The sequence below is a fragment of the Lactuca virosa genome, chromosome 2, assembly GCF_052849685.1.
Source record: "Lactuca virosa cultivar CGN04683 chromosome 2, Lactuca_virosa_CGN04683_v6, whole genome shotgun sequence".
NCBI classification, from domain to species: Eukaryota; Viridiplantae; Streptophyta; class Magnoliopsida; order Asterales; family Asteraceae; genus Lactuca; species Lactuca virosa.
Genome location: NC_136427.1, coordinates 103,868,117 through 104,012,295, shown reverse-complemented (window position 1 = coordinate 104,012,295; position 144,179 = coordinate 103,868,117). Strand labels below are relative to the sequence as shown.

At 40.1% G+C, this 144,179-nt stretch overlaps 1 protein-coding gene, 3 long non-coding RNA genes and 1 pseudogene across 6 annotated transcripts; 3 read left to right on the top strand and 2 right to left on the bottom strand.

Moving 5' to 3' along the window:
• Positions 1–42,749: 42,749 nt before the first annotated feature.
• LOC145157650 (gibberellin receptor GID1B-like) lies at positions 42,750–112,142 on the bottom strand (annotated as a pseudogene).
• LOC145159343 (hydroxyproline O-arabinosyltransferase NOD3-like) lies at positions 111,993–115,814 on the top strand. 2 transcript variants are annotated; one of them, XM_079078286.1, is made up of 9 exons: positions 111,993–112,213; positions 112,735–113,220; positions 113,358–113,425; positions 113,510–113,711; positions 114,185–114,282; positions 114,384–114,453; positions 114,534–114,605; positions 114,680–114,793; positions 114,979–115,814. In XM_079078286.1, exons 2-9 carry the CDS (start codon positions 112,819–112,821, stop codon positions 115,045–115,047), a joined length of 1,095 nt encoding a protein of 364 aa, XP_078934412.1. In that variant the 5' UTR covers positions 111,993–112,213; positions 112,735–112,818; the 3' UTR covers positions 115,048–115,814. The 2 variants fall into 2 exon arrangements, with proteins under 2 accessions (XP_078934412.1, XP_078934413.1); XM_079078287.1 differs by lacking the exon at positions 114,680–114,793.
• Positions 115,815–116,635: 821 nt separating this feature from the next.
• LOC145159345 (uncharacterized) lies at positions 116,636–119,329 on the bottom strand. The gene is made up of 3 exons (XR_013737658.1): positions 118,814–119,329; positions 118,531–118,645; positions 116,636–116,998 (listed from the first exon to the last, which is right to left on the bottom strand). It is a non-coding gene; the product is annotated as an uncharacterized LOC145159345 (long non-coding RNA).
• Positions 119,330–119,515: 186 nt separating this feature from the next.
• Positions 119,516–121,404, top strand: LOC145159346 (uncharacterized). The gene is made up of 3 exons (XR_013737659.1): positions 119,516–120,959; positions 121,179–121,247; positions 121,335–121,404. It is a non-coding gene; the product is annotated as an uncharacterized LOC145159346 (long non-coding RNA).
• Positions 121,405–121,488: 84 nt separating this feature from the next.
• Positions 121,489–122,807, top strand: LOC145156465 (uncharacterized). 2 transcript variants are annotated; one of them, XR_013736721.1, is made up of 5 exons: positions 121,489–121,609; positions 121,702–121,886; positions 121,995–122,141; positions 122,252–122,417; positions 122,529–122,807. It is a non-coding gene; the product is annotated as an uncharacterized LOC145156465 (long non-coding RNA). The 2 variants fall into 2 exon arrangements; XR_013736720.1 differs by having other exon boundaries at positions 121,489–121,886.
• The last annotated feature ends 21,372 nt before the right edge of the window (positions 122,808–144,179 follow it).

Here is a 144,179-nt window from a genome sequence, read left to right as displayed (position 1 = left end):
CCGTTGTATTTATAGTTGCATATCCAGTATGATTAGATATGCCAGTTCACTATAAACAATGCTCTGATACCAATCTGTCACACCCCCGAACCAGACGGCGGAAACGTCCGGGGGCTTGGGTGACTTCATCTTGTAATATCATCACAGTGTATATAATTGAAACAAGACAACACCATCATCATACATATCAAAATACAACCATCATTGTTTACATCAAGTATAGTATCATAAATTACATGCCAAAATATTCAATGTATGATGATAACAAAATACAACAAATCCCATAGGTTCTTGTTGACCTTTCCGCTTAACGATTCCCTGAGAATACAAGTTATTTTGAAAATGTCAACATATATAATGTTGGTGAGTTCAAAAGCATGTTTGAAATGAAAAGTTTTGTATTGTTCGTAAAACACCAGAAAATCCGATATTTTCTATAAAGTTGTTTGAAAGTGATGTATCAAAATCAAGTATTAATGCATGTGTGTTTTCTGTTTTTGGGAATGTATATAAAAATGTAATCCAGAAAATCCTGTATTTCTGTTGTAAGTAGAAGGTATTGTTTAACTGTATGTTTTCCCAGAAAATCCGATATTTTCTGTTTATAAAAGTGTCGTGGTCTTAAAACCCTAAGACCGAATATCAGTGTATGTATGTTTTCGTATCGTCAAGATTGTATGTGTATTCCGTAAATTTATGGTGGAGTTAATCTCTATGTGAGTCGTTACAACCATACTTGATAATGGCTAATTCGCCTGTTACGGCGTTTTCAGGCGCCGACTTGTTTAAGGTAAGGTTTGTCACCCTAGACTGGCCTATTCTAACTGTAGCGAACAGCTCAGGTGTGGGGTATCACCCCGTATAGATCTATACACAAACTCTCGCTCTCCCTCCAGAAGACTATGGTTATAACTACAGGCTACGATTGTACACTCGAGAGGTGTCAACTAACATGTCTCACTAGATCCTTAACTGAGTTTATGCGAATATTGTATTACGTTGTGTATAATGTTTACGTGTACGTTTAATGTTTGCAAAGCCCAACGAGTATGTATGTGAATGTACGAGGCCCAAAAGACATGTAAAAGGACCACTAAGGCCCACTAAACATGTAAGTTATTTCCAGGCCCAATAAGCATGTAAATGGACCACTAAGGCCCAATAAACATGAAATGATTAATCCAGGCCCAATAAGCATGTAAATGGACCACTAAGGCCCAATAAACATGAAATGTAAGTATTAGGCCCAATAAACATGTAATCGATGTATTAAGTTCGTTTGTTATTACATTGTTTGTTTTAGCTTGATTTTTTTCCAAAATTACATAAAAAGCCCACTTTTTGTAATGATGACATTTTTGGCCCATTAAGCCGAAAATTTACAAATTAGGCACATTTTTGGTAAAGTTGACACTTTAGGTCCCTTAAGACCAAAAGTTTACATTTATGGGCTTATTTCCAATAAAATGACCTTTTTAGCCCACTTTTGTTAAAAACAACATTTTCGGCCCAATATCATGAAAATTGACATTTTCGGACCAATTTAATAAAAGGTTACATTTTCGGCCCAATTTAATAAAATTGGCATTTTCAGCCCTTTTTAACTGAAAAACAACATCTTTGGCTCAAATTTGTTTATAATGACAATTTAATCCACAAAAGTCATAATTTTTCCAATTTGGCCCAAGAAAACCGTGAAGGCCCAAATCTTAAGCCCATTTTGTGAAAATTTACTTATTTGGCCCTTTTAAAACCATGAATAACATAAAGACCCATTTTTATATAAAAATAACTCTTTGGTCCTTGAAAAACCGTAAGTATCATAAAAGCTTCATCTTTTTGTTTATTTGTCAAAAATGGTCCCTTTACAAGATTTTGTTTAGTTTTTCAACATCCGTAACATGTTTAACACTTTCATCTTTATGGTAAGTTGCATAAAGTGTTTTAGTTTACAAATATTGTCAAGATTTGATAGAGTTTTCGAGATTTATGAAGTTTCTTCACATAATCACAACATATAACTTAGAAACACACATAAACATGCACAAATACATAGATGTATCACATAAACAACTTGTATTCTCCCCCAAAACATAGTAAAACCGAAAACAAGGGGGTATGAACTCACTTTGGGTTTTGGATTCGGTTTTGATGAAGAGATGAGAGGAGATGATGTTGTTTTCGGCCCAGTCTACCCCCTTGATGAGTTCTTCGAGTTCTAAGAGCTTCATGGTGCATAGATCGCAGTTTGAAGAGTAAATGAGTAACAAGTTTTAACAAAATCATGAAGTTAAACTTCTTGAGTAAGAGTAGCTTACCAAAATGGATGAATTCTTGATGAAGTTCTCTTGAAACACACACACAAACTCACAAAATTTTGAGGAGGAAAGGGGAGTTCTTGAGAGGATATTTGAGAGAGTTTGAAAGAAAAGTGAAGCTGGTGAGGGGTGGGTCCGGCCGAAGATTAATAAGAAGAGAGGGAGAGGTTAACTAGGTTATTACATGTAGGGTTAACACATGCTTAGATACATGATGTGTAATGGCTTGGTTATCCTCTAAACAACAATGGGGTGTCACCATTTAACTCCATGCAAATTATTTTCTTTTTTTTATAGTTGGGCCGAGAATAAGGGAGAAGAGAAGAAAGGAGAAGTAGTTTGGGCCTTACATGCTTGACTTCGATACTATGAGGCCCAAATGGATGGTTCTCGGCCTATTGGGCCCTTATGAGGGTTCACGGCCCAATAGGATAAAAGAAATGGAGTTTATGGCCCATTAGGGCTTATGAAACCAATTATGGCCCATCATGGACCATTAGAAATAAAATGAACCATTCTAGGCCCAATATGGCCCAAAAGACTAGATCTTAATGAAGGTGGGTCCGATTAGAGCCCAAATAGAGTTCCTTGGTCCAACATAACCAAATTGAAAGTTTACTGGCCCATTAGGCCCAGTAAGAAGATCATGGCTCCTCTTGAGATTGAATTAAAACATTAGGGTTACGACCCAATGTTGAATGTATAACATTCATTGAATTTGGTTCTTGGAATGAACATCATATATTGTCAAGCTAAAAGTTGCAGAATACATCAAAAGTTGATTACATGTAGACATAATTTCCTAGCCGAGAGTACTAGTTGTGACAAACAGGTTGCAAATCCTCGTTGGTTTCTTCTTCGTTTCTTTCAGGAGCCAGATCGTCACTAGAACTGTCCGATTTTTCATTCCGAGGATCATGGAACTGGAAATTCTCAGGTTGAAAATATTGGGTTTCTGGAACCCTTTGAGAAAACTGATTCCATGGATTATAACTCTGATTTTCTTCTGGAAGCCTAAATGTTTGTAAGATTGTTGCACCATAAAATATTGTTGTTGGTAGTTTTGGTTTTGTTGGTAGTTTTGGTATTGCTGATAGTTTGAATTTTGAAAATCTTGAGAAAAATATGGAATATATTGACTTGAACCGCCTTGTGTGGCTTTGAGTCTTTGGCTAGAACCGGTTTGTTTAGATTTGCCTCGAGAATCCATTGAAGATAATTAAATAGATTGAATGAAGTGGTAGATTTGATATTGTTTATACTATTGGTTATATATTTGTTCAATTTTGAAATATATATATTATATAAACATATATATATATATATATATATATATATATATATATATATATATATATATATATATATTATTAAAGATTCCCTGCAAAAATGGTACAAGTCAAAGTCATATTGACATTGAAGATAATTAAATGAATCGAATAAAGCTGTAAATTTGATATTGTTTATTTGTTTTATTCAAAACAAAACACAAAAAACAAATGAAAAGAAAACCAACGTGCATGCATGCAAAATTAAAGTAAGAAATGTACTTGAGGTAAAAAAACAAATGAAAAGAAAACCAACGTGCATGCATGCAAAATTAAAGTAAGAAATGTACTTGAGGTAATCAATGCTCCAAACTTTACTCAACTTCATTAAATGTCTATATTTTAAAAGAAAAAAAAATCATGTAAAGATTCCTGCAAAAGCTTGTACGATTTTTTTTATTCAAAAAAAAAGATAAAAAGGGCGTTTATTTTTGTTTTATTGAAAAAAAATACAAAATAGATAAAAAGGGACGTATAGGGAATTAATGCGTTGTCAGTCAAAGGGAATTAATGTATTGTCGGTCAAAGTGAAAAGCCAAAACTTTCACAGTAACTCTTGTGTTCGTGAACCCACTCAATGACTTTATTATACAAAGCCGTTGAACCCGTCCATGAGGGTATATGTGTTGGGGGTGTTGGTTTTTGAGCATTCTAACACTCCTATGGTGTACATGCAACCCTAAATACCTTGGATCTATGTTTTCTCTATTATACATGCGAATATCAATTTTCCAAGGTATTGTTCTAACTAGCATAATATAAAGTACATGTAATATAAAATTTAGTAGAATTACATACCTCTTTGTTGTAGCTTGATTCCATGGAGCTCAAGAGCCTATTGCCCCAAGTGTGACACCTAAAATGGTTCACACAACATCATCAACATTTGGAATAACCATGAGAAGAGATACTTAACTCTTAGAAATCGGCTTGCCCTCTTGTGTATCCATTAGTGCCAATTTCACCAACCAATGGGGTCTTTATATAGTGTGGCTATTAGGGTTACACTATGTAACTCATGACTTTACCCATTTCTTATGCTCCATGGGTTTTAACCTCCATGGAGTATCCATGGATCACCACATGGGTTAAACCCAACATAAGGAATCATGGAGCATAAGCTCACATATATAAGAATGAATGATTTACACAATCAATCCCCATATATTTAATTAGTCTCTTTTGATCACTAAATTAATTCCAAATTAATTCTTGATCAATACTAATTAAATAATATGATTTCGTATTAATATATTAAAACTTATAATATATTAATATGTCACAAATATCCTCTTCTCACAAAAGGTCTATCCAAATTGCTCCGATGCCATGCAACCCAAATGGACCATGCTGGGTCGGGTCAAGTATATACCAACTATAGTTATGGAATTAGACACTAATACAACAGTCTCCCACTTGGATAAGTCTAATAACTATTATTGCAAGTATGACTCCAACCTGACCAGCAATCGTAGCTCTTAAAAGCCGTTGTCGAACTCTGAACAAATCAATGACGCGTCCATTAGATAAGTGATCATATATTCCTCCATTCTAGATATCATATGGACTGAGACATGGATTATAATCATTCTCTCTGTCCATTTGTTGTTTTCCGATTTCTGATTTATGACGACCGACTAATTGAACAAATCAAATCAATCCAGGCTTGGCCAAGCACTTAGGGTGTCATCACTAAATCATCGAGGGGTCCACAGATATCGCTTTTATCCCTTTAAGGGTAAAAGGAATGGATAAACTTTGACTCATATGTTTGTACTAACTACTTGTTGAATCATACACAAAGGCACGTTTTATAACATCGAGTTACCAATGCGTTTTCGTGCAATCAATGTATAACCAACTCATATCTCTAGGTTTGAAGAATATAAGATATTATCGTCTCATGATTCACTCGTGATAAAATCCATGAAGTGATTCAAATGAGCGTGGGTTGAATCCAATACTCAGAACTTATGAGCACTCATGAATGCTGCAGCAACTCTTGCTATGTCCACTACCTTGGACATCTACAAACCAGCTTCATGACAGTCTTGATTCATATCTACTTCCAACATATGATCGAGTGTGGATGGTTTGAATAACTTAGTCATTTAGGAAGAACGACCTAGTTATTCTGGAAGTCAAAACATGCAAAGTGAAACACAAGAATAATACTAATCCTATATGGCCCCAAACTCTTGAGTGTAAATAAAAACCCTTTTATCTAAGCACCATATTGATTACTCATTATTCATTTTTTCGATTTTATCAACTTTATACTTGAATTAAAACAATAGTCATGCCATGCAGCAAGCATGCACACTATGTTTACCTATGGTCCTTTCTTTTGTGAAATAGATCAATTGAACACGACTCTAATGATGCTCATTTCACAATCCCAATCCCTTTTGTAAATGTAAGAATACCAAACTCTTGCCATTTACTATTATCTGTTAGATTCTAAACTTATATGCAATGATTCTCTTGTAATGAGTATGCACAAAAGTCACAAAGACTTGGCAATAGACATTACAAAGTATTCTAATGGAGAGCAATTCCATGGAACCGAAGTCTCAAATTCAAAGTTCATTCCTTTGAACATCCTTCTTGCATTAAGCTTTCTAATCTTACACAGATTCAAAAAATAACTTCCACCTATGGAAACAATTCCATATTACCATTTTGACTATCACTTCTGAACAAGAGTTGCCTCTTTTTCAGAATATGTCAACATGGTCCTTTCCAAAGTTTACATTATACTTCTAATTGTCCACGAGAAACCAATCTTTGGTAAATCTCAGATTGTCCTCGATAATTGTTTAATCATTTTAGTCATATCCGGTTCTATTCCTTTTTCCCTCTTAATGCCCTAAGCATTTGGAAAATTTAGAATGGATGTAATCGATCCTATACCCGAAGCATATGGGACACGATTCATGCTATAAAAATTTTATTTGCCTTGTTCTCACAATTCGAACTATGAAGAGGGATGCCGTAATCATAATCGAATTTTGAGAACGCAACATATACAAAATTTCCCTATGTTGAACCATTCCAACATAACATTCATATATATCCTTGACTAGAGCTGATTAAAATCTCAATCTAAGCTTGTAGAATTGGAATGAAGTATAAAATTTTCTCCCTTAATTATAGCAAAACAACTTTTTCAAAGCGAATTGAAACTTTTTTTTTCTATAATTAACATTGCTAACTTGCAACACTTAGTCATAACAATCATGCCCTCACTAGCATAATGATTATTATCTTACTAGCATAACCCTTATACTCCCACTAGCTTTGACATGTACCCAGAAATCAACTGGACTTCTAGAAATCAATACTTTATTGACTTTCTTACCAAAGTTCAGATTTCTAATACGAGATGCTTTGATAAGACTTTATCAAAACCATACACTTTTCCTTAGATAGCTCACATGTGTGTCTAAATAGTTATGAAGAGGGATGTCGTAATCATAATGTTTAGACCTTTTGCCATTCTCACTAGTTAGTGTGCCAGTTAACCACACACGCTCCACTAACGACATGAGAATGTAAATATAACAATTGCTATCTACTTAAAATCTACTTAGTGAAAGCGTTTCCTCACCATCATTTTCATGAATCGAAGAGAAACCTTATGACACTTAGTTTTTTTATGGTGTAAGTGTTCCTATCCATGTGAATTTGTCATAACCATAATTACAAGACAAGGTTAGTGACAAATCCAAACTCATATGGACTGAACTTGCCCAGTCTCATTTTCTTGCCACCCCGCAGCACAAGGGCCTACCATTGCTTCCAGGTTGTTATGCAAACAATTGAGAACTCATACAACTCACAAGCATAGTCAACTTTTAACTGGAATAGACACAGAATTAAGAATATGTCAACACGATAGGTTTACAACCTCAAGTGGTGTGCTATTGATTAAACAATAGGTTTCATTCTTGATTAGTTCTTGAAACTTTCTCAAGATCCTTTAAGACTCCCACTGACCTCTTGACATATGATATTCTTTTTGTCAAGAACCATTCCTTGACAAAACAAATATTCAAGAGTTAGTGCGGATTCTTAACAAGTTAAACACTTCTCACAATTGGTCTTAGTTGGTCTTTGTTTTATCCAAAACATCACAACTAACCAACTTCAAATGTACAAGAATAGGAAACATCTTACTCTACATTTGACAAGTGTTATAAACTTTCTATAGATTATGTCACTCAAGTTACAATCTTGGAGTATGACTCTAAGACTTGTTTTTTTTTTTGAAACGAAGTATGATTTATCTTTTGATTTGACCATTTCCAAAATTCACGATTCCTCTCCTTAGCCAAACAAATGCATTAATGTCACACCCCAAAACCGGAACGGCGGAAACATTCTGGGGTGGTGGACGTTATGTCAAGTATCACAACACATGCAGTATAGTAATCAAAGTACAACAACCATTGCATTAATAGTATAAGTTTTTACATAGGTTACATTTAGCAACAACATCAAAAGTAGATATAGAGAATAACATAAGGTGCAGCTCGGTACAAGGCTGACTTCGCAAAAGCTCTCGGAGTGTACCTGTCTACTGGCGACCTGAGAATACAAGTTATTTTGAAAGAGAGGATCAACATTTTAATGCTGGTGAGTTCATAAGTATTTTAATGACATTGGTATAAATAAACGTTTTCCTCAAAATAATTTCATTATATGATGGTGATAAAAGTTTAATAAGTATTTGAATTCCTTCTAGAAAATCCTATATTTTCTAAACACAGTAGTCTTCTACCAAGACTCGACTGTTTCATGTTTAAAGAGAATGAGTTTCTTTACTAAAAGCAGTCTTCTACCAAGACCCGACTGTTTTATGTTTAAAGAGAATGAGTTTCTTTACTAAAAGTAGTCTTCTACCAAGACCCGACTGTTTTATGTTTAAAGAGAATGAGTTTCTTTACTAAAAGCAGTCTCCTACCAAGACTTGACTGTTTTATGTTTAAAGAGAATGAGTTTCTTTACTAAAAGCAGTCTTCTACCAAGACCCGACTGTTTTATGTTTAAAGAGAATGAGTTTCTTTACTAAAAGCAGTCTCCTACCAAGACTTGACTGTTTTATGTTTAAAGAGAATGAGTTTCTTTACTAAAAGCAGTCTTCTACCAAGACCCGACTGTTTTATGTTAAAAGAGCATTTTTCCCAAATGTTACTATCGTTATCATAATATAGTTTTACATTATCGTTTTATATCAAAACGTCCTAAGTTAATGTATTAGGGAAAATATTACAGTACCGTAGTTTTATATGTACAAAACTGCCATGGTACTACTTACCTTAAAGCCATGAATTATAAGGTAAATGTGAAGATACTCGTAACCATACTGATCGACGGATGTAAACACGACGACCTACTGGCGTCTAAATAAATGTGACATTTGTCACCCCTTGGCTTGGTCGGCCGGGACTCTAGACCCTTGATGAGTTGAGATTTGGCATTTCAAGCTCTTAATGTCGTGCATGGACGTAAAGCCTATGACTTTACGTGATAGATGAGCCTTAGGAGTGTAGATCTAGAGTTTGGGTAGGTTCCATGTCTTGGAATCGTCTGATTAAGGTGAGAGTATGAATGGACTCGCCGAGTCAAGGGGCTGACTCGACGAGTCAATTAGGGTTTTCTTGATTTAATTGTCGATGCTGTTACTCGGTGAGTTAGGGTTAACTCAGCGAACTGAATCACTTCAAAGAGCGAGGAGAATCGACTGGACTCGGCGAGTCACTCGAGTACACTCGGCGAGTCATATCAATTTGGGACTGTTGACCTGGATTGACCACTGTTGACTTGAGAGCTTGACCAACATGAGTAATAGAAAGTGTGGAGGGGTAAAATGGACTTTTACCCATTTCAAGAGTTGGAAAAGAATTAGAGAGACTTGTGATGTAAGAATGAGGTTTTGATTAGAGATGTTTATAAAATGTGTTAGGCGGAGGTTAGTTCGGGATTTACGAGTACGTGTTTATTAATTGCTGACTACGAGGTGAGTCTTCTCACTATACTTACCATGAGTGGTATCTTGTTGTGATTGAGCTGTTTATGTGTTATCTGTGTATTATATATGGATTATGTCTTGATGATTTAAGTTGTTTATTGTTCCTATGAGTTTACCGAGTTGGGACCGGAGGGTCCCACTGAGACACATTGACCGGAGGGTCTTACAGATTTATAGCCTCGAGTGGATAATTATATGTGTGTGTGGTATTTTGGGGAACTCACTAAGCTTCGTGCTTACCATGTCATGTGTTATGTGTTTCAGGTACTTCCGAGGATTGCAGGAAGGCTCCAACTTGATTGTACACACTTGTTCGGGACCATGTTGAGGATTTTGGGATTTGATTGTAATTGGGAATGATGATGATCTTTGAGACACTTATGGTTTTTATTTATATAATAATATAACACATGAGATTTTATGAGTTTTAAAAATGAAAATTTTGGTTGGAAATTTATGGTGTTACAAGTTGGTATCAGAGCCTTGGTTTGAGGGATTCGGATATGCCTTCGGGTGTGTCTGGACTCAAGCTGAGGATTTGATGAAAATTTTCAAAGTAAATGATTTTCTAAAGAATAAGAAAGAGTTTCAAGAGAAAGACAAATGGAGCAGTGTGTACAATCAGCCAGAGTCCGAACGGTGATTTCCCAAAATACCATTTCTGTAACGCCCGTGTTTCTGGGCCAGGCATTAATGATGATCTGATAGTCTAGGTTAACCTTTGTAACCCATTTTGAAATAATAAGAATGTATTATTTGAGTATTATGTGTTTTATGCTTAATTGCTTAATTGTGTGGCTTAAATGAGTTAAGGATAAAAAAAAGGGATAAAATAAAATTTTAGATAAACCCAATATCTATGAAGGAAGTTGTAGTGGTCGTGACAAGGAATATTTAAAGAATGTCGAAATCCGAGTTATAACAAAGAAGTTATGATTTGTCGAAGTTTCGCGACAGAACCGGCACGACGCTGAGTGACGTAAAATATGAATTTAAGATAGAGTGATATCTAGCCTTAGTGATCTAAACGAAAGTCGTAGAATATGTTAAACCGAGAGCGTGTATAAGAAGAACATCTAAATCTGACTTCGTATGAGGAAGTTATGATTTTTCTAAGTTTCGACTTCGCGGTATGTAGCCCAAAGTTCGGAACTGAGATCGAATGATTTCTATCCGAAACAATCTAAACGAGAATCGAAGATCTCGCCTATAGTAGTCCAACGGTGAAAAAAAGACAGACGAAAACGGACGTCAGATGAAGAAGATATGATTTTCTAACGGAGTTTTCCGATCCCGGCCTACTAAAATAATATAATAAACCTTAAACTAAAAATTAGCCGACGGAGTCTAAACGAGAGTTGTAGAGCATAATTTCACCTACGCGTGGATATAAAGAACGTCGAAAACGGAGCTCGTATGCGAAAGATATGAATTTTCGAAGTTCGGAACACAAACTTCAAGGTCTGTGAGAACTCACGACGTGAGTATAGGAAAAGTTGCTCTATAAATAGAATTCAAGGGGCAGCCGAATTTGGTTGCTCAATCTCTTATCTCTCTCCCGTATTACATCGTTTTACGTGCAAGTTATACCCCCGAAGCCCCGGTATCATCCCGAGACCCGAAGCGAGTCCCGAAACCCCGAGGATCCCGAGAAGTAAAGTTTCCGAGTCGAAGCTCTGCTTGCGAGAAGCCCGGTGTGTGAAGATATTCTAGTTTCACCGAAGAATACTACTTTTAAAGTAGTAGTGCTGTCCGATCATCTTCTGATCAGGTGAGTGTATATTCCTTTTCTTCTAACACATAGATATAAAGTATCTCCTAGTGAATACGTGCTATGTGTATGTAGATATATATGATCTGTTACTTGGAATGAATCTGTATATTTGGAATGAGATTTGAATGAATATCTTATCAGTTTTTAAGTTGCATATGTATGTATATGTATATTGTTATCTACAAAATGTTGGGTAGAACTTGGGTAGATAGTTGTCGTGTGATAAACTGATGAGAGGCCTCGATGTTGATGTTGTTAATCTAGTCATCTAGCGGAGTATGGATGACGACCACGAACTCTTTCTAGACAGCCCAGTGGAACGCTGGCAGGTTCATAACCTGTAGATGTTGTGAACGATGTGTTCACCGGTGTACTCTATCCCCCTCATGGTTGCCTTTAGGACATCTATTGTTGAGGAAGCCCCTTGCAGTAATGTCCGTCCCGATGAAAAATCATAGATTAGGTCCCTTGAGATAGATGTTGTTTTAGGGACGTAAAGTGAGGATAACAGGAATGGGTAATCAGGTTATTGTTGGTTGATGAACTAAATATAATTATTTATTGTGGGTTGAAACCCTATATGCTCACCAGGCTCCCAAGCCTGACCCACTCAGTTTAATTGTATTACAGGTAGTGGCGCGAGGGCATAAGATGGATGAATCATCAAGTTATTTTGTTTATAAGCTTGTACATGTATATAACTGTTGTATGGCTTGTAATATGTCGTTTATGCTTTTTGGTCTGTATCAGAACATGACATTCCGAGTTTTGATTATATAATGAGAATACATTTCTTCATGAAATGCTTTGGTAAATATTATTTTATCATATTTTGTTTTTGGGAACAAATTCTGCAACTCTTTTAAATCAAAAGGATTTACTCTGAAATTATTTTAAAAGCATAAATGAAACCGATCTTTTCTGGCCGAGATTTTGGAGATGTCGCAGTTGGTATCAGAGCATTAGATTAAGCGAACTAGGAATTTGTAGGATTTCTAGACTTAAACTTAGAATGCTAAGTGAAGATTGTGAGAAGAGTGTCTATGATATTTTAGACACGAGCACTAGTTTATTTTAGGAAAGTTGCCTAAAATGCTTTTATATGCTAAATGTTATATGTTTGCCATATATGATATTATTTGTTCGGATCTATGGTTTGATGCCAACCGGATCTGGAGACCTTATGTGTTTAGGATTCTAAGTGTAGGATTACGGCATTAGAACTAGCATGTAAACGTTTCGGAGTGATAAGAATGATTTGATTTTTTATCGTAATTGAGGATCTAAATTCACCTTGTTCGGTGTATAGATCAACGATGGCAAGAACAAGAAGTGACGTTGGAAACGCAGACGAAAACAGGAATCAACGGCCTCAACCACCAGTGATTGAGCAAATACCTGTGGTAGCAGCAGCACCTGAGCCAATGACAATGGCTGGTGTACAATTGATGATTCAGACGATGTTGGATCGTCAGATGGAAGAAACTAGACGTCTGCTGCAGCAGAATCGTGAAGAACCTTCGATGCCGATTGTACAGCCCGAATTAAGTGAAGGACATTCGGAAGGAGGAAACTTCAGTGGGACTGTTGGTCAAGCCAACCCACCGATTGTTAGGAAAATCAACCAGGATTGCGGAAATGATGGGCGTGGGTGCAAGTACAAGGATTTCATGGCATCCAAACCACCATGTCTATCGGGAAGCCCGACGCCGGTAGAAGTTATAAACTGGATCTCCGAAATGGAGACAATGTTCGAGAGTTGCGAATGCAGCAACAGACAGAAGACCGCTCTTGCGATCCCTCTGTTAAAATCTGGCGTGTTGAGTTGGTGGAAGCTGTTAGCTGACTCGATGCCCAAGGGAGAGGCGAGTAAGATGTCTTGGGAAGACTTTGTGGTGCAACTCAAATTGCAATACTGCTCCGAGCAGGACCTTCTGGAAATCAATAATGAGTTTCAGAATTTGAAGAAGGGAAAATTGAGCGTTACTGAATACGCTGCAAGTTTAACGGAAAAGATGAAGCTTATCCCATACCTAGTACCAACAGAACTCTCAAAGGTCAATAATTTTGCCCTCGGATTACCAGCGGACTTTGGTCCAATGGTCAAACAAGCAGCCACATTGAAAGTCGCCATCTGGGCTGCTAAGAATGTTGAGACCCAGATCAGGGAGAAGGGTCTGGAGAGGTCAGAGGTTGGTGAGAAGAGGAAGTTCGACGGACCCTCAAGGTCTAGCAAGAAGGGTAAATTCTCGAAATCCGGTTCGAGAGGAGGTGGAGGAGGCGAAGCGAAATGGTGCGACAAATGCAAGAAGAAGCATCTTGGGAAATGTGGCGGGGAAGCCACATGCTTCAAATGTGGAAAGCCAGGGCACTATGCCAATGAATGCACCCTTATCAAGAAAGTTTACTATGGGTATGGTGAGGAGGGTCACAACTCGAGGGATTGTCCGAAAAAGGAGGTAGCAAAGCCCAATATTCTGCCAAAGCCGAAGGCGAGAGCCTTCCAGATGACACTGGAAGCTGCTAAAGAAGAAGTTGATGTCGCTTCAGGTACCTTTCTCGTAAACGAATTGTCTGCCCAAATTTTATTTGATTCTGGAGCCAACTACTCCTTTATTTCGCACGAATTTGGTAGAAAACTAGCTTTGCCTGTCGATAGACTAGATAACACTTTATTAGTCGAAGTTGCTAGTGGCAAGTTTGTACCTGTTAGCCATCATATGAAAAACAGCTTAATTGACTTGAATGGGAATAAGTTTCACGAGGAATTATTGCCTATCGAACTTAACGGTTTCGACATCGTGTTGGGAATGGATTGGCTTAGCGCCAATGACGTCGAGATATTGTGCAGAGAGAAGATAGTAAAAGTAAACCCGCCAGGGAAAGAGTCATTTATGGTGTATGGGGACAAACGCAGAGTAAATTCTGGAATCATTTCTCTAATGAAAGCCAGAAAGTGTTTTGCCAAAGGATGTACATCATATTTGGCATTCGTGATCGATGCTAAGAAGGAGAAAAAGGAGATGCAGAGCATTCCTGTGGTGTGTGATTATCCGGAAGTATTTCCCGAAGATCTTCCCGGATTACCGCCTGATCGACAAGTAGAATTCCATATCGACTTGTTACCAGGGACGACGCCAATAGAAAAAGCACCTTACCGATTAGCACCGACGGAGATGAAGGAGCTGATGATGCAACATCAGGAGTTACTGGACAAAGGTTTCATAAGACCTAGTTCATCACCCTGGGGAGCTCTGGTGTTATTCGTGAAAAAGAAAGACGGAAGTATGAGAATGTGCATCGATTACAGAGAGCTGAACAAGGCAACAATAAAGAATAGACATTCGTTGCCGAGGATTGATGACCTGTTCGATCAACTACAAGGTTCAAGTTATTTATCAAAGATCGACCTAAGGTCAGGATATCATCATCTGAAAGTAAGAGAGCAGGATATAGAGAAGACTGCATTCAGAACACGATATGGACACTATGAGTTTTTGGTTATGTCGTTTGGACTAACCAATGCTCCAGCAGCATTCATGGATTTAATGAACAGGGTTTGTAATTCATTCCTTGATAAATCTGTGATAGTGTTCATAGATTACATTCTTATTTACTCAAAAAGCCAAGAGGAACATGGCCGACACTTGTGAGAAGCATTGGAAGTCTTGAAGAAGGAGAAGTTGTATGCAAAGTTCTCCAGATGTGATTTTTGGATTCGAGAAGTCCAATTCTTGGGTCACGTGGTCAACCAAGAAGGGATAATGGTTGATCCAGCAAAGATTGAAGCTGTAATGAAGTGGGAACAACCGAAAAGTCCCACGGAGATCCGAAGCTTTTTGGGATTAGCCGGATATTACTGAAGATTTATCCAAGGCTTTTCTTCGATCGCTAGTCCATTAACAGCTTTGACCCACAAAGGAGCTGCTTATGCTTGGAGTGATAAGCATAGAGAAGCATTCGAGTTACTAAAGAAGAAGCTATGTGAGGCACCGATTTTATCCCTACCCAATGGAGTTGAAGACTTCGTTGTTTATAGCGATACGTCTGGGGTTGGATTGGGTTGTGTTTTGACCCAAAGAGATAAGGTGATCGCGTATGCATCTCGACAGCTGAAAGAGCATGAAAGGAACTACCCCACTCATGATTTGGACTTGGCAGCGGTAGTTTTCGCTCTAAAGATATGGAGGCATTACCTCTATGGCACGAAGTGCAAACTTTTCACTGACCATAAGAGTCTTCAATATCTCTTTAATCAGAAAGAATTGAATATGAGGCAGCGACGCTGGCTAGAACTACTTAAGGACTACGACTGTGAGATACTTTACCGCCCCGGTAAAGCAAATGTTGTCGCTGATGCTCTCAGTCGGAAAGTCAATCTTGAAAGAAAAAGGCCAAGAGCGTTGAGAATAGAAGTTGTCTCGACCATTGTGGAAAGTATAAAGAAAGCTCAAGAGGAAGCTTTTGAAAAGAATGACCGAAAGGAGGAACGTTTGGGCAAAACGTTGGTGTTTGGTACAAACGGTCATGGACTGAAGGTATTCCAAGGTCGTATTTGGGTACCTAAGTCAGGAGGGATAAGAGATCTTCAGATGGAAGAAACTCACAAAACCATGTACTCAATTCATCCTGGCAGCACTAAAATGTATAGGGACCTGAAACCCTATTACTGGTGGTCGACAATGAAGCTTGATATTGCAAAGTACGTGGCGGAGTGTGTGACATGTGCGCGGGTCAAGGCACAACATCAAAAACCATACGGGAGTTTAGAACCGTTACCTGTGCCTATGGGTAAATGGGAAGACATTGTTATGGATTTTGTCACTAAACTGCCCAGAACAAAGAATGGTCACGACATGATTTGGGTGGTCGTTGATCGCTTCACTAAGAGTGCGCATTTCATAGCAGCCAACGAGAAATGGTCTATGGATAAGCTTGCGAATTCTTACGTGAAGGAAATTGTGAGGCTTCACGGTGTTCCGTTAACGATTGTGTCAGATCGTGACAGCCGTTTCACCTCGCGATTTTGGAGAAGTCTACAAGAGGAATTGGGTACCAAGTTGTGTTTGAGTACAGCTTACCATCCACAGATTGATGGTCAGAGCGAACGGACGATACAAACACTTGAAGATATGCTGAGAGCATGTACCCTGGAATTCCAAGGCAACTGGGATGAACATTTGCCTTTGGTAGAATTTTCCTACAATAATAGTTTCCACTCGAGCATAAAGATTGCACCTTATCAAGCTATGTATGGACAAAAATGTCGTACGCCGTCTTGTTGGCTTGAGGCTGGGGAAAAGCAGTTTATGGGACCGGAGATAGTCCATCAAACTGTTGAAAAGTTGAAAATAATTAGTGAGAGAATGTTAGCAGCTCAGGATCGTCAAAAGAGCTATGCTGACAACAAGCGAAGACCGATGACTTTTGAAGTTGGAGATTCGGTTTTGCTTAAAGTCTCGTCGTGGAAGGGACTTATAAGATTTGGTAAAAGAGGAAAGTTAAGTCCAAGGTTTATTGGACTGTTTAAAGTTCTTCAGAGGATCGGGAACCAAGCTTACAAGCTCGAATTACCCGAAGAACTGAATGGAATTCATAACACTTTCCATGTATGTTATTTGAGGAAGTTCACGGGAGAAGTTCCCGACATGATTCCAATATCGGAATTAAGAATTGATGAGAACAAGAGGTTAATTGAAGAAACAGAGGCAATTGTTGATCGAAAGACTAAGAAGTTGCGACGCAAGATGGTCGAGTTAGTGCTTGTCCGTTGGAAACATACGAATGGGCCAAATCTCACCTGGGAGACGGAGAGTGATATGATGAGTCGTTATCCGTATTTGTTTGTTGATGTGTGATTACGGGGACGGAATCATTCTAAGGTGGAGAGAATTGTAACGCCCGTGTTTCTGGGCGAGGCGATGATATGATAGTCTAGGTTAACCTTTGTAACCCATTTTGAAATAATAATAATGTATTATTTGAGTATTATGTGTTTTATGCTTAATTGCTTAATTGTGTGGCTTAAATGAATTAAGGATAAAAATAAGTGATAAAATAAAATGTTAGATAAACCCAATATCTATGAAGGAAGTTGTAGTGGTCGTGAAAAGGTTTCCGAATATTTAAAGAATGCCGAAATCCGAGTTATAACGAAGAAGTTATGATCTGTCGAACTTTCGCGACAGAACCGGCACGACGCTGAGTGACGTAAAATATGAATTTAAGATAGAGCGATATCTAGCCTTAGTGATCTAAACGAAAGTCATAGAATATGTTAAACCGAGAGCGTGCATAAGAAGAACGTCTAAATCTGACTTCGTATGAGGAAGTTATGATTTTTCTAAGTTTCGACTTAGCAGTATGAAGCCCGAAGTTCGGAATTGAGATCTAGTGATTTCTAGCCGAAACAATCTAAACAAAAATTGAAGATCTCGTCGATAGTAGTCCAACGGTGAAAAGACAGACGAAAACGGACGTCAGATGAAGAATATATGATTTTCTAACGGAGTTTTCCGGTCCCGGCCTACTAAAATAATATAATAAAAGTTAAACTCAAAATTAGCCGACGGAGTCTAAATGAGAGTTGTAGAGCATAATCTCACCTACGCGTGGATATAAAGAACGTCGAAAACGGAGCTCGTATGCGAAAGATATGAATTTCCGAAGTTCGGAACACAAACTTCGAGGTCTGTCAGAACTCACGACGTGAGCATGCAACTTGCGATGACGCATCGGATGATGGTCGAGCTCACGACGTGAGCACTTGAAACTCATGACGTGAGTATAAGAAAAGTTGCCCTATAAATAGAATTCAAGGGGCAGCCGAATTTGGTTGCTCAATCTCTTCTCTCTCTCTCTCTCGTATTACATCGTTTTACGTGCAAGTTATACCCCCGAAGCCCCGTTATCATCCTGAGACCCGAAGCGAGTCCCGAAACCCCGAGGATCCCGAGAAGTAAACTTTTCGAGCCGAAGCTCTGCTTGCGAGAAGCCCGGTGTGTGAAGATCTTCCAGTTTCACCGAAGAATACTACTTTTAAAGTCGTAGTGTTGTCCGATCATCTTCTGATCAGGTGAGTGTATATTCCTTTTCTTCTAACACATAGATATAAAGTATCTCCTAGTGAATACGTGCTATGTGTATGTAGATATATATGATATGTTACTTGGAATGAATCTATATATTTGGAATGAGTATTGAATGAATATCTTATCAGTTTTTAAGTTGCATATGTATGTATATCTATGTTGTTATCTACAAAATGTTGGGTAGAACTTGGGTAGATAGTTGTCGTGTGATAAACTGATGAGAGGTCTCGATGTTGATGTTGTTAATCTAGTCATCTAGCGGAGTATGGATGACGACCACAGACTCTTTCTAGACAGCCCAGTGGAACGCTGGCAGGTTCATAACCTGTAGGTGTTGTGAACGATGTGTTCACCGGTGTAATCTATCCCCCTCATGGTTGCCTTTAGGACATCTATTGTTGAGGAAGCCCCTTGCAGTAATGTCCGTCCCGATGAAAAATCCTAGATTAGGTCCCTTGAGATAGATGTTGTTTTAGGGACGTAAAGTGAGGATAACGGGAATGGGTAATCGGGTTATTGTTGGTTGATGAACTAAATATAATTATTTATTGTGGGTTGAAACCCTATATGCTCACCAGGCTCCCAAGCCTGGCCCACTCAGTTTAATTGTATTGCAGGTAGTGGCGCGAGGGCATAAGATGGATGAATCATCAAGTTATTTTGTTTATAAGCCTGTACATGTATATAACTGTTGTATGGCTTGTAATATGTCGTTTATGCTTTTTGGTATGTATCGGAACATGACATCCCGAGTTTTGATTATATAATGAAAATACATTTCTTTATGAAATGCTTTGGTAAATATTATTTTATCATATTTTGTTTTTGGGAACGAATTCCGCAACTCTTTTAAATCAAAAGGATTTACTCTGAAATTATTTTAATAGCATAAATGAAACCGGTGTTTTCTGGCCGAGAATTTGGGGATGTCACAATTTCCTTGTGTTATGCAATATTTATGATGTATTTTAATAGAATTGCATGCTAGAGAGTAGGCTAGGTAACTCATATTGGAGTTGACTGATTTGTGATGCCTTAGCCTAGGGAAATGTTCCTGATCAGTGTCATCTGCTATTGCTTGAGTATGTAATGAGTTCTGAGTCGGGGATAATCTAGGGAGAGATGCTTAAATGAGCTTATCAGAGTCTTCTGAGAGAGTGGACCGTGATGTATAAGATATAGAGTAATTGCGAATTAGAATCCTGGGAGGAGGACTTGGTGATTACAGATGGGGTGTAGCAGGTAGTATTGGGCCCGTACTACTGAAAGCATCTGATCTGCATACAACCAAGTAAGGATCCTCAGGATGCTAAGGAGTGGGTAGGGGCGAGTAGTCGAGTGTGAGTTTACACAATCGAGTCTCTGATGTTTTATGTTGTGTTTCAGAGACATCATGGTGGTTACGCGCCACAATGCAGGGGGCAGTGGTACCAGTGGTACCAGTGACGAGGAGATTCGCCAGATTATTCATGAGGAGGTGGCCTCAGAAATTCGAGAGGCGATACCGGAGATGTTTGGGTCTATTAAGACCACACTGATTGAGACCTTTGATGAGCGTTACGCTGCTGTTACTGAGGTTGCTGCTGCTGCAGCCACTGCAGATGTTGCTGCAGCCAGGCCACAGGGAGGCGACGCATTGTTGTACCGAGAGTTCAGCAACACGAAGCCGCCAGAATTTGATGAATCAGGATCCGATTGTTGCCATGAGGTGGATTTATGATATCGAGGGGTGTTTTTACACATGTTCCTGCCCTGAACACGTGAGAGTTTGATTCGCACTAAACCAGTTTCGCTTAGGAGCGAAGGACTGGTGGAAGTTTGTGACAGCTAGCTTTTCTCTTGCAGAGCATGCTGCAGTGACTTGGGAGAGGTTTACACAGTTGTTCAGAGATGAGTAAGTTCCTCCGGTGGAGAGGGAACGATTGGCCCGGGAGTTTCTGTCACTGAGACAGAAGACCGAGACAGTGATTGAGATTACTAGGATGTTTCACGAGAGGGCGTTGTTCTGCCCCAAGCATGTGTCTACTGAGCAGGCACGCATGAGCCGGTACTTGAGCATACTGAGGAGGGACATTCAGGAGTTCGTGGCGAACTCGTCTTATCGGACATTTTCTGAGTTGCAGGAAAATGCCAGGAGGAGGGAAATCGAGCTGGAGATGCAGGCGAAGGAGGATTTGGAGTCTCAGGGAAAGGAGAGGAGACCAGTGCAGCCGCAGCCAGCGGGCTAAGCTCGCTGATTCGAGAGTTAGGGGTCAGAAGGGCCGCACTTGTAGCAAGTGCGGCAAGAGTCATGAGGGTTCTGGTCGGGCAGGGATTTGCTACAAATGTGGCAAGGAGGGGCATATGGCGAAGGATTGCCCCAAGGGATTTTCGGTTTGCTTCCATTGCAACCAGACTGGCCACCGGAAGGCCGAGTGCCCACAGCTGACTTGGGGATCAGTTCAGACCACCACTCCTCCCGCTTTGCGCGCTCCTGATAGTCGGCTAGTGAAGACCGAGGCTCCAAAGGCTCATCGGAGGGCATTTTAGTTGACAGCGGAGGAGGTCCGCGCAACACCAGATGTTGTGGCTGGTATGTACTTTCTTTACTTCTATTGTTTATGATTCGTGATACTTATACTATGTTGCATTTAGGTACTTTTCTTGTGAACTCAATACCTGCTTTAGTGTTATTTGACTCGGGTGCGAGTCGATCTTTCGTATCCTTAGCTTTTACCCGCCACATCAGCATCCAGTATGAGGCATTGAGTCGGCCCTTGAGGGTTTTTATAGCTGATGAGAATGCGGTTCTTGCTACGGATGTGTTCCGAGAGTGTGTGTTGGAGATTTTTGGGGTAGAGTTTTCTATTGATCTAGTGTCAATCGCGATGGGGGATGTCTGTGCCATTATGGGCATGGATTGGTTGAGTCGTTTCGGAGCAGTGATCGACTGCGAGCGTCAGATGATTTGTTCGCTTTGGCCATCGGTTTGAGGGTGGTAGGCAGTGCTCATGTCTAGCTGTGTTCTCATTGCCTTCTGAAGCGATTGCCAAAATCGTGAAGTAAATCTACTATCTCGATCCAAGATAATAGACACTGGCACCCCATGAAGTCTTACGATCTCTTTGATGTAGATTCGTGTCAATCTTTCCATCTTGTAAGATTCTTTTATTGGAAGGAAATGAGCGGATTTAGTTAACCTATCGACGATTACCCAGATAGCATCCAATCCGTCTGTCGTATTAGGTAATTTGGTCATGAAGTCCATAGTAGTCCTTTCCCATTTCCACTCAGGTATTACTGGTTGTTGTAATAGTCCCGAGGGCTTTTGGTATTCCACTTTCACCTTGGCGCAAGTGAGACACTTGCCCACGTAAATGGAGATCTATGCCTTCATATTTGGCCACCAATAATGTTGCTTAATGTCCAGGTACATCTTATCCGAACCCGGATGGATGGAATATCGCGTCTTGTGGGCTTCGTTCATGATCACTTCTCTGAATCCCCCAAGTTTAGGGACCCAGACTCTATTCATGAGGCAGTAAATTCTGTCCTCCTTGGCTTCAAAGCTCTTATCCATCCCACGCAGTGTTTCATGTGCGACGTTCTCCGACTTGAATGCATCTGTCTGGGCTTCCTTGATCTGCGAGGTTAGGTGGGATTGGATGGTTATTGATAAGGTTTTCACCCGACGACCTGAGTATTCTTTTCTGCTCAGGGCATCGGCTACCACGTTAGCCTTGCCTGGGTGGTACTTGATTTCGCACTCATAATCATTTAGCAGCTCAACCCATCTTCGCTGCCTCATGTTTAACTCCTTTTGGTTTAGAATGTGCTGGAGGCTTTTGTGATCGGTGAAGATGGTGCACTTTGTACCGTAGAGGTAGTACCTCCAAATCTTTAGGGCGAAGACCATAGCTCCCAGCTCGAGATCATGAGTAGTGTAATTTACTTCATGCGTCTTTAATTGCCTGGATGCGTAAGCTATCACCTTTCCACGCTGCATAAGGACACAACCTAACCCTTGATTCGAAGCATCGCAGTAAACTACGAAGTCTTTGGTTCCCTCCGGTAAGGATAGCACTGGTGCACTACAGAGGGCTTGCTTCAAGGTTTGGAAGGCGACTTCTTGCTTTTCCGACCAGTTGAAAGACACACCCTTTTGTGTCAATGTGGTGAGGGGTTTGGCTATCTTGGAAAAATTATAGATAAACCTTCGGTAGTAGCCTGCGAGACCCAAGAATTGACGGATTTCTGTTGGCGTTTTCGGGATCTCCCAGCCTTCAATGGCTTTGATCTTGGAAGGATCTACATGAATCCCTTCCTTGCTGACTACATGACCCAAAAAGTTTACACTGCAAAGCTAGAACTCGCATTTGGAGAGCTTCGCATACAATCTTTCAGCTCTTAGGGTTTCCAAGATTTGACGGAGGTGTTGACCATGCTCTTCTTTGCTTCGAGAGTAGATAAGAATATCGTCGATGAAGACAATCACGAAATTATCAAGGAATGGGCGTTAGACTCGATTCATGAAGTCCATTAATGCAGCGGGGGCATTTGTTAGACCGAAGGGCATCACGACAAATTCGTAATGACCGTATCGAGTTCCAAAGGTAGTTTTTGGAATGTCCTCTCCCCGGACTCGAAGTTGATGATAACCGGATCTTAGGTCTATTTTGGAGAAGTAACTAGCTCCTTGAAGCTGGTCAAATAGATCGTCAATCCGAGGAAGTGGGTATCGGTTTTTGACAGTGAGCTTGTTTAATTCCCTATAATCGATGCACATTCTGAAGGATCCGTCTTTTTTCTTGACAAACAAGACCGGAGCTCCCCAGGGTGAGAAGCTTGGTCGGATGAATCCCTTGCTCATCAGCTCACTTAGTTGGCTGGATAACTCCTGCATTTCAGCAGGAGCTAACCTGTAGGGTGATTTGGCAATTGATGTGGCTCCTGGTATTAGGTCGATTCGAAATTCGACCTGCCTTTCTGGGGGTATTCCCGGAAGGTCTTATAGAAATACATTCGGGAAGTCACATGCCACTGGGATGTCTTTAATGCTTATTTCTTCTCTAGTTTTATCCATAATGTGAGTGAGGAAAGCGTAGTTTTTCTTGTGTAGGCACTTTTGTGCCTTGATGCACGAAATGAGACGAAGATTGGCTCCAAGTTTATCACCATAGATTATTAGGGTTTCGTGATTGGGGAGATGAAGGCGAACGGCCTTCTCGTGACACATAATATCAGCATGATGGGGGCTTAACCAATCCATGCCGATTATCACATCAAAACTCCTAATATTTACCGGCATCAAGTCTATTTGAAAAGAGTGATTGTTTAGTGTTAATGTGCACCCTACATAGACATCTTTGATTGTTTTAGTTTTCCCATTAGCCATTTCCACCGTGAAGGCTTCGTTGAGCTTCTGGGGTTGTTGATTTAGTAACTGTTTGAACTTATTACTAACGAAACTTCGCTCCGCCCTACTATCGAATAAGATGCATGCATATGTGTTGTTAAGTAGGAACGTACCAGTAACAACTGTTGGGTCCTGAACTGCTTCACCTTGACCCAATGTCAATACCCTCCCTGATGTTCCTGCCCCCTGGTTGTTGGCTTTGGGGCAGTCGCGCTTTAAATGACCGGTTCCTCCACACCCATAGCAAGTGTGACTGGCCCCAACGTTATTGTTGCTGCTATTATTGTTGCGGTTGTTGCTGTTGTTGTTGTTGTTTGGATGCTGATTCTGTTGAGGCTGAGTTCTACAGTACCTTGCAGTATGACCCCTTCGATTGCAACTTGTACAATACATCTCTGTGCATTCTCCATGATGGTGGAAATTGCATTTGCTACACTTGGGTAGGGTCCCTGAGTATTGTTTGGGAGCATTTGGTGTGGATGAGGCTGGAGCATGTGGTGTTTAAGTGACCTGAGCAGTAGCAGCATGAACTGCTACTGTTTGTTGCTTCTTTGATGACTCTGAGTTTTGTCGCCCCTTTCGCTTGTTGTTCTTGCCTCTCTTGTTATCACCTTCCTTTTTTACTTCGGCTTCCCCTGCTTTGGCACCCTTTTTGTTTCCATGGTCGTATAGTTTCTTGGCTAGCCTTTTTGCACTGTCATACATTTCCAGGTTTGCTGCTATCACATTCCCTTGGATTGGAGCAGTCAATCCGCAAATGAATCTTTCAATCTTCTTCCCTTCAGAAGTGATCATTCACGGACCCAAGAGAGACAGCTCACTAAACCTTGATATGTAAGCATCGATGTCAGAGTTTTGGACTGTGAGGTTCCACAGTTCTTGCTCCATTTTCTGAATTTCTCCCCTTGGACAGTACTCGGCCATCGGCATTTCCTTAAGCTCCTCCCATGGCATTGAGTTCGCCACCGGGAGTGTCATGGCCTCCACGTGACCATTCCACCAAGAGAGAGCTTGATTGACAAATGTGCAGGCCGCAAACTTCACCTTGCACTCCTCAGGACATTCGCAGTTCTTGAACACTGATTCCACCTTTTCTATCCATCTTTTCAGGGTTATTACGCCTCCCGTCTCGTTGAAGGCTCGAGGCTTGGCGTTTGTAAAGTCTTTGTAGGTACAGGCTCTTGTGGTTCCTTGATTTGTTCCCTGATTTGTGCTTCCGGCTCCTTGCCCGTTACCTCCATCGTTATTTATATTGTGAATGTGTGCTAGTGCTGCTGTGACTGCAGCTAAAACTACTACTTGGAACGCAGCCGATTTTACTTCTGGTGGGGGCGGTGGTGGTGGTGCCTTATTGTTTGCTGGTGGGTTCCTTCAAGGCATCTTCTGTCATGGAACGAAAAGATGTTGAGTATCCAATGTATTTTGTTTCACGATTTGTTGGTTATCGTACAATGTCAATGATTCGGTTGTGTATAAGTGAGTGAATGCACACAATCAACATGTAGTAAAAATAATAGAACACCTAGCAGATAACAACATCATGATAAAATATATAGTCGTTTTCATTAATGATAATCTTTTGAGTACATGAAAATTTGCCTACATAAGGCATACAATACATGCAGTGAAATATATGATCCGACAGCATGACGACCTTATGAGTAGTGTAATCACTTAAACATATGGTCGATAGTACATAGAGTAGCATATATAAAATAAACACAATAATAGTAGAAGATACGGCTGATCCTAATCGTGTTGAGATGTGTCAGGGAGTGATGAAATCATATGCCAAAATGTTGTGCCACAAGATTAGCCATCTCGGTCATCTCCCTGATGACCTCGTCCCTCTCGAGCTCTGCCTGTACAGCTCGGGCCTCTACTGCTAATAGTTGTTGCCTAAGAGTGGCAACCTCCTCCTCCAAGGAGCGAGTCCTATCAATGGGGTCCCTCGATGGTACGGGGTGGTCCTGACTCACCTCTGTGGTAGAAGGTTTGCTGGGGACTTCATCAGTGTCCCTGTCTTCCTCCCTGACCTCGTCGGTCTCGCCAAACTCGTAGTCCGTCTCCATATACTCCTTATGCCCAATACCGGGGGCTGCCTCCTGTCCCATTACGGGGTCTTCCTCGATCACTCCGTGGGCCACTAGGGCTTGATAGTAAAGGACGCCCTGATGTGCCTCGTCCATGGCGACTGCGCGAGAAACTGGGGGTGAGAAATGCGTAAAGAGAGTACGCATAGAGTATTTCCAAAAATACCCCTATAGTATTTTTAATTGTTTAAGTTTGAGTTCCTTAGAGTTCTTGGATACGAGGTAAGCTTCTAGATCCATTTCCCACCATGATTACTCCTAAACACATGTTGGTCATATTTTGAATAAATATAGTTGATCAGGCTATATTTATCCCCAATATGACTACATAACTGCCCGGGTTTAATCACGGTGTTCAATTTTCCTCTAGAGACTTTTAGTATTATAGTTTTATTGTACACTTAGGTATCATTTTATTCAGAGTGTTTTAGTCCCGTTGTATTTATAGTTGCATATCCAGTATGATTAGATATGCCAGTTCACTATAAACAATGCTCTGATACCAATCTGTCACACCCCCGAACCAGACGGCGGAAACGTCCGGGGGCTTGGGTGACTTCATCTTGTAATATCATCACAGTGTATATAATTGAAACAAGACAACACCATCATCATACATATCAAAATACAACCATCATTGTTTACATCAAGTATAGTATCATAAATTACATGCCAAAATATTCAATGTATGATGATAACAAAATACAACAAATCCCATAGGTTCTTGTTGACCTTTCCGCTTAACGATTCCCTGAGAATACAAGTTATTTTGAAAATGTCAACATATATAATGTTGGTGAGTTCAAAAGCATGTTTGAAATGAAAAGTTTTGTATTGTTCGTAAAACACCAGAAAATCCGATATTTTCTATAAAGTTGTTTGAAAGTGATGTATCAAAATCAAGTATTAATGCATGTGTGTTTTCTGTTTTTGGGAATGTATATAAAAATGTAATCCAGAAAATCCTGTATTTCTGTTGTAAGTAGAAGGTATTGTTTAACTGTATGTTTTCCCAGAAAATCCGATATTTTCTGTTTATAAAAGTGTCGTGGTCTTAAAACCCTAAGACCGAATATCAGTGTATGTATGTTTTCGTATCGTCAAGATTGTATGTGTATTCCGTAAATTTATGGTGGAGTTAATCTCTATGTGAGTCGTTACAACCATACTTGATAATGGCTAATTCGCCTGTTACGGCGTTTTCAGGCGCCGACTTGTTTAAGGTAAGGTTTGTCACCCTAGACTGGCCTATTCTAACTGTAGCGAACAGCTCAGGTGTGGGGTATCACCCCGTATAGATCTATACACAAACTCTCGCTCTCCCTCCAGAAGACTATGGTTATAACTACAGGCTACGATTGTACACTCGAGAGGTGTCAACTAACATGTCTCACTAGATCCTTAACTGAGTTTATGCGAATATTGTATTACGTTGTGTATAATGTTTACGTGTACGTTTAATGTTTGCAAAGCCCAACGAGTATGTATGTGAATGTACGAGGCCCAAAAGACATGTAAAAGGACCACTAAGGCCCACTAAACATGTAAGTTATTTCCAGGCCCAATAAGCATGTAAATGGACCACTAAGGCCCAATAAACATGAAATGATTAATCCAGGCCCAATAAGCATGTAAATGGACCACTAAGGCCCAATAAACATGAAATGTAAGTATTAGGCCCAATAAACATGTAATCGATGTATTAAGTTCGTTTGTTATTACATTGTTTGTTTTAGCTTGATTTTTTTCCAAAATTACATAAAAAGCCCACTTTTTGTAATGATGACATTTTTGGCCCATTAAGCCGAAAATTTACAAATTAGGCACATTTTTGGTAAAGTTGACACTTTAGGTCCCTTAAGACCAAAAGTTTACATTTATGGGCTTATTTCCAATAAAATGACCTTTTTAGCCCACTTTTGTTAAAAACAACATTTTCGGCCCAATATCATGAAAATTGACATTTTCGGACCAATTTAATAAAAGGTTACATTTTCGGCCCAATTTAATAAAATTGGCATTTTCAGCCCTTTTTAACTGAAAAACAACATCTTTGGCTCAAATTTGTTTATAATGACAATTTAATCCACAAAAGTCATAATTTTTCCAATTTGGCCCAAGAAAACCGTGAAGGCCCAAATCTTAAGCCCATTTTGTGAAAATTTACTTATTTGGCCCTTTTAAAACCATGAATAACATAAAGACCCATTTTTATATAAAAATAACTCTTTGGTCCTTGAAAAACCGTAAGTATCATAAAAGCTTCATCTTTTTGTTTATTTGTCAAAAATTGTCCCTTTACAAGATTTTGTTTAGTTTTTCAACATCCGTAACATGTTTAACACTTTCATCTTTATGGTAAGTTGCATAAAGTGTTTTAGTTTACAAATATTGTCAAGATTTGATAGAGTTTTCGAGATTTATGAAGTTTCTTCACATAATCACAACATATAACTTAGAAACACACATAAACATGCACAAATACATAGATGTATCACATAAACAACTTGTATTCTCCCCCAAAACATAGTAAAACCGAAAACAAGGGGGTATGAACTCACTTTGGGTTTTGGATTCGGTTTTGATGAAGAGATGAGAGGAGATGATGTTGTTTTCGGCCCAGTCTACCCCCTTGATGAGTTCTTCGAGTTCTAAGAGCTTCATGGTGCATAGATCGCAGTTTGAAGAGTAAATGAGTAACAAGTTTTAACAAAATCATGAAGTTAAACTTCTTGAGTAAGAGTAGCTTACCAAAATGGATGAATTCTTGATGAAGTTCTCTTGAAACACACACACAAACTCACAAAATTTTGAGGAGGAAAGGGGAGTTCTTGAGAGGATATTTGAGAGAGTTTGAAAGAAAAGTGAAGCTGGTGAGGGGTGGGTCCGGCCGAAGATTAATAAGAAGAGAGGGAGAGGTTAACTAGGTTATTACATGTAGGGTTAACACATGCTTAGATACATGATGTGTAATGGCTTGGTTATCCTCTAAACAACAATGGGGTGTCACCATTTAACTCCATGCAAATTATTTTCTTTTTTTTATAGTTGGGCCGAGAATAAGGGAGAAGAGAAGAAAGGAGAAGTAGTTTGGGCCTTACATGCTTGACTTCGATACTATGAGGCCCAAATGGATGGTTCTCGGCCTATTGGGCCCTTATGAGGGTTCACGGCCCAATAGGATAAAAGAAATGGAGTTTATGGCCCATTAGGGCTTATGAAACCAATTATGGCCCATCATGGACCATTAGAAATAAAATGAACCATTCTAGGCCCAATATGGCCCAAAAGACTAGATCTTAATGAAGGTGGGTCCGATTAGAGCCCAAATAGAGTTCCTTGGTCCAACATAACCAAATTGAAAGTTTACTGGCCCATTAGGCCCAGTAAGAAGATCATGGCTCCTCTTGAGATTGAATTAAAACATTAGGGTTACGACCCAATGTTGAATGTATAACATTCATTGAATTTGGTTCTTGGAATGAACATCATATATTGTCAAGCTAAAAGTTGCAGAATACATCAAAAGTTGATTACATGTAGACATAATTTCCTAGCCGAGAGTACTAGTTGTGACAAACAGGTTGCAAATCCTCGTTGGTTTCTTCTTCGTTTCTTTCAGGAGCCAGATCGTCACTAGAACTGTCCGATTTTTCATTCCGAGGATCATGGAACTGGAAATTCTCAGGTTGAAAATATTGGGTTTCTGGAACCCTTTGAGAAAACTGATTCCATGGATTATAACTCTGATTTTCTTCTGGAAGCCTAAATGTTTGTAAGATTGTTGCACCATAAAATATTGTTGTTGGTAGTTTTGGTTTTGTTGGTAGTTTTGGTATTGCTGATAGTTTGAATTTTGAAAATCTTGAGAAAAATATGGAATATATTGACTTGAACCGCCTTGTGTGGCTTTGAGTCTTTGGCTAGAACCGGTTTGTTTAGATTTGCCTCGAGAATCCATTGAAGATAATTAAATAGATTGAATGAAGTGGTAGATTTGATATTGTTTATACTATTGGTTATATATTTGTTCAATTTTGAAATATATATATTATATAAACATATATATATATATATATATATATATATATATATATATATATATATATATATTATTAAAGATTCCCTGCAAAAATGGTACAAGTCAAAGTCATATTGACATTGAAGATAATTAAATGAATCGAATAAAGCTGTAAATTTGATATTGTTTATTTGTTTTATTCAAAACAAAACACAAAAAACAAATGAAAAGAAAACCAACGTGCATGCATGCAAAATTAAAGTAAGAAATGTACTTGAGGTAAAAAAACAAATGAAAAGAAAACCAACGTGCATGCATGCAAAATTAAAGTAAGAAATGTACTTGAGGTAATCAATGCTCCAAACTTTACTCAACTTCATTAAATGTCTATATTTTAAAAGAAAAAAAAATCATGTAAAGATTCCTGCAAAAGCTTGTACGATTTTTTTTATTCAAAAAAAAAGATAAAAAGGGCGTTTATTTTTGTTTTATTGAAAAAAATACAAAATAGATAAAAAGGGACGTATAGGGAATTAATGCGTTGTCAGTCAAAGGGAATTAATGTATTGTCGGTCAAAGTGAAAAGCCAAAACTTTCACAGTAACTCTTGTGTTCGTGAACCCACTCAATGACTTTATTATACAAAGCCGTTGAACCCGTCCATGAGGGTATATGTGTTGGGGGTGTTGGTTTTTGAGCATTCTAACACTCCTATGGTGTACATGCAACCCTAAATACCTTGGATCTATGTTTTCTCTATTATACATGCGAATATCAATTTTCCAAGGTATTGTTCTAACTAGCATAATATAAAGTACATGTAATATAAAATTTAGTAGAATTACATACCTCTTTGTTGTAGCTTGATTCCATGGAGCTCAAGAGCCTATTGCCCCAAGTGTGACACCTAAAATGGTTCACACAACATCATCAACATTTGGAATAACCATGAGAAGAGATACTTAACTCTTAGAAATCGGCTTGCCCTCTTGTGTATCCATTAGTGCCAATTTCACCAACCAATGGGGTCTTTATATAGTGTGGCTATTAGGGTTACACTATGTAACTCATGACTTTACCCATTTCTTATGCTCCATGGGTTTTAACCTCCATGGAGTATCCATGGATCACCACATGGGTTAAACCCAACATAAGGAATCATGGAGCATAAGCTCACATATATAAGAATGAATGATTTACACAATCAATCCCCATATATTTAATTAGTCTCTTTTGATCACTAAATTAATTCCAAATTAATTCTTGATCAATACTAATTAAATAATATGATTTCGTATTAATATATTAAAACTTATAATATATTAATATGTCACAAATATCCTCTTCTCACAAAAGGTCTATCCAAATTGCTCCGATGCCATGCAACCCAAATGGACCATGCTGGGTCGGGTCAAGTATATACCAACTATAGTTATGGAATTAGACACTAATACAACAGTCTCCCACTTGGATAAGTCTAATAACTATTATTGCAAGTATGACTCCAACCTGACCAGCAATCGTAGCTCTTAAAAGCCGTTGTCGAACTCTGAACAAATCAATGACGCGTCCATTAGATAAGTGATCATATATTCCTCCATTCTAGATATCATATGGACTGAGACATGGATTATAATCATTCTCTCTGTCCATTTGTTGTTTTCCGATTTCTGATTTATGACGACCGACTAATTGAACAAATCAAATCAATCCAGGCTTGGCCAAGCACTTAGGGTGTCATCACTAAATCATCGAGGGGTCCACAGATATCGCTTTTATCCCTTTAAGGGTAAAAGGAATGGATAAACTTTGACTCATATGTTTGTACTAACTACTTGTTGAATCATACACAAAGGCACGTTTTATAACATCGAGTTACCAATGCGTTTTCGTGCAATCAATGTATAACCAACTCATATCTCTAGGTTTGAAGAATATAAGATATTATCGTCTCATGATTCACTCGTGATAAAATCCATGAAGTGATTCAAATGAGCGTGGGTTGAATCCAATACTCAGAACTTATGAGCACTCATGAATGCTGCAGCAACTCTTGCTATGTCCACTACCTTGGACATCTACAAACCAGCTTCATGACAGTCTTGATTCATATCTACTTCCAACATATGATCGAGTGTGGATGGTTTGAATAACTTAGTCATTTAGGAAGAACGACCTAGTTATTCTGGAAGTCAAAACATGCAAAGTGAAACACAAGAATAATACTAATCCTATATGGCCCCAAACTCTTGAGTGTAAATAAAAACCCTTTTATCTAAGCACCATATTGATTACTCATTATTCATTTTTTCGATTTTATCAACTTTATACTTGAATTAAAACAATAGTCATGCCATGCAGCAAGCATGCACACTATGTTTACCTATGGTCCTTTCTTTTGTGAAATAGATCAATTGAACACGACTCTAATGATGCTCATTTCACAATCCCAATCCCTTTTGTAAATGTAAGAATACCAAACTCTTGCCATTTACTATTATCTGTTAGATTCTAAACTTATATGCAATGATTCTCTTGTAATGAGTATGCACAAAAGTCACAAAGACTTGGCAATAGACATTACAAAGTATTCTAATGGAGAGCAATTCCATGGAACCGAAGTCTCAAATTCAAAGTTCATTCCTTTGAACATCCTTCTTGCATTAAGCTTTCTAATCTTACACAGATTCAAAAAATAACTTCCACCTATGGAAACAATTCCATATTACCATTTTGACTATCACTTCTGAACAAGAGTTGCCTCTTTTTCAGAATATGTCAACATGGTCCTTTCCAAAGTTTACATTATACTTCTAATTGTCCACGAGAAACCAATCTTTGGTAAATCTCAGATTGTCCTCGATAATTGTTTAATCATTTTAGTCATATCCGGTTCTATTCCTTTTTCCCTCTTAATGCCCTAAGCATTTGGAAAATTTAGAATGGATGTAATCGATCCTATACCCGAAGCATATGGGACACGATTCATGCTATAAAAATTTTATTTGCCTTGTTCTCACAATTCGAACTATGAAGAGGGATGCCGTAATCATAATCGAATTTTGAGAACGCAACATATACAAAATTTCCCTATGTTGAACCATTCCAACATAACATTCATATATATCCTTGACTAGAGCTGATTAAAATCTCAATCTAAGCTTGTAGAATTGGAATGAAGTATAAAATTTTCTCCCTTAATTATAGCAAAACAACTTTTTCAAAGCGAATTGAAACTTTTTTTTTCTATAATTAACATTGCTAACTTGCAACACTTAGTCATAACAATCATGCCCTCACTAGCATAATGATTATTATCTTACTAGCATAACCCTTATACTCCCACTAGCTTTGACATGTACCCAGAAATCAACTGGACTTCTAGAAATCAATACTTTATTGACTTTCTTACCAAAGTTCAGATTTCTAATACGAGATGCTTTGATAAGACTTTATCAAAACCATACACTTTTCCTTAGATAGCTCACATGTGTGTCTAAATAGTTATGAAGAGGGATGTCGTAATCATAATGTTTAGACCTTTTGCCATTCTCACTAGTTAGTGTGCCAGTTAACCACACACGCTCCACTAACGACATGAGAATGTAAATATAACAATTGCTATCTACTTAAAATCTACTTAGTGAAAGCGTTTCCTCACCATCATTTTCATGAATCGAAGAGAAACCTTATGACACTTAGTTTTTTTATGGTGTAAGTGTTCCTATCCATGTGAATTTGTCATAACCATAATTACAAGACAAGGTTAGTGACAAATCCAAACTCATATGGACTGAACTTGCCCAGTCTCATTTTCTTGCCACCCCGCAGCACAAGGGCCTACCATTGCTTCCAGGTTGTTATGCAAACAATTGAGAACTCATACAACTCACAAGCATAGTCAACTTTTAACTGGAATAGACACAGAATTAAGAATATGTCAACACGATAGGTTTACAACCTCAAGTGGTGTGCTATTGATTAAACAATAGGTTTCATTCTTGATTAGTTCTTGAAACTTTCTCAAGATCCTTTAAGACTCCCACTGACCTCTTGACATATGATATTCTTTTTGTCAAGAACCATTCCTTGACAAAACAAATATTCAAGAGTTAGTGCGGATTCTTAACAAGTTAAACACTTCTCACAATTGGTCTTAGTTGGTCTTTGTTTTATCCAAAACATCACAACTAACCAACTTCAAATGTACAAGAATAGGAAACATCTTACTCTACATTTGACAAGTGTTATAAACTTTCTATAGATTATGTCACTCAAGTTACAATCTTGGAGTATGACTCTAAGACTTGTTTTTTTTTTGAAACGAAGTATGATTTATCTTTTGATTTGACCATTTCCAAAATTCACGATTCCTCTCCTTAGCCAAACAAATGCATTAATGTCACACCCCAAAACCGGAACGGCGGAAACATTCTGGGGTGGTGGACGTTATGTCAAGTATCACAACACATGCAGTATAGTAATCAAAGTACAACAACCATTGCATTAATAGTATAAGTTTTTACATAGGTTACATTTAGCAACAACATCAAAAGTAGATATAGAGAATAACATAAGGTGCAGCTCGGTACAAGGCTGACTTCGCAAAAGCTCTCGGAGTGTACCTGTCTACTGGCGACCTGAGAATACAAGTTATTTTGAAAGAGAGGATCAACATTTTAATGCTGGTGAGTTCATAAGTATTTTAATGACATTGGTATAAATAAACGTTTTCCTCAAAATAATTTCATTATATGATGGTGATAAAAGTTTAATAAGTATTTGAATTCCTTCTAGAAAATCCTATATTTTCTAAACACAGTAGTCTTCTACCAAGACTCGACTGTTTCATGTTTAAAGAGAATGAGTTTCTTTACTAAAAGCAGTCTTCTACCAAGACCCGACTGTTTTATGTTTAAAGAGAATGAGTTTCTTTACTAAAAGTAGTCTTCTACCAAGACCCGACTGTTTTATGTTTAAAGAGAATGAGTTTCTTTACTAAAAGCAGTCTCCTACCAAGACTTGACTGTTTTATGTTTAAAGAGAATGAGTTTCTTTACTAAAAGCAGTCTTCTACCAAGACCCGACTGTTTTATGTTTAAAGAGAATGAGTTTCTTTACTAAAAGCAGTCTCCTACCAAGACTTGACTGTTTTATGTTTAAAGAGAATGAGTTTCTTTACTAAAAGCAGTCTTCTACCAAGACCCGACTGTTTTATGTTAAAAGAGCATTTTTCCCAAATGTTACTATCGTTATCATAATATAGTTTTACATTATCGTTTTATATCAAAACGTCCTAAGTTAATGTATTAGGGAAAATATTACAGTACCGTAGTTTTATATGTACAAAACTGCCATGGTACTACTTACCTTAAAGCCATGAATTATAAGGTAAATGTGAAGATACTCGTAACCATACTGATCGACGGATGTAAACACGACGACCTACTGGCGTCTAAATAAATGTGACATTTGTCACCCCTTGGCTTGGTCGGCCGGGACTGTAGCTAGCAGTCAGGATGTGGGATGGTCTGTCCCGTATAGATCTATACACACAATACCCGCTCTCCCTCCAGGAGACTCTGGTTACCAACTCGACAACGGTGAAATCTGCGTCATGAGGATGTATCCCGTTTTTTGATTGCTATATACATTTCTTTTTACTAAAAGTACATGTTTTAGAATATTGATATAGCTAGTTTCTCCTCATAAAAGTTATTGTTGCTTTCTAAACTATACCTATTATAGTTTACTTGAGAGGTTATCTAGGTACCTTTGCTACCCAAAGGCGCTGAACTGGAGTGAGAGTTTTAATGTCTAAACAGATATACATAATATATAACTAGGACTTCAACGACACTCGGACAAATAACCGGATACTCTAAGTCCACAACCAAACAAGGAACAGGAAATAAAGCGGGCTATCAGTCCTAAGTCCTTCAAACCCTACTTATATAACTATATCTATATAGACATGAATATAACAAGAATATAAGTTTAAAAGACTTTGATAAAAGTTTAGTTAATTTAAAAAGAGATTATAGTACTTTAAAAGAGATTTGAAAGTAATATATGAAAACCTTTAGCTGAATAAAACAGTTTAGCATGCAAAAATCTATTTGATTGACAGTTATTAATCACATGTGATTGATATAATAACTTAATAGTTCAACTTGTATTCCCCCCCCCCCAATAAAAGCATTTAAAATCATTTTAAAGGTTGATTAAGGGGTATGAACTCACCTGTGGTGAGTGGTTTGGATGAAAGTGCCGGATAGGATGCTAAGTGTCAAGTGAAGACTTGAGCACACACGGATCCTATGTAACATATAATGACACATATACGTATCTAATTAGTGTTTAAGCAACTAACTACGCAAGCAAAGACACCCTAGGACATGGAAAACACTTTGATTTAAGTTCTAGGAGTACCAAAGGGTTGAATCTAAAGAGAGTATGGCCTCACATTGGAGTTTACTGCCCATATGGTAACACCACATGAGTTTACGGTTTATGGTCATTTCCCCCATGATTTTACGACCGTAAAATCATGGTAATTAGCACCATTGTGTGTTTTAGGGTCTTACAAGTCAAGGTTAAGCATCCTATGATCAATTCCAAGCCTTAGGAAGTAATAGTGGCACAATTTGCACTAACTTTTAGAGTTTACGGCCCATGGTCATAACCCCATGAGTTTACGGTCGTAAACTCATGTGTGCTTGCTTCTTTTGCTTGTTTAAGGTGCTATACTCCTCAAAGAAGTGATCTAGACTTGGTTCCAATGCTTTAGAAGGGACTAGGGCACATAATGGCCCCCTTATTAGGGTTTACGGTTCATGGACCAACTCTCATGGAGTTTACGGTTTAGGGTTTACGGTCCTAGTGGGTTTACGGCCGTAAACCCATGGTAACTCCTACCATTTCGTGGTTTAAGGTCCTTAGCTCATGCATGCAAGGTTCTAGTCCAATATCCAAGCCCTAGAAGGTAATGGTGGCACATATGCACCACCTTATGGTGTTTACGGTCCAAGAAGATTGCCTTGGCCGTAAACCCATGTGTTCTTGGGTATTCTTGATGTTTTTCAATGGTTTAACTAGCATTCTAAATAAATAACTAGTTAGGAGGAGTGTACTTACTTATAGGAAGCTTGTAAGAGTGTTTAAGGTCCAAGAACACTAGAGTGTGTTCTTGGTGTTCTTGGTGAAATGAAGAACACTTGAAGATCTATGAAAAAGAGAAGATTTCATGGATGAAATCATGTATAACTACTAGATGGAGTGTTGTATCAACAAATCAAGAGAAGAAACACTTACATTTTTGAAAGATTTGGAAGAATATCTTATGATACTTGAGAGAGAATGTGGGTGTTCTTGAGCTTGGAAGGTGAAGAATGAGCCAAAAATGACTAAGTGTCATATTTATACTCTTTAGAGTTTACGGCCGTAAACTCCATGTTTGGGGCCATAAACTCCAAACTCTTGGAGTTTTGAGACATAAATGATGCACAACAAACTCTAAAGTATACTTCCTATAATTACCTCTTGAAGTATTAGGCTTTAGAACACTCAAAATGGCTCCAAACAGCTTAAAAGTTAGCAAAAACAAATCTGACTTCTAATGAGGTGAATGGTTGTACTAGATAGAAATTTCGAGTTGTCACAACTAAGGTGTCCTTAAAGGACAAATTGTGATATGGTTTTATAATCACTAAGATAATCATAAAACAAGATACTCAAGTACTCTCCCATCTCTTCAGATTGGAGAAGTTTTTATCTTTCTGCCTAATTTGATTCTTCTTATTCATTTTGCCAATCATTGAAACCTTTCCAATGTTTCAGAATTACACTTAAACTTGTAAGCGTAACCATATTTACTAAACTTTAGTAAATCATAATGAATAATCTTAGTAGCCTTTTTGGTGGACTTGACCAACGCACAACCTAATGTACCCGATCCTTTAGTCCTTCACTTGACACATACATGTGAACAAGGACTTAGTCTTAATTTTCCAAAGATGAAAATTCTCATTCATCATACTATACAACTTGCATGATTCCAAGTTTCGGTCCAATTGAAACTTGGGTGATGAGAATCTTTCCTTATTTGGTAAATTATTACACTACCACAAATGAAAGAATGAAATCCATTTTCCAATATTGCTGTCAATGAAATCATATAAACAACAATTTTTCACAAATGTCATTGTAAGGATACTAAAAATAAATAAATCAAAACTCTTTTTTTTCCTTTTATTTTAAAACTTGCGGAAAAATCTTATCCTTACAATGCAAATACATATGAAACTGTGTTGTTATCTATTCCTTAAGCAATCTTCATAACTCTTAAGCAGCAGCTCAAAATTTTGATCATCGAACCATGCGATCGAAATCCATTTTCGCTATCAGAATTAGCATACTCTTTCATTAAGCTTCCTTTGATTCTCCAAAACATCAAAATGTAATCACATCATGTATTAAGAATCTCCAAATAGGAATTTAATAGAGTTAGATAATGGACTTTTACCTGAAGCAAAGTCAATCTTTTTTACTTTTACCATCCTTATGAACTTTTAGGTATATTCGGCAGCTTCGCAACCAATGCCCCTTCTTTTGGCAAAAGAAACATATGGACTCTTTGGAAATCATACACTTGATTGTCTCAGACTTAGCCTTTCTCTTTACCATCGGTCAAATGACTTGACCATGACCAATCCCTTTCCATTGGGAAGAGGAAGCTTTTCTGGACTTCCATTGTCACCATTGTCAATGTCCAAATAGGTTTGGGAAGAAGATCTTCTAGTCTAGTTTGCTTTACCAATGCTCCAAATCATTGCTGATTTAGCAGCATCAAGCAAATAGGTAAGATCACTAAAGGGTCATGTCGCGATCTGTTATCAGGGAGTAACTGAAGAACCAATTCAACAGCCAGCTACCTCGAGACTTCGACACCCGACTCTCCCGGCTTGCCAATATGTGACTTAACCTCCAAGATGTAAGCACATATAGTCTTTTCTTGCCAATAGGGATTGAGTGACTTAGAACTTTTCAAGTCATGAAACTTGTGGGATAGGGAGAATTATTGGAGGAGGTGGAGGAAGTGAAGCATGATTTACAGTCCCATTAATGCACAACAAAGGGATTAATCTTTCACCTTGATTGCCATGTGGGATATCATCTTCAATAGGAAAGCTTGTTCCTAAAGATTTGGGAAGACCATAGTTGTCTTAACTAGACATCTATAATGGGAGAAATTCAAGTTTAGTTGATTTAAAGTCCTTAATATAACACCCAATATGAAATATTAAGGCTAGGATCCAACAACCTATTTATAACTGGAAGAGGGATGCTGTAAACCAAGCTATAAAATATTTGAAGGTAGGTAAATGACGATTTACCAATTTCCACCATGAAAAACGAAATATAATTAAGTTTTAATTGGATTTGAAACTCCTAGATCTTTTTGTTGGATTAGTGTCTAAGTCCATAACTATATTTGGTATGTACTTGACCCGACCAGGCATGGTCCATTTGGGTTGCATGGCATCATGCACTTGGATAGACTAAATGAGAGAAATAAGACACTTATGGTTATTAATATATTATAAGTTCTAATATATTAATAATAAGAATAATAATATTTAATTAGTATTGATCAAGAATTAATTTAGAATTAATTATGTGGTCAAAAGAAGACTAATTAAATATATGGGTTGATTGTGTAAATCATCCATAACTTATATAGTGGGCCAAAACTCCATGGATAATCAAGTTGGGTTAAACCCATAGGTTGCTCCATGGATGCTCCATGGAGGTTACTTAACCCATGGGTCATGGAAATGAAAGGTCATGACAATTAGGGTTTACATGGTGTAACCCTAATTGTAACATACTATATAAGCATCATATTATTCACCAAAATGGGCTACTAGTGTGTGTAAAAGAAGGGCTAGCCGATTTCTTGAAGTGTGGATTTCTCTCTAAATTATTCCAAGAGCATTTGATGTTGTGTGAGCCATTTGAGGTGTCACATTTGAGGCACTAGGCACTCAAGCCCCATGGAGTCCAGCTACACTACAAAAGGTATGTATTCTATCTATATTATTACCCAAGTATCTATGATTGTATGCTAGATAGGGTAATACCTTGGAATATTAGCATTTGCATGTATATAGAGAAAACATAGATCCAAGGTATTTAGGGTTGCATGTACACCATAGGAGTGTTAGAATGCTCAAAACCCAACACTTTTGAGATACATTGAACTTTCAATGGCATGTTTGAATCTCGATTGTGCCCTCTTAAGTTTGTGACTGGGATGCCGAGGATCACAAACAAGGTGTGAATAACCATGCAAATTGACTTGGTACCCTCAACTTTATCACCTAATTGATGTGCCGGTTAACCACACATGCTCCACCAATCTATGATAAACTTAAGTTACCCTTCGCCACACATTGTCAGTCCCATGTTAGTGTGCCGGTTAACCACACACGCTCCACTAACGACTTAACAAAGGTGCAAAGTGTAATTTCATGGGTTATCACCATTTTACATTTTCCTAAGTAACTAAGATTGGGAATTTATAAGTGTTTAGTTACTTAGTATTTATCATTATACTTTTAATGAAGGGAGAATTATAGTCTTTATCCTACCCGTTCGGCTAACAACCCTCCACCAGTCAAGGAAGCGGTGGGTGAAAGTGGACACCCATTAAACTGCCATTTTATAGGCAGTAACCTTATATGCCCTTATAGACCGGCTTCGTGAATGAGGCCTACTAACGGTAAGATTGACTGTATCTTATACATATCTATATAATTAAAATTATAATAATAGTATAAGGGTTGAATTTTAAACTTTTAAAATTCTAGGGTTTGATTTGGAATTAAAGCATTCACAAGCAAAACTTTACAAATTCCAAAACTTGAGGGCAAGTATTGAAACTTTTCAAAACTCTTGGATTTTCATAACTTATGAGTTTAATTAAAGTCTTCAAGACTTTAATGAAGAGACTCTTGAACATCCATAACTTGAGGACAAGTTATGGAGTTCATAAAACTATTTATGACAAAGATGACTCTTCATTTTGTAACCTATGACACTTTTATGAGTTTTAAGATTCATAAATGTGACTTTTCATATAACTTCAGGACAAGTTACAAAAACACATGCTATGAACTACTTTTAGATCAATATGGATTGAAAACAACTAACACATAATTTTTTTATTAATCTAAATTAACTCATAAAACAAGGTAACACAAAAAAACTTTTGGTAATCCATAACTTGAGGACAAGTTATGGAGTCCATACAATTTCATAAAGATCAAAAATTACACTAACAAAAAATTTGCATATAATTCCTATGATCAACCAAAACTCATAAGCATGAATAATCCATATCAACAATTTTCAAGAATCATATAAACATATATAAAACTTGAAACTTTGATAATGACATTGAAATTGGTTTACCATAATCATTACCACATCAAAAACAGGTTTTATAAGTCCAAAACAGTTTAAGGTAATGATTCTAGACCAATTCCAGCCTTAAAACTCGAAGATATGCTGTCTGGGGGTCCAACTCGTCGAGTGCATGAACCAACTCAACGAGTTGGATGATTTTACACATGGACTCGTCAAGTCCATGTGTGGACTCGGCGAGTCCCTAGCCCAGAACAGCAAAAACTTCGATTTTTAGCAAGTATAATTGAAAACAAGCCTAGGCTCTGATACCACTGTTGGGTTTTGAGCATTCTAACACTCCTATGGTGTACATGCAACCCTAAATACCTTGTATCTATGTTTTCTCTATTATACATGCAAATATCAATTTTCCAAGGTATTGTTATAACTAGCATAATATAAAGTACATGTAATATAAAATTTAGTAGAATTACATACCTCTTTGTTGTAGCTTGATTCCATGGAGCTCAAGAGAATAGTGCCCCAAGTGTGACACCTCAAATGGTTCACACAACATCATCAACATTTGGAATAACAATGAGAAGAGATACTTGACTCTTAGAAATCGGCTTGCCCTCTTGTGTATCCACTAGTGCCAATTTCACCAACCAATGGGGTCTTTATATAGTGTGGCTATTAGGGTTACACTATGTAACTCATGACTTTACCCATTCCTTATGCTCCATGGGTTTTATCCTCCATGGAGTATCCATGGATTACCACGTGAGTTAAACCCAACAAAAGGAATCATGGATCATAAGCCCACATATATAAGAATGAATGATTTACACAATCAATCCCCATATATTTAATTAGTCTCTTTTGATCACTAAATTATTTCCAAATTAATTCTTGATCAATACTAATTAAATAATATGATTTCATATTATTATATTAGAACTTATAATATATTAATATGTCACAAATATCCTCTTCTCACAAAAGGTCTATACAAATTGTTCCGATGCCATGCAACCCAAATGGACCATGTTGGGTCGGGTCAAGTATATATACCAATTATAGTTATGGACTTAGACACTAATCCAACAGGGGGTACCGGTGGTACCAACTTAAATCGCTACTTCGACTCTGTGTGCCCTAAGGATGTAAACTTGATTTTTATGTTTTAAAATATCCTTATTTTTGAATTTACTAACTTGTTACCGGTCCAGCCCATCAATATATGATAACTGCCATGAACGAGATCTAATTCGGCAATTCGACATTTAACCTTTTTGGAAATTTAACCCCTTCAAGATTGATGACACGAGCTCAAATATGTTACACGCAAGATGATTACGATCTTCTCCTTCAGGAAAAAAAGCTCCGGTACCAATCTCTATCTTGAACCCTTACAAAGTATTTCCCATCTAATTTGTTTTCTGATTCTTTTCTTTCTTCCCCACCAAACAATGGATGTAATAATATATTTCGGAGTAGCTCAATGTTAGATTTTGCCGCTCTAACTTCCACATGATGGGTTATGTTTCGGTTGGAGCTTTCACCTGCTAAATAAACATGAACATTAGTGTCTTTACTACTTAAATGTCATGATCTTGAATGAACCGCACTGTAATCAGAGGGGCTGCTGTAGTCTACACCTTGTTCACCAAGGTAAAAGAAACAGATAAAAAGGAAGTGTAAAAGGGGACGAACACAGGGGGAACAATAACTGGGGAATAATATAAAACAAAGGAAATAAAATTACTTGCTGCCAAAAGTAAGACTTTGTATTAAAAACTTGATTCTGAATAATTTTACAAAGCAACGATTACATATATCTATACATAATAAATAAAAGAGAAATTAAATATCCTCCTACTTTTGTTCCTACAAATCCTCCTACCCAATTAAATAATGACATGTGTCATATTAGTAAATTAAAATATCATTAAATGAGCATTAATTGTTACACATGTCATTATTTAATTGGATAAGAGAATTTGTAGAAACAATAAGTAGAATGATATTTAATTTCTCTAAATAAAAAGCAACGATTGCATCTATATATAGTAAATATGTAACGACGTGAAAATTTAAAACAATTTTTTTCATTTTTCAAACATAACATATCACATATGAATCATCTCAAAACTCAGGAGTATCAAATGTTATCACAGTAAAACATATCCCAGAATCTCAATTACAAATCCTTTGCCAGTGTGTACAAATCATGTCGGCGCCTTCCCGCGATCCTCGCTAGTACCTGAAACAAAAATCACATAACACGGTAAGCATAAATGCTTAGTGAGTTCCTCAGATTACCACATACAACACATAAGCCACTCGAGGCTACAAATCGGTATGACCCTCTGGTCAATGTGTCTCAACGGGACCCTCCAGTCCCGTAGCTCGTTGGACCCTCCGGTCCGGTCTGATCGAGGACCCTCTGGCCTCATAAGTCGTTGGACCCTCTGGTCCAGTCTATATAACACATAGCATACATATAACACAAAGCACATAATTCTCAAACATACACATACACATAAGACCCTCCGGTCCGCACATAGATACCACTCTAGGCAATGTATAGTGAGAAGACTCACCTCGGGTAATCTCGGAAAGTCTCGAAATCGAAATACTGATATAGCCTCCGCCTAATCACATAAAGTAATTTATCTTTAATTAACAACGATTCTCATAGGCTAGACTAATCCCTTCCTATAATCTCTCAGAAGGGGAAAAGACCATTTTACCCCTCTAATGGTCCAAATGTCCAAATGTTGACCAAACCCTAAAAGTCAACGAAAGTCAACGAAAGTCAACGGTCCACTCTGACCAGACTCGTCGAGTGCACTAGGGTGACTCGGCGAGTCCATGCGTGTCCTCTGAATCCTTCTAAGGCCTCACTCAACTCGTCGAGCTAACCTTTTACTCGACGGGTTACAACTGATCAGGAATCGCGGAACAACACGATCCGACTCGTCGAGTCCATTCATAGACTCGGCGAGTTTCCTCCATGACAATGCTCAAACGACCTTCTGAGGTCAGATCTGTTTCTCCAACTTATAGATCTGGCCTTCTAACACCCAAAAATCACGTAAAGGTCTGAACTTGGCGTTCATGCATGGTGTATCTTGCATTATATACCATAAAAACCCCATAAATGCTTCCTAGCTTCAAACCCCAAGGTTTAATCTACTAAAGCTTCATATTCTCGGCTCTCTGGACCTAAAAGGGTCCAGATCTATAACACAAACTTGCAAGAGGGGTTTGAGGCATTCAAAACCCCAAATATGAAGTGATTCAAGCCCTAACCCCAAAATCGAATCTACACAATAGGGATGGAAAGGGGGTTCGGTTTTGTACCTCAGAATGAAGCTCCTTGCTTGAATAGCTCAGAACAATAACCTTCCTTGGTCCCTCTTGCTGGAACTCTTCTCCTTTCTTGCAAAATCACACCAAAAAGCTCAAGATAGCTCTTCCTCTCACTCTACACACTCAAGCTCGCTAGGGTTATCTCTTCTGGGAAAGGTAGCCTCAATTGAAGGCCATAAGTGCCTTTAAATAGGGCTCAGGACCAAAGATTTAGGGTTTCTGCCAACAGCGCGGACTCGTCGAGTCGCCTCACCGACTCGTCGATTCCATTCATTAATCCGAGTCATCAGTTGCGACCTTACTCGACGAGTTGAGGCGTCAACTCATCGAGTCCCTCTTCTTAACTCAAAAGAAAAATACTTAAATTATGATACCTGGAAATCCGGATGTTACAATTCTCCCCCACTAGAATCAAACTTCGCCCTCGAAGTCTCACTCAACAAACAACTCTAGATGCTGCTCCCGCATCTCTGCCTCCGGCTCCCAAGTCAGCTTGGACCCTCTCCGATGTTGCCACTGGACCTAAACCAGGGGCACCTCTTTGTTCCTCAGAACCTTGATCTTCTGATCCAAGATCACGATCAGCTTCTCAATGTAATCCAGGCTCGCATCCACCTGAATATCCCCTAGCGGTACTATTGCCGTCTCATCGGCTATACACTTCCTCAACTGGGATACGTGGAAGGTATCATGAATCTGGCTCAACTCCGCAGGTAGGTCTAAATGGTATGCTACCTTACCCACTCTCGCAGTCACCCTGAACGGGCCAATGTATCGGGGCCCCAGTTTGCCCCTCTTCCTGAATCGGATCACTCCTTTCCAAGGAGATACCTTCAGGAGTACGAAATCTCCAACCTGGAACTCGAGCTCAGATCGTCGCCTATCCGCATAACTCTTCTGGCGGCTATGGGCTGTCAGCAACCTCTGCCTGACCTGTTGTATCTGCTCAGTCGTCTTAAGCACTATCTCAGTGCTACCAATCACTCGCTACCCTACCTCTCCCCAACAGATGGGAGTTCGACACCTCCTCCCATATAAAAGCTCAAAGGGAGGCATCCCAATGCTCGAATGGTGGCTGTTGTTATAAGAAAACTCAACCAAAGGTAGGTAGGTGTCCCAACTTCCACCGAAGTCCATAACACATGCTCGAAGCATGTCCTCGAGCGTCTGAATCGTCCGCTCACTCTGACCATCCGTCTGAGGGTGGTAAGCAGTACTGAAGTGCAATCTCGTACCCAACTCCTCATGGAACTTCTTCCAGAACCTGGAAGTGAAATGTACATCTCGGTCTGACACAACCGAGATCGGCACTTCATGCCGCGACACCACCTCCCTCACATACATCTCTGCCAGCCTCTCCGTGGAAGAGCCCTCACTGATAGCCAGGAAGTGGGCGCTCTTCGTCAACTGTGACAACCCGGAATTTATGGCTATTATTATAACCGCCAATTTATCCGTGAATCTCATGTTATATCCGAATTACTGAGTTTTAGTGTATCTTAAGAAGGACAAGTAAGTTCATTCTAACTATAACGATACTAGATGATATTGCACTTTCAAATGTACAACGAATCAAACTGTACAAAATATAACCTTAGGATACGTCTGAAAAACTGAAAATTCGTAAAAAGTCATTTTAAGCGAATCGATTATTCTAGCCTCATAGTACGTGTTTACCTGTTTCCGAAAATACAAAGAACGTCCAAAACAGAGTTTGTAAAACACTGTTTTTCTTTAATCACATAAAACCGAATCGATCCTTTGAGGTACTTACGCTTTGCCGACGGGATTTCCGATAACGTTTTTGGACTCAGGTTATAGTCTATTATTTAATTTCACACTCGAAATATTTTTAACAAAAATATTTACAAAAGTCTCGAAAACGGACACCACGAGCCGTTTAGACGCAAAACTTCAAACGCAATTTTCCGGAGATCCGTAACTCCAAAAATTAATCTGTTTGATGTTCCAGAATCCTTGAATTAAATCCTATCTAACGGCGCTTCCGGAAAAATTTCTCGATACCCGAGTTTTGGATACACCAAAAATGAGTCAGCTTTTGGATATTTAATAAAAGGAAGACCATATGTGGGACCCACATGGTTTAGAAGCCAGCCAATACTTCCTTCTCTCTTCTTGCCCGCGTGGGTTTCCTTCTCCCTCCCTCTCTTCTTCTTAAGTGCAGGCTTTCCCAAAGAAGTACATGCAGGGGTGGAAGCATGGCCTAACAAGGCTTGTGTGTGAGCTCATTTGGCTATAAAAAGAATGCATGAGCCTCCTTCCTTCCACACAAACAATCTCAGATTACTCTCCTCTCTATCTCTTCTTCTTCTCACGGGTACAACATCACCACCACCCAAATCACCTTATTCCACCACTTCTAGCCACCTTCCTTTATCAATCACCACCAAACACCCCCTTGATCACCCCTAGCAGCCGCCCTCTCTCCCTTCTGTCGACCAGCTGCCAAACCAAGCCAGGAAACGACAGCATGAGGCTGCCGGAAATCCACTGCCATCCCTCGCCAACCACTATCAGAGATCCTGCCACCCATCGACTGTGCTGTTGTGCTGCTTTCTTAGGTACTACACACCACCGAAAAATTAATTATTTTTGCGTATTGTTTTCCTGTTGATCGTCACAACCAAATCGAAGTTCAAAATTTTCTTTTTATCTTCTGCATTCGAACATGCGTACACGGAATGAGACTCATCACAACACAAACTTTTATTTCATTTAATTAAAACCAACCTTTAACTTGTGATGATTTTACGAACCAACCCCCCTTTCTTTTTATGTATATATATTTTGTTTTCATAAACGTAAACCGGGAAGAAACACTTATGTATATATATTTCTTTTCTTTTTCCTTTTCTTTTCCAAACTTCCATTTCAATTAACTACATATAGTCCTTATAGTTATTGGCATGGCCTAGACTGCTCTAGCGCGCCAGCCTGGCCTGGCGCGCTCCTGCCAGCCCTGCCTGGCGTTCTCCTGCCAGCTCTGTCTGGCGTTCCCTTGCCAGCCCTACTGGGGACTCTCCTGCCGGCTCGGCCAGGCGCTCCCTCGCCTGTCACTCCCTTGCCATCCTCTCCTGGTGCGCGCCCGCCAGCCCTGCCTGGGGCGCGCCCGCCTGCCCCGCCCGGCGCCTCCGGGCGGCCTCGCCCAGCTCCTTGCTAGTTGGGCCTGAATTGGGCTGGCCCAAGGCCTGACCCAATTGTCCCTTATATAATGAACAGTACCTCCTCCATGAAGGGGGACTCTCTCCCAGGTGGTTCAGCCACCACTAGACTTCCCCCATGGCTCAGCCGCCACCCGCCGTCATACACCACCACTAGCACCAAGATGGTTCTCTCCAGCTATGGAGGACCATCTCAGATCTTCTAGCTGATCTAACTTGACCGTTGGAGTCCGCTCCCGGGGCACAGTCCCTGGGACGGCTCTAACGAGTTTGCACTGTGATGTCCAGATCTCCGCCGCAGCAGAAGACCAGAAGATCCGTCGGAGGATGATGTCGCATCATTTGGCGCCATCCCGGATTCGAGCAAGTTGCAAAAGCCTCAGCTACTTTCAAGCTCGTTTTCCCTCAGATCTGATGTGTTTCCATCTCAGGTTCCCTCAGATCTGTTAATTTCTAGTATCATTTGTTCAGATCTGGTTGTTTTTTGCCAAGATCTGTTCAAAATTGCTTCACCATCTTTTAGATCTGTAGATCCATCATGTTTTTTAGTTCAGATCTATAGGATTTTCTTCACTCAAACACCCCCCAAGTTTGCAAAAATCTTCTTAGAATCATTTTTTGGTTCATATCCTGGGGTTTGTTGAGTAGGATGAAGATTAAAGAAATTTTTATGAGTTTTTACCTCATTTCAGTCCATATACTATCAAAAATCGTCTTTAGTTAAGATTTTTTATGAACAACTTTACTACATGCATCAGCTGTTTGTAAGCACAGCTGAGATGTTTGTACATTTCAGGAAAAATCAAGCTCTTATTCCATTTTCGTTTATATTTTTGGGATTTCTTCAAAAAGATTAGAAAAGGAAAACGAAAATTTCCCTCCAGGTCTACTGTTTGCTCATATCTTGATAGCTTGTTGAGCAAGCTGAAAAGAAAATGAAGTTTTATGAGAAACATCCCACCTCAAATCCGTTTTTCACTTTTAATATGGGATTTGCCCAGCAAGTGGGAAGAAAAGAAGTTTTTAAGAATTTTTGTTTCATTTTTAGTTCAAATATTATCAAAAATCGTTTTTAGCTATGATTCTTTGTACTATCCCATCCCTCTAACAGCTATTTGTACACATAGCTGTATGGCTTGTATATTTTACAAGGCATTTTAAAAGAAAAAAAGAAGGGAGGAGAAGTTTTGATGGGTCTTAACCCATCCTCAGTTCATATCTTTTCAGAAACTTCATTTAATTTATGATTTTCCATGTATCTTTGGTAAAAATTCATTTTAGTAATGAATTTATGTGTAAAAGTCGGTTTAAGTTGTGCTTGACTTTTGTACATTTCAAAATACAAGAGATAGCATTTTTACCTTAAAAATTTACCATCACCACTATTACAGTTTACTGGTTAGTCAAAAAAAAAGCGGGTGTAGGGATGATACAAAAAGAAACCAATATAAAAGAAGGGAAAAAGAGATAGTATACAAAATGGTGATTCATTTTCATATCAACAAAGAAAAAAACCAGATACAGCAGTTGTATGGCTCTTTGTCGTTACATGGCCGACCAAAAAAAAAGGAGAGGGGGTATGGGTGTATACAGGCTGTACACCATAAGCCAAAAGTTAAAAATGTGTGTGGGACCCACATGGTCCAATCCTCAATGAACAGAAAAAGCAAAATCAGGCCCCACTTGGCTCTCACAAACCACCGGCGACGAGCCAGTCAAACACTCCTGGAAAGTTGAAGTCCGGCCATCTCTCACCCATCCGAAGGCAAAACCCTCAGTTGACCCCACCTAGTTCACACTCCTTCGAAATCTCCATTGTGGTGGCCTGGGTTCTTCGTGTCTTTCTCCCACCAAAAGTAGCCCTTGAAACCACCGCGTCGACAGTCAGAATGCGACCATCACCGGTCGACTACCATAACCAGACAGCCTCCGATTATCAGCCGAAGTTAGACCGTCATCGGTGCCGCTATACTACCTCCTGTCATCCTCCGGATCAACCATCACTGCCCAGCCGGTCTCTTCCACTTGCGAACCCTAGCCCTTCAGATGGCGATTGACGGCGCACCCCCAACATCACCGTCCCTCCATTTTCTCGACCTGCTGAAGGCAGCCAGAGCCAGGTGCTGTCGATCACTCGTCGGCTCCCAATAACAGCAGCTCCGGCTATTGGACCACCATTGGTATCGATTGAAGGCTCCCATTTTCGGCTCCACTACTGTTGCACCTTCAATTGGCTGCCTCAAGTCACCAAGCATCTCAAACGGTGACCCTTGATCATCTCCGCTCACCTCATAGCAGCCACCGTCGCTTCCAGCAGTGACCACCGCCGGCCTCCTTCGTTGCTCCATTCTCCATCTACAGGTGATGAAACCCAACGGTAACCACCGTGATTTCTTAGCTTCCAATCGATACCTGCTTTCTTTTGGGCGTTTTCTCTTCAGTGAAAAGAAGGGTAACGGGATGGCAGGCACAAATAATGAGCATGGTGGGCCTATCTGGTACTCTTTATTTGCTATTCTTAGCCCACAATCAGGTCCATAGACGCAAAACAAATGAAAGAAAAGGGAATTACTATTTGGGCTGATAACCTATAAATGGGCTAACGTTTATGGGGCTGTTTTTCTCATATGGTCTCATATCATTGGGCTGCCAGAATTCATTTATGTTCTTGGGCTATTCCACCAACAGAAAAAATACCCAATTTTACAAAAAAAAACTACTCAGCACTCATGCGCTACATTCCCGCTCAACAAAAATGTTGTCAGAATATACATCGCGGGTTGATGCTTTCAAACAAAAAAAACGGAATTTTGGCTCCTATCACAAATCAAATGGATTACAATTTTTTATGATGAGCTTCACATCGGGCTAAGTAAATCATATTAAAGTGTACTTATTTTAATTTACTTTGGGCTCCTCCTTGGGCTATTACTATTTTGGGCTCCTACCAAGCTAAATTTCATTTTTTGGGCCGTCTCGGCAACTTATATGAGCTAAATTTACAAGATCAACCATTTAACGATCGGGCGTTGCATAACTCATCAAAAAGCATTTTCAGAAAATGTGTTGCGGCCCAGATCACTCGGCATTTTCAAAAAAAAAGGGGGGGGGGAGGGAGAAGAGTAGTACGCTACTACTACTAGTGAAGAATTTCGAAATAACCATCAGCAACTGCGCTGAGCGGCTATCAGCAGCCGTGTTGACCAATCCCAGGAAGTCTCGCTAATCAGCTCTCACATTCATGTTGACCGGCCCCTGCTAGTCTTACCGCCCAACTCTTAGTAGTCGCACAACTCGACCTTCAGCAGCGACACGACCTAGCTCAGCAGCGGCAAAGCCCAACCATCAGCAGCTACTTTGTCTGACTCCCAGCAGTCGCGCTGCTTAGCTCTCGCCAGCCGTGCTACCCAGCTTTGTCAGTACTTGGGTTGCCTAGCTCTTTCCAGCAGCTATGTATCTCGCCTTTCAGCGGCTATACATCCGTCTTCGCCTCCTTTAAAGAAAAAAAAAGGGGGGGGGAATAGTGTTGGTACGACACTATGTAGAAGTGATGGTTATTCCCAAGGGGAAGAGTTAAACTACATAAAGAGCTGACACCATGAATGATGGTGTATCCCCAAGGTGACATCAATATTCTGAATCGAAAGAGTAGCCTCACAATTCAACTCTCGGTAGTCTTGTTACCCAACTCTCAATAATCGTGTTGTTCACCTATCGCCAGCAGCTCGCTGCCCAGGCCTCAGCGGCCCTGCTAACCAGTTCTTGATAGCAGTCTCGCTACGCACCTCTTAACAGTAGCTACACTATCGAGCTCTAGGTAGCACTGCCACATAGCTCTCCGCAAACAACCAAGACACCGAGGCATCAATTATTAGTATGACTAGAGATGCAGCAAAGCACCAGGTACCATTCCGCTTTAACTCAAACTGGTCACACGAGCTAGACACATAGATTGTAGGGTGCTACGCCCGATCATGTGAGGTTCAGTACCCTCGCCTCGAGTCACCTAGCTTCCCAGCCCGACTCCATTACAGCGGCAAGCTCCGCATGCGAGGTTCAGTACCCTCGCCTCGAGCCGCCTGGCTTCCCAGCCCGACTCCATTACAGCGGCAAGCTCCGCATGCCAGGTTCAATACCCTCGCCTCGAGTCGCCTGGCTTCCCAGCCCGACTCCATTATAGCGGCACGCTCCGCATGCAAGGTTCAATACCCTCGCCTCGAGTCGCCTGGCTTCTCAGCCCGACTCCATTATAGTGGCAAGCTCCGCATGCGAGGTTCAGTACCCTCGCCTCGAGTCGCCTGGCTTCCCAGCCCGACTCCATTACAGCGGCAAGCTCCGCATGCGAGGTTCAGTACCCTCGCCTCGAGTCGCCTGGCTTCTCAGCCCGACTCCATTATAGCAACTTGCTCCGGCCATTCCACGCGACGCTCTTCCGCGTGATTTATCTACGATCGCTGGCAGCCAAGCCCGATCCATTCCACGCGACGCTCTTCCGCGTGATTTATCTACGATCGCTGGCAGCCAAGCCCGATCTATTCCACGCGACGCTCTCTCATGCGATCTATCTACGATCGTTAGCAGCCAAACCCGATCTGTTACACGCGAGGTTTTCCCGCATGACACCTCCATGATCATTGGCTGCTAAGCCCAAGCTATTCTCCTAAGTCGCGCATCATAAGTCACGCATCACAAGCTTCTTCCACACCATGATCTTGGTGCTTCCTCTCTCACAGTCATCATGTTCTCTTGTGCTCGGACGATCAATGAAGTGTTATCCACATTACAACCTGCCATAGTGAAGATACTCTCCAGCAAGAAGGTCATCCCGACAGCGGCCCTGCTACCTGCGACCCCACAGCATCTCTGTTTCCTGGCTCTCGGAAATGGTCTTGCTGCGTAACCCTACCTGTAGCCTCGCCGTGTACCCCACAACATCTCTGTTTCCTGGCTCTCGGAAATGGTATTGTTGTGCAACCCTACCTGTAGCCTCGTCGCGTATCCTACAGAACCTCTGTTTCCTGGATCTCGGAAACGGTCTTGTTATGCAACCCCAACCTATAGCTTCACTGCCTATTCCTCAAGAATTCTGTTGTCTGGCTATCAACAATAGTCTCGCTATGTGACCCTCGCTAGCAACCTAGTCGCCCAGCTCTCGGAATCTCTTCCATTTTTATTATGGTCAACGACCTTACGGTTTATTGGTTTGACAACATAGTCTGACGCGACTACCTACACTACCTACATCAGACTGGGGGGAATCCAGTTAGGTATAGTGTACTTTGAAAAAACCTTCAGGAAGGTTACTGGTTCTCATGCAAAGAAGGCTATGTAGATGGTTACTGGTGACATCCCATCTCGCATGGCTACCACAACAATCACGTCGGATAACAGTCTCAGGGACTGAATGGCAAGCTTACGCTTCTTAGCTACCCCGGTCCGACATTCCACCGACATCAGTGTCGCGTAACACTCTTTAGCAACCTCGGTCCGCATGATCGCAACAACAGTTACGTTGCATCACACCGATTAGCTCGCACTCCTCTCAATGAAGGAGCATCAAGTCAGCTCAAGCCGCATAAGAAACGTTTGGCTCATCGCATAACCCCACGGCTCTCGTGGGCGAGGTTCGGTCATTCTCTTTATTATTTAAATGCTTTGGTGCTTTATCTAGTCCGATCCGATTGTCAGCAACCCAATCGCATCATACTAGGGGGACTTGACGACGCACAGTTTATATGACTACTTCCAGTCCGATGTCATTGGCCGCGTACCAATAACACCAGACTGGGGGACTTGATGATATATGGTCCATTAGCATGGCCCAGACGGCTCTAGCGCGCCAGCCTGGCCTGACGCGCTCCTGCCAACCTTGTCGGGGACTCCCTTGCCAGCCTCGCTGGGGACTCTCCTGTTGGTTTATACGACTTAGTCCAGTCCGATGTCATTGGCCACGTACCAATAACACCAGACTGGGGGGACTTGATGATATATGGTCCATTGGCATGGCCTAGACTGCTCTAGCGCGCCAGCCTGGACTGGCGCGCTCCTGCCAGCCCTGCCTGGCGTTCTCCTGCCAGCCCTGCCTGGCGTTCCCTTGCCAGCCCTGCTGGGGACTCTCCTGCCGGCTCGGCCAGGCGCTCCCTCGCCTGGCACTCCCTTGCCATCCTCTCCTGGTGCGCGCCCGCCAGCCCTGCCTGGGGCGCACCCGCAAGCCCCGCCCGGCGCCTCCGGGCGGCCTCGCCCAGCTCCTTGCTAGCTGGGCCTGAATTGGGCTGGCCCAAGGCCTGACCTAATTGTCCCCTATATAATGAACAGTACCTCCTCCATGAAGGGGGACTCTCTCCCAGGTGGTTCAGCCACCACTAGACTTCCCCCATGGCTCAGCCGCCACCCGCCGCCATACACCACCACTAGCACCAAGATGGTTCTCTCCAGCTATGGAGGACCATCTCAGATCTTCTAGCTGATCTAACTTGACCGTCGGAGTCCGCTCCCGGGGCACAGTCCCTGGGACGCCTCTAACGAGTTTGCACTGTGATGTCCAGATCTCCGCCGCAGCAGAAGTCCGGAAGATCCGTCGGAGGATGATGTTGCATCACATCACAACTCAAACTTTTATTTCATTTAATTAAAACCAACCTTTAACTTGTGATGATTTTACGAACCAACCCCCCTTTCTTTTTATGTATATATATTTTGTTTTCATAAACGTAAACCGGGAAGAAACACTTATGTATATATATATTTCTTTTCTTTTTCCTTTTCTTTTCCAAACTTCCATTTCAATTAACTACATATAGTCCTTATAGTTATTCAAAATAATTAAAAGCCCCCTCCATGGAATTTCATTGCAAAATAAGTCCAAGATGCAAACTTGGAATTTATATAATTCATTTTAGCCATTAATTTGAAAAGTATTGACAAACATAGCCCCATTTGATTTATTTAAATTAGTAAATGAACCATATGCTTTGGTTAAATTACCAAACAACCCTCCACATATTAATTTATGTTAAAATTTCTTAGGAAACTAAATGTATCTCGGAGTTTCGTGTTCACGACAATACATCTCGGTTTTCTCGCATCCATTCTCGAAAACCAATCGTCAAGCGCATTTTAAGGTGAGTGTTATGGCCCCACTTTTACATATTTTCGGGGGGGGGGGGGGGGGGGGGGGAGGAATACATGTAGTACTTGTATATCTAGTATATATCTATTTTCTAAATACTTTGTTTAAACAAACAACACCACCGTTTTTATGCAATATAAATCACACAAAAATATTATTTATTACGCTACTACTTACGGTACGGGGAATCTGGTTTGAAGGGTCGCATGGGTTGTTGGATTTCAGAAGTGCTATAATGCCAAAATGGTCCTGCCCTCGGTGTTTCATGTCTGGCCCTCGTCTGTATATGGTTGTACGTGTACTAAGTAATATTTATCATAAAAAATACACAAAAAATATCATTGTGTTGTGTAAATACTTTACCAGTTTTAGAAATAATTGTTTAAACGCTTACATGTTAAGTAAACAAAATTGTTTTAAACATCAATAGCTTTATATGGTATGTTGTTAAGATAATACAACTAATAAAAATAACATATAATTATATATAAGTTTATATATTTATACGAGTTATAGAGCTCGTATCTTAGGCTCATTTATCTGCTTGTACTCAAAGTTTTACCAACTGTTTAAACAAGTGTCGTACTCTTCAGTGTGTACGCTTATCAAATATACTTGTCAACTATCTATTTATCTGTATCTGCGGTTGTTAAGTACAACCTTAGAAGATAACTTTATCTGTATATTCGTATGTCTATTTATCCGTATCTGTGGTTGTTAAATACAACCTTGACAGATAACATTATCCGTATGTTTGTTCATATGTTATCCGTACCATTCCGTTGCTATAAACTTAACTAGATGTTTATTACCTAGAAACCATAGTTTATATGTATATCTGTACAAATTCCTTACTATAAACTGGACTAGACTTTTGCTATCTAGTAATCATGGTTTATATTTCTATCTTTATCAAACATTCTTTCAAACACAGTTTTCTCACAAAGGAAATACTTTTTAGACTTTTTAAAAGTATTATACTGCGGTTAAGCAGAAAACCTGTGACACTCACCAACCTTTGTGTTGACCCTCAAACTTACATGTATTCTTAGGCGATCATCAGACAGGCTTTCAGGCAGAAGATTAGTCGTGGATTGCAGACGACCTAGCTAGCTTGTTTATGTTATTTGCTTATCTGTTTAAGGCAACTATTGTACTATTATTATCTGTAAGAACCCTGTATTCAAACTTAATGATGGAATACAAATGCTATTTTGTTTATCGTTGTACTTGTGCTATGTATTCAGTTTATCTGTGATCCATGAACTTAGTCCCGCTCCCGGCGTGTTCCGCCTTGGCCGGGGGTGTGACAGAATGGTATCAGAGCTAAATTGGCTATAGAGAACTCGTATCCTTGAAAGAGGAATACAACTATAGCAACTAGCATCTAGTAAAAGTATTTTTAATAATGACACTACTTCTCGACTACTTACGTTGTCTGGCCGTCATCTGTGCTCGGTAGTCGGGAAGAACAAAACAAATTTTAATAATACTACAAACCCCACCAACCATAATATATAAGAGATTATATATACTCTGACCCGCGATGAGAACACTTAATAAAATTTTAACATTCCTTCAACTAGAACTACCAACTCAACGCTTTAGGTCAGACGCCTTAATTAGGGTTAATACCGTACATAAGTCATACCATAAATAAATTTGGAATGCGCACCTATGTTATTTATGGTCAGGCCGGTGCACAACCAACCCTGAGCAAGGAGTTTGACAGACTACAACGGTTGAAGGTTTTAGAGATTGAAGGATGTTCTCCAGATTCGCTACAGCAACCTAGTACCTTAGAATCCATACATACCTTTTAAAACACTTACAATTCATTAGCAATTAAGGTCCCATTTCTATCATTTAGAAATCTAGAGGATTTCTAAACCAATCACCTTCTCCTTATCAATTGGAAATCTAGAGGATTTCTAAATCAATCCTCTTCTTCTTATAATCTTTAGGATTTCACGAACAAACTATATCATAAAATGCATCTCATACATACTTGTTAGGACTTTATAATATTAACACAACTTAACATGTCCGTTTTAAACATATTAGGAGATGGCCCCATGAAAGCAACAAGGAGTTCGTCCACCACCAACTCCCCGAGGCAACCCGAGGAGAACCCCACCAGTAACTCAAACATCAGTGGAAACTCCAAACCAGGGAGGAGACCCAGAAGTAACAAATGTAAACCAAACATTCCAAATGAATTCCGCCATGATGCAGAACATGCTCGCACAAGGAATTGCTACGGCTTTGGCAGCATACGAGGCAGCCCGAAATGGAAACACTGGAAATAATGGAAGTGGCACTCCCGCAACTCACCAAAGCAACACCAGACACTGCTCCTATAAGGATTTCATGAGCTGCAAACCTCGACCCTTCTACGGCACTGAGGGAGCTGTTCGGCTATCCCGTTGGATAGAAAAGACTGAGGCTGTCTTCCACATCAGTGCTTGCCCGATGACTATAGGGTTAAGTACGCTACCTGCACGTTGATGGACTCCGCCTTAACTTGGTGGAATAACCATGCGGAGTCCATGGCAATCGCTGAAGCTTATGCCATGGGCTGGGAATCCCTAAAGCATCTAATGACCAAGGAGTATTGTCCCCGACAGGAGATACAGGCTCCAGAGCAAGAGCTTTGGAACCTTGTCATGAAAGGATCAGAAGTAGTTGCCTACACCTCTCGATTCAATGACCTTGCAAACCTTTACCCAGGAATGGTGACCCCGGAAGACAGAAAGATCGAAAGGTACATCTGGGGACTAGCTTCACCTATTCAAGGTCTGGTGACGGCATCCAAACCCTCCACTTTCGATAGTGCTAAGCAATTAGCCTATCAGTTGACTGAACAGTGTGTCCGGGAGGGTACCATGACCCCACCGACAGAGAAGAAGCACACTGGAGGCACCAAAAGGAAGTTTCATGGGGAAACAAAGGAGGACTCCAAGCATCACAAGGTTGAACCAGAACCGTTAACTGTCTACGCCGTAGTTACCAATACTCCCACACCAACTAAGTCCTACTCTGGGACTTTACCTCATTGTATAAAGTGTAATTTCCACCATGTCGGAAATTTCAAGGAGGTGATCTACAACAAGTGTAACATGAGAGGTCACATCTCGAGGTACTGTAGAAGAACCCCAACCACTACGGCATAAGGAAGCCGTAACTGTTACGAGTGCAATCAGCCAGGGCATTTTAGGAAGGACTGCCCACAACTAAAGAACCAAGGTGGCAATGGAAGGGTACTTATGATCACAGCAGGAGAGGATCTTCCGGAACCACCTGTGGTTATTGGTACATTTCATAACAACAATGTTTAGGCCTAGGTATTTATTAATACTAGTGCCAATTAAAGCTTTATCGACCATAAGTATCAACACACGACAAAATATAAAATTTCACAAACTTAATGAAACCTACACAGTAGCTATAACAAAAGTAGTCGTTAATTGTCTTCTCACCCTGATTAATCATGTCATTCATATAGCAACTAATGAACCTTGCTGGAAATCTATGAGTGTTAAGTGTATACGTTAGGGTTGTATATAATTAAGATTCAATGAACTTAGGATTTATGATTCTGCTTTACTTCTTGTTCCTTGTTTGGTTGTGGGCTTAGGGTAGAATCACTTATTCGACTGTCTATTCGATCCTGATTATATATGACTTGTATATACCAAGCGATTATAGAAGGACCAGGCATGGATCATACCACGAAAATACATTACTATTTATCAATATGGCAAAAGTACTCGCTAGTTGCCTTCTCACCCTCATTAATCATGTCATTCATATAGAAACTAAGGAACCTTGCAGGAAATCTATGATTACTAAGTGTATATGTTAGGGTTGTATATAATTAAGATTATGACGGCTTAGGATTTGTGATTCCGCTTTACTTCATCTTCCTTGTTTGGTTGTGGGCTTATTATAGAATCACTTATTCGACTGTTTATTCGATCTTGATTATATACAACTTGTATACACAAGGCAATTATAGAAGGACCAGACATGGATCAAGGACCACAAGAGTACATTACTATTTATCAAAGCCCTTGTACTATCAGTACGAACTAAATTTTGGGACGAAATTTTCTTTAACGGGGAGGTAATGTGACAACCTAGAATTTAGGGCTATTATTATAACCGCCACTTTATCCGTGAATCTCATGTTATATCCGAATTACTGAGTTTTAGTGTATCTTAAGAAGGACAAGTAAGTTCATTCTAACTATAACGATACTAGATGATATTGCACTTTCAAATGTACAACGAATCAAACAGCACAAAATATAACCTTAGGATACGTCTGAAAAACTGAAAAATCCACTGCCATCCCTCGCCAACCACTGTCGGAGATCCTGCCACCCATCGACTGTGCTGTTGTGCTGCTTTCTTAGGTACTACACACCACCGAAAAATTAATTATTTTTGCGTATTGTTTTCCTGTTGATCGTCACAACCAAATTGAAGTTCAAAATTTTCTTTTTATCTTCTGCATTCGAACATGCGTACACGGAATGAGACTCATCACAACTCAAACTTTTATTTCATTTAATTAAAACCAACCTTTAACTTGTGATGATTTTACGAACCAACCCCCTTTCTTTTTATGTATATATATTTTGTTTTCATAAACGTAAACCGGGAAGAAACACTTATGTATATATATTTCTTTTCTTTTTCCTTTTCATTTCCAAACTTCCATTTCAATTAACTACATATAGTCCTTATAGCTATTCAAAATAATTAAAAGCCCCCTCCATGGAATTTCATTGCAAACCGGGGTGTCGGGATATTAATTGCATGCAAAACGAGTTAAAAACGCGAGTGGAAGAGAGAAAATGAGCAATGGAACCCGTGACCCTCGCACCCTTTATATAGGGGTTGGTAACCCTCGGTACGCGGGGCGTACCTAGCGAGTTACATGGGGCGTACTCGTGCGTCATGCGTGACCGCATCCTTGGTCGCCGTTCTTCGGATTTGACAGGAGTATAGGGTCGTAGAGGGGCGACGTGGACGATCTGAAGCCTAGCACCCGAGTACGCTGGGCGTACGACGGTACGTTGGGCGTAAATCGTCTCGGTTTGTGCACCTCGAACTTGTAAAATCCGTAACTTTCGCATACGAGCTCCGTTTTTGACGTTCTTTATATCCACGCGTAGGTGAGAATATAGTCTACAACTTTCGTTTAGACTCCGTCGGCTAATTTTGAATTAGTTTTTAATTATTTATTTTTAACAGGCCGGGACAGGATAAATCCGTTAAAAATTCATAACTTCTACATCTGATGTCCGTTTTCGTCTGTCTTTTTACCGTTGTACTACTATTGTCGAGATCTTCAATTCTTGTTTAGGTTGCGTTGGCTAAAAATCGCTCGATCAGTGTTTCGAGTTTTTAGCTGTCTACTATTGTCCCGAAACTTAGAAAAATCATAACTTCTTCATACGAAGTCGGATGTGGACGTTCTTTTTATGTATGCTCACGGTTTGGTATTATCTTCGACTTTCGTTTAGATACCTAAGGCTAAAAAGCCTTTTATTGAAATTTCACTTTTTACGCTCATCAGTGTTTTACCGGTTTAGTCGCGAATCTTTGATTGGTCATAACTACTTCGTTATAACTCGGATTTGAGTGTTCTTTATATTTCTGAAAACCTTAACACGATATCTAACATTTTATGACTCCTAATTGAGACTTTCGAACATTTTATTTTTGACGTTAATTCTATTGATTCCATAATAGATTTTAATATTTGACTTTTTGAACATTACATTGACTTGGAATACCGGGTTGTCACATCATCCCCCCGTTAGAGGGAATTTCGTCCCGAAATTAATTCTACATTAAGTATTTATGGACTAGGGAAGAGATGCGGGTATTTTTGTTTCATTTGGTCTTCGCGCTCCCATGTATATTCAGGTCCTCGCTTGGCATTCCAACGGACCTTCACAATGGGTATGCGGCTTTGTTTTGTTCTTTTAATTTCCCGATCCATGATTTCTACAGGCTCTTCTACGAAGCGGAGACTCTCGTTGATTTCAATTTCGTCCAGAGGGATGACGAGAGTCTCATCGGACATGCATTTCTTTAGGTTTGACACGTGAAAGGTAGGATGAACGTGATTGAGTTCCTGGGGTAATCGTAGCTTGTATGCCACCGGGCCAATCCTGGCGAGGATTTCGAATGGTCTGATATACCCTGGATTTAGCTTCCCACGTTTTCCAAAACGTATTAATCCCTTCCAAGGTGATACTTTCAGAAGTACTCGATCCCCACCTTGGAACTCCAAAGGTTTACGTCTCTTATCCGCATAGCTCTTTTGTCGGTCTTGCGAAGCCTTCATTCTTTCTCGAATTTGGACGATCTTCTCGGTTGTTTCCCTTATGATCTTCGGGCCAGTGAGTGCGCTGTTAGGAACTTGTCCTCTTGCTAGTTGTGTATCGCCCACCTCAGCCCAGCACAGGGGTGATCTGCACTTACGGCCATAGAGGGCTTCGAACGGAGCGACTTTGATGCTAGTGTGATAACTATTATTGTATGAGAATTCGATAAGGGGTAGATGAGCATCTCAAGCTTTACCAAAGTCTATCACACAAGCTCTTAGCATGTCTTCTAATGTCTGAATGGTCATTTCACTCTGCCCGTCGGTCTGTACTTATATCCAGCCTTGTTCCCAAATCTTTCTGTAGGGATTGCCAGAACCGTGTCGTGAACCGACTATCTCTATCGGAGATAATGGATATCGGTACCCCGTGAAGTCGCACCACTTCTTTAATGTAGATTCTTGTTAGCTTCTCCATTGTCTGTCTCTTTTATTGGTAGGAAGTGTGCATATTTGGTTAATCTGTCGACGATTACCCAAATGGTGTCAAGTCCACCCGTGGTCTTGGGTAACTTGGTAACGAAATCCATCGTAATTCGCTCCCACTTCCACTCGGGTATCTCTGGCTGCTGAAGTAGTCCCGAGGTCTTCTGATATTCCACCTTAACCTTGGCGCAAGTCAGGCACTTGCCCACAAAGGTAGCTATTTCGGCTTTCATGTTCGGCCACCAATACAACTTCTTGAGGTCTAAATACATCTTATCTGAGCCGGGATACACTGAGTAACGAGTTTTATGAGCTTCGTTCATGACAACGTCCCTGAATCCACCAAATTTTGGTGTCCATATCCGTTTCATGAGACAACGCACTCTGTCATCCCTGACTTCAAGATTTTTGTCCATTCCTCTCAATGCTTCACCTGCCACGTTCTCTGGTTTTAAGGCTTCTTCCTGTGCTCCTTTGATTTGTGCGGATAGGTGTGAATGGATGGTCATGGTTAACGTCTTTACTCGGCGGTTCGAGTATTCCTTTCCGCTCAGGGCGTCTGCAACCACGTTGGCTTTTCCGGGGTGATAACGAATCTCGCATTCGTAATCATTTAGTAATTCCACCCTTCGTCTTTTCCTCATGTTGAGTTCTTTTTTATTGAGGATATGCTGAAGGATTTTGTGGTCGGTGAAGATAGTGCACTTAGTGCCGTAGAGGTAATGTCTCCAGATTTTTAGGGCGAAAACTACTGCTCCTAGTTCGAGATCGTGCGTCGTGTAGTTTACCTCGTGTGTCTTCAGCTGCCTTGAAGCATAGGCAATGACCTTTCCCCGTTGCATTAACACACATCCTAGACCTTGGTTTGATGCATCGCAATAAACCACAAAGTCCTCTGTTCCATCTGGCAAGGACAAGATCGGAGCACTGCATAGGGTTCTTTTCAGCGTTTGGAACGCAGCCTCTTGCTTATCCCCCCAGACAAAGGTCACTCCTTTTTTAGTCAAGGTGGTGAGTGGTTTCGCGATTTTGGAGAAGTTTTGAATGAATCTTCGGTAGTAACTGGCGAGTCCTAGAAATTGTCAGATCTCTGTGGGTGTCCTTGGTGCTGCCCAGCTTTCGATTGCCTTGATCTTTGAAGGGTCCACATGAATTCCTTCCTTGCTGACCACATGTCCGAGGAAATTCACTTCTCGAATCCAGAATTCGCACTTTGAGAATTTTGCGTACAATTTCTCCGCTCTCAGCGTCTCTAGGACTTGACGTAAATGTTGGTTGTGTTCTTCCTCACTTCGGGAGTAGACTAGTATATCATCGATGAAAACGATCACGAACTTGTCTAAGTAAGGTCAACACACCCGATTCATCAGGTCCATAAACGTTGTGGGCGCATTTGTTAAGCCGAAAGGCATCACTACAAACTCGTAGTGACCATAGCGCGTTCTAAACGCAGTCTTAGGAATATCCTCCTCTTGAACTCGTAGTTGATGGTACCCCGATCTAAGGTCAATCTTTGAGAAGAAGCTTGCTCCTTGCAGCTGGTCGAATAGGTCATCGATTCGAGGCAAAGGGTATCGGTTTTTAATGGTGAGCTTGTTTAATTCACGTTAGTCGATGCACATACGGAACGATCCATCCTTTTTCTTAACGAACAAGATCGGTGCTCCCCAAGGTGAGAAGCTTGGCCTAATGAAACCTTTGCTTAGTAGTTCATTCAATTGACTGGACAATTCCTGCATCTCGGCTGGGGCTAGACGGTATGGCGATCTGGCTAAAGGGGTAGCCCCAGGAATTAGGTCGATTCGGAATTCGACTTGTCTAGCAGGAGGCACTCCGGGAAGGTCTTCTGGGAATACATCGGGGAAATCACAGACCTCCGGAATGTCCTTGATGTTTTTTGCTTCTTGTTTTGTGTCTATGACGTGGGCTAGGAAGGCGTGGTACTCCTTGCGGAGATACTTTTGAGCCTTGACACAAGAGATGATCTGAAAGATTGAGCTAGGTTTGTCGCCATAAACGATGAGAGTTTCGCCATTTGGCAGATTAAGGCGAACGACCTTTTCGTGACATAGGATTTCAGCATGGTGAAGGCACAACCAATCCATACCAATGATGACATCAAAACTTTTTATGGTGACCGGCATAAGGTCGATTTGGAAAGAGTGATTGCTTAGGGTGAGGGTACACTCGGTGTAAATGTCGTTAGTGTTCTCTTCTTTTCCGTTAGCCATTTCTACAGTGAATGTGTCTTTTAGTGTTTGTGGTTTTTGTTTAAGCAAGCGTTTAAATTGATGGCTCACGAAGCTTTTCTCCGCGCCACTATCGAAAAGAATGCATGCGTATGTATTGTTGAGGAGAAACGTACCAGTGACCACAATTGGGTCTGCAACTGCTTCCTCATGACCTATCGCCAGAACTCTGCCCACTTCACCAGGGTTGGGGTTTCTTGCCTTCGGGCAGTCCTGCTTGAAGTATCCTGCCTCTCCACAACCATAGCAGGTTCGACTTGCCCCGGGGTTGGCAGCTTGTGCGTTCTGTGGGACTGGAGTTCTACAAAACCGGGCGGTGTGCCCCTTCTTGTTACAGTTGGTGCAGTGCATTTCTCGGCATGCGTCGTTGTGGTGAAAGTTGCACTTGTTGCACTTTGGTAGGTTCCCGGCGTATTGCCTTATCGGAGTTGGGTTGGCAATAGTTGTGGCAGTGTGCACCGTAACCACTTGTTGCTTTTTGGCAGGGTCTTGAGCAGGTTGACCCTTCTTCTGGTTCCAAAACTTCCTTTTGTTGTTCCCCCCTTTAGCTTGATCGGAGGTGGTTGTCACAGTGCCATGGCTGGCTTTATGGTCGATGAGTTGTTGTGCCAGTTCTTTGGCACTGTCAAAGGTAGTTGGCTTTGAGGCCAGCACGTTCCCTTGAAGTTGGGAAGATAGTCCCCATATGTATCTCTCCACCTTCTTGCTTTCCGAAGGAACCATCCCTGGACACAGTATGGCTAGATCACTAAACCTTGACGTATAAGACTGGATGTCAGAGCCTGTCATTTTGAGACCCCAAAGTTCCTCTTCCAACTTTTGTATCTCGCCCCTTGGGTAGTACTCCTTCATCAACATGGTTTTCAAATCTTCCCATGTTATCGAGTTAGCCACCGGAAGTGTCAATGTCTTGACGTGGCCATTCCACCAGGTGAGTGCCCTTTCAGAAAATGTGCATGCTGCAAACTTGACCTTGTTTGCTTCAGGGCATGCACATATTTCAAAGAGGGATTCGGTTTTCTCGAACCATTGTAGCAATGCTATGACACCTCCGCTCCCATTGAAGGTTTTGTGTTTGGCATTAGTAAAGTCTTTGTAGGTAAACTCTCTCGAGCGTCCCTGACTGTCCCCGTTGTTAGAATTTGTGGCACCAATACTCGCACCACCCGCATTATTGGTGTTGATTTTGGACATTGCGGCGGCTACTGCGGCTGTCACGGCAGCCTGGAACATTACCGGGTCGAACTGAGGGGGTGGTGGAGGTGGTGGTGGCGGTGGTGCAGCTCCTGTGGCGCTGCCACGTCTAGGATTTCTACGAGGTGGCATTTTCTGCCATAACAAGAATGAAAAGACAATAAGTCTTCGATAGCGTTCAAAAGTCGAGAGTTAAGTTAAACATTATTAGTTCTTTATGTGCATCATGATTCCAACTTGTAAAGATATTGCATGAATCCATTCATACTAAAGGTCTATATATAATAAAATATAGGCCTTATGAATGCTGGACGATTTGATTCCCCTAAAATGTTTGTGATAGAATCCATACCGGGCCCATCTATCAATCGTTTGATGTATAATATTTATATATAATCAAGTTTTAAATAAACTTTCGAATCTAATGGGTCTGCCCTGGGCCCACAACCAAACAAGGAACAGGATCCAAGGCGGAACCACCATTTCTAGGTTGACATGGTCTTAATTATATATAACTTTGATTTATACATCAAACGATCATAAATCGGACACCCGTAAATTTAGTCTGAAAACAATTCATGTCATGAACTTGTAATAAGGCAAATAGCGAGTCAAATTAATTGATATAACTTAGCATACAATATTGGGGAAAATTTGACCCTACGAGGGGTCTATGTTACATCAATGCATAGCAAAATTTTGACCGCCTAACAGATCCCGGAAGTGTAAACACTTAAGTCGCGAGATCGTACATAGAATACTAGAAAATAATAGTAGTATTTATCCGCAAATTTAGATTAGACTGAAGCGAGTACTACAACACTACTTGCGGGGGTTGAAGCTATGAGGATCACGGAGTGAAGACGCAAGGTTCCTCATTTCGGCTCTGGATTCCGCCGCCTGGCGTTCTGCGTCTCTCAGACGTCCTTCTACAGTGGCTCGGTGTTCTCGGAGTTCTTGCACTTCGACTCGGGTTGCAGCCATTTCCCGTCGAAGCGGCTCGGTATGGTCTCGAGTTCGATCGTGGTCATCATCCAACCGGCGAATGCGAATGGAGTTGACTTGGCTGGTTGCTCCAACTTCCATGAGGTGGCGGGTGTTAACTCTTGTTTGCTCCTCGTGGCGTATGACATGGTGAACTATGATGGGAAGGGCCCGGTCGGCTGACCCTCCTCTGCTGAGATCGTAGAAACTTCGTTCCATGCTATAGGGAGGTCGTTAACCTTGCTCTCGGCTCCAACGATGTATAGTTTCGGCCCATTGGGGAGTCGGGTCTTGGAAGCGTTGCGGAGGGATAGGGGCAGGGTATGGGTTGTAAACCTCGGGTTCTGAGTCGGTTCCGTCTGAGTCTTCTTCCTCTTCACCGTCTACGGATTCTTCCTCTTCCATGGGTTCCTCATCCTCCATGGGTTCTTCTTCGGGTTCTTCCTCTGGGTCTTCCTCAATCCAACCGGCATTCCCTTGGTTGGGAAAGTAGGGATCACCCGACAAATGAAATCCTGCCATCGTACCTGTGCGAGAATAGGGATAAGGAGGAATGTCGCGCGGAAATTTTGGTATAAGAAATTAATTATCGTAAATATATAATGTGATTATTTGTGTTAAAATACTCCTATAGTATTTTTATGTTTGATTCTCAAGTTTGTTGGTCATTTGAAGACTTGTTGTTCATCATGATTCTTCTTCGGCATATGTTGGTCATACCTTCGCTAAATATAGTTGATCAGGCTATATTCATCCAAGATGTGACTTCATACCCCGAAGCTGGATCATGGTGTCCAACTTGTCTCGATACTTTTATGTTATTGCCATTGTGGTACTGAACTAGTGAGTCGATTGTACGAATACTTTTATAAAAATACAAACTTTTTATTTTTAAAGTATTTTTGAAAAGTTACGTCAGAGGAGTTTTGTCCCATTGCATTTATAGTTTGTATATCTTACGTGGTTCGATATACTTAGTTCACTATAAACAAAGCTCTGATACCAATCTGTCACACCCCCAAACCTGAATGGCGGAAACGTTCGGGGGCGGAGGACGTCATGTTCAGTATCATAACCATAGTGAAGAAAGCAAACACAACCATCATAAATATAATTTAAAAGGTTACATTGTTTCCAAAATACATGTTTCCAAATAAATTACATATGATGTTCAAAATATAGCAAAAGAATCTACACCTTAGCGTCTTGACTTCAAAAATCTTGAGGTTACCTGAATTACTGATTACCTGAGAATACAAGTTGTTTTGAAAAGAGAGTATCAGCATAAAGCTGGTGAGTTCATAAGCAATTTTATGAGTGAAGAATGAATGCAGTTCCTTTAAGTTTCTTACAAGTTTATTACCAGAAAATCCAATATTTTCAAAAAGGTTTATTGTAGTCTCAATTGAACCGAGACTTAGTATATGTAAGTAAATCGTCATACTTATGTGTGGTTTTATAATTAAATAAAACTCTTTTGCGCAAAATCTTAGAATTTCCGTGAGCTTTACGTTTTGTTAATACCCCATGCGAGATGTTATAACCATACTAAAGACTAGAAGGCCTCGTATACGACGTTCTTCAGGCGTCGGAATGTTATGACACTTGTCACCCCAGACCTGCCGGTCTAGCTGTTGCAAGCAGCTTAGGTGCAGGTTTGTCAGACCCAGTATAGATCTATACACAACTATCACGTTCTCCCTCCAGGAGATTCTGATTATAACTACAGGACTTTTCTGTGGTACTTAGGAGTTCCCTGAAGGAGAATGTCTCGCAAGTTTATTCATTAACAAGTTCACATAGTGTGCAATGAAATATTTGTTTAGTAAGTCGATTGAGTTACTATTTCTTTGTCAAACGAAGTATTCAAACTATACCTATTATAGTTTATCAAAAGTGTTGTGTGTGTTGGAATGAAACCTTGTTATGCAAGTCATTGTATTTCCATAAAATAACATTTGAAATAATGAGTGTAAATTGTACACACCTTGCTCAGCATGTTACAAAGTGTGTATAACTCTTAAACATGTACTCGACAGTTTTATAAAATATCAAGTTTAGGTTGGGTAAAACAGCCCGTAAACAGGCTACAACTTTGTTGTTGCATACTGACAAGCTAAGTTTCAAATATATTTTGGTGCTTTAACTTGTATTCCCCGCCCCCCCCCCCCCCTCTGAAAACTAAAGAAAACGGGAAAAATGTAGGGGTATGAACTCACCTGGAAAGTGTGGTGATTTGACGAAAACAGGATTTTTCCTCGGGCAGCACTTCGACCGGGAAGTGGTGAGATTTTCGGGAATCTCGGAGCCTCGGACCTTCGTCGGGGCTTGGATATGAAACCGGGGTGTCGGGATATTAATTGCACGTAAAAAGAGGTAAAAACGCGAGTGGAAGAGAGAAACTGAGCAATGGAACCCGTGACCCTCGCACCCTTTATATAGGGGCTGGAAACCCTCGGTACGCGGGGCGTACCTAGCGAGTTTCGCGGGGCGTACTCGTGCGTCATGCGTGACCGCATCCTTGGTCGCCGTTCTTCGGATTTGACAGGAGTATAGGGTCGTAGAGGGGCAACGTGGATGATCCAAAGCCTAGCACCCGAGTACGCTGGGCGTAAATCGTCTCGGTTTGTGCACCTCGAACTTGTAAAATTCGTAACTTTCGCATACAAGCTCCGTTTTTGACGTACTTTATATCCACGCGTAGGTGAGAATATACTCTACAACTTTTGTTTAGACTCCGTCGGCTAATTTTGAATTTGTTTTTAATTATTTATTTTTAACAGGCCGGGACAGGATAAATCCGTTAAAAAATCATAACTTCTACATACGATGTCCGTTTTCGTCTGTCTTTTTACCGTTGTACTACTATTGTCGAGATCTTCAATTCTCGTTTAGGTTGTGTTGGCTAAAAATCGCTCGATCACTTTTCGAGTTTTTAGCTATCTACTGTTGTCCCTAAACTTAGAAAAATTATAACTTCTTCATACGAAGTCAGATTTGGACGTTCTTTTTATGTATGCTCACGGTTTGTTATTACCTACGACTTTCGTTTAGATACATAAGGCTAAAAATCCTTTTATTGAAATTTCACTTTTTACGCTCATCAGTGTTTTACCGGTTTAGTCGCGAATCTTTGATTGGTCATAACTACTTCGTTATAACTCGGATTTGAGTGTTCTTTATATTTCTGAAAACCTTAACACGATATCTAACTCCAATTGAGACTTTCGAACATTTTATTTTTGACATTAATTCTATTGATTCCAAAATAGATTTTAATATTTGACTTTTTGAACATTACATTGACTTGGAATATCGGGTTGTCACATGTTCCGCCTTGGCCGGGGGTGTGACAGAATGGTATCAGAGCTAAATTGGCTATAGAGAACTCGTATCCTCGAAAGAGGAATACAACTATAGCAACTAGCATCTAGTAAAAGTATTTTTAATAATGACACTACTTCTCGACTACTTACGATGTCTGGCCGTCATCTGTGCTCGGTAGTCGGGAAGAACAAAACAAATTTTAATAATACTACAAACCCCACCAACCATAATATATAAGAGTTTATATATACTCTGACCCGCGATGAGAACACTTAATAAAATTTTAACATTCCTTCAACTAGAACTACCAACTCAACCCTTTAGGTCAGACGCCTTAATTAGGGTTAGTACCGTACATAAGTCATACCATAAATAAATCTGGAATGCGCACCTATGTTATTTATGGTCAGGCCGATGCACAACCAACCCTGAGCAAGGAGTTTGACAGACTACAACGATTGAAGGTTTTAGAGATTGAAGGATGTTCTCCAGATTCGCTACAGCAACCTAGTACCTTAGAATCCATACATACCTTTTAAAACACTTACAATTCATTAGCAATTAAGGTCCCATTTCTATCATTTAGAAATCTAGAGGATTTCTAAACCAATCACCTTCTCCTTATCAATTGGAAATCTAGAGGATTTCTAAATCAATCCTCTTCTTCTTATAATCTGTAGGATTTCACGAACAAACTATATCATAAAATGCATCTCATACATACTTGTTAGGACTTTATAGTATTAACACAACTTAACATGTCCGTTTTAAACATATTAGGAGATGGCCTCACAAAAGCAACCAGGAGTTCGTCCACCGCCAACTCCCCGAGGCAACCCGAGGAGAACCCCACCAGTAACTCAACACATCAGTGGAAACTCCAAACCAGGGAGGACACCCAGAAGTAACAAATGTAAACCAAACATTCCAAATGAATTCCGCCATGATGCAGAACATGCTCGCACAAGGAATTGCTACGGCTTTGGCAACATACGAGGCAGCCCGAAATGGAAACACTGGAAATAGTGGAAGTGGCACTCCCGCAACTCACCAAAGCAACACCAGACACTGCTCCTATAAGGATTTCATGAGCTGCAAACCTCGACCCTTCTACGGCACTGAGGGAGCTGTTGGGCTATCCCGTTGGATAAAAAAGACTGAGGTTGTCTTCCACATCAGTGCTTGCCTCGATGACTGTAGGGTTAAGTACGCTACCAGGATGTCCCACTCCGCCTTAACTTGGTGGAATAACCATGCGAAGTCCATGGGAATCGCTGAAGCTTATGCCATGGGCTGGGAATCCTTGAAGCAGCTAATGACCAAGGAGTATTGTCCCCGACAGGAGATACAGGCTCTAGAGCAAGAGCTTTGGAACCTTGTCATGAAAGGATCAGAAGTAGTTGCCTACACCTCTCGATTCATTGACCTTGCAAACCTTTGCCTAGGAATGGTGACCCCGGAAGACAGGAAGATCGAAAGGTACATCTGGGGACTAGCTTCACCTGTTCAAGGTCTGGTGACAGCATCCAAACCCTCCACTTTCGATAGTGCTAAGCAATTAGCCTATCAGTTGACTGAACATTTTGTCCGGCAGGGTACCATGACCCCACCGGCAAAGAAGAAGCACACTGGAGGCACCAAAAGGAACTTTCATGGGGAAACAAAGGAGGACTCCAAGCATCACAAGGTTGAACCAGAACCGTTAACTGTCTACGCCGCAGTTACCGATACTCCCACCCCAACTAAGTCCTACTCTGGGACTTTACCTCATTGTATAAAGTGCAATTTCCACCATGTCGGAAATTGCAGGGAGGTGATCTGCAACAAGTGTAACATGAGAGGTCACATCTCGAGGTACTGTAGAAGAACCCCAACCACTACGGTATAAGGAAGCCGTAACTATTACGAGTGCAATCAGCCAGGGCATTTTAGGAAGGACTGCCCACAACTAAAGAACCAAGGTGGCAATGGAAGGGTACTTATGATCACAGCAGGAGAGGCTCTTCCGGAACCACCTGTGGTTATTGGTACATTTCATAACAACAATGTTTAGGCCTAGGTATTTATTAATACTAGTGCCAATTAAAGCTTTATCGACCATAGGTATCAACACGCGACAGAATATAAAATTTCACAAACTTAATGAAACCTACACAGTAGCTATAACAAAAGTAGTCGTTAATTGTCTTCTCACCCTGATTAATCATGTCATTCATATAGCAACTAATGAACCTTGCTGGAAATCTATGATTGTTAAGTGTATACGTTAGGGTTGTATATAATTAAGATTCAATGGACTTAGGATTTATGATTCTGCTTTACTTCCTGTTCCTTGTTTGGTTGTGGGCTTAGGGTAGAATCACTTATTCGACTGTCTATTCGATCTTGATTATATATGACTTGTATATACCAAGCGATTATAGAAGGACCAGGCATGGATCATACCACGAAAATACATTACTATTTATCAATATGGCAAAAGTACTCGCTAGTTGCCTTCTCACCCTGATTAATCATGTCATTCATATAGAAACTAAGGAACCTTGCAGGAAATCTATGATTACTAAGTGTATACGTTAGGGTTGTATATAATTAAGATTATGACGGCTTAGGATTTGTGATTCCGCTTTACTTCATCTTCCTTGTTTGGTTGTGGGCTTATTGTAGAATCACTTATTCGACTGTTTATTCGATCTTGATTATATACGACTTGTATACACAAGGTAATTATAGAAGGACCAGACATGGATCAAGGACCACAAGAGTACATTACTATTTATCAAAGCCCTTGTACTATCAGTACGAACTAAATTTCGGGACGAAATTTCCTTTAACGGGGAGGTAATGTGACAACCCGGAATTTAGGGCTATTATTATAACCGCCAATTTATCCGTGAATCTCATGTTATATCCGAATTACTGAGTTTTAGTGTATCTTAAGAAGGACAAGAAAGTTCATTCTAACTATAACGATACTAGATGATATTGCACTTTCAAATGTACAACGAATCAAACGACGCAAAATATAACATTAGGATACGTCTGAAAAACTAAAAATTCGTAAAAAAGTCATTTTAAGCGAATCAATTATTCTAGCCTCATAGTACGTGTTTACCTGTTTCCGAAATACAAAGAACGTCCAAAACAGAGTTTGTATGCAAAAGATACGACAGTTTTAAGAAAACAAGCGGTAAAACACTGTTTTTTTTTTAATCACATAAAACCGAATCGATCCGTTGAGGTACTTACGCTTTGCCGATGGGATTTCCGATAACGTTTTTGGACTCAAGTTATAGTCTATTATTTAATTTCACACTCGAAATATTTTTAACAAAAATATTTACAAAAGTCTCAAAAACGGACACCACGAGCCGTTTAGACGCAAAACTTCAAACGCAATTTTCCGGAGATCCGTAATTCCAAATATTAATCCGTTTGATTTTCCAGAAACCTTGAATTATATCCTATCTAACGGCGCTTCCGGAAAAATTTCTCGATACCCGAGTCCCGATACACCAAAAATGAGTCAGCTTTTGGACATTTAATAAAAGGAAGACCATATGTGGGACCCACATGGTTTAGAAGCCAGCCAATACTTCCTTCTCTCTTCTTGCCCACGTGGGTTTCCTTCTCCCTCCCTCTCTTCTTCTTGAGTGCAAGCTTTTCCAAAGAAGTACATGCATGGGTGGAGGCATGGCCTAACAAGGATTGTGTGTGAGCTCATTTGGCTATAAAAAGAATGCATGAGCCTCCTTCCTTCCGCACAAACAATCTCAGATTACTCTCCTCTCTATCTCTTCTTCTTCTCACTGGTACAACATCACCACCACCCAAATCACCTTATTCCACCAATTTTAGCCACCTTCCTTGATCAAGATCACCACCATACACCCCCTTGATCACCCCCAGCAGCTGCCCTCTCTCCCTTCTGTCGACCAGCTGCCAAACCAAGCCAGGAAACGACAGCAGGAGGCTGCCAGAAATCCACTGACATCCCTCTCCAACCACTGTCGGAGATCCTGCCGCCCATCGACTGTGCTGTTGTCCTGCTTTCTTAGCTACAACACACCACCGAAAAATTAATTATTTTTGCGTATTGTTTTCCTGTTGATCGTCACAACCAAATCGAAGTTCAAAATTTTCTTTTTATCTTCTGCATTCGAACATGCGTACAGGGAACGAGACTCATCATAACTCAAACTTTTATTTCATTTAATTAAAACCAACCTTTAACTTGTGATGATTTTACGAACCAACCCCCTTTCTTTTTATGTATATATATTTTGTTTTCATAAACGTAAACCGGGAAGAAACACTTATGTATATATATTTCTTTTCTTTTTCCTTTTCTTTTCCAAACTTCCATTTCAATTAACTACATATAGTCCTTATAGTTATTCAAAATAATTAATAGCCCCCTCCATGGAATTTCATTGCAAAATAAGTCCAAAATGCAAGCTTGGAATTTATATAATTCATTTTAGCCATTAATTTGAAAAGTATTGACAAACATAGCCCCATTTGATTTATTTAAATTAGTAAATGAACCATATGCTTTGGTTAAATTACCAAACAACCCTCCACATATTAATTTATGTTAAAATTTCTTATGAAACTAAATTTATCTCGGAGTTTCGTGTTCACGACAATACATCTCGGTTTTCTCGCATCCATTCTCGAAAACCAATTGTCAAACGCACTTTAAGGTGAGTGTTACGACCCCACTTTTACATATTTTAGGGGGGGGAATACATGATGTACTTGTATATCTAGTATATATCTATTTTCTAAATACTTTGTTTAAACAAACAACACCACCGTTTTTATGCAATATAAATCACACAAAAATATTATTTATTACGCTACTACTTACGGTACGTGGAATCTGGTTTGAAGGGCCGCATGGGTTGTTGGATTTCAGAAGTGCTATAATGCCAAAATGGTCATGCCCTCGGTGTTTCATGTCTGGCCCTCGTCTGTATATGGTAGTACGTGTACTAAGTAATATTTATCATACAAAATACACAAAAAAATATCATTGTGTTGTGTAAATACTTTACCAGTTTTAGAAATAATTGTTTAAACGCTTACATGTTAAGTAAACAAAATCGTTTTAAACCTCAATAGCTTTATATGTTATGTTGTTAAGATAATACAACTAATAAAAATAACATATACGTTCCGACAAAAATTGTGCTATGACTGTATAGCCGGTTATCAACTTGGTAGTATAATTATACCTCATACATACACAGAAATATATAAGTTTATATATTTATACGAGTTATAGAGCTCGTATCTTAGGCTCGTTTATGTGCTTGTACTCAAAGTTTTACCAACTGTTTAAACAAGTGTCGTACTCTTCACTGTGTACACTTGTCAAATATACTTGTCAACTATTTGTTTATCCGTATCTGCGGTTGTTAAGTACAACCTTGGCAGATAACTTTATCCGTATATCCGTATGTCTATTTATCCGTATCTGTGGTTGTTAAATACAACCTTGACAGATAACCTTATCCGTATGTTTGTTCATATGTTATCCGTACCATTCCGTTGCTATAAACTTAACTAGATGTTTATTACCTAGAAACCATAGTTTATATGTATATCTGTACAAATTCCTTACTATAAACTGGACTAGACTTTTGCTATCTAGTAATCATGGTTTATATTTCTATATTTATCAAACATTCTTTCAAACACAGTTTTCTCACAAAGGAAATACTTTTTAGACTTTTTAAAAGTATTATACTGCGGTTAAGCAGAAAACCTGTGACACTCACCAACCTTTGTGTTGACCCTCAAACTTACATGTATTCTTAGGCGATCATCAGACAGGCTTTCAGGCAGAAGATTAGTCGTGGATTGCAGACGACCTAGCTAGCTTGTTTATGTTATTTGCTTATCTGTTTAAGGCAACTATTGTACTATTATTATCTGTAAGAACCCTGTATTCAAACTTAATGATGGAATACAAATGCTATTTTGTTTATCGTTGTACTTGTGCTATATATTCAGTTTATCTGTGATCCATGAACTTAGTCCCGCTCCCGGCGTGTTCCGCCTTGGCCGGGGGTGTGACAGAATGGTATCAGAGCTAAATTGGCTATAGAGAACTCGTATCCTTGAAAGAGGAATACAACTATAGCAACTAGCATCTAGTAAAAGTATTTTTAATAATGACACTACTTCTCGACTACTTACGTTGTCTGGCCGTCATCTGTGCTCGGTAGTCGGGAAGAACAAAACAAATTTTAATAATACTACAAACCCCACCAACCATAATATATAAGAGATTATATATACTCTGACCCGCGATGAGAACACTTAATAAAATTTTAACATTCCTTCAACTAGAACTACCAACTCAACGCTTTAGGTCAGACGCCTTAATTAGGGTTAATACCGTACATAAGTCATACCATAAATAAATTTGGAATGCGCACCTATGTTATTTATGGTCAGGCCGGTGCACAACCAACCCTGAGCAAGGAGTTTGACAGACTACAACGGTTGAAGGTTTTAGAGATTGAAGGATGTTCTCCAGATTCGCTACAGCAACCTAGTACCTTAGAATCCATACATACCTTTTAAAACACTTACAATTCATTAGCAATTAAGGTCCCATTTCTATCATTTAGAAATCTAGAGGATTTCTAAACCAATCACCTTCTCCTTATCAATTGGAAATCTAGAGGATTTCTAAATCAATCCTCTTCTTCTTATAATCTTTAGGATTTCACGAACAAACTATATCATAAAATGCATCCCATACATACTTGTTAGGACTTTATAATATTAACACAACTTAACATGTCCGTTTTAAACATATTAGGAGATGGCCCCATGAAAGCAACAAGAAATTCGTCCACCACCAACTCCCCGAGGCAACCCGAGGAGAACCCCACCAGTAACTCAAACATCAGTGGAAACTCCAAACCAGGGAGGAGACCCAGAAGTAACAAATGTAAACCAAACATTCCAAATGAATTCCGCCATGATGCAGAACATGCTCGCACAAGGAATTGCTACGGCTTTGGCAGCATACGAGGCAGCCCGAAATGGAAACACTGGAAATAATGGAAGTGGCACTCCCGCAACTCACCAAAGCAACACCAGACACTGCTCCTATAAGGATTTCATGAGCTGCAAACCTCGACCCTTCTACGGCACTGAGGGAGCTGTTCGGCTATCCCGTTGGATAGAAAAGACTGAGGCTGTCTTCCACATCAGTGCTTGCCCGATGACTGTAGGGTTAAGTACGCTACCTGCACGTTGATGGACTCCGCCTTAACTTGGTGGAATAACCATGCGGAGTCCATGGCAATCGCTGAAGCTTATGCCATGGGCTGGGAATCCCTAAAGCAGCTAATGACCAAGGAGTATTGTCCCCGACAGGAGATACAGGCTCCAGAGCAAGAGCTTTGGAACCTTGTCATGAAAGGATCAGAAGTAGTTGCCTACACCTCTCGATTCAATGACCTTGCAAACCTTTACCCAGGAATGGTGACCCCGGAAGACAGAAAGATCGAAAGGTACATCTGGGGACTAGCTTCACCTATTCAAGGTCTGGTGACGGCATCCAAACCCTCCACTTTCGACATTGCTAAGCAATTAGCCTATCAGTTGACTGAACAGTGTGTCCGGGAGGGTACCATGACCCCACCGACAGAGAAGAAGCACACTGGAGGCACCAAAAGGAAGTTTCATGGGGAAACAAAGGAGGACTCCAAGCATCACAAGGTTGAACCAGAACCGTTAACTGTCTACGCCGCAGTTACCAATACTCCCACACCAACTAAGTCCTACTCTGGGACTTTACCTCATTGTATAAAGTGTAATTTCCACCATGTCGGAAATTTCAAGGAGGTGATCTACAACAAGTGTAACATGAGAGGTCACATCTCGAGGTACTGTAGAAGAACCCCAACCACTACGGCATAAGGAAGCCGTAACTGTTACGAGTGCAATCAGCCAGGGCATTTTAGGAAGGACTGCCCACAACTAAAGAACCAAGGTGGCAATGGAAGGGTACTTATGATCACAGCAGGAGAGGATCTTCCGGAACCACCTGTGGTTATTGGTACATTTCATAACAACAATGTTTAGGCCTAGGTATTTATTAATACTAGTGCCAATTAAAGCTTTATCGACCATAAGTATCAACACACGACAAAATATAAAATTTCACAAACTTAATGAAACCTACACAGTAGCTATAACAAAAGTAGTCGTTAATTGTCTTCTCACCCTGATTAATCATGTCATTCATATAGCAACTAATGAACCTTGCTGGAAATCTATGAGTGTTAAGTGTATACGTTAGGGTTGTATATAATTAAGATTCAATGGACTTAGGATTTATGATTCTGCTTTACTTCCTGTTCCTTGTTTGGTTGTGGGCTTAGGGTAGAATCACTTATTCGACTGTCTATTCGATCTTGATTATATATGACTTGTATATACCAAGCGATTATAGAAGGACCAGGCATGGATCATACCACGAAAATACATTACTATTTATCAATATGGCAAAAGTACTCGCTAGTTGCCTTCTCACCCTGATTAATCATGTCATTCATATAGAAACTAAGGAACCTTGCAGGAAATCTATGATTACTAAGTGTATATGTTAGGGTTGTATATAATTAAGATTCTGACGGCTTAGGATTTGTGATTCCGCTTTACTTCATCTTCCTTGTTTGGTTGTGGGCTTATTATAGAATCACTTATTCGACTGTTTATTCGATCTTGATTATATACAACTTGTATACACAAGGCAATTATAGAAGGACCAGACATGGATCAAGGACCACAAGAGTACATTACTATTTATCAAAGCCCTTGTACTATCAGTACGAACTAAATTTTGGGACGAAATTTTCTTTAACGGGGAGGTAATGTGACAACATGGAATTTAGGGCTATTATTATAACCGCCACTTTATCCGTGAATCTCATGTTATATCCGAATTACTGAGTTTTAGTGTATCTTAAGAAGGACAAGTAAGTTCATTCTAACTATAACGATACTAGATGATATTGCACTTTCAAATGTACAACGAATCAAACAGCACAAAATATAACCTTAGGATACGTCTGAAAAACTGAAAAATCCACTGCCATCCCTCGCCAACCACTGTCGGAGATCCTGCCACCCATCGACTGTGCTGTTGTGCTGCTTTCTTAGGTACTACACACCACCGAAAAATTAATTATTTTTGCGTATTGTTTTCCTGTTGATCGTCACAACCAAATTGAAGTTCAAAATTTTCTTTTTATCTTCTGCATTCGAACATGCGTACACGGAATGAGACTCATCACAACTCAAACTTTTATTTCATTTAATTAAAACCAACCTTTAACTTGTGATGATTTTACGAACCAACCCCCTTTCTTTTTATGTATATATATTTTGTTTTCATAAACGTAAACCGGGAAGAAACACTTATGTATATATATTTCTTTTCTTTTTCCTTTTCATTTCCAAACTTCCATTTCAATTAACTACATATAGTCCTTATAGTTATTCAAAATAATTAAAAGCCCCCTCCATGGAATTTCATTGCAAAATAAGTCCAAGATGCAAACTTGGAATTTATATAATTCATTTTAGCCATTAATTTGAAAAGTATTGACAAACATAGCCCCATTTGATTTATTTAAATTAGTAAATGAACCATATGCTTTGGTTAAATTACCAAACAACCCTCCACATATTAATTTATGTTAAAATTTCTTAGGAAACTAAATGTATCTCGGAGTTTCGTGTTCACGACAATACATCTCGGTTTTCTCGCATCCATTCTCGAAAACCAATCGTCAAGCGCATTTTAAGGTGAGTGTTATGGCCCCACTTTTACATATTTTCGGGGGGGGGGGGGGGGGGAGGAATACATGTAGTACTTGTATATCTAATATATATCTATTTTCTAAATACTTTGTTTAAACAAACAACACCACCGTTTTTATGCAATATAAATCACACAAAAATATTATTTATTACGCTACTACTTACGGTACGGGGAATCTGGTTTGAAGGGTCGCATGGGTTGTTGGATTTCAGAAGTGCTATAATGCCAAAATGGTCCTGCCCTCGGTGTTTCATGTCTGGCCCTCGTCTGTATATGGTTGTACGTGTACTAAGTAATATTTATCATAAAAAATACACAAAAAATATCATTGTGTTGTGTAAATACTTTACCAGTTTTAGAAATAATTGTTTAAATGCTTACATGTTAAGTAAACAAAATCGTTTTAAACATCAATAGCTTTATATGGTATGTTGTTAAGATAATACAACTAATAAAAATAACATATAATTATATATAAGTTTATATATTTATACGAGTTATAGAGCTCGTATCTTAGGCTCATTTATCTGCTTGTACTCAAAGTTTTACCAACTGTTTAAACAAGTGTCGTACTCTTCAGTGTGTACGCTTATCAAATATACTTGTCAACTATCTATTTATCTGTATCTGCGGTTGTTAAGTACAACCTTAGAAGATAACTTTATCCGTATATTCGTATGTCTATTTATCCGTATCTGTGGTTGTTAAATACAACCTTGACAGATAACCTTATCCGTATGTTTGTTCATATGTTATCCGTACCATTCCGTTGCTATAAACTTAACTAGATGTTTATTACCTAGAAACCATAGTTTATATGTATATCTGTACAAATTCCTTACTATAAACTGGACTAGACTTTTGCTATCTAGTAATCATGGTTTATATTTCTATCTTTATCAAAAATTCTTTCAAACACAGTTTTCTCACAAAGGAAATACTTATTAGACTTTTTAAAAGTATTATACTACGGTTAAGCAGAAAACTTGTGACACTCACCAACCTTTGTGTTGACCCTCAAACTTACATGTATTCTTAGGGGATCATCAGACAGGCTTTCAGGCAGAAGATTAGTCGTGGATTGCAGACGACCCAGCTAGCTTGTTTATGTTATTTGCTTATCTGTTTAAGGCAACTACTATACTATTATTATCTGTAAGAACACTGTATTCAAACTTAATGATGGAATACAAATGCTATTTTGTTTATCGTTGTACTTGTGCTATATATTCAGTTTATCTGTGATCCATGAACTTAGTCCTGCTCCCGGCGTGTTCCGCCTTGGCCGGGGGTGTGACATCAACCGATCCACAATCACCCAAATTGCATCAACACCCCTCGCGGTCCTCGGCAATTTGGTGATGAAATCCATAAAAATATGTTCCCACTTCCACTGGGGAACCTCGAGCGGCTGCAACTTGCCATGCGGACGTTGGTGCGCGGCCTTAACCCGGCGACAGGTTAAGCACCTCTCTACAACCCACGCAACATCCCTCTTCATACAGGGCCACCAATAATCTTTCTTCAGGTCCAAATACATCTTAGTGGCCCCGGGATGGATCGAGAATCTCGACCTGTGCGCCTCCTTCATCAATATGCTACGTGCCCCGCCCGTAAACGGCACCCAAATCTGACCGTAAAAGGTCATAAGCCCTCGGCTATCAGTAACAAACTCGGATACCTGCCCAATCACCCGCTCTCTCTTGCGGTTCTCCAGTCTCACAGCCTCTGCATGGGCCTCTCGGATGGTATCCAATACCGGAGTCATCACCGTCATCCTCACGCATATATCTCGAATCGGGTCACTCTCCGCCCTTCGGCTCAGAGCATCGGCTACCACGTTAGCCTTGCCCGGGTAGTACAGGATCTCACAGTCTTAATCCTTTACCACATCCAACCATCTCCTCTGGTGCATGTTTAGTTTGGGCTGATCCATCAGATACTTCAAACTCTTGTGGTCCGTGTATATGGTATATCGAACCCCATACAAATAATGGCGCCATATCTTGAGGGCGAACACCACTGCCCCCAACTCCAAAGCGTGGGTGGGATACCTTGTCTGAGGCTTCCGCTGCCTTGATGCGTATGCTATCACGTGCCCTCTCTGCATAAGCACCGCACCTAACCCCGATATAGACGCGTCACGGTACACCACAAAATCCTACATTCCCTCCGGAAGGGCTAACACCGGGGCTTCGCACAATCTCTGGCAAAGAGTCTCGAATGAGGTCTGCTGCTCGGGACCCCAAGTAAAAGCAACGCCCTTCCGGGTCAATCTGGTGAGGGGGACGACAATCTTGGAGAAATCCTTGATAAATCTCCGATAGTAACCGGCCAACCCCAGAAAACTCCTGATCTCGGTGGGGGATATCGGCACCTCCCAACTCATAACAGCCTCAATCTTGGCCGGATCGACCGATAATCCATTCTGATTAACGAGATGTCCCAAGAACTGGACCTCTCGTAACCAGAAATCACACTTGGAGAATTTGGCATAAAGCCTCTCCGATCTCAATACTCCAAGAATCTCCCTCAGATGCTCCTCATGTTGCTCCCTGGATCTCGAATACACTAGAATATCGTCGATGAACACAATCACCGATCGATCCAACATCGGCCTGCATACTCGGTTCATGAGATCCATGAACGCTGCGGGTGCATTGGTGAGCCCAAAAGGCATCACCACGAACTCGTAATGCCCATAACGAGTTCTGAACGCCGTCTTCTGGATGTCCTCATCCCGCACCCTCATCTGGTGATATCCAGACCTCAAGTCTATCTTGGAGAACCAAGAAGCTCCCTGCAACTGATCGAACAGATCGTCGATCCTCGGTAGTGGATAACGGTTCTTGACCGTCAACTTGTTCAACTCCCGGTAATCAATGCACATCCGGTGTGAACCATCCTTTTTCTTGACAAAAAGGATCGGCGCTCCCCACGGTGAGCTACTCGGTCGGATGAATCCCTTCCCCAACAGCTCTTGGAGCTGCGAGGATAACTCCTGCATCTCCGGCGGCGCAAGGCGATAAGGTGCCTTGGCAATAGGCGCCGCCCCCGGAACCAAATCGATGCGAAACTCCACCTGCCTCTCGGGAGGCACACCCGGCAACTCCTCGGGGAAGACATCCAGAAACTCTCGCACTATTGGAACCTCACCGACAGAACTCGGCCTCTCCGCGACAACTCGTGTATCCATCACATAGGCTACAAACCCTCTACAGCCCTGCTGTAGACTCTGTCTCGCTCTGGCAGCCGAGCAAAATGCTGACCCAGATCGGGTAACCTCGCCATATATCGTAAGTACTCCCCCACTAGGGTCTCGTATGGTCACCAACTAACGCTCGCAGTTGATAACAGCTCCGAATCGGCTCAACCAGTCCATGCCCACGATGACACAAACATCCCCCATCGCAATCGGTACCAAATCTATCGAAAACTTAACACCGAAAATCTCGAGTACACATCCTCGAATCTCATCAGTAGCAAGAACCGCTCGCTCGTCAGCTATAGAAACTCGCAGAGGTCGACTCAACGCCTCTCGCCGGATACTGATGCACTGACTAAATGCTAAAGACATGAAAGATCGACTCGCACCCGAGTCAAATAACACCAAAGCAGGTACAGAATTCACAAGGAAAGTACCTAAGCATACCACAATATAAGCACAATATCTCAAACTCAGCATAAGTAAATAAAATAATACATACCAGCCACGACATCGGGCGCTGCGCGGACCTCCTCCGCTGTCAACTGAAAGGCTCTTCCACGAGCCTTCGGTGCCTCGGCCTTCACTGGCCGGGCCTCGGTGGCTCTAGTAGCAGCAGGTGCAGATCTCTATGCTGATCCCTGAAGTAGTTGTGGGCACTCGGTCTTTCGATGGCCAGTATCGTTGCAGTGGAAGCAAACTGCAAACCCCTTGGGGCAATCCCTCACGAAATGTCCATCCTTGCCACACTTGTAGCACACCCCTGTCCTGCACACTCCCTCATGGATCTTGCCGCACTTCCCACAGATCTCGAATCAGCGGGCTTTGCCCGCTTGGCTGCCGGCTGAGACTGTGTCGGCCGCCTATCCCTCCTCTGAGACTCGGCTTCCTCCCCGGCCTGAGTCTCTAGCTCGATCTCCCTCTTCCGGGCATTTGCCTAGAGCTCGGTAAATGTCCGGTACGACGAGTTTGCCACGAACTCACGAATGTCTCGCCTCAGTATACTCAGATATCGACTCATGCGTGCCTGCTCAGAAGACACATGCTCAGGGCAAAACAACGCCCTCTCGTGAAGCATCCGTGTAATCACAGTCACGGACTCCGTCCCCTGCTTGAGGGACAAGAACTCCTGGGCCAAACGTTCCCTCTCCACCAGGGGAACATACTCGTCTCTGAACATAGTGGTGAACCTCTCCCAGGTCACCGCAATAAGCTCTGCAGGAGTAAAATCTGTCGTCACAAACTTCCACCAGTCCTTCGCTCCCAAGCGAAGCTGGTTCAGCGCGAACCGCACCCTCAGGTGCTCAGGACATGAACATGTGTAGAAGCATCCCTCAATGTCAGAGATCCACCTCATCGCGGCTATCGGATCCTGAGTCCCGTCAAACTCCGGTGGCTTCGTGTTGCTGAACTCTCGGTACAGCAACGAGTTACCCACCTGTGGCCTCGCGACAGCGACAGCCGCAGTGGCTGCAGCAGCAGTCGCCTCAGTCAGAGCAGCATATCGCTCGTCAAATGTCTCAATCAGCGTGGTCTTGATAGACCCAAACATCTCCGGTATCTCAGCTCGGATGGCGGCGACCACCTCCTCATGAATTATCCTACGGATCTCCTCATCGCTAGTACCACTGGTCCCACTGCCTCCTGGGTTGTGGCGCGTCCCCACCATGATGCCTCTGAAATACGACATAAAACAATCAGAGACTCGACCGAGATTTCTCACACTCGATCAACCGTTCCTACTTGTTCCTTAGCACCCTATGGATTCTTACTTGGGATGTTTACCTATCCGGTGCTTTCAGTACTACGGGCCCAATACTACCTTCTACACCGTATCCGCATCTACCCCAAGTCCTCCTCCTAGGATCCCAATTCGCAAGTACTCTATACCCCCTGAATTCAGCCTACTCTCAAGCAGACTTCTCACAAGCTACTCTCTGCTACCTACATGCACTCAAAGCAACTCACAGCAGCATAAACTCCTAGGCTAAGGCATCACATATCAGGTCACCCTAGTCCTAAGATATGATTTACCTAGCCTACACTATCATGCATAGCACATCACATAATATCTCATAACACATAATGTAAGGGTATTCTGGGAAATCACCGTTCGGACGCTGGATGATCGTATACACTGTTCCGTTCTGCTTGTCTCAAAATCTCTTACTCTTTAGAAAAAAAATTATTTTATGAAAAATTTTCTCAAATCCTTAGTTTGAGTTCAGATACGCCCGAAGGTGCATCCGAATCCCTCAAACCAAGGCTCTGATACCAACTTGTAACGACGTGAAAATTTAAAACAATTTTTTTCATTTTTCAAACATAACATATCACATATTAATCATCTCAAAACTCAGGAGTATCAAATGTTATCACAGTAAAACATATCCCAAAATCTCAATTACAAATCCTTTGCCAATGTGTACAAATCATGCAGGCGCCTTCCCGCGATCCTCGCTAGTACCTGAAACACAAATCACATAACACGGTAAGCATAAATGCTTAGTGAGTTCCCCAAAATACCACATACAGCACATAAGCCACTCGAGGCTACAACTCGGCATGACCCTCTGGTCAATGTGTCTCAGCGGGACCCTCCAGTCCCGTAGCTCGTTGGACCCTCCGGTCCGGTCTGATCGAGGACCCTCTGGCCTCATAAGTCGTTGGACCTCTGGTTCGGTCTATATAACACATAGCATACATATAACACAAAGCACATAATTCTCAAACATACACATACACATAAGACCCTCCGGTCCGCACATAGAGACCACTCTAGGCAATGTATAGTGAGAAGACTCACCTCGGGTAATCTCGGAAAGTCTCGAACTCGAAATACTGATCTAGCCTCCGCCTAATCACATAAAGTAATTTATCTCTAATTAACAACGATTCTCATAGGCTAGACTAATCCCTTCCTATAATCTCTCAGAAGGGGAAAAGACCATTTTACCCCTCTAATGGTCCAAATGTCCAAATGTTGACCAAACCCTAAAATTCAAGGAAAGTCAACTCCAGTCAACGGTTCACTCTGACCAGACTCGTCGAGTGCACTAGGGTGACTCGGCGAGTCCATGCGTGTCCTCTGAATCCTTCAAAGGCCTCACTCGACTCGTTGAGTTAACCTTTTACTCGACGGGTTACCACTGATCAGGAATCGTGGAACAACACGATCCGACTCGTCGAGTCCATTCATGGACTCGGCGAGTTTCCTCCATGACAATGCTCAAACGACCTTCTGAGGTCAGATCTGTTTCTCCAACTTATAGATATGGCCTTCTAACACCCAAAAATCACGTAAAGGTCTGAACTTGGCGTTCATGCATGGTGTATCTTGCATTATATACCATAAAAACCCCATAAATGCTTCCTAGCTTCAAACCCCAAGGTTTACTCTACTAAAGCTTCATATTCTCGACTCTCTGGACCTAGAAGGGTCCAGATCTATAACACAAACTTGCAAGAGGGGTTTGAGGCCTTCAAAACCCCAAAGATGAAGTGATTCAAGCCCTAACCCCAAAATGGAATCTACACAATAGGGAAGGAAAGGGGGTTCGGTTTTGTACCTCAGAATGAAGCTCCTTGCTTGAATAGCTCAGAACAATAACCTTCCTTGGTCCCTCTTGCTGGAACTCTTCTCCTTTCTTGCAAAATCACACCAAAAAGCTCAAGATCGCTCTTCCTCTCACTATACACACTCAAGCTCGCTAGGGTTCTCTCTTCTGGGAAAGGTAGCCTCAATTGAAGGCCATAAGTGCCTTTAAATAGGGCTCAGTGTAACACCCAGAATCAGAAAGTCCAAGAAAAGAAAGGAAAAACTCTAAGTCATGAGTCAACTCGTCGAGTCCAGGAAGGAACTCGACGAGTCGGAGCGGGATCCGGGGTATAGAGTAAGTGACCGACTCGGCGAGTCGGCTAGTGGACTCGACGAGTCTAGTCTGGGCGAGAAAAACCCTAATCCCGGGGGTTGTGCCCTATTTAAAGAACATTACATCCCTTCCCCAGCCTCTTTACTCCCCTTTTGAGATCCAGAAACCCTAAATCGTGAGTGAGAGCCCTTGGAAGCAATTCAGAGCCTAGATAAGTGATTTTGGTGGAAAGGGGCTTGAAGATCAAGAGGCTTGCTGCAAAGGAGTGGTGTAGATCTGGGATCTACTTCAGTTGGAGCATATATTGGAGGTAATAAGTTGTTGCTTTGGCTTTATTGCAAATAGATATATCCTATGTTTGAGTTTTGGGGCATTTTGGGCAAGATTGTGATCTAAGTCGAGTTAGAGGCCTAGATCTGAGGTTGCTACCTCAGATCTAGACTTATGATGGTCCAGAAGGTCATAAAGTTTATGTCAATAATTTATGGGTGAAGCCCCTTTGCCTTAAACCCTAGCCCTAGAGTGTTTTGGGCCTTTAGCTCCTTGGTTTCACGTAAAGTTTGCAACTTTACGTGGGGGATAGACTGTAGAAGAGTGGATCTATGGATTGGAGCTCCTGCATGGCTCGAAAAGCCACTGTATGGATTGAGAACTGGAGAGACTCGGCAAGTCACATGGGTGTACTCGACGAGTTGTATGAATATGTGCATGGGCTCGGCGAGTTGGAAGAACAACTCGGCGAGTCTGTTGAAGATTGCCTAGGACTCGGCGAGTCTGTTCTTGGACTCGACGAGTCAGGTCGTAGAACCCCCAACCTCTTTTGGTTAAGACACAGATCAATGAGTTGAGCGGTGACTCAGTGAGTTGGACAGGATGGGACTCAGAGATCGTTGAACTCGACGAGTCCTGGGGTGACTCGGCGAGTTGGGTCGTATTTTGAGAGCTTCTGAGTTTAAGGACTCGGCGAGTCTTCGGGTTGACTCGGCGAGTCGAGTCAACTGGAAGGTTGACTTTGACCAGGACTTTGACTTTAACCAGAGTTGACTTAGTTTGACTTCTAGAGTTCAGTTTGGAACAAAGTGTTATATTGATAATAGTAGCTCGGGGTGCTAGTGAAGCAGCGGTTCAGAGAGTTGTCGGACAGCAGCCAGAGGGTTATCAGCAAAGTTCAGCAGTGCAGGTGAGTTTCCCTTTGTGTGGATGGGTCTACGGCCACAATGTCGGCCCATGTAGTTATGAGTAGGAAGACCCGGGGGTTAGCCCTAGGCACAGTATGCTAGTATGACATTCGGGACTAGGGTCCAATGTTAGCGGGCGGGTGCCCAAGGAATGGTTTATATGATAGTTATACTTGTTGTCTGTGTGATACATGTATGTGCCTGGTAGGGAGGTGAGTGTGGGCGAGGTCCCGTATCTCACCAATAGCAGAGTGTGGACGGTGTTCCATACCTCATTAGCAGCAGAGCAGGGGCGAGGCCCAAGTTAAGAAAAGAGTGAGTGTGGGCTGGGCCCGTATCTCACTATCAGTAGGAGCGTGGACGGGGTTCCATGATTCATCAGTAGCACGACTGGGGCGAGGCCCAAGATAGGCGAGGCCTTAGTACAGTGAACCAGTAGAGTATGTTAGTTATGTGTTGTGATATGATTGTATGCTAGTATATGTTAGCGGGCGGGGCCCAGAGACAGGCGGGGCCTAAGGAAAACAGATCTGTACGCCGAGCGGGGCTCGAAGCCAGGCGGGGCCTGGTGACGGACGGGGTCCGATAGCTGGCGAGGCCCAATGCAGCGGGCGGGAGCCCAGTATGTGGTTATGTGCTCAGTATTATGTATAGCATGTATGGATCAGTAGATATGTATGGTATGCGGTAGGTTGGGGAACTCACTAAGCTTCGTGCTTACGGTTTTCAGTTTTGGTTTCAGGTATTCAGTTTTTAGAAGAGGAGCTCGGAAGGGTTGCAGTGCACACACCACGACAAGTTAGCCTGGGATGTTTACTCTGATAATTAAACAAGTGTTTTGGAAAGGAAACTATGATTTGTCATATAAACCCTTTTAGTATGTTTGAATGACTTAACGCTATGAATCAGTAATGTTTTTAAAAGAAATTTTTGGACTCGAAATTTGGGACGTTACAAGTTGGTATCAGAGCCTTGGTTTGATGGATTCGGACATACTCTCGGGTGTGTCTGAACTCAAACTAAGGAATTGGTATAGAAATTTTCAAAAAGAAAAGACAGTTTTATAAAAGGATTTTGAGGAAAGAAAAGGGTTTTAGAAAAAGCAAAAGGAACTTTGAAAAGAGAAAAGGGTGTGGTGCATGCAATCAGCCGAGCTCAAGTAAGTACCCCAAAGTACCCATACAAGTTATGTTATGATATGCTTATTAGAACTAGGGGTGAGCAAAAGCGGGTACCCGACCAAATTGCTTGGAACCGAAACCGCCGGTTCCTAAAATATTAGAACCGGAACCGGAACCGCCTACACCGGTTCTTTATATTTCAGAACCGGTCCCAGAACCGGTTAACACCAGTTCCAATGTCGGGTACCCGGTTCCAAGATACTTTTAAAATATTTTCACCAAAAAAGCTAGGTATAGGTCGTAGTACTCAAATATGGTTGAACTCGGGACTTTTGAGTCCTATAACAACCCTCGGCAGCCCACAATGAAGGCTATCAAGGCATTTGCCTCTTGAAGCTTCACAAGAACTCCCTTTTATAAAGAGTGTCCTTCCTCATTTTTCCTTACCACCACCGATGTGGGATTGGAATATTGAAACCAAGGATTCCTATTTTCTTTCATTCACATTCTGTTGACATATACTTTTGCCTAAACACATTGGTTGCTAGCTTACTGTTAATTCGTTTTTAGTATTCATTGTGTTTGGTATTATATAAACACATGTTACAACATATGCGATGTTTTATATATGTATATTATTATTATTATTGGTTAATAAGAAAAATTATGGCTTATTCAATATTCATATCCTCGGGTGGGGATTTAAAAGTTGCATTTATATAACTAGATTACATGATTCTCATTTAAATAAAAAAAGCTACATTATTATTATTATTATTATTATTATTATTATTATTATTATTATTATTATATATATATATATATATATATATAAACCAATTCCAGCGGGTACCCAGCGGTTAGCGGTTCTGAAAAAACGAGAATCAGAACCGGAACCGCTTAAGGCGGTTCCAAAACTTTAGGAACCGGAACCGGCGGTTCAGAGGCGGTTCCGGTTTTCCAAACGGGTACCCGGTTCCGCTGCTCACCCCTAATTAGAACTGCATGCTAGATTAGGGCTAAGGATCTAGGAGGATGTCTTATGTGCCTGTTATATGTATATGAGCTTTATGAATTGCATGCTAGTACAAATTCCTGATTAAGGGATAGAACAGTTTGATTGGATTATGTGGTTAGTTTATTTCCCATTGTCTGAATGCTGCTTGCTTTGTGCTTGTGGGACTCTTAGTAATGTGAGCTAGCTATTAAGTGAATATGCTAAGTCACATGTAGCACAGGCTGGATAATCTCAGAGTGATGGATTTGACCCTATTACGCAGCTCTCGTTTGAGTCTAACCGTTCTAGGGATGAGTCTATTACTCGAAAGATTATCTGATCTCTGTTACATGTGGCTATATTCATGAGGTAGCTAGTTAGCATTAATGGGAAGTTTTTCAGCAGCTGAGGACGGAATGAGTTGGAGGTTACCCTAAGGAAAGCCTAGGATGAGAGTAGTGCTGGGAGCAGTGTTAGTAACGGCGAAAGGGACTTGGTGTAGTCAAGGCAATTCTGGAGGAAAGTACGGATAGATGTGGAAGGTAGTAGGGGCCCATACTACTGAAAGCAGAGGATTTGTACTCGATTCAAGAAGGGCTGAGATGAAACCGGGGAACTTGTAGTGTGAGTGTGCGATCCCTCAGCAGTGATGTGTATTCTGATAGTTATGTGATATGCTTTTCAGCATGGTGACACTGAGAGAGAGACCAGTGGGCGGGTCAGGCGCCGGAGAGGGATCATGCTCAGGTTCAGGGACCGAGCAGCTCGAGGAGCGTATGAGAGAGATTGTATCAGCGGAAGTTACACGCAGCATACTAGATCAGACTCCCGTGATCTTTGGCACGGTCAAGGAGGGTATACTGGAGATCTTGGATGAGAGGCTGGGAGCCTTCCGTACCGAGATGATGGCCTTGATGGGAACGCGTACCTTGACATTCCGAGAGTTTAGAGCTTGCGGAGCACCAAATTATCATGGGGCTAGGGACCCCATTGCTAGCAGCAGGTGGTTGGCCGATGTCGCCAATGCATTCCATACGAGCCGGTGTCCCGAGGGGGACAAGGTCAGACTCGCCTCATGCCTTCTGAAGGACAGAGCGAGGGATTGGTGGGAGGAGATTGGTCATGCCTTGGGGGATGATGCCGCGTTGGACGCGATGACATGGGGTGATTTCTCAGCCAGGTTCAGGGTTGAGTTCTCACCGACTATTGAGGTGCAACAGTTGGCACGGGAGTTTCAGGATTTGACACAGACTACTGAGACTGTGGCGGAGATCACCGCCAAGTTCAGGGAGAGGGCCCTTCTTGTTCCGCAGTATGTCGTGGATGAGGAGATGAAGAAGGCCCGATATCATGAGATGTTGAGGGATGACATCAGGCAGTTTGTGAGCAGGTCCAGCTGCAAAACGTTGGAGGATATGATCGCACGAGCTAGGGAAAGGGAGATCGATCTGGAGCACCTCGGGAAGAGGAAGCCGGAGGAGGTTCAGGTATCTACGGGATCGGGCAAGAGGCCCAAGACATCAGACTCTAGATCGAGAGGTCCTCAGGACCGGGGCCGCTGTGGCAAGTACGGCAGGACGCACGAGGGTGCGTGTAGGAGTGGCAGCAGTGGTGATTCTGGCTGCTTCAAGTGCGGCCGGATTGGTCATTTCAGCAGAGATTGTACTGCTACCACCACCCAGGGATCAGACCTGTTATGTTTCCATTGCAGTCAGAGGGGCCACAAGAAGGCCCAATGTCCGAGTTTTCATTCGGCAGGACAGGTGATAGCACCTGCCCCTGCAACCATGAGGATCACCGACGGCCGTCAGGGCCAGGCAGAGACGCCTGTAGCAAGGAGCAGGGCGTATCAGTTGGTTTCCGATGAGGTGTGAGCAACCCGATGTGTCAGGTACATATCTTCTTTCATTTCTCTATCAGTTTATGACATGGTCTAATTGTTATGGTTCTGCATCGGTATTGATAATGATATTTCGGAATTTTGCGGTCTGCTTGTGATTAATTTATATGTCATCTGCATACCTTGGATGTTAGAATGATAGTTGGAGGTCGTCTCCTTGGGAGTGGGTTACTTAGGATGCATTACCTGTAGCATGCCTGTGAGGGGCTCGATAGTGCCTCGCTAGTTCGGGAAGGTGTCGTTTGGAAATGGATCGGTTAGATCCCTAGTTGTGGTAAGTCGGGTTTTCAGCGAAGTGATCAGGGGATGGTAGGAAGAATTGGAAATTCTTCTGAGCTATGAGTTGTGAGGAGCTAGTCTAGTCGAAGTGGGGGAGAGCCGTCCGTGTGGCCAAGGATAGAAGTAAGTACAAGACTGGGGTGGTTTCGCAGTCTTGGTAAGGAAGGAAGCAGTTCAAGTGGCTATTTGGATGGAGGATCAGGTTAGTTGGGAGTTGGAGAAACTTTCCAACCTTGAGTTTGTGTATTCATGTCTAGCGGGTGACTGGTTCAGGAAAACCAGGTCGCAGAACCTTCGCCAGGTGTGAGTTTAGGCGGGATATAAAACTGTAGGGTAGCCGCAGCATTCCCCAGCAGCAAGTTGTAAGGAAAGTGATGTAAGACTGCGGGTAGGCCGTAGCATTCATTAGCAGATTAGTTCGCGAAGTGCGGGCGGAGGCCCATATCTCCTAGTCAGCGATGAGGATCAGGAAAGGCTAAGTCGTTGAGGTTTAGTATGGAGTTGGTCTGCATAGCCCTTGTTAGGTGAGGCCACTCCAGTATGCAGTTGGGTGGGACCCGTGGGCGAGGCCCGTATGTTAGCAATAGTATAGGTGAGACCTAGGAGCAGGATTGTTCAGTAGTATAGTTTGGGTGAGACCCGCGGGCGAGGTCCGTGCGACAGTAGTTAGGCAAGCGAGACTAGAGGGGAGGATCGCTCTGGAATATAGTCGGGTGAGACCCATGGGCGAGGCCCGTGAGATTATAGCAATACAGGTGGGACCTGGTAGGGACCTTAGGGTCAAGATAGGGGATCGAGGATCCCAAGACTTGTAGCGCCAGAGTGGCTGGATTGATAGAGCAGTGTAGATAGCCGAAGTTTCTTCGGAAGTCGCTGGGAGTGACTAAGAGATTGTGCTAGTTATAGTGATCGGTGAGTATCCGGTAACCCAGTTATCGGCAGAATCTGTAGAGGGACCAGGGTGGTCTCGGTCCATTCGGAAGGCGAATGAGAAATGGCAGGACTTTAAGGCAGGAAAGTGACGACAGAGAAGTATGGTGTGGGACAGCTAGTTGACCGAGGAGTGCTACGCCTCTCGCCGTACGGTTGGATAATCTCAGAGGGAATGATTTGACCCTGTTGCGCAGCTCTCATTGGAGTCTAACCGTTACAGGGATGAATCTTGTACTCGCAGGATTATCTGGTCCATACGCTGGGCTGGGTGCTCAGCGCCAAGTTATAGTAGCATGAAGTGATCGGTGGGTATCGACAGTAGTGACCAGCACGGGGAGTGGCTGGAGTAATGGATACCATGAAGGATATGTCTTTCACAGTGGTAGAGGAGGTGGTTCGTGGTGGAACGTTGCCTTGGGAAGGCCAGAAAACGCGCAAGGACAAAGGGGGTGAACCCCTAGGATTTCAGCATAAGTACTCGAGGAGTACTGGGAGGATCGTCAGTTGAGAGAGTTGTGTGCTCAGGATTGGCGGGATTTGAGTGCACTTGAGGATTGATAACTACGAGGACTAGTTTTATTCTGGGTAACCGGGCGGAAGGTCCATGAGAGTGGTCGTCCGGAGTTATAGTCATCAGGCAGGGGTGATGTGAGCGGATTGTAGGACAGTTGGCTGTAGAGGACTTCGAGGACGAAGTCTAGTTTAAGTGGGGGAGAGTTGTAACACCCAGAATCAGAAAGACCAAGAAAAGAAAGGAAAAGCTCTAAGTCATGAGTCAACTCGTCGAGTCTAGGAAGGAACTCGACGAGTCGGAGCGGGATCCGGGGTATAGAGTAAGTGACCGACTCGGCGAGTCGGCTAGTGGACTCGACGAGTCTGGTCTGGGCGAGAAAAACCCTAATCCCGGGGGTTGTGCCCTATTTAAATAACATTACATCCCTTCCCCAGCCTCTTTACTCCCCTTTTGAGATCCAGAAACCCTAAATCGTGAGTGAGAGCCCTTGGAAGCAATTTAGAGCCTAGATAAGTGATTTTGGTGGAAAGGGGCTTGAAGATCAAGAGGCTTGCTGCAAAGGAGTGGTGTAGATCCGGGATCTACTTCAGTTGGAGCATATATTGGAGGTAATAAGCTGTTGCTTTGGCTTTATTGCAAATAGATCTATCCTATGTTTGAGTTTTGGGGCATTTTGGGCATGATTGAGATCTATGTCGAGTTAGAGGCCTAGATCTGAGGTTGCTACCTCAGATCTAGACTTATGATGGTCCAGAAGGTCATAAAGTTTATGTCAATAAGTTATGGGTGAAGCCCCTTTGCCTTAAACCCTAGCCCTAGAGTGTTTTGGGCCTTTAGCTCCTTGGTTTCACGTAAAGTTTGCAACTTTACGTGGGGGATAGACTGTAGAAGAGTGGATCTATGGATTGGAGCTCCTGCATGGCTCGAAAAGCCACTGTATGGATTGAGAACTGGAGAGACTCGGCGAGTCACATGGGTGTACTCGACGAGTTGTATGAATATGTGCATGGGCTCGGCGAGTTGGAAGAACAACTCGGCGAGTCTGTTGAAGATTGCCTAGGACTCGGCGAGTCTATTCTTGGACTCGACGAGTCAGGTCGTAGAACCCCCAACCTCTTCTGGTTAAGACACAGATCAATGAGTTGAGCGGTGACTCAGTGAGTTGGACAGGATGGGACTCAGAGATCGTTGAACTCGACGAGTCCTGGGGTGACTCGGCGAGTTGGGTCGTATTTTGAGAGCTTCTGAGTTTAAGGACTCGGCGAGTCTTCGGGTTGACTCGACGAGTCGAGTCAACTGGAAGGTTGACTTTGACCAGGACTTTGACTTTAACCAGAGTTGACTTAGTTTGACTTCTAGAGTTCAGTTTGGAACAAAGTGTTATATTGATAATAGTAGCTCGGGGTGCTAGTGAAGCAGCGGTTCAGAGAGTTGTCGGACAGCAGCCAGAGGGTTATCAGCAAAGTTCAGCAGTGCAGGTGAGTTTCCCTTTGTGTGGATGGGTCTACGGCCACAATGCCGGCCCATGTAGTTATGAGTAGGAAGACCCGGGGGTTAGCCCTAGGCACAGTATGCTAGTATGACATTCGGGACTAAGGTCCAATGTTAGCGGGCGGGTGCCCAAGGAATGGTTTGTATGATAGTTATACTTGTTGTCTGTGTGATACATGTATGTGCCTGGTAGGGAGGTGAGTGTGGGCGAGGTCCCGTATCTCACCAATAGCAGAGTGTGGACGGTGTTCCATACCTCATTAGCAGCAGAGCAGGGGCGAGGCCCAAGTTAAGAAAAGAGTGAGTGTGGGCTGGGCCCGTATCTCACTATCAGTAGGAGCGTGGACGGGGTTCCATGATTCATCAGTAGCAGGACTGGGGCGAGGCCCAAGATAGGCGAGGCCTTAGTACAGTGAACCAGTAGAGTATGTTAGTTATGTGTTGTGATATGATTGTATGCTAGTATATGTTAGCGGGCGGGGCCCAGAGACAGGCGGGGCCTAAGGAAAACAGATCTGTACGCCGAGCGGGGCTCGAAGCCAGGCGGGGCCTGGTGACGGACGGGGTCCGATAGCTGGCGAGGCCCAATGCAGCGGGCGGGAGCCCAGTATGTGGTTATGTGCTCAGTATTATGTATAGCATGTATGGATCAGTAGATATGTATGGTATGCGGTAGGTTGGGGAACTCACTAAGCTTCGTGCTTACGGTTTTCAGTTTTGGTTTCAGGTATTCAGTTTTTAGAAGAGGAGCTCGGAAGGGTTGCAGTGCACACACCACGACAAGTTAGCCTGGGATGTTTACTCTGATAATTAAACAAGTGTTTTGGAAAGGAAACTATGATTTGTCATATAAACCCTTTTAGTATGTTTGAATGACTTAACGCTATGAATCAGTAATGTTTTTAAAAGAAATTTTTGGACTCGAAATTTGGGACGTTACAAGTTGGTATCAGAGCCTTGGTTTGATGGATTCGGACATACTCTCGGGTGTGTCTGAACTCAAACTAAGGAATTGGTATAGAAATTTTCAAAAAGAAAAGACAGTTTTATAAAAGGATTTTGAGGAAAGAAAAGGGTTTTAGAAAAAGCAAAAGGAACTTTGAAAAGAGAAAAGGGTGTGGTGCATGCAATCAGCCGAGCTCAAGTAAGTACCCCAAAGTACCCATACAAGTTATGTTATGATATGCTTATTAGAACTAGGGGTGAGCAAAAGCGGGTACCCGACCAAATTGCTTGGAACCGAAACCGCCGGTTCCTAAAATATTAGAACCGGAACCGGAACCGCCTACACCGGTTCTTTATATTTCAGAACCGGTCCCAGAACCGGTTAACACCAGTTCCAATGTCGGGTACCCGGTTCCAAGATACTTTTAAAATATTTTCACCAAAAAAGCTAGGTATAGGTCGTAGTACTCAAATATGGTTGAACTCGGGACTTTTGAGTCCTATAACAACCCTCGGCAGCCCACAATGAAGGCTATCAAGGCATTTGCCTCTTGAAGCTTCACAAGAACTCCCTTTTATAAAGAGTGTCCTTCCTCATTTTTCCTTACCACCACCGATGTGGGATTGGAATATTGAAACCAAGGATTCCTATTTTCTTTCATTCACATTCTGTTGACATATACTTTTGCCTAAACACATTGGTTGCTAGCTTACTGTTAATTCGTTTTTAGTATTCATTGTGTTTGGTATTATATAAACACATGTTACAACATATGCGATGTTTTATATATGTATATTATTATTATTATTGGTTAATAAGAAAAATTATGGCTTATTCAATATTCATATCCTCGGGTGGGGATTTAAAAGTTGCATTTATATAACTAGATTACATGATTCTCATTTAAATAAAAAAAGCTACATTATTATTATTATTATTATTATTATTATTATTATTATTATTATATATATATATATATATATATATAAACCAATTCCAGCGGGTACCCAGCGGTTAGCGGTTCTGAAAAAACGAGAATCAGAACCGGAACCGCTTAAGGCGGTTCCAAAACTTTAGGAACCGGAACCGGCGGTTCAGAGGCGGTTCCGGTTTTCCAAACGGGTACCCGGTTCCGCTGCTCACCCCTAATTAGAACTGCATGCTAGATTAGGGCTAAGGATCTAGGAGGATGTCTTATGTGCCTGTTATATGTATATGAGCTTTATGAATTGCATGCTAGTACAAATTCCTGATTAAGGGATAGAACAGTTTGATTGGATTATGTGGTTAGTTTATTTCCCATTGTCTGAATGCTGCTTGCTTTGTGCTTGTGGGACTCTTAGTAATGTGAGCTAGCTATTAAGTGAATATGCTAAGTCACATGTAGCACAGGCTGGATAATCTCAGAGTGATGGATTTGACCCTATTACGCAGCTCTCGTTTGAGTCTAACCGTTCTAGGGATGAGTCTATTACTCGAAAGATTATCTGATCTCTGTTACATGTGGCTATATTCATGAGGTAGCTAGTTAGCATTAATGGGAAGTTTTTCAGCAGCTGAGGACGGAATGAGTTGGAGGTTACCCTAAGGAAAGCCTAGGATGAGAGTAGTGCTGGGAGCAGTGTTAGTAACGGCGAAAGGGACTTGGTGTAGTCAAGGCAATTCTGGAGGAAAGTACGGATAGATGTGGAAGGTAGTAGGGGCCCATACTACTGAAAGCAGAGGATTTGTACTCGATTCAAGAAGGGCTGAGATGAAACCGGGGAACTTGTAGTGTGAGTGTGCGATCCCTCAGCAGTGATGTGTATTCTGATAGTTATGTGATATGCTTTTCAGCATGGTGACACTGAGAGAGAGACCAGTGGGCGGGTCAGGCGCCGGAGAGGGATCATGCTCAGGTTCAGGGACCGAGCAGCTCGAGGAGCGTATGAGAGAGATTGTATCAGCGGAAGTTACACGCAGCATACTAGATCAGACTCCCGTGATCTTTGGCACGGTCAAGGAGGGTATACTGGAGATCTTGGATGAGAGGCTGGGAGCCTTCCGTACCGAGATGATGGCCTTGATGGGAACGCGTACCTTGACATTCCGAGAGTTTAGAGCTTGCGGAGCACCAAATTATCATGGGGCTAGGGACCCCATTGCTAGCAGCAGGTGGTTGGCCGATGTCGCCAATGCATTCCATACGAGCCGGTGTCCCGAGGGGGACAAGGTCAGACTCGCCTCATGCCTTCTGAAGGACAGAGCGAGGGATTGGTGGGAGGAGATTGGTCATGCCTTGGGGGATGATGCCGCGTTGGACGCGATGACATGGGGTGATTTCTCAGCCAGGTTCAGGGTTGAGTTCTCACCGACTATTGAGGTGCAACAGTTGGCACGGGAGTTTCAGGATTTGACACAGACTACTGAGACTGTGGCGGAGATCACCGCCAAGTTCAGGGAGAGGGCCCTTCTTGTTCCGCAGTATGTCGTGGATGAGGAGATGAAGAAGGCCCGATATCATGAGATGTTGAGGGATGACATCAGGCAGTTTGTGAGCAGGTCCAGCTGCAAAACGTTGGAGGATATGATCGCACGAGCTAGGGAAAGGGAGATCGATCTGGAGCACCTCGGGAAGAGGAAGCCGGAGGAGGTTCAGGTATCTACGGGATCGGGCAAGAGGCCCAAGACATCAGACTCTAGATCGAGAGGTCCTCAGGACCGGGGCCGCTGTGGCAAGTACGGCAGGACGCACGAGGGTGCGTGTAGGAGTGGCAGCAGTGGTGATTCTGGCTGCTTCAAGTGCGGCCGGATTGGTCATTTCAGCAGAGATTGTACTGCTACCACCACCCAGGGATCAGACCTGTTATGTTTCCATTGCAGTCAGAGGGGCCACAAGAAGGCCCAATGTCCGAGTTTTCATTCGGCAGGACAGGTGATAGCACCTGCCCCTGCAACCATGAGGATCACCGACGGCCGTCAGGGCCAGGCAGAGACGCCTGTAGCAAGGAGCAGGGCGTATCAGTTGGTTTCCGATGAGGTGTGAGCAACCCGATGTGTCAGGTACATATCTTCTTTCATTTCTCTATCAGTTTATGACATGGTCTAATTGTTATGGTTCTGCATCGGTATTGATAATGATATTTCGGAATTTTGCGGTCTGCTTGTGATTAATTTATATGTCATCTGCATACCTTGGATGTTAGAATGATAGTTGGAGGTCGTCTCCTTGGGAGTGGGTTACTTAGGATGCATTACCTGTAGCATGCCTGTGAGGGGCTCGATAGTGCCTCGCTAGTTCGGGAAGGTGTCGTTTGGAAATGGATCGGTTAGATCCCTAGTTGTGGTAAGTCGGGTTTTCAGCGAAGTGATCAGGGGATGGTAGGAAGAATTGGAAATTCTTCTGAGCTATGAGTTGTGAGGAGCTAGTCTAGTCGAAGTGGGGGAGAGCCGTCCGTGTGGCCAAGGATAGAAGTAAGTACAAGACTGGGGTGGTTTCGCAGTCTTGGTAAGGAAGGAAGCAGTTCAAGTGGCTATTTGGATGGAGGATCAGGTTAGTTGGGAGTTGGAGAAACTTTCCAACCTTGAGTTTGTGTATTCATGTCTAGCGGGTGACTGGTTCAGGAAAACCAGGTCGCAGAACCTTCGCCAGGTGTGAGTTTAGGCGGGATATAAAACTGTAGGGTAGCCGCAGCATTCCCCAGCAGCAAGTTGTAAGGAAAGTGATGTAAGACTGCGGGTAGGCCGTAGCATTCATTAGCAGATTAGTTCGCGAAGTGCGGGCGGAGGCCCATATCTCCTAGTCAGCGATGAGGATCAGGAAAGGCTAAGTCGTTGAGGTTTAGTATGGAGTTGGTCTGCATAGCCCTTGTTAGGTGAGGCCACTCTAGTATGCAGTTGGGTGGGACCCGTGGGCGAGGCCCGTATGTTAGCAATAGTATAGGTGAGACCTAGGAGCAGGATTGTTCAGTAGTATAGTTTGGGTGAGACCCGCGGGCGAGGTCCGTGCGACAGTAGTTAGGCAAGCGAGACTAGAGGGGAGGATCGCTCTGGAATATAGTCGGGTGAGACCCATGGGCGAGGCCCGTGAGATTATAGCAATACAGGTGGGACCTGGTAGGGACCTTAGGGTCAAGATAGGGGATCGAGGATCCCAAGACTTGTAGCGCCAGAGTGGCTGGATTGATAGAGCAGTGTAGATAGCCGAAGTTTCTTCGGAAGTCGCTGGGAGTGACTAAGAGATTGTGCTAGTTATAGTGATCGGTGAGTATCCGGTAACCCAGTTATCGGCAGAATCTGTAGAGGGACCAGGGTGGTCTCGGTCCATTCGGAAGGCGAATGAGAAATGGCAGGACTTTAAGGCAGGAAAGTGACGACAGAGAAGTATGGTGTGGGACAGCTAGTTGACCGAGGAGTGCTACGCCTCTCGCCGTACGGTTGGATAATCTCAGAGGGAATGATTTGACCCTGTTGCGCAGCTCTCATTGGAGTCTAACCGTTACAGGGATGAATCTTGTACTCGCAGGATTATCTGGTCCATACGCTGGGCTGGGTGCTCAGCGCCAAGTTATAGTAGCATGAAGTGATCGGTGGGTATCGACAGTAGTGACCAGCACGGGGAGTGGCTGGAGTAATGGATACCATGAAGGATATGTCTTTCACAGTGGTAGAGGAGGTGGTTCGTGGTGGAACGTTGCCTTGGGAAGGCCAGAAAACGCGCAAGGACAAAGGGGGTGAACCCCTAGGATTTCAGCATAAGTACTCGAGGAGTACTGGGAGGATCGTCAGTTGAGAGAGTTGTGTGCTCAGGATTGGCGGGATTTGAGTGCACTTGAGGATTGATAACTACGAGGACTAGTTTTATTCTGGGTAACCGGGCGGAAGGTCCATGAGAGTGGTCGTCCGGAGTTATAGTCATCAGGCAGGGGTGATGTGAGCGGATTGTAGGACAGTTGGCTGTAGAGGACTTCGAGGACGAAGTCTAGTTTAAGTGGGGGAGAGTTGTAACACCCAGAATCAGAAAGACCAAGAAAAGAAAGGAAAAGCTCTAAGTCATGAGTCAACTCGTCGAGTCTAGGAAGGAACTCGACGAGTCGGAGCGGGATCCGGGGTATAGAGTAAGTGACCGACTCGGCGAGTCGGCTAGTGGACTCGACGAGTCTGGTCTGGGCGAGAAAAACCCTAATCCCGGGGGTTGTGCCCTATTTAAATAACATTACATCCCTTCCCCAGCCTCTTTACTCCCCTTTTGAGATCCAGAAACCCTAAATCGTGAGTGAGAGCCCTTGGAAGCAATTTAGAGCCTAGATAAGTGATTTTGGTGGAAAGGGGCTTGAAGATCAAGAGGCTTGCTGCAAAGGAGTGGTGTAGATCCGGGATCTACTTTAGTTGGAGCATATATTGGAGGTAATAAGCTGTTGCTTTGGCTTTATTGCAAATAGATCTATCCTATGTTTGAGTTTTGGGGCATTTTGGGCATGATTGAGATCTATGTCGAGTTAGAGGCCTAGATCTGAGGTTGCTACCTCAGATCTAGACTTATGATGGTCCAGAAGGTCATAAAGTTTATGTCAATAAGTTATGGGTGAAGCCCCTTTGCCTTAAACCCTAGCCCTAGAGTGTTTTGGGCCTTTAGCTCCTTGGTTTCACGTAAAGTTTGCAACTTTACGTGGGGGATAGACTGTAGAAGAGTGGATCTATGGATTGGAGCTCCTGCATGGCTCGAAAAGCCACTGTATGGATTGAGAACTGGAGAGACTCGGCGAGTCACATGGGTGTACTCGACGAGTTGTATGAATATGTGCATGGGCTCGGCGAGTTGGAAGAACAACTCGGCGAGTCTGTTGAAGATTGCCTAGGACTCGGCGAGTCTATTCTTGGACTCGACGAGTCAGGTCGTAGAACCCCCAACCTCTTCTGGTTAAGACACAGATCAATGAGTTGAGCGGTGACTCAGTGAGTTGGACAGGATGGGACTCAGAGATCGTTGAACTCGACGAGTCCTGGGGTGACTCGGCGAGTTGGGTCGTATTTTGAGAGCTTCTGAGTTTAAGGACTCGGCGAGTCTTCGGGTTGACTCGACGAGTCGAGTCAACTGGAAGGTTGACTTTGACCAGGACTTTGACTTTAACCAGAGTTGACTTAGTTTGACTTCTAGAGTTCAGTTTGGAACAAAGTGTTATATTGATAATAGTAGCTCGGGGTGCTAGTGAAGCAGCGGTTCAGAGAGTTGTCGGACAGCAGCCAGAGGGTTATCAGCAAAGTTCAGCAGTGCAGGTGAGTTTCCCTTTGTGTGGATGGGTCTACGGCCACAATGCCGGCCCATGTAGTTATGAGTAGGAAGACCCGGGGGTTAGCCCTAGGCACAGTATGCTAGTATGACATTCGGGACTAAGGTCCAATGTTAGCGGGCGGGTGCCCAAGGAATGGTTTGTATGATAGTTATACTTGTTGTCTGTGTGATACATGTATGTGCCTGGTAGGGAGGTGAGTGTGGGCGAGGTCCCGTATCTCACCAATAGCAGAGTGTGGACGGTGTTCCATACCTCATTAGCAGCAGAGCAGGGGCGAGGCCCAAGTTAAGAAAAGAGTGAGTGTGGGCTGGGCCCGTATCTCACTATCAGTAGGAGCGTGGACGGGGTTCCATGATTCATCAGTAGCAGGACTGGGGCGAGGCCCAAGATAGGCGAGGCCTTAGTACAGTGAACCAGTAGAGTATGTTAGTTATGTGTTGTGATATGATTGTATGCTAGTATATGTTAGCGGGCGGGGCCCAGAGACAGGCGGGGCCTAAGGAAAACAGATCTGTACGCCGAGCGGGGCTCGAAGCCAGGCGGGGCCTGGTGACGGACGGGGTCCGATAGCTGGCGAGGCCCAATGCAGCGGGCGGGAGCCCAGTATGTGGTTATGTGCTCAGTATTATGTATAGCATGTATGGATCAGTAGATATGTATGGTATGCGGTAGGTTGGGGAACTCACTAAGCTTCGTGCTTACGGTTTTCAGTTTTGGTTTCAGGTATTCAGTTTTTAGAAGAGGAGCTCGGAAGGGTTGCAGTGCACACACCACGACAAGTTAGCCTGGGATGTTTACTCTGATAATTAAACAAGTGTTTTGGAAAGGAAACTATGATTTGTCATATAAACCCTTTTAGTATGTTTGAATGACTTAACGCTATGAATCAGTAATGTTTTTAAAAGAAATTTTTGGACTCGAAATTTGGGACGTTACAAGTTGGTATCAGAGCCTTGGTTTGATGGATTCGGACATACTCTCGGGTGTGTCTGAACTCAAACTAAGGAATTGGTATAGAAATTTTCAAAAAGAAAAGACAGTTTTATAAAAGGATTTTGAGGAAAGAAAAGGGTTTTAGAAAAAGCAAAAGGAACTTTGAAAAGAGAAAAGGGTGTGGTGCATGCAATCAGCCGAGCTCAAGTAAGTACCCCAAAGTACCCATACAAGTTATGTTATGATATGCTTATTAGAACTAGGGGTGAGCAAAAGCGGGTACCCGACCAAATTGCTTGGAACCGAAACCGCCGGTTCCTAAAATATTAGAACCGGAACCGGAACCGCCTACACCGGTTCTTTATATTTCAGAACCGGTCCCAGAACCGGTTAACACCAGTTCCAATGTCGGGTACCCGGTTCCAAGATACTTTTAAAATATTTTCACCAAAAAAGCTAGGTATAGGTCGTAGTACTCAAATATGGTTGAACTCGGGACTTTTGAGTCCTATAACAACCCTCGGCAGCCCACAATGAAGGCTATCAAGGCATTTGCCTCTTGAAGCTTCACAAGAACTCCCTTTTATAAAGAGTGTCCTTCCTCATTTTTCCTTACCACCACCGATGTGGGATTGGAATATTGAAACCAAGGATTCCTATTTTCTTTCATTCACATTCTGTTGACATATACTTTTGCCTAAACACATTGGTTGCTAGCTTACTGTTAATTCGTTTTTAGTATTCATTGTGTTTGGTATTATATAAACACATGTTACAACATATGCGATGTTTTATATATGTATATTATTATTATTATTGGTTAATAAGAAAAATTATGGCTTATTCAATATTCATATCCTCGGGTGGGGATTTAAAAGTTGCATTTATATAACTAGATTACATGATTCTCATTTAAATAAAAAAAGCTACATTATTATTATTATTATTATTATTATTATTATTATTATTATTATTATTATATATATATATATATATATATATATATATATAAACCAATTCCAGCGGGTACCCAGCGGTTAGCGGTTCTGAAAAAACGAGAATCAGAACCGGAACCGCTTAAGGCGGTTCCAAAACTTTAGGAACCGGAACCGGCGGTTCAGAGGCGGTTCCGGTTTTCCAAACGGGTACCCGGTTCCGCTGCTCACCCCTAATTAGAACTGCATGCTAGATTAGGGCTAAGGATCTAGGAGGATGTCTTATGTGCCTGTTATATGTATATGAGCTTTATGAATTGCATGCTAGTACAAATTCCTGATTAAGGGATAGAACAGTTTGATTGGATTATGTGGTTAGTTTATTTCCCATTGTCTGAATGCTGCTTGCTTTGTGCTTGTGGGACTCTTAGTAATGTGAGCTAGCTATTAAGTGAATATGCTAAGTCACATGTAGCACAGGCTGGATAATCTCAGAGTGATGGATTTGACCCTATTACGCAGCTCTCGTTTGAGTCTAACCGTTCTAGGGATGAGTCTATTACTCGAAAGATTATCTGATCTCTGTTACATGTGGCTATATTCATGAGGTAGCTAGTTAGCATTAATGGGAAGTTTTTCAGCAGCTGAGGACGGAATGAGTTGGAGGTTACCCTAAGGAAAGCCTAGGATGAGAGTAGTGCTGGGAGCAGTGTTAGTAACGGCGAAAGGGACTTGGTGTAGTCAAGGCAATTCTGGAGGAAAGTACGGATAGATGTGGAAGGTAGTAGGGGCCCATACTACTGAAAGCAGAGGATTTGTACTCGATTCAAGAAGGGCTGAGATGAAACCGGGGAACTTGTAGTGTGAGTGTGCGATCCCTCAGCAGTGATGTGTATTCTGATAGTTATGTGATATGCTTTTCAGCATGGTGACACTGAGAGAGAGACCAGTGGGCGGGTCAGGCGCCGGAGAGGGATCATGCTCAGGTTCAGGGACCGAGCAGCTCGAGGAGCGTATGAGAGAGATTGTATCAGCGGAAGTTACACGCAGCATACTAGATCAGACTCCCGTGATCTTTGGCACGGTCAAGGAGGGTATACTGGAGATCTTGGATGAGAGGCTGGGAGCCTTCCGTACCGAGATGATGGCCTTGATGGGAACGCGTACCTTGACATTCCGAGAGTTTAGAGCTTGCGGAGCACCAAATTATCATGGGGCTAGGGACCCCATTGCTAGCAGCAGGTGGTTGGCCGATGTCGCCAATGCATTCCATACGAGCCGGTGTCCCGAGGGGGACAAGGTCAGACTCGCCTCATGCCTTCTGAAGGACAGAGCGAGGGATTGGTGGGAGGAGATTGGTCATGCCTTGGGGGATGATGCCGCGTTGGACGCGATGACATGGGGTGATTTCTCAGCCAGGTTCAGGGTTGAGTTCTCACCGACTATTGAGGTGCAACAGTTGGCACGGGAGTTTCAGGATTTGACACAGACTACTGAGACTGTGGCGGAGATCACCGCCAAGTTCAGGGAGAGGGCCCTTCTTGTTCCGCAGTATGTCGTGGATGAGGAGATGAAGAAGGCCCGATATCATGAGATGTTGAGGGATGACATCAGGCAGTTTGTGAGCAGGTCCAGCTGCAAAACGTTGGAGGATATGATCGCACGAGCTAGGGAAAGGGAGATCGATCTGGAGCACCTCGGGAAGAGGAAGCCGGAGGAGGTTCAGGTATCTACGGGATCGGGCAAGAGGCCCAAGACATCAGACTCTAGATCGAGAGGTCCTCAGGACCGGGGCCGCTGTGGCAAGTACGGCAGGACGCACGAGGGTGCGTGTAGGAGTGGCAGCAGTGGTGATTCTGGCTGCTTCAAGTGCGGCCGGATTGGTCATTTCAGCAGAGATTGTACTGCTACCACCACCCAGGGATCAGACCTGTTATGTTTCCATTGCAGTCAGAGGGGCCACAAGAAGGCCCAATGTCCGAGTTTTCATTCGGCAGGACAGGTGATAGCACCTGCCCCTGCAACCATGAGGATCACCGACGGCCGTCAGGGCCAGGCAGAGACGCCTGTAGCAAGGAGCAGGGCGTATCAGTTGGTTTCCGATGAGGTGTGAGCAACCCGATGTGTCAGGTACATATCTTCTTTCATTTCTCTATCAGTTTATGACATGGTCTAATTGTTATGGTTCTGCATCGGTATTGATAATGATATTTCGGAATTTTGTGGTCTGCTTGTGATTAATTTATATGTCATCTGCATACCTTGGATGTTAGAATGATAGTTGGAGGTCGTCTCCTTGGGAGTGGGTTACTTAGGATGCATTACCTGTAGCATGCCTGTGAGGGGCTCGATAGTGCCTCGCTAGTTCGGGAAGGTGTCGTTTGGAAATGGATCGGTTAGATCCCTAGTTGTGGTAAGTCGGGTTTTCAGCGAAGTGATCAGGGGATGGTAGGAAGAATTGGAAATTCTTCTGAGCTATGAGTTGTGAGGAGCTAGTCTAGTCGAAGTAGGGGAGAGCCGTCCGTGTGGCCAAGGATAGAAGTAAGTACAAGACTGGGGTGGTTTCGCAGTCTTGGTAAGGAAGGAAGCAGTTCAAGTGGCTATTTGGATGGAGGATCAGGTTAGTTGGGAGTTGGAGAAACTTTCCAACCTTGAGTTTGTGTATTCATGTCTAGCGGGTGACTGGTTCAGGAAAACCAGGTCGCAGAACCTTCGCCAGGTGTGAGTTTAGGCGGGATATAAAACTGTAGGGTAGCCGCAGCATTCCCCAGCAGCAAGTTGTAAGGAAAGTGATGTAAGACTGCGGGTAGGCCGTAGCATTCATTAGCAGATTAGTTCGCGAAGTGCGGGCGGAGGCCCATATCTCCTAGTCAGCGATGAGGATCAGGAAAGGCTAAGTCGTTGAGGTTTAGTATGGAGTTGGTCTGCATAGCCCTTGTTAGGTGAGGCCACTCCAGTATGCAGTTGGGTGGGACCCGTGGGCGAGGCCCGTATGTTAGCAATAGTATAGGTGAGACCTAGGAGCAGGATTGTTCAGTAGTATAGTTTGGGTGAGACCCGCGGGCGAGGTCCGTGCGACAGTAGTTAGGCAAGCGAGACTAGAGGGGAGGATCGCTCTGGAATATAGTCGGGTGAGACCCATGGGCGAGGCCCGTGAGATTATAGCAATACAGGTGGGACCTGGTAGGGACCTTAGGGTCAAGATAGGGGATCGAGGATCCCAAGACTTGTAGCGCCAGAGTGGCTGGATTGATAGAGCAGTGTAGATAGCCGAAGTTTCTTCGGAAGTCGCTGGGAGTGACTAAGAGATTGTGCTAGTTATAGTGATCGGTGAGTATCCGGTAACCCAGTTATCGGCAGAATCTGTAGAGGGACCAGGGTGGTCTCGGTCCATTCGGAAGGCGAATGAGAAATGGCAGGACTTTAAGGCAGGAAAGTGACGACAGAGAAGTATGGTGTGGGACAGCTAGTTGACCGAGGAGTGCTACGCCTCTCGCCGTACGGTTGGATAATCTCAGAGGGAATGATTTGACCCTGCTGCGCAGCTCTCGTTGGAGTCTAACCGTTACAGGGATGAATCTTGTACTCGCAGGATTATCTGGTCCATACGCTGGGCTGGGTGCTCAGCGCCAAGTTATAGTAGCATGAAGTGATCGGTGGGTATCGACAGTAGTGACCAGCACGGGGAGTGGCTGGAGTAATGGATACCATGAAGGATATGTCTTTCACAGTGGTAGAGGAGGTGGTTCGTGGTGGAACGTTGCCTTGGGAAGGCCAGAAAACGCGCAAGGACAAAGGGGGTGAACCCCTAGGATTTCAGCATAAGTACTCGAGGAGTACTGGGAGGATCGTCAGTTGAGAGAGTTGTGTGCTCAGGATTGGCGGGATTTGAGTGCACTTGAGGATTGATAACTACGAGGACTAGTTTTATTCTGGGTAACCGGGCGGAAGGTCCATGAGAGTGGTCGTCCGGAGTTATAGTCATCAGGCAGGGGTGATGTGAGCGGATTGTAGGACAGTTGGCTGTAGAGGACTTCGAGGACGAAGTCTAGTTTAAGTGGGGGAGAGTTGTAACACCCAGAATCAGAAAGACCAAGAAAAGAAAGGAAAAGCTCTAAGTCATGAGTCAACTCGTCGAGTCTAGGAAGGAACTCGACGAGTCGGAGCGGGATCCGGGGTATAGAGTAAGTGACCGACTCGGCGAGTCGGCTAGTGGACTCGACGAGTCTGGTCTGGGCGAGAAAAACCCTAATCCCGGGGGTTGTGCCCTATTTAAATAACATTACATCCCTTCCCCAGCCTCTTTACTCCCCTTTTGAGATCCAGAAACCCTAAATCGTGAGTGAGAGCCCTTGGAAGCAATTTAGAGCCTAGATAAGTGATTTTGGTGGAAAGGGGCTTGAAGATCAAGAGGCTTGCTGCAAAGGAGTGGTGTAGATCCGGGATCTACTTCAGTTGGAGCATATATTGGAGGTAATAAGCTGTTGCTTTGGCTTTATTGCAAATAGATCTATCCTATGTTTGAGTTTTGGGGCATTTTGGGCATGATTGAGATCTATGTCGAGTTAGAGGCCTAGATCTGAGGTTGCTACCTCAGATCTAGACTTATGATGGTCCAGAAGGTCATAAAGTTTATGTCAATAAGTTATGGGTGAAGCCCCTTTGCCTTAAACCCTAGCCCTAGAGTGTTTTGGGCCTTTAGCTCCTTGGTTTCACGTAAAGTTTGCAACTTTACGTGGGGGATAGACTGTAGAAGAGTGGATCTATGGATTGGAGCTCCTGCATGGCTCGAAAAGCCACTGTATGGATTGAGAACTGGAGAGACTCGGCGAGTCACATGGGTGTACTCGACGAGTTGTATGAATATGTGCATGGGCTCGGCGAGTTGGAAGAACAACTCGGCGAGTCTGTTGAAGATTGCCTAGGACTCGGCGAGTCTATTCTTGGACTCGACGAGTCAGGTCGTAGAACCCCCAACCTCTTCTGGTTAAGACACAGATCAATGAGTTGAGCGGTGACTCAGTGAGTTGGACAGGATGGGACTCAGAGATCGTTGAACTCGACGAGTCCTGGGGTGACTCGGCGAGTTGGGTCGTATTTTGAGAGCTTCTGAGTTTAAGGACTCGGCGAGTCTTCGGGTTGACTCGACGAGTCGAGTCAACTGGAAGGTTGACTTTGACCAGGACTTTGACTTTAACCAGAGTTGACTTAGTTTGACTTCTAGAGTTCAGTTTGGAACAAAGTGTTATATTGATAATAGTAGCTCGGGGTGCTAGTGAAGCAGCGGTTCAGAGAGTTGTCGGACAGCAGCCAGAGGGTTATCAGCAAAGTTCAGCAGTGCAGGTGAGTTTCCCTTTGTGTGGATGGGTCTACGGCCACAATGCCGGCCCATGTAGTTATGAGTAGGAAGACCCGGGGGTTAGCCCTAGGCACAGTATGCTAGTATGACATTCGGGACTAAGGTCCAATGTTAGCGGGCGGGTGCCCAAGGAATGGTTTGTATGATAGTTATACTTGTTGTCTGTGTGATACATGTATGTGCCTGGTAGGGAGGTGAGTGTGGGCGAGGTCCCGTATCTCACCAATAGCAGAGTGTGGACGGTGTTCCATACCTCATTAGCAGCAGAGCAGGGGCGAGGCCCAAGTTAGGAAAAGAGTGAGTGTGGGCTGGGCCCGTATCTCACTATCAGTAGGAGCGTGGACGGGGTTCCATGATTCATCAGTAGCAGGACTGGGGCGAGGCCCAAGATAGGCGAGGCCTTAGTACAGTGAACCAGTAGAGTATGTTAGTTATGTGTTGTGATATGATTGTATGCTAGTATATGTTAGCGGGCGGGGTCCCGGAGACAGGCAGGGCCTAAGGAAAACAGATCTGTACGCCGAGCGGGGCTCGAAGCCAGGCGGGGCCTGGGCCAGGTGGGGCCTGGTGACAGACGGGGTCTGATAGCGGGCGGGGCCCAATGCAGCGAGCGGGAGCCCAGTATGTGGTTATGTGCTCAGTATTATGTATAGCATGTATGGATCAGTAGATATGTATGGTATGCGGTAGGTTGGGGAACTCACTAAGCTTCGTGCTTACGATTTTCAGTTTTGGTTTCAGGTATTCAGTTTTCAGAAGAGGAGCTCGGAAGGGTTGCAGTGCACACACCACGACAAGTTAGCCTGGGATGTTTACTCTGATAATTAAACAAGTGTTTTGGAAATGAAAATATGATTTGTCATATAAACCCTTTTAGTATGTTTGAATGACTTAACGCTATGAATCAGTAATGTTTTTAAAAGAAATTTTTGGACTCGAAATTTGGGATGTTACACTCAGGCCCAAAGATTTAGGGTTTCTGCCAACAGCGCGGACTCGTCGAGTCGCCTCACCGACTCGTCGAGTCCATTCATTAATCCGAGTCATCAGTCGCGACCTTACTCGACGAGTTAAGGCGTCAACTCGTCGAGTCCCTCTTCTTAACTCAAAAGAAAAATACTTAAATTATGATACCTGGAAATCCGGATGTTACAAAATAAAATAGTATACTGGTCTTACTCTAAAACTTGGAAATAAACTTAATAAAAGGAAAGGTTCCAAAAATAACCCCTGCACCATATCTTGAATTAAACAAACACTCATTTCAGAGCTTCCCATCCATCTTCATAAGCACAAGGATACAGGTATTCTGGTGACCGCATGTAGTTTACTTAAACCACCATGCCTTTGATGATTCCAGTGAGACGGCAACAGAACGTGTCTGTTAGCAAAGAAATGAGTGATGAGTGGAAGAAGATTAATACCAAGACGATTTTGGTGGTGCTCAGTGGCTTTTTTGAGTTCAAAGACTCCAACTTCGGGTTGACATTATTCGTTTTCTGGCGGGGAGCATCAATAAATCCGGTTGAGAAGACTGGTGACGATGTCAACTACATCAAAAGAGTAAACACCATCCATCAGAATGTTGTTGACCGCCACTTTTCGGTCAAGAAACTCCTTTAACTCACAATTGAAGGTGTCGTCTGGTCGTCTGAACATGTTATACGCTAACTTGATGTTGGAAATTAGGATTCATGTGTGAAGTGACATTACTTTCTATAAAAAGAAAAGCAAGACGATGGAGAAGAAAATGAGTAAAGTGGAATTTTCAAAGACCCATTTTGATTTTGATGTATTTTTTGTAGAAGTGACAGACTTACCGGTTTCTATCCTATTTAGCATACTTAACCGGTTATAATGGGTTCATTACCCAAATTAACCGGTAAAACGCAAGTAGACGCCCCTTAGATGCAAAAAATAAAGATGAATGACCTTTTAAAACAAAAATTATAAGTTGGTTGGGCTACGGTGACAATAACCCTTATATTAATTAAAAAAACAATATTATAGTTTTTTTTTATAATGACATCAATTAAAACAATCAAGTCGATCAAGCGGTCGGTTTTAGAAGAATGCTTGAGTACTAATCTCATGTAGCAGCCTAGCAGGTGATTGGATGAGAGCGACAGTGAAGGGGGCAAATATGGGTGGTGCCAAAGTTAAGTCTGAACCAATGAACAAAATAGAAACATGGAGTTTTCTTTGTTTAACAAGATGGAAGCGTCTGCATTTGATTGGAAGTAGTAGGAGGTGGAGCAGACCAATGATTAAAGCTGTCAATCCTTCAAAATAGTATGGCCAAAAGTCTAGCACACAAAAAATTTACTATTGATAAAGATCATCTTATATATAATTTTGTGCCAAAAGTAAAATACAATAATAACAGTGTTTTTTACACGTATAAAATTTTCGCTGCAAGCCGCATATATAAGTTTTAGTTAACACTAATTTCTCGGACCAAATCTGTCCAAAAAATTTAATAAGAATAGTTTTTGGTAAGCGAAAGTGGGGCATAGAATACGATACAATACCGTCTTTGTCTCTCTCGTCTCTCCATAGTTCAAAACCCAAAAAAGGCAAACCTGTAAATCGTACGAACAATTTCGATTTCGGCATCTTCGATACCTTCACAAGTCTTCCATCTCTGCCTAAGAAACTATGCAACCGTATCGTCACCTCTACTTCTGGTATGATTCTACCTATTTTAGGTTTCCTTAGTTTTTTTTTTTTTTCATGATCAAGCTTTATCAATGTTGTGTTCGCCTTTGAAATCTAATGTCATCATATCTCTTTGTTCTCTGTCTCGCGTTTTTACGTTTTTGCAGTCAGCATTTGATTATTATTTTTTTTCAGTTCCAATTAAACAGATCTGTTCGTTACTCCATCATTTTCAGAAATATGATATTTAAGGTGAAAAATACTCTTTAAGTTTTGGAGAAAATCTCATTATATAACCTAAAACCATCTCAAATAGTATAGATACAGCAACATTGTTACTGAAACTACTCTTCACCCGTTAAACCCTAACTTTTTATATATGTGCAGTCATTTACAAAAGCGTGGCATCATTTTCTCAAATAGTTTTTAGACACCATCATTCTGACAAAACCTAATGGCCATTCTATTTCTTCTAATCAATGATAATTCGTATATCACAGAATCCAGTTTCCACATGTACACCTCATTTACATTCGTAAATATGTTCCAGATTTTGCAGAAAAACTTATAATTCTGGAGACAATCATGTTCGTGGTTGGATCAAAGAATTTGGGATCTCAAATTAGCATACTTGATGTTTATTAGAAGGAACAACATGGGTCGAGCATCTACACCTCTCTTGATTCTAATAGCTCTTGGTTTCTTCTTTGGTACCTATAATTTGGTGACTCTGGTAATTCACCATACAAGTGATTCCCTGAAATTAAGGGACAATGGTTCAGAGTGGTTTCATGATGCCATTAGAAGAATCACAGAAAAAAAGAATTTAAAATACCATGTTGCCCTTACAGCCACAGATGCACCTTATAGCAAATGGCAGTGTAGGATTATGTATTATTGGTATAAAAAGGTGAAGGACTTACCTGGATCAGATATGGGAGGTTTCACTAGGGTTTTGCATTCGGGAAGCTCTGATAATTTGATGGAGGAGATTCCAACTTTTGTGGTTGATCCTCTTCCTGATGGACTTGATCGGGTGAGTGTGAGTCATCTTTTTTCTTATAAAACAAAGGTTTATGGAAGGGCTTAATGGAACTTCTGTTTATTTGATTATAATAAACAAATAGTGATCTTTTTACATCATCTCCTTCACATGATAATTGTTATTTGTAGGGTTACGTTGTGTTAAACAGACCTTGGGCTTTTGTGCAATGGTTAGAAAGAGCAACAATCGAGGAAGAGTGAGTTTTGTAATATTTTAAGACTGGAAATTAAATTTGAGTGGATTTTAAAAAAATAGAGCATTCTATTACTGATGAATGCAGATACATTCTAATGGCAGAGCCTGATCACATATTTGTAAACCCTTTGCCAAATTTGGCACGTGGAGAGCATCCAGCTGGATTCCCATTTTTTTACATAAAACCAGCTGAAAATGAGAAAGTCATGAGGAAATTTTATCCAATGGAGAAGGGTCCTGTCACAAATATTGATCCAATTGGCAATTCTCCAGTAATTATTAGCAAGGTAAATCCTTATTTACTTCATTTCCATACAACTTTTTTCATTTTGTTAATTTTCATTTGTCAGCCTGCCATGGGTTGTTTTTTCTTTCCATCATGGAATGAGAAATTGCAATATAACTCATTCTCTCTTATGTAATCTTTAATAACATTTCTGGTCATGCTTTTAGTCCCTGGGGTATCTAAGTTAACAAGCCAGGTGTTCATTTTTTGAAAATGACCATTATGTCCTTGTCTTCCTCAAAACCCCTAGTTTTCTTTCTTTCAGATTTAATTGATTTTTTTTGTTAGTATGGCTTTTAAAGAAGTAAAAGAAAGAAAATTAGGGTTCTTGAAGGAAGGATAAGGAATCTAAGAAGACAAGGGCATAATGGTCATTATCAAGACATAAGTGAATGAAAGTAACTAGAATGGGGTAGTTGTTGCATTAACCAAGCTTTTTGATTTGTGTACTTAAATGTTGAAGTTGTTTTTCAGCATGTTTTGGAGAAAATTGCCCCCACATGGATGAATATTTCATTGAGAATGAAAGATGACCTGGAGACTGATAAAGCCTTTGGGTGGGTACTGGAAATGTAAGTCTGTCTTGTTATGTTATGGTATGTTTGATAAAATTTTTAAAAAAAAAAATGAATTTTTTTTGTTGGTTTGAATTTTGTATGGATGAAATAAATAGGTATGCCTATGCAGTGGCTTCTGCATTGCACAATGTCCGGCATATTCTTCGTAAAGACTTGATGTTGCAGGTTTGTTGCATTATTCAATCTTCAATTATTTTTTGCGTTTAATCCTTTTCTATTTTAATTTTATTTGTTGGATTTTTCAGCCTCCATGGGATGGAGAAGTTGGGAAAAAGTTCATTATCCATTACACGTATGGTTGTGATTACAACATGAAGGTAAATCTACTTTCACATATTCTGTCAAACAATCACAAACCAAATAGTTAATTTTTTTGACTACAACACTACAGGGAGAGTTAACTTATGGGAAGATTGGGGAATGGCGTTTTGACAAAAGGTCATATCTTCGTGACCCTCCACCCAGAAACCTCCCTTTACCTCCTCCAGGAGTTCCTCAAAGTGTCGTATGTCTTTCTAAAAACTGGTTTTCGTTTCAATTTCTTAATTTGCATTCTTTCTATTCCATCAACATTATTTTCATCCAAGTAATTTTTAATCACACAAAAAATCCCTTATTTTAATTAAATTACAATTTATTCCCATTCCTATAACAAGCCAGGCAATCAAACATGATATGATATTTTTGCAGGTAAGACTAGTGAAGATGGTGAACGAAGCCTCTGCTAACATTCCTGGATGGGACAAATTAAATAGTTGAGATGTCAGATAATTATTAGTTAGCAGATCTGCATATCCTACTTTTGGTGCATTCATACATACACCTACGTATATATCACATCACAGATAAGATAACCTACTTTAGAATCCGCAAATTTTAAGGCTTCTTTATGCTACAACGTATTTTTGGGACCATTGATCTGATATGATATGATTAACAACCAACTCGTAGAATTTTATTTTCAATAACACAAAATTTGCAAAATGTCTCACTTAAAGACACAGTGGAACAAGAAAAGATTAGTTATTGATTTAAACTGTGTATAGATTATAGAAGACATTAACAATTAATCTTCTCATTCTCATTCTCATTATTGAATATAACCACACAAAGTTTTACCATATGTATGAAATGCATAAGGATAGACGGAGTCAAAATGGTGGTATCTTGGGTTACTTAAGCCTCTGTTCTCTCTTCTCTCGATTTGTAGCATGTGCTGTGAAACGTTGGGTTTGGACTTTGGAGGGATAGATTTCCATATAGTGAGTTTTGGGAGGTTGATAGTCTACTGATGTGGCATGTGGGTTGGAAGGGGTGGGAGAGATGGAAACAACTACATACACCTTAAAGTTCATACAGTTTGCTTTGCTTTTTGGAAGGATAACAGGCAAGAACCTGGGCATCATTGGGAGTTGTTGAAATTTTATAAACGTCTTTCTCAGTCAAACGGTTGATGCATTTCAACACAACTTGTTTTGATGAAGATACATAAAGAGAAATTAAATATCCTCTTTACTTTTACCTTTACCTTTTACCTTTTTATTTTTACCTATGTGAAATAATGACAAGTGTTTTAAAATATTACGGATATTTAATTTCTCATTATTTAATATCAGGAAGACTTGGATATGTGTCACAATGTTTGGCAACAAACATTTCTATGCCAGCCGAAGTGCACCAACCAATCCAATATCGGTTCAACATACTTCATGTTAAAAAAATTTAATCATTAATATAATAAAAATAAAAATAATAGATAAAAAGTTACACTAACCATTAACTTAATATAAAAACAAATAATAATAATAATTATAATAATTAGGGATGAGCATCGGAACCGGCCCGGCCTGAACCGGAACCGGCACAAGAACCTAACTTGGTGGAAAATAGGAACCGAATTAGACTACCGGTTCCGGTTCCAACCGGTTCCTGGTTTCAAAAATCCACAAGAATATCATCATGGTCCCGGCCCAATCGGTTCCCCGGTCTAGGGGTGGCAAATCGGGTCGTGTCGTGTTTTTGTCTAACACGCACAAACACGACACGATGTCGTGTTTTTTTAACTAACACGAAAATGAACCATTTAAAAAACGACAAACACGACGCGACAAAGATAAAATTAAAATAAAATTTAGTTTATTTATTTAATACTTAATTATATATAACACGAAAAGCACAAGATACAAATGCTAAATTTTATCAATTTTGTATCGAATTTTGAACACGACACGACGTTGTATTTTTTACAATTGACACGAACAAAAACACGAACACGAATTTGAATTTCAGTTTCGTCCCAATTTCGTTTTGTGTCGTATATTTTTGTCGTGTCGTGTCATCAATTGTCACCCCTACCCCGGTCCAAATGTTCATCCCTAATAATAATAATCATTATTAATATATCATATCATGAGCTATGGCCTTCAATGCAATTATATATTTCTTTTCTTAAAAAAAAACTATGGAAGGATCCCGTGTTTGCGGGAGTTAAGAGTTAGAAAAGATATACATAATGTACAATTCAAAGAATATTTTTTTTGTTTGGTGCATAAAGTAGTAAAATAAGGGTATATAATAAATCATTACAAAGACCTGAAAATGTGTCATTTCAAGAAACATAAAGAAAATAGCAATATACCACCTGGGACTTGGAGAAATTATGACATCGACATTCTTGAAGATCTCCAAGTGGTAGTACATAATCTTGTGCCTGCGATTTTAAAAATACTTCCATTCAATCAAATCATGGACTTTCAAAAGAAAAAATTGCATTTAGTCCAAACATGGGCTTTATAAAAGGAAAACGCCCATTTTGGACATTTTTGCCCTTTTGTCCCATTTTTATAACTTATTCCAAATACCATGCATTCTTGTGTTCACTGAATGTTATCTAACCCAATAATGTAAAGATGGTGTTTAAGATACGGATAAACTGCTTTTAATATTACGACTTCTCAAATCTGAACAATAATAATTTAATAAAATATAAGAAACTCAAGTTCATAAAAAGTTCACATTAAAAAGAAGACACGGATAAAGTTAATGCCAATACCATGCATTCAAAGGGTAAAAGTGTAAAGAAAATGAATATGATATATAAAATCAACATATCAGTAACTATTTATGCACACATACACTGCTGATTTCTTTAAAAAAAAAATCTAATAACTCATGTTTGTTATACCCTCAACTACCAATAAAATTAAAATTGTGAAGGAAAGGTGGCCACCTCCTTTTGATCCTCTGCGCCCCCCACATGTGTCCAATTAATATATCATAGAAGATGAGATAGATGGATAACCCAAAATGTTCTGTTTTATTTTCATATATGACTAATTTACCCTTTTATCTTCATTTCACATACTAACAAAACAAAAATTAGCATCAATATTATATCTTATGATTCTTATCATATGTGGTCTAATCACATTATCTTGATTAATTTTAATTTAATCTACTTCACAAATTATTAATAATAGTAGTTTAGAAGAATAAACATAAAAACATTATTTCTTTCGTCTTAAATATACCAAAATGATTTATTTACATTGTTAGAAAAATAAAATAAAATTGAAAGAACGCGAATGTAATTGATAAATAACTTATAACTTTTTATTTCAATATCCCTCTAATCATAAACCCGTAGTTGACATGGAGCTAATTACTTAAGATTAAAGTATAGCGTCTTTGAACCGATACACTATTTTGACTATATCAAATGGACAGAAAAATAGTGAAACCGTTTGACTGTTTGACTGCATAAATATATTTTGCTGTAATGGTATGTCAAGGGCAGCTGCTCGAGCAGTAGAAGAGTGTCTCATTTCGTGTTCTATAAAGCTCTGTGTCTTACAACATTGGTGGGGCAAAGACTATATTACCCTCATCATCTGAATACATGTGCATTATTTCCTCTCTGTTGAAAAAAGATTTATAGATTTATACCCAAAAAGATATGGATACTAAATATTAATATTATGAGGAAAAAGTATACCCATGACATTAACTTTATAGGCTCTGGACTCTAACCATGGGCGTTTCTTGTAAAAATAGGATATACTGAATCACGTGAGTTCACAAGAAAGATTGCTAAAGTTATGTTCAACTATAGAAAAGGTTGTATACAATAGCAAGGATACATAGCCTCTATTCAACTCCAAAAACAAAACCGGAAAAGAAATTAGGGGTAAGATAGCTACAATAAAAATCAAAGTCTAAGCTACTTGAAATCCGAAATTATACCTGGAATTCACAACTCGACCTTGAAACCCCTTTCAAATTCAGCCAATTCCAGCTATAGATAAAACCAATAATGGGTCCTCAAATATGGCTTCTTTAAACATTGCGAGAGCATGAACTGCAAAATTCAAGAAATCTTACAAACCCTAATCGAATTTCTGACTACATTGCTAAAATTATCATTATTCGGGATCATAAAGGTTTAAAAGATAATGTTTTTAGTGATTCCAGAGTTGAATTTGTTCAAGATCTATGCGAAACTACAAATTAAATGAGATATATGTACCTTCAATTGGTTGACCAGCATCGGTAGTAGCTAGAAACAGTCCGAAAGTAATCAAAAAAAGTTTTAATAGAATCGATCGTTTCATCTTAATCTCTCTATCACTTGCAACTTTCTCTCTCTAGAACACTATGAAGTCGTCAAAGCAGGAGTGTCCAAGAAATTACATGAAAACCCATGAAATAAGAAGATTCGGGGACAAGATGGAAAGAGAAAATCAAGATTTTGGAGAACAGCGGTTGATAAAGAATATTTATCAAGTAAATCAAGAACAATAGTAAGCCGACTCAAAGGGTTTTCAAATCTCTGAATCGTTTAGCGAATCCTCAAAGAAAATCAGTAGATGGGTATGGCAAAAACGAAAGAAAGAATCAGAGAGAAGTATCAAAGACAGAGGGAGGGGTGGAATTGAAATGAGAGAGAATGTTCGAGAGGAAAGCAATCCCGGAGAGGCGGTGATGGATGATCATCTGTTGTCTGTGTAATTTGAAGAGTGCGGCACGTAGATGGTAGACACCCAGTTCATTACTCGTGTAATCCATTAGAAAAAAATAAAAATAAAAAAATAAAAAAATAAATAAAAAAACAATCACATGCAACTACTATTCACTAAGATACCTCATAATTAATATATATATATATATATATATATATATATATATATTAAAGAAATTAAAGTTAGGAACAGTAAAGAATGTGGTGATTTGGCATAAATGGTCCTTGCAGTATTCTGGTGTCTCATATTAATATATATATATTTAATGTTCATTTAATGCAGTATATGATGTTTTCTACAAACTTTCTATACACGTGTTTGTCGACTTTTTTGTTGACTGTTTTGGTAGCCAATCCCAGTTGGATTGGTGTAATCACATAGGGTACTGTTCATGCAGTTAGTTTGCCTAGGTTAATTTACCGTGGTCACCGCCTCGGCTCTATTCTTATTCCATCGCTTCTCTTCTCGATTCTTCTTCTCAGTTAAACCTGAAAAGGCTCTCACCACCACCACCCTAGAGGCGACCGTTCACCACCACCAGCTTTAATCCTTACTTCCACCGCCTTACTCGACTGAAGGTTCACCATCGCTCCTCTAAACCTCTCTCAAAGCGACTCTCCTACCTCCACCGCCGACGGTCGGTGTTGTTATTCACCATCGATGGTGGCGATGCAGCCAAGGGAGAGAAACCCTCTCCAATTGCCTCATGCATCGATAAGCAGACAGGAAAAAAAGAACAACATTCGCTGGCGCTGCTGACCACTGTGGTGGTCCGACGGGCTTGCTAACAACGGCGGTCGCAGTTCAGGTAGAGGACGGTGGTAATCGGATTTTACTTCCAGGTCATCGTGCCCGGTTTCACTTCCATCTTTATCTGTTTTGTGCATCATATGTTCTCGATTCTTCTGATTTTTTCTGCTTCATTCTTTTTTCTCGCCTCTTCTCTCAAGCGATCATCAACCACACCGATGGAGACAAAGCTGACGATCGCCCCACCGCCACCATCAGAATCTACGTCCACCTCCATGATCGAAACTACACCAAAAATGTAAGAAAAAAAAAACTGTAATAAGCAGTTTTTTGCTCTTAAAATAGTCGATAGTTGGAACAGTAATTTAAAATGGAGGTGGTCGTAGATTCTGATTCTTCTGATTTTTTCAGTGGCTTATTGGAACAGTAATTTAAAATGGTGTTACAAAAGGTTCTATTTTTTTTGTTCAGTGTTGGTATCAATTGTTTGTGTTGTTATTGTCATGGCCTATTAGTTTTTCCATGTCTGATTAAGATTGTAATCTAACATTTCTGAATGCACATTAGTAGTTTGAGAAAATGCCTGAACTAGGCTACTGATTTAGAGACCAATTCTTATTCTGGCTTTACAGTTCCATGTTTACTTTAGCCATGGGATATGGTTTTCAACCCATGTGTTTTAATTATGTATGATTTCACAGAGTGCATATATTGTCATTAAAGAACTTAGTGGGTAACAGGGGGTTTGAAAAACTTGAAACATATCGACTCTTCTCACATCTACAGGTTACAAGGTTACAGGTGGAACTATGGGGAACTGTCAAGAAACAAAGGACTGTAACGCTGCCAATACCCCTCTCTGAATATTTTCAAATATACAGGTTACACCAAATGAACAAAAAGGTATGGCTATATCAGATGAGTCCTATCAGAATAAGGGATGTACCATCTTCTTCATCCGTCATTACTTGATTTCACATATTCTCCTTATTTATGTTTTTTTCCCTTTAATTGATGCCTTTACTTATGTCGACCATGTTTACAAATATGTTGCAGTTTGATATGAAATTAGTTATGATTTAAGTTTAGTTAATCTGATACTTTTTTCTTGGATCATGACAGGAGGATTTCTTAATGAAGCTGCAAAACAGATTACACATTGCATATGATAGTTGAATTCCAGAACATCAGGTACACATGAATTTCAACTACCGAAGATTTAGTCTAAAAATTGAAGTGATGATATTCTCATCTCTTTCTGTTAAATTGTTGACATAGGAAGCATTGAGGGAATTATGGAAAGCTGCATTTCAGGGGCGGTGGGTTCACTATGGTACTATATATATATATATATATATATATATATATATATATATATATATATATATATATATATATATATATATATATATATATTGTATATTTAGGTTGACAAATCATCAATCTTTCTGCTCAATTTGGGGTAGACATTTACGGTCACAATTTTTTATACTTTATAAATCTGCAAATCATTTGAAATTTAAGCACACGGTTTTTGGTGGAGTTGATCTCTGGTTAGTGTTTAACACCTATTCCTGCTCTTTATTACGAATTTTACACCTAATTACAAGAAATATTACTAACTGGGTTGAAGTTTGTAAACCAGTGCAAATATTACTAAGATGAATTTGATGACTTGGATAAAGAATTTGATCTCCCTTATAGAGTTCCCGAGGTAATGCTTTCTTCACACCTCAATATTGGAATAAATGTTTCCGGTTTTGCCCCTCTGTCAGATGCATATGGAGTCAACCCAGATATCCTACGTCTCGTCTCACTTATGGTCAACAGGTAATGAATTATTATTATATACTAATATCAGTCATACCACAAGATCAATAACTTTCTTTGAAGATTAATGGAGATTTGAGACTTATGATTGTGAATTTGTTGAATTAGGATAATGGGATTTCGAGTAACTGAATTTGTTGAATTAGGATAATGGGATTTCGAGCGACTCACATTCTCTAATCACCCCACTATTTATGAACCTAGAAAAATGGATTCATCCAGTGCCTTTTTCTGATACTGCTTCATCTATCTCTTGTAAGTTTTTAGTTCTTGATTTGAATTTTAAATCTTTATGGTGGAAGATTTTTGGATTAATATTGATTGTTGCTGCTGTTGGTGATTGTTGGTGATTGATGGTGGTGCAGTGCGCCCTACGCCAATGGATCCTAAGAAAAACTTGGCGGTTTATGGGTATGAGACTGTTGCATGGAAAGACATAATGGAAGAATGGAGGAAAAGACAGAATGATAAACTTCAAATGGTCAAACACTAAGGAGATCGTGATGATGTGGATGATCCTAATTTGCCAAAGTAATTGTTTTTTCACATCTTTTCAACATATTAAACAAAGGGTATGTTTCTTTATAAGCAAACTAATTATCTTAATGTCGAATTCTTCCCTTTTTTTATTGTTTTATGTAGGATGAATGAGGGTAGGCAGCCACTTTCAAGAAAGTTACCAATTCCTTCAAGCAGGATAAATCCATATCGAATGTTGATATAACGCAACATGGTTGAATTCCACTTAAGATGTTGGCTATTGTGCATTGAGATGTAAGGTTTTGTTGGGTGTTGCTCATTTTCTTTCTAGATGTTTTTTTAGGCACTGAATCCCACCGCTATATCGTTGATATGGTATGGTAGGGTTTGAATTTGGTTTCCGGTTTCTTTTGAAAAGAAATTGAGTTTCCCTTTATGAAATTTCGTTGGTTTGGTTTGTAATAAGAACATAGGCTTACTCTGCAGTTGATACAAACGTGGTAATCAAGCTAATGAATATTAAACGCAATACCATTTAACTATAACAAAAAATCAACATTGAAGGCTTCCGACCCCCGCAAAGCGGGGGACACTTCTCTAGTTAACTATTATATAAATTGTTATTTGTTATTATTTTTAAAAACAAAAAAATTACATCCTTTTCTTATCACATTTCTTTCTCCGTTTCACATCATTGTCGTTGCATGCACGCCACCTCCAACTTCAGGTGCGGTCATGGTGTCGTAGTGGCACCGACAACGCCTGATTTTTCCCGACGCAGTGCAAAACTTTACGATTTTTTTTTCTACAATCGTGACACTACTAAAATTTCTCGTGACACTCTTACTATGAAATCTTGTGTCCGTCCATATCAACACCGCTCAATCCATCGCAAACCTTTCGCAAAAGATGGGTTGGACCATTGTTTTTAAATGATAAAAAAATGTTATTTGTTTATTTGTTTAGAAACCAAACAAAAAATGAACAAACATATCCTTATATTATTATGCCCATATATATATATATATATATATATATATATATATATATATATATATATATATATATATATATATATATATATATATATATATATATATATATATAGAGAGAGAGAGAGAGAGGTAGGTTCAAATGTTTCTCACATCTATTGTGTGCTAGAATGCACCAATAGAAATTTAGTATTAATTATATGTATATTAAATGTTATCCATACTTATAACTCATTTTTATGGAAACTAATTAAATTCGTCATTAATGTCAACAATAATATTCTTTCAGAATGAATTCATATCTAGAATAATGCGAGTGTAATCCAGCAGAATGAGAGTGTATTCTAGTAGAATACACTCTTGGTCTTCATATTCCATGCAACTTTATTGTATTTTATGTGAGTGAGTCCTGAAAGAAAATACGTACTCATATATAAAAACCTAGATGCGAATTCATTCTGAAAGAATGTTATTGCTGACATTAATGACAGATTTAATTAATTTCCATAAAAAGAGAATTATAATTATGGATATCATTTAATATACATATAATTATGGAAATCATTTAATATCTATATTTATTTAATTAAATAGTTATTTAATTTACTAAATTCCTATTGGTGCATTCTAGCATACAATAAATGTAAGAAACAAAATAACCTAACCCTATATATATATATATATATATATATATATATATATATATATATATATATATATATATATATATATATATATATATTTGTTGTTTGTTTATCATTTAAAAACAATGGACCAACCCATCATTTTCGAAAGGTTGCCATGGATAAACATTTATAATCATCTATTTGAAATGTTTTGTAAACCATTTTTTTATAACTTTTATTTTTTTAAGCATACATCATATTTCATATTGATATTATTTTATCAATTATATAGATAAGCAATAAAAACAAAAACAAAAACAAAAAATTATTAATTTTAATTTGCATATTTAATAAATTAGGTTAATTAATAAAAATTAATGAAGCCATAAATATACAATATCATTAAAGTGGATAAAATTAATATGTTATTAAGATGAGGAGATAGAAAATAATACTAGCATAGATAAATGAGTTAATAAATAGTAAAAATATAGGCTCTGTTATAAAATATGATCAAATAACAAGATAAATTATAAAGTAAAGAAAGACATGAGAGTAGAGAGAACTTTTATTCCAATACTTGTGATGAAATCATCAAGTTTCTAATACATATGGCTCACTATTTATACTATCCAAATAAGATGAAAGATGAGTTCTAATATGAATGCACATTATGATGGTGTATTATTACATTCATAAAACACATTGAAATGGTTGTTACTAATGCTAAATAATGATGGGGAGTTATGGGAGAAATAGAGAATCCAATGGTCATTCACAAACTAATATTTCATAACACTCACCTTGAATGACGATTGTATCATGCCTCGTTAAAACCTTAATAGGTAAAACCTCATGGGAAAAACCATTTATTAAGGAAAAAGAGTACATGATTAATAATAGATATTTGGAACAATTGCCTCGTTAAAAACCTTGCTAAGAAAACCCAGTGGGAAAAACATAGCTAAGGAAAAGAGTACAATATGTTTCCAACTCCCCCTGATCATCACATCACTTGATTTTCTTAAAGCGTCGCATTCCAATATTTCGTACCATGTTTTCAAATTTGGATGTAGGGAGCGCTTTAGTGAACAAATCTGCCAAGTTGTTACTTGATTGAATTTTCTGGATGTTGATGTCACGCTCTTTTTGAAGATCATGAGTAAAAAAAACTTTGGTGATATATGTTTGGTTCTGTCTCCTTTGATAAACCCTTCCTTGAATTGGGCTATACAAGCCGCATTATCTTCATATAGTATGGTTGGAACGTCCCTGTTAGAAGTTAGACCACAATTCTCACGAATGTGATGAGTTAAATTTCTTAACCAAATACATTCACGGCTTGCCTCATGAATTGTTATAATCTCTGCATGGTTAGAAGAAGAAGCAACTAAAGTTTGTTTAACAGAACGCCAAGAAATTGCGGTACCTCCACAAGTGAATAAATAACCTGTTTGGGATCGAGCTTTGTGTGGATCATACAAATATCCAGCATCTGCATAACCAATTAACTCTGCATTTGATAAATTTGAATAATATAAGCCCATATCCATTGTACCTCGAAGATATCGAAGAATGTGTTTGACTTCATTCCAATGTCTTCTTGTTGGGCAAGAACTATATCTTGCTAATAGGTTTACAGCAAAAGATATATCAGGTCTCATATTATTAGAAAGATACATTAGTGCACCAATAGCACTAAGATATGGTACTTCGGGACCAAGAAGTTTTTCATGTTTTTCACAAGGCCGAAATTGGTCCTTTTTGGCATCTAAATGCCTTAATACCATCGGGGTACTCAATGGATGTGAGTTATCCATATAAAACCTTTTAAGCACCTTTTCTAGATAACTAGATTGATGTACAAAACCTCCATTTTTGGTGTGCTCAATTTGAAGACCCAAACAAAATTTCGTTTTACCAAGATCTTTCATTTCAAATTTTTCTTTCAAACAAGAAGTGGCATTTTCCAATTCTCCAGGAGTTCCAATTATGTTCAAATCATCTACGTAAATAGCAATTATCACAAATTCTGATCCAGATCTTTTTATGAATACACATGGGCTTAATGGATCATTTTTATAGCCCTCTTTTAAAAGAAATGTACTTAAACAATTGAACCACATATGGCCAGATTGTTTCAATCCATACAAAGATTTATTTAATTTTACCGAATATACTTCACGAGAATTAGGAGTTTGTGCTTCTGGCACCTTAAACCCTTCTGGGATTTTCATATAAATATCATTCTCAAGTGAACTATATAAATAGGCGGTAACTACATCCATCAGACGCATCTCCAGTTTTTCATGTGTTGCCAGACTTATTAGATAACGGAATGTAATTGCATCAACCACAGGAGAGTATGTTTCTTCATAATCAATTACGGGCCTTTGGGTAAAACCTTGTGCAACAAGTCTTGCTTTATATCTCACAACTTCATTCTTCTCGTTTCTTTTGCGCACAAATACACATTTGTGTCCCACTGGTCTTACTCCGTTATTAATTTTAATTTGCATATTTACTACAGGTCCAAAAACTTTTCGTTGAGTAAGAGAATTAAGCTCTTTGTTGATTGCATCTTTCCATTTTGGCCAATCTTTTCTATTTCTACATTCATCTATAGATTTAGGTTCAAGATCCTCATTTTCTTCCATAATCTCGCGTGCAACATGATATGAAAAATTATCGTCGACGTCTATCTTATTTCGATTCCATCTTATTCCTGTCATGACATAATTTATTGAGATCTCTTCATTTTCATAATTTTCAGGTACCCCGGTTTCTTTTGTTATGTCATTGGGCTCTTTTGGAGCTTCATTAATCTTTTCAAAAGATTTTGTTTTCTCTTTTGGACCATCAATTATATTTGCTCCCTTTCGTTTTCGAGGACTTTTATCTTTGGAACCGGTTGGTCTTCCACGCTTCAGGCGTGCCTTTGATTCATTTGTAGTTGTATTTTTTCCTTCTGGGATATCAATTCTAACTGGAGCATTTACAGCTGGTACATGAGACTTGGTTACTCTCTTAGGGTCAGTAAATGCATCTGACAATTGATTTGCTATATTTTGTAAATGAATTATCTTTTTCACTTCAAGTTCACATTGACTTGAACGAGGATCTAAAACTGAAAGTGATAATTCATTCCAAGAGATTTTATTCTCCAGCTTCTTTATTTCTCCCCCTAATGTTGGAAAAACTGATTCATCAAAATGACAATCGTCAAATCTAGCTGTAAATAAATCTCCAGTTGATGGTTCTAAATATTTTACTATAGATGGAGATTCGTATCCAACATAAATTCTCATTCTTCTTTGAGGACCCATTTTTGTGCGGTGAGGTGGAGAAATGGGTACATAAATTGCACATCCAAATGTCCTTAGATGGGAAATATTTGGTACATGGCCGCAAACCAGTTGAATAGGGGAGAACTTATGATAACTAGTTGGCCTGATGCGTATAAGTGATGCCGCATGTAAAATTGCATGTCCCCATGTCGATGTAGGAAGTTTAGAATGCATTAGTAATGGTCTTGCAATTAATTGAAGGCGTTTGATTAACGACTCAGCTAAATCATTTTGTGTATGAACATATGCAACAGGATGTTCAATAGTTATCCCAATCGACATGCAATAGTCATTAAAAGCTTGTGATGTAAATTCTCCAGCATTGTCAAGTCAAATTTTCTTAATTGGGTAATCGGGAAAATGTGCCCTTAGGCGGATTATTTGTGCAAGTAATCTTGCGAAAGAGAGATTACGGCTAGATAACAATCACACGTGTGACCATCTAGTTGACGAGTCAATTAAGACCATAAAATATCTAAATGGTCCACATGGTGGATGAATTGGTCCACATATATCCCCTTGAATTCTTTCTAAAAAAACTAGGACTTTCATACCCAACTTTATTCAATGATGGACGGGAAATTAATTTTCCTTGAGAACATGCAACACAAGACAATTCATTAGCTTGAAAAATCTTCTGGTTTTTCAAGGAATGACCACTTGAACTTTCAATTATTTTGCGCATCATAATTGATCCGGGATGACCCAACCGGTCATGTCAAACTTTGTAGGTGTTATCATACCTTTTATTTTCAATAACATGAGATTCAATCATTCTAATATTTGTATAATACAATCCGGAGGACAATACGGGTAATTTTTCCAAAAGACTTTTCTTACCCGATATCATTTTTGTAATATTGAGATACTCTTTATCACCATCATTAGTTGTTTCAACATGATATCCGTTGGACCGAATATCCTTAAAACTTAATAAATTTCTTGGTGATTTTGATGAAAATAATGCATCACCAATTGTAATTATTGTCCCTTGTGGTAATATGATATTCGCTCTTCCGGAGCCTTGAATCATTTTTGCACTACCCGTTATTGTATTAACATTTGCTTCTCCAATTGATAAGTAAGCAAAATATTTTTCATTATTAAAAATGCTATGTGTTGTTGCACTGTCTGCAAGACATATATCTTCCTCATTTCTTTTGCGAATATTCATATTTCTCTTCAAAACAAATATATAATAATAATAAGAAGAAATAAGAAATATTCAACTTAGAGAAATAAAGTCATATATTATTATTTTGAGAAGAACTATCGAGATCTCTTCTCATGAAACAACTATGACATAAAAATCATAAAAGACATTAAACAAAACTACATATTATTCTTGACCATGACAATGACTCTAAACAAACATAATGCAAAAATAAAATGACACTAGAAAACCAACAATTTCATGATATGGCATATCCATCTCCTTTTATGGGAAAAATTGGGTATTTCCATCACCATCCATAGCACCGTTTGTCCCTTCCGTGTAGGCAAGATAATCGGCGACATCCAAATGTCCCATTTCTAGTTGATCTTCGGAAAAATAATTTTGAACAAAGTTTGTTTCCGCATTTTTTCCTTCTTTATATTTTAGAGAAGCTTGATAAAGATCAACAAAATGCTTTGGAGTGCGACATGTACGCGACCAATGACCGGTCATTCCCCATCGGTGACAAACATTTTCAACTTTCTTTTTGCTTTGACCACTTTTATCATTAGGATGTGAGTTTTTGTTATTTTCCCACTTCTGGTGGTTACTTATATTATTATTATTGTTGGGACGATTATTATGACGCCTCCACCACATCCACGACCTCGACCACGACTACGGCCACGACCACGGTTAGACCCACGGCCGTTATAATTAGATGGTGTCGCATTCACTTCAGGGAATGGACTAGAACCGGTCGGACGTGATTGGTGATTTTTCATTAAGAGCTCATTATTTTGTTCAGCCACAAGAAGACATGAGATTAATTCACAATATTTTTTAAAACCTTTCTCACGATATTGCTGCTGCAGGAGCATGTTAGTGGCATGAAAAGTAGATAAGGTTTTCTCTAGCATGTCTTCATCAGTTATAGTCTCACCACATAGTTTTAGTTGGGAAGTAATTTTGAACATGGCTGAATTATACTCACTCACAGATTTAAAATCTTGTAGCCGAAGGTGTAACCAATCAAAACGAGCTCTAGGAAGTATCACCGTTTTTTATGATCATACCTCTCTTTCAGATTATTCCAAAGATCAGCTGGATCTTTGACGGTGAGGTATTCAGCTTTTAATCCTTCATCGAGATGGTGGCGAAGGAAAATCATCGCCTTAGCCTTTTCTTGGCTTGATGCTTCATTTAAAGGATTTACATCCTTTATGGTGTTTCCAAGACCCATAACATCAAGGTGGATTTCAGCATCAAGGATCCATGATAAATAATTTTTTCCACTAATGTCAAGAGCCATAAACTCAAGTTTGCTAAGGTTTGTCATAGTGAAAGTACTAATCAAAATAAAGAGTTGTATGTTAGAGGATTGTTAGTTAAGAAGTATCATAAAATTACTTGTGAGCATTATATAACTTGTGAGCATTATACATATGAACTTTGAAAAAAAAAATTATATATATATATATATATATATATATATATATATATATATACCTGACAATGACAAGAACGACAAGAAGTTGGAGCTCTATGGTAGAGCCTCGTGCTGATAACGTGTTATAAAATATGATCAAATAACAAGATAAATTATAAAGTAAAGAAAGACATGAGAGTAGAGAGAACTTTTATTTCAATACTTGTGATGAAATCATCAAGTTTCTAATACATATGACTCGCTATTTATACTATCCAAATAAGATGAAAGATGAGTTATAATATGAATGCACATTGTGATGGTGTATTATTACATTCATAAAACACATTGAAATGGTTGTTACTAATGCTAAATAATGATGGGGAGTTATGGAAGAAATGGAGAATCCAATGGTCATTCACAAACTAATATTTCATAACAGGCTCAAACGATATTGAGTGGTTGAAAGAATATTAATAAGTTAGCTTTTATTAAAGATGTTCTCAATTTTGATTTTTTCTTAAAAACTATATATATAATAATAGAATGGTTATTGATCATTTTTTTTATTAACCAACCTAAAATCATTAAAAAAAATGATAGACCATACCATTTGAACCGTCTGAACAACATGAAACCAAAATTTACGACATCACGTTTTTCTATTTGGATAACCTATGATCTATCTTAGTGGATAATTAGTAAATTTGATGTTGACTAAAAATAATTCCTTTGTTCTTTGATAGCCCCTCGTCCATGTTGTACATGGACTATGAGTATCAAAATATTCCTAGCTTTGATCCACATTGCACCCTTTGTTCCAATTTCCAAATTCCAAGTATCGAAGAATTTTGCTAAAAGATGAAGGAATAACCCGGTCGATGTGCCACCATCTAAAAGGAGCAAACCAGAAAAAGTATATTCTATTATCTCCGGTGTATAATGTATTTATCTTTAACAAATTGAAATTTTCAATTAATATAATTCTTAAATTGATGTAATTATTGTCGTTTTGGATAATGCAATATTCTCTCAAACAAAATGAGTTATTTCGACGTAGTTGACATGATACTATTTCTTCCATCTTAACAAATGCTGTATTTAGCTTGAGCTTGACACTTAGTTTCATTTCATCCTATTATTAATATTTAAAAAAAGATATGGATCGATTTATAACATTGATAGAAATTAGGGGTTGAAACATTATTTCTGGAAATAAACTGAAATAATCTTAAACAAAATGCATAGCATGAGGGGTTGAATACGGAAAATTATAATAAAAAAGGTCAGATGATTGTTTACAAGGGGAACGAGTCAAAATAAAAAAAAGGGATTTTTTTTTTTTAATTATGAGAATTTCCAAGAAAACGCATACCATAACAGACGAACAACATTGGACCACTGACACTCAAAGGTACATTGTTCTTTTTTGTGTAGTGAAGGGTTCATGTTATAAAAGATTAATAAATTATTTGAAATGTTATTTTATTATTAAAGGTGCTCAGTTTAAAATGAAAGTTTAATGTTAACGTGGACATCACATGAAATTTTATTTTATTTATAAATTTTATTTTATGTTGTAAAGATATCAGTCAACTACCAAATATGCCTATTTTAGTCTTTCAAAAATATTATTGCTAAAGTTTCAAATTTATTTTTCCGCTCCATGTATTTGAAAATTATATTTGTAAGCGGCTAAAGGGATTTTTGTTTTCTCTATATCAACTCATGTTTTAGATAAAAAGAAAAATCATGTTTTACATAAAATGAGTAAGGAGGTGATTGTGATTGATTTTGAAGTTTTGTTTTGTAAAAATGTTTATTAATTTATACGGAAATAAATTTTTTTTGAAAAGTGATTGGATTAAATATGCAGTGACAAAATACTATTAACTAATAAATATTTTTTTTAAATGTTTAACAAAAACTACTTATACATGTAAAACGACAAAACATATTTATATACCGGCAAATATACGCATGTTACGCAGAATACTCTCTAATAAATGCAAGTATTTTTGCGGGATAACTACAGTAAAGTTCCAATATTTTAGAGAAAGTTTTGAAAAAATCCCAAAAAAAATTTTTTGAATAAAAAAGCCCAAAAAACCGGATAATTCCTTCAATTTAGTCATTTTTGACATTTTCAGCAAGTCACCCATGCCACATGGCGTGCCAACTGGACATATGATGATGTGGGGTGCTGACATGACATGCCACGTCAGCAAGTTAATCTTGAATATGAAAAAATATTTTTTTTTTAGGAAAATGAGAGATTCGAACCCACAAACTCTAACACACAAACCAACCAACTTTCCACTAGGCTAAAAGACAAGCTATGCATTTAGTCCTCAAAGTTGATATATTGTGTATAAAGCATAAGCCTTTAATACATTTATTATTATTATTATTATTATTATTATTATTATATTTAAAAACGTAAATAATTTTAATATTTTGTAAAAATATATATTAAATATATAAAGTTATTTTTTTCACGTATTAAATATATAAACTTAATTTTAATATTTTGTAAAAATATATTATTATTATTAAAAACGTAAATAATTTTAATATTTTGCAAAAATATATTATTATTATTATTTTGCAAAAAAATATTATTATTATTATTATTATTATTATTATTATTATTATTATTAAAAACGTAAATAATTTTAATATTTTGTAAAAAATATATTTATACATTTAAAATACATAAAATATGTAAAACAATATATAAAAATACTTAAAAAAATACATAAATTTGTAAAGCAGTATATAAAAACGTAAAAAATAAGTTTATATATTTAATATATATTTTTACAAAATATTAAAATTATTTACGTTTTTAATAATAATAATAATAATAATAATAATAATAATAATAATAATAATAATAATAATAATAAATGTATTTAAGGCTTATGCTTTTAATACATTATATATCAACTTTGAGGAATGAATGAATAAAGTGCTTTCTAGCCTGATGGAAAGGTGGGTGGTTTGTGTGTGAGAGGTTGTGGGTTCGATTCTCACTATCACCTTTTCCTCGGAAAATCATAGTCTTATGCTTTTATAACGTTATATACCAAGTTTGAGGATTAAAAGCATAAAATGTGTTCTAGCCTGGTAAGGTGGTTTGTTTCTTTGTTAGAGGTCGTGAGTTCGAATCCCATTACCTCATTTTCCTCAAAAAATCCGATTTTTTCATATTCAAGATCTACTCATGCCACTTCAGCACTACACATCAGCATATGTCCTGTTGGCATGCCATGTGGCATGGGTGACCTGCTGAAAAGATCAAAAGGGACTAAATTGAAGGAATTATCTGGTTTTCTGGGCTTTTTTTTTCAAAAATTTTTTTTTGGGACTTTTTCAAAACTTTCTCCAAAATATTGGGACTTTACTGTAGTTATCCTTTTTTTTTGCCACTTGTCACATTCTCATTCAATTTGTCAAATGTCATTTTGTGGTTATTTAGAATTTTTTTTTTCCACATGTCATTTTATGAGTTTTCTATTTTATTAAATTTCATATAATATTTTAATGTCATAATTACAATAAATATAGTAATAAATGGATATTAATTTCACTAATAAACTTACTTTTTAATTTTAAAATTCCCAAAATTAAAGCTCATTAATTTGTTTTTTTATTTAAATTATTTGTTTAAATTTAAAAGATAAAAAACATTTCCATTATAATAAATCATTATTTTTCTTATTTTCTTATAAATTCAAAATTCTCAAATATTTTGACCTTTATATTTAACTTTTTTTTTATTTTTATTTTTTAAATTAACCCATGTAATACATGGGTCTTACACCTAGTATTATAATATAATTAATATATGTTATTAAAAATAATTATGTTGGTATTATTGACTTTGAAATAATATTTTTTACATTGTAATTACTTTAAATATAGGATAAGATAGATACATATATAAACTAACTCATCTCAACAATATTTATTCTTAGATAGTATAAATTTTCATTAACTTTTGATTTGTTGTATTATTTACTATTATAATAATTAATCAATTTGTATAACTATCTTTTAGAATTGTATTATCTTAATGATATATATTCAAACATGTTTTTTTTCTCTAACAATAGTAGTTTGATATATCATTTTTCCTCATAAAATACATCAATAAATACTTTCTTCCATTTACATACATAAATAAAAAGTTATAGTCTATATATAAAATCAGTTCACTTTGAAAAAATATTTAATTGCACATTTACATAGAGACAAATGTGAGTAATGAAGTATAGGGGTGCAAACGAGCCAAGCTACTCATGAGATACTCGAGATCGAATCGTTAAAAGCTCGACTCGAAATCGATTTTAAACGAGCCCGAGCCGAGCTCGAGCTTAATATTAAGCTTGTTTATTAAACGAGCTCGAGCTCGAGCCTATGTCACTAAGCTCGATTAGGCTCGCGAGCCTAAACGAGCCTTTATAAAAAATAAATTATTATTATTTTTATATATTAAAATAAAAACATATTTGGGGATTAGGAATTAGGATATTAGTAAACGAGCTCGATCCGAACTTAAGCTTATTTAGACACGTTAGACAAAAAACGATCCGAGCCGAGTCGAGCTTGTATAATTATCTCCGAGCTCGAGCCGAACTCAGTACAAGAAGCTCGAATCGAGCAGAGCTCGAGCTCGAGCCTCATATAACTTAAACGAGCCCGAGCCGAGCCTGACAAGACTCGGGCTCGGCTTGACTCGTTTTCACCCCTAATGAAGTCATTTTACCTAGAGAATATCACAACATCAAATATATTCTATGTCATCTAGGCATGATAGTCATGCAATTAAGTCAGATTTAGGGTTATCAGTACACTTAACTGAACCGTATTACTACCGTTAATTCGCTTTTTGGTTATTCGGGTCCAGTTTGAACAATTCGTTTTCGTTAATCGAATAACACACTAAATCCAAATTGTTGCATTCGTCTTCTTTTATTCATATAATCTCATCAACTTGTTTAATATCATCTTGATTATTATATTTTGGCAGCCATTAACTTGGTCAAGCTTTGCACTCGTGTACATCGAGTCATGTAAATATATCATATATCATATATTAATATAGAGATATACTGTATAGAGTAACGCGTATGTAAATACTTATTTGAGTAAAAATATTAAACCACCTAAGTAACGTGTTTTAATGAATTAATTAATATAATACTATAACTTTTTTCAATTAAAAGTAATTATGTAAACAATCATCACATTTTAAACCTATAACGTAAAAAATGCTCTAAGAATGAGCAATCTTATCAATCTACTTAATTGGAAGAATTAATAATCTAATTATTATCTGAAATAAAAAAAATCTTGTAATTAGAGGAATATATGGTTGAGATGTGTTACCACTCTACATTTTGGTTTCACTAGAGATATAAGAAACAACCCACGAAAACATACAAATGAAATACAAAAACTTCATCAAAAGTGAGAATAAAAAACATTGTAACAAAATAATCCAAATATTTTAGCGGCAATACATCCATTGGTATTTTGTGCAAGGAAATGAAATTATGCATACACATAGGTAAAGAGATATTATGAGGAAACCTTGAGAGTGCAATGGCCATGAAATACCACTAAGTATATATAAGTTAAAAAAATGAACATAATTTAATGAATTTGTTTCATAAAAGACCATTAGGTATGTATAAATTACAAAACTTTTGAATGGTTGTTATTAATTATGTGGAAAATAAAAAGTTTTTAAGGTTTAAAATACATCAATAAATACTTTCTTCCATTCACATACATAAATAAAAATTTACAATCTATATATAAAATCAATTAACTTTGAAAAAATATTTAATTACACATTTACATAGAGACAAATGTGAGTAATGAAGTCATTTTACCTAGAGAATATCACAGCACCGAATATACTTCATGTCATCTAGGCATGATTGTCATGCACGTAAGTCAGATTTAGGGTTATCGGTACACTTAACCGAACTGTATTACTTCCGTTAATCCGCTTTTTTTGGTTATTCGGGTCTAGTTTGAATAATTCGGTTTCGTTACTCGAATAACACACTAAATGCAAATTGTTGCATTCGTCTTCTCTTACTCACGTAATCTCATTAACTTGTTTAATATCATATTGGTTATTACATTTTGGCAACCATTAACTTGGTCAAGCTTTGCACTCGCATACATCGAGTCATGTGAGTATATCATATAACATATATTAATATAGATATATACTATATGGAGTGAAGCGTATCTGCGTATGTAAATACTTATTTGAGTAAAAATATTAAATCATCCAAGTCACGTGTTTTAATGAATTAATTAATATAATACTATAACTTTTTTAAGTTAAAAGTATTTATGTAAACAATCATCACATTTTAAACCTATAAGGTAAAAAATGCTCTAAGAATGAGCAATCTTATCATTCTACTTAATTGAAAGAATTAATAATTAGAATCCTAATTGTAACACCATGGTTTCCAGGTATTTACACTTTTAACCTTGTTGTGTTAATTTTTGGCACTTTGGTCCAAACACAAGGCGTTTGGCATAGAACACTATGCGTTCAAACATCAGGCGTTCTATGATGGACGCCGGGCGTTTGCAACAGTCCGAAAGTAATAAAAAAAGTTTTAATAGAATCGATCGTTTCATCTTAATCTCTCTATCACTTGCAACTTTCTCTCTCTAGAACACTATGAAGTCGTCAAAGCAGGGGTGTCCAAGAAATTACATGAAAACCCATGAAATAAGAAGATTCGGGGACAAGATGGAAAGAGAAAATCAAGATTCTGGAGAACATCGGTTGATAAAGAATATTTTTCAAGTAAATCAAGAACAATAGTAAGCCGACTCAAAGGGTTTTCAAATCTCTGAATCGTTTAGCGAATCCTCAAAGAAAATTAGTAGATGGGTATGGCAAAAACGAAAGAAGAAATCAGAGAGAAGTATCAAAGAGAGAGGGAGGGGTGAAATTGAAATGAGAGAGAAGGTTCGAGAGGTGTAACGTCCCAACTCCCAGGTATTGCATTTATTGATTTATTTATTTTTGGCATTTAATGAGTGTCTCGATGAGTTGTGTGTCCGACTCGTCAAGTAGAGTTGGATTAGTCACGTGGGTTTAATGACCGACTCGACGAGTTACAGAGCCGACTCGCCGAGTTGGCGCTGTGTGAGGAAATCCTAAATCCCCGGGTTTGGGGCCTATGTAAGGAAACTTATGTCCTCATTTCCGCCTCACCAGCTACCCAACTCCCCTGTGTGAAACCCTAATCGGTCATTGAGCTAAGAGAGAGTGATTGAGCTAATATTTGAGATCTTTTGGAAGGGAAAAAGTGAGATACAAGCAAGGAACGAGGAGAGGATGTGGGATCCAATATTCTTTCACTTGGAGCTTCTGTTGAAAGGTAAAAGCCATCACCTTGCTCATCATGTTGTTTAGATCTTGCTAATGAAGAACTTTTAGGGATTTTTCCATATTTCCTTGAGATTCGGTATGACTTGTGCTTGCCAAGAATTGAGACATCAGATCTGGACCTTGTGAGGTCCATAGAGCCTAAAGCTCCCAACTTTATCCAGCCATAAAAGAGTTATTGTGCTTAAACACCTTAGTTAGAGCTTGTAGTGGCATTATGGAGCAAATATGCCATGCATGAACGTAAAGATCGAAGCTTTACGTGACATTCGAACCTTGGGAGCCTAGATCTAGAGTTTGGAGTGGTAAATCTTCCTTAAAAAGTCTGAATAAGAATTTGACTTAAGGGACTCGGCGAATCAATGAGCTGACTCGACGAGTCAGCTAGGGTTTTCCCCGATGAATCTGGACAAGGGTGACTCGGCGAGTTGATGAGACAACTCGACGAGTTAAGTTGGGTTTTCGCAACGTTCTGAGGAACAATGGGGACTCGACGAGTCACATAGGTGCACTCGGTGAGTTGGGTCAACATGGACTGTTGACTCGAGTTTGACTTTTGTTGACTTTAGGGTTTGGTCAATCATGAGTCATGGTGACTATGGAGGGGAAAATGGTCTTTTTCCCAATTCAAGAGTTAGAGAGGGAAAATAACTTAGTTTGTTAGAATTTGTGATTTAAGTGTTAATTAGAAATAATTATTAAATGTGACTAGGCGGAGGCTAGGTTCGGTGATTCGTGTTCGAGGAGTACATATTTCCTTAGCTTTCGTACGAGGTGAGTCTTCTCACTATACTTACCATGAGTGGTATCTATGTGTGACCGGAGGGTCTTTTGTGCTTATTTGAGTTACGAGATATTATGCATTTTGTATGTGTGATATATATGCTATATTATGTGTTTTACTGAGATAGGACCGGAGGGTCCAAACCGAGTTGTGGGACCGGAGGGTCTCCACTAAGACAGGACTGGAGGGTCCAAACCGAGCTGTGAGATCGGAGAGTCCTCACTGAGACACATGACCGGAGGGTCCACACCGAGACGCATGAGACCGGAGGGTCCATGCCGAGTTATAGTCAAGAGAGGCTTATTTTTTGTGTATGTGGTATTTTGGGGAACTCACTAAGCTTCGTGCTTACCGTGTTATGTGTATGTGTTTCAGGTACCTCTCAAGACCGCAAGAAGGCACCAACATGATTGTACACAACTGCCCGAGACTATGTTGAGGATTCTGGGATTTGACTTTTATTGTGGATTTATGTTGACATTTGAGACATTTGTGGTTTTATGAAATATTATAAAAGTTTATGTGTTTTAAAAATGAAAAATTTAGTTTGAAAATTTACGGTGTTACAAGAGGAAAGCAATCAATGGAGAGGCGGCGATGGATCGATCATCTGTTGTCTGTGTCTAATTGGAAAAATGTGGCACGTAGATAGTAGACACCCAGTTCATTACTCGCGTAATCCATTAGAAAATAAAAACAGATAACCAAAAAAAAAACAGCCAATCACATGCAACTACTATTCACCATAATACCTCATAATTAACTATTATATAAGTTGTTATTTGTTATTATTTTTAAAAAGAAAAAAAAATTACATCCTTTTCTTTTCACATTTCTTTCTCCGTTTCACATCATTGTCGATGCCTGCACGCCACCTCCAACTTCAGGTGCGGTTTTACCATGGTGCCATGGGAGTCTCATGCATCATATGAACCACTTCTTAGGGGTTTTTGAGCTAAATAACCCATGCATGCACGTAAAGTTAGAAACTTTACGTGATATATCGACCCTAGGGAACCAGATCTATGATTTGGGTGCATTAAGCCTAACAGAAAGTGACTTAATGGATATAGGTGATGGGTTTGAGCCAAAACAACATCCTATGTGCTCATGCAAACCCTAATGCTTGGATCTAGGTTTCTCTATTGTACATGCAATTCATCCAAGACTCAAGAACCCTAATCTAGCATATGCATTTCGAAATTATCACATAAGAGCAGATCTAGATGATTACCTCTTCTTCAATGGCTTGAATCTTCTTGTCTTTAGAGCTTAGAGTCACAAATGTCACTCCTCTAATGGCTTACAAACACCACAAGCAAGAGAATGACTTATGAGAAGGAGGAGGAGCACCAAAAACGACCTAGGGTTCTTCCAAGAGAGTTTTTCCACGTTTTTTGGGCCATAGGGGTCTTTATATAGTGAGACAATTAGGGTTTTCAACTAGGAAACCCTAATTTGACTGCTTAGGCTCCAAACAGACCATGGACTCCCTTTATAACACCCCTTGGACGAATTCCTTATGGGCTTTCCATAGAATTCGTCCAACCTATGTTCCAAGGTGATCCATGGCCCAATTGCAATTATCTTATAATTACAATTCCAGTCCCTAAGTTTAATTAATGTCTTTTAGTCACAAAACTAATTATTAATTAATTCTTGACTAATATTAATTAAACAATATGATTTCTCCTTTAATATATTATTCATATAATATATTAATAAATCATAATTAATCCTCTTTCTCCATAAATCATCCTATCAAGTTGCTTTGGTGAGGGCAACCCAAAAGGACCATGCATAACCGGGTCAAGTACATACCAAATATAGTTACGGGCTTAGACACTAATCCAACAGTCTCCCACTTGGACAAGTCTAGTAACTATAATGTAAGTACAACCTGATTAGCAATCGTAGCTCTCAAAGACGCTGTCAAACTCTGATCTTATCAGCAACCTGTCCTTTAGATAAGGGATCATATATTCCTCCATTCTAGATATCGTATGAACTGAGACATGGATTTTAATCATACTCTCTGTTCATGTGTTGTTTCCCGATTTCCGATTTACGACGACTGACAACAGACTACAATTGAACACATCAACTTAGTCCCGGCTTGGCCAAGCGCTTAAGGTGTCATCACTAAATCATCGAGGGGCCCACATATATCGCTTTTATCCCACTTTTGGTAAAAGGAATGGATAAACTTCGACTCAATGCTCGCTTGTAGTCACTCACCGAATCACACACAACAATACGTTTTATAACACCAAGTTACTGGTGCGTTTACATATTATCAATGTGTAACCGACTCGCAAGATACAACTCACACATATCGGTTTCAAGAATATAAGATATTACGTTCTCACCAATCACTCGTGATAAAATCCATGAAGCGATCCAAGTGAGCGTGGGTTTAATCCAATACTCTAATCTTATAGCAACACTCATGAACTCTATAGCAAACTTGTGCTATGACTAAACACTTTAGTCAATCTACAGACAGATTCATGACAGTCTTCTTTCATTCCTATTTCCAAAGAATGAGCGATTGTGGAGGGTTTGAATAATCTTATTATTCGGGAAGTCAAAACATGCAAAGTGAAACACAAGAATAATACTAATCCTATATGGTCCCAAACCTTTGAGTATAAATAAAACATTTTATTTAATCACCATATTGATTACTCATTATTTGTTGCTTCGGGTAATCAACTTCTTACTTGAATTATAACAACAATTGTCCCATGCTCTTAGCATGCACACTATGTTTACCTATGATCCTTACTTTGTGAAATAGTATAATTGAATAACATTTTCAATCACACTCATTTCACAATTCCCAATCCTTACCACAAGTGTGAGAATACCAAATTCTTGCCACTTATAGAATATGTTAGATTCTAACATTTTATGCAACGGTTCTTTCGTAAAATCATAGTGCCAAAGTCACCAAGACTTTGCCAATGAAATTACAAAGTACATTCCTTTAAACATCCTTCTTGCATAAAGGCTTCTAATCTAGACATAGATTCTCGATATCCAACTCCCAATATGGAAACATTTCCATATTTGCCATATATGTCACACCCCCAAACCGGAACGGCGAAAACGTTTGGGGGCGGAGGACGTCATGTTTAGCATCACAACCAATGAATAATAGGAAACATAGCAACACAACCAATACAGTGGATACATATATAAGTAAAATGTTTACATCAGTTTGAAGTCTTGTTTTAGGTACATCAAAAGTATGTAAAGTAATAACATAAGACTCTTATTGCTCCAACTTCTCAAATTCCAGCAGGTACCTGTCTACTGATTTCCTGAGAATACAAGCAGTTTTGAAAGAATATCAGCATAAAGCTGGTGAGTTCATAAGCATTTAGTTTTTGTGGAAAATGTTTCTTTGATCCTTTTTGAAAAGTGTTCCTCAAGAAAATCCTATATTTTATTATGAAAAGCAGTTTTGAAAGAGTATCTGTTAGTAGAAAGTAAACCATCAGTTTTAGAAATGCCAGTGTTATCCTGGGAAAATCCTATATTTTCCCTAAAAATAAGTTATCCGTTCTAGAGGTAGAGACGTCAGTTTAGAAATCCCTTATTACTATCAGTATGTATAAAAGTAGTTTTATTACTCAAAATAAAACAATGAAGAGTAGAGTCCGTAAACGAAAGTTAGTTTATACTTATTTGCGAGTCGTATAACCATACTTGATATGACCTAGAGACCTTTATAACGTTCTTCAGGCGTTAAGTTAAATGACATTTGTCCGCCACAGGCATGCCTGCCTAACTGTAGCTAGCAGTTCTGGTGTGGGATTGTCAGCCCCGAATAGATCTATTCACAAATCTCACGCTCTCCCTCCAGGAGACTTTGGTTATACTATGATAGGATTTAGTTCCGTACACTAAAGGGTACAGTATTGAAGTAGAGCCTCACAATTATGTATAATCTAGTTTACTAGTGAGAAACAGTATAAAACAATAATTATTCTTGAATAAATGTACTTTATACTTCTGAGAAAACATATAACATAAAATAAATCGGCCATAGTTTATATATATTCAACCATGAAATCTGATTTGGTAGAAACTACCTAGAGGGTTATCCCAAACTTTACCATTATAGTTTACTAGAGTTGTTATGGAAAATGTTTTGTAAAATCTTTCTGAAAGATATGTAGTGAGATTTCCAAAATAACAATTTCCCTTATGCTCAACATGTTACAAAAGGGATAAAATATCCGAGTAAGTTATTAAACATGGAAATCGTTGATTTGTATTAATAAGTTTAAAACTTAATAAAATACCTTGAGTTTGGCTTGTATTCCCCCCCCCCCTGAAAACATTAAAAACACGGAAAAATATAGGGGTATGAACTCACATGTAGTGAGTGGTTCTGACGTGTGGTTGGAAGAGGAGTGCAGAGTGTCAGGTATAACCTTGAGCACACAATGATCCTAATAGACACATATAGACATGTATGTGTATGAATTTAGTGTATAGACGACTAAATAAGAAGGGTAACACCCTTATTGGCTATGAAACTCTAAGATTTATGGGATACAATCACATATGATTGCATAACTAGGGTATATGGCCACCCTATAGAGTTTACGGTCAAAGAGGTAAGACCATTGGAGTTCACGGTCCAAGTGTTCATGGTCTTGGGGTTCACGGTCTTGGAGGTCATGGTTTTAGTGTTTACGGTCCAATGACCTTACGGTCATGGCGTTCACGGTCTAATGACCTTACGGTCATAAGGTTTATGGTCCATGGGTTTACGGTCTTTGAAGGGTGTACGGTCTAAGAAGATACACTAGACCGTAAACTCATCAATCTTGCACAAATGATGGTTTTCAAGGGTTTCATTCAAAGGCATCGGATTCTAGGGACCATGCTTAGCCTTAGGAAGGGTAAAGGCTATAAGAATACCCTTTATAAGGGTTTACGGTCTATAAAGATTCATAGGACTGTAAACTCTTTTGTTCATGCAAAGAGTGATGATCTTAAGTCCAAAATGAAGGATTGTAATTAGATAGATGTAAAGGAGGATGGTACTTACGATTTGGAGGCAAATGGGGGGTGTTTTCGGTCCAAAACACAACCGTGTTCTTGAGGATTCTCGATGAAGGTAGAGAGGGAGTAGAGAGAGAAAGCCTTTGAAGTGTTTTAAAGTGTGAAAAGAAGGCCAAATAATCTATATATAGGGTAGAGTTCTCGGTCAAAAAGGGGGTCCACCTGACCGTAAACAGGCTTACGGTCTACCCGAGTTTACGGTTACTCTGACCGTAAACTCAAGGTCTCGACCATAAACTCCTTTTTGAGGAGGTTTGCGGTTGCTAGGTAGTTTAGAACTTAAACTGACACTTCCAAATACTAATTCCTTTGATTCACTAAAGTTAGGATACTCAAAATAGGTTCGAAACAGTGATAACTGGGAGCAAAATGAGTCTAACACTGATAAATTTGAATGTTTACACAAGTTAGAAATTTCGGGTTGTCACAATATGACAACTCATTCTAAATAGAATCTTATATATTCATAATAATGTCAATATGGTCCATCCATTAGTATACTTCCAACTGTCCACAAGCGACCAATCTTTGGCGAACCTTAGATTGTCCTTGACAGTTGTTTAGTTATTTTAGTCAAATTCGGTTCAATTCCCTTTTTCCCTCTAAATGCCCTAGGCATTTGGAAAATTTTTAGAACGGTCGAATATAACAGCATATGCAATCGATCCTATACCCGAAGCGTGTGGGATACGATTCATAATGAAAAACATGATACTTTACCAGTTTCTTGCTATAATATTGCCATAATATTTCTATTTGCCGTGTTCTCAAAATTCGAACTATGAAGAGGGATGCCGTAATCATAATCGAACTTTGAGAATGCAAATAATAAATATATCCTTGACTAAATTCAATTAAAATTTCTCGATCTAAGCTTTTAGATTGGAAACGAAGTACAACATTCTCTCCCTTAATTATAGCAAAAACAACTTTTCAACCCCTGCAACTTTGCAAAGTGAAAC

What these genes read in the sequence shown, in the direction of transcription:
- LOC145159343 (XM_079078286.1), top strand. Translation starts at nt 112,819, where the DNA reads ATGTTTATTAGAAGGAACAACATGGGTCGAGCATCTACACCTCTCTTG. An exon ending in TTCCTGATGGACTTGATCGG is followed by an intron (nt 113,221 to 113,357) that starts GTGAGTGTGAGT and finishes TGTTATTTGTAG; the next exon opens with GGTTACGTTGTGTTAAACAG. An exon ending in CAGGAGTTCCTCAAAGTGTC is followed by an intron (nt 114,794 to 114,978) that starts GTATGTCTTTCT and finishes ATATTTTTGCAG; the next exon opens with GTAAGACTAGTGAAGATGGT.